We start from the raw sequence: 144179 nt of genomic DNA, 5'->3' as shown, positions 1-144179 counted from the left end.
CCTCAAAGCTATTGACCATTTTGGATCGAGTTGGTCACGTACATAAAAGACTTGCTTAGCCTGAGAGGCCATCACAAAAGGGTCTTCCTTATGTCCAATTCTACCAAGGTCAACAGAAGTGAAACCCAAATCATCTACTTTGATGCCATTTCTGTTGTAAACCCAGTCACACTTAAATACTGGGACTTTGAGTACCAGATAGCGAGCAGCCATATCTCGTTATAACACCGTAGTAACCCATTTCTGAAACAACGGGGTTCTTATCCTTGGCACTAGAAATTTGCACTATTGTCGCCATTAAACCCACACCACTGTTTTGGTTTACTAGTGAAGCTTCATGATCCTTCGTATGAAAATTGTATCCACCAATAACATAGCCTGAACACTTTAGAACGTCTCGACGAGGTCCTTAAGCTATAACTTTCAGGGTGTTTGAAAGTTTGTTACTGGTACCTACTGCCTCCTCCTTAACCTGATTATCCAAGTTATCCAAGAATCTTAGTTGAATTTAGCAAAGTTGTATTAGATGTAAAATAATTTTAGATAATCTTACCCTTTGATGAATCCAATAAATGAATGTGTGAGTGTGCTCATCTTGATACCATTTGGCTGACTTATGAGGATAAGTAAGCTTTAGGTGTTCCATATGCTTCCTATCAAGTTAGGAAAAAAGCTTGGTCACTATTATCTGTCTAGGTGAAATAAGGAAAAACAAAATTCTATACTAACGTACTCGATATAAGGTTGAACGTCATTAGTGTTTGCCAAAACACATTGATGAGCTTGCTCCTAAGTCTTCTCGTCGACTTCAACAACATTCATACCACCAAGAGGCTTTCCTTTAGAAATTGTATTTTCTTTCTCTATATCATTAGTATCCATGCTTCTAACTGATGGGACTCCCACTGCATTCACTCCAGATAAGTACTCGCTAAGAAACTCAACAGCTTCTTCAAGGATATAATTTTCAACAATGCATCCTTCTGGACGATTTCGATTCCGCATACAGCCCTTTAGTATTTTCATGAACCTAATATTCAAAAAGTGACAAAAGAAGAGAAAATACAAACAAACAAACAAACAAACAAACAAACAATCAAATTGATGAAGCTTTACTGAATTATTAAAAGTAGTTAATTCAATTTTCTGTGTACTTGCCTCTCAAATGGATACATCCAACGAAAGAAATCTTGGCCATAAAGCTCAACCTCCCCTTATAAGATGAGCAGGATAGATGCACCATGATGTCAAAAAATGATGGTGGAAAGTACATTTCCAGTAGACATAAAGTAAGGACCAAATTGTCTTGAATTTCCTTTAATTTGGACACATCCACTACTTTGGTGCAAAGAGAGTTGAAAAAGAAACACAACCGAGTGATGTTATACCTCACGTGCTTTGGCAACATTGATTGTATTTCCACAGGAAGAAGTTGCTGCATCAATATGTGACAGTCATAAGACTTGAGACCATACACTTTTAGATCTTGCATCGACACGCGGTGTCTAAAATGTGAAGAATATCCATCTGGCACTTTGAGTTCACGCAACGTGTTGCAAACTGTTACTTTCTCAGCTCTAGATAATGTATGACATGCTGGTGGAAGATAAGTCCTATTTCCCCTTTTCTCTGGTGATAGTTCCTTCCTCATGTCCATTTCTAAGAGGTCTAGGCGACTTTTGAGGTCATCTTTTGTCTTGTACTTAATGTTAAGTAGTGTGTCGATGATGTTATCACAAATATTTTTCTCAATATGCATGACATCCAAGTTGTGTCGCACAAGCAAGAATTCCAAATATTCAAGCTCAAAAAATATGGATCTCTTCTTCCAATAATTACCACTTTCATTCTCATCAGAAGTGCTAGACTGCTTCTCTTGTGTTTGTGACTCTTCATTGGATGTCTTTGACTTCTTTCTTGATGTTTTTGCCTTTGGAATCACCAGCTTTGGTTTCCCCTATCTAACTTTCATCCCTTTGAGCTTCTCTGAAATCACCTCTCCAGTTAATGGGTCTAGATGTGATCTTAACTCTTGCTGACCATTAAATGCCTTCCTTTACCTTCGATAATGATGCTTTTTTGGAAGGAACTTTCTATGGGACTGATATATGTTTTTATTTGAGTGTTTCAATCTTGTAGAATCAGTTTTCTCACCGCATATTGGACAAGCAAGATATCCCTTGACGCTACACCCAACTAAATTTCCAAGAGTAGGAAAATCATTGATCGTCCACAGTAGAACAACCCTTAATGTAAAAGATTCTTGCTTGTAGGCATCATAAACCTCCACACCATGATTCCAAAAATCCTGTAAATCTTCAATTAAAGGTCTAAGGTAAACATCAATATCATTACCATGTTGTTGGGGACTTGCTATCAACATTGTCAGCATAAAAAAATTTCTCTTCATACATAACCATGGCGGAAGATTGTAAGTGATCAACATAACCGGCCAGCAACTATCCCTAGAGCTGAGATTACTATGTGGATTGATCCCATCTGTCGAAAGAGCAAATCGCTGATTTCTTGGATCTTCAGCGAACTCTGCCCACCTTTTATCAACCTCTTTCCATATTGAAGAATCTGCTAGATGACGCATTTGACCATCAACTTTTACTCTTCTATCTACATGTCATACCAAATCCTTTGATGTCTGAGCGGATTGAAACATCTTTGCAAACCTTGGGAGAGGCGGAAAGCACCACAAAACTTTTGCAGGTGCTTTACCCTTCTTTTCCTGATACCTCAATGTTCCACAAGTTAGACAGCTAGTTAAATCCTTGTACTCATCTCCTCTGTAAAGTATGCAATCATTGGGACATACATGTATTTTTTAAACTTCCATTCCAAACGTAGACAAAATATTTCTAGCTTTGGTCATGGATTATGGCACTTTGTTATTATCTGGCAACATTTTTCCCAACACCTTCAATAGCTTGGTAAAACTCGTGTCTGACCACCCACTACTGGCTTTCAAGTTGAACAATTCCACAAGGGATGATAACTTTGTATAGCTTTTGCAACCTTTGTACAAAGGTGCTCAGCATCTTCAAGCAATTTACAAAGCTTTTCAGGATTCCCCGTGAAACTTTCATATGCATCATTAACCATTCTAACCGTGTCCCCAAAATCACATGGGGTTTCCATATCAAAGTCTTGACATGGAGGTTCATGCGTGTTGACACTTCGAGACTTTCCATTGTGAGGCTTTTCCCTATGCCATATCCACGTTTTGTAACTTTTTTCAAAACCAACGTGAAACAGATGATCCCTGATATCGTCCAAACTCTTATGCAATTGGCTCCCACAATTAAGGCATGGGCATCTTATGAAATTAAGATTGTCTGGGCCTGCATGCTTTCCAGCACATTTTATAAAATACTTGACCCCTTCCTCGTACTCATCAAACAGTCTATCCATAGACATCCAAGGCTTATCCATACTCAATGTCAGAAATTCAATACACAAGTACTACATACACATGAAAAAAAAGGTGATTAAACAAGATAAAATCACGCAATTCATAGATTTTGGCTCAATCTAGTGGTTGAAGCAAATACAAACATACAATATAACCTTGTACTAATCAACCTAAGGTGCCAAAAGTATAGCGTGGGAATGGATTTAGGCGTATGAATGGGGAAATTCCTACTTTCCTTACATGTGCCTGGCCAACCACCTAGATACTTGGTAGAATAAAATGAAATAGCTAAGTGTCGCATTAAGATTAGGGTCTTCATATCAGAAATTCCTAGCAATCATAATATTTAGTACCCTAACTTTGCAAAAGAGACACACACACACAATCAACAAATTGAAATCTAGTCATCTTTTTACCGTTGAGTGTTTATCTATTTGTCAGCTCAAATCACGATCAGCCAGGCGTTCCTGCCCAATATATCAATCAACAAAAAGCAAACTTGCAAACTAATAGTAAAACAACAGGCATTAGAGCTTCTAAAATCAGTTTATGTACGAGAACAGTCTCCATCTCTTACTCATTCAGTCAAACACCTTAAGCCACTAACAAAAACCGTAAACATGAACTACCAGGCCACTATACAAGCAACTATATGCCATCACTAGGCAACTACAAGTTTTACCAGGATACTAAAAGGCAAGTATTCGGTGAGAGCTAAAACCTTTCAACAAATTCACAAAAAGAAAATTAAAAATATAAAATAAACATCAACCAAACTGGTGAAGAACAATAGCGAGGGAAATCTATTTTTTTTTAAACATCTGATAAGAGCCCAAAACTGTAGTTTTAACCCTTTAACAATAATACTTTTAGACCAATAATGCGAGTAATAAATAAGAGTTAATGCTGATTACGTGATTTTATGTATTTCAGGCATTGAAGTCAATTATGTGCAGAATTGTGCCACTTTGGCAAGACAAAGGAGTAAGGGTTGGTTACTAAGAAGTTCTGGATTAAAGGCCAATATTTAAGGAGCAAAAAGCCTTTGTAAAGACTGGTCAAAAGCTGAAAAGTCAAAGTCAACACGGGCAGAAACAGCACACAAAAGTCAGCAGAACTTCCAAAGTATCTTTGGACTCATGCCTCAAAATTGGGCGTACCTTATATTAAAATGACCGGCTCGGAAAGAGATTTCCAATGGTCCAAACCTTGACCCAATTAGAGGACCAGAAGTAGACAAAAAGTCTGTTGAAGTCAAAGCCAGTTGAAAAGGGCTCTGTGGACTGAAAAAATTGGGCTTTGGGCTCGATTTTCCGGCCCAAAACATGGCTCCTCAGCCTATGCACAAAAATGTGGATATGGTCTCCTCCATTTCCACACACAAGACTTAGCTCTTAAGTATCAATTAGCTTAGGATAGAAAGTAACCATTAGAGAATAATTTAGATCTAGTTTTGAGTTTTTGAATTAGTTAATTAATTAGTTTTCATTCTATTAATTAGTTTTATTCCTTGTTTTAGATTAGTTATTGGAATCATTGTTTATCATTCATTAGATAAATAAAATAGTTAGTTCTTGATAATTTCGATTTTGTTATTTAAAATTGCTTAGATCTAATTTCAATTCTTGTTATTTAATGATTTCTTAGTTGTTAATTTAGATTTCAATTATTGTTTAGTTGAATTTAATAAAGTTAGAATCTTTATATTATGTGTAATTCAATTTCATATGGAAATGATAGCATAATGATTCTAAGCTAAACCTCCATTAGAGGGGGTTGAAGAAGCCTTGATGAAGCTTGATCTTTGTTAACGTAGAAATCGTCGTGATAATCTATTTAATTCTAGAAAGTAATTAGTTCACCATGAGAATGGGTTTGGTTGCTTCACATGCTAGTTATTAATTGGTAGAGATGCCATGTATAATTAGGGATTAGAATTACCATTTTGAAATGTGAAGCATTGAAATTTGGATCACGACGAATCTTTGTTAATTGATTCAGTCGAGTTAAGGTGGATTCAATCCCCCCTAATTCTTTATCTAGATTCAAACCTTAGTATTCTGTAACATTTCGTAGTTGAATCATTATAGTTAGTATCTTGTTATTTGAATTTACATCATAATATAATCCCACCATTACTCTCATTAGACTTTGGATAGATTTGCAATATTAGAAAACATTGAATGCTAAAGAACTAGGAGTGGAACGAATCTTCTATTCCAACTCTATTTCAATAGTATTGAGAGTAGAAATCTTTGATAAGAACTGTTTCGTATAAAGTTTTAGTTTTGAAATTCATCATTATTTATTCGGAGTAGAATTATATTCAATTTTATCATTTTATCAAATGGCGCCGGTGCCATCTTAGTTCCCTTTAGTATTTAGAATTGTTAGTTTTCTAAAGTGCCATAACCTACCCACCCTTGTTTGATTCTCACTGTGGTTGTCTGTTTCAGCACTGAAAATTTTCCTCGCAAAATTACATGGAGCGCGACCCACACCCTGGGCAAGCTAAATTGGAGTGCCACCCATCCCAAATGCCTGGAACTCCACTTTTTAGCTGAGCGTGACCCGCGCCTTGCCAAGGCAAAACACGAAGCCTCCCGCGTTGAAGCACTGGACTTGAGTTTTTTCCTCGAAGGTAGCGACCAGCTACTCGGCAAGCTAAATTGGAGCGCCACCCGCACCCAAACGCCTGGAACTCCAGCTTGACCTGAGCACTACCCGCGTCCTACTTAGTCCTATCCTGAGCGCGAGCGCCCTCTGCTGAAACTACTCGATTTCCACAGGTTTGTTTCAAACTTCCATTCCTTCAAAATTTTCAGTGTTCTAACTTGTTATATACACTGAGCATGCGTAAACAAGACGCTATTCATAAGCGAAGCAAGGAGGCATTCAGGTACTTCTTTCTTCAAACACCTCGCATCTCCTGTTAGAGGTTCATACTAGCATATCAGGACTGTTTGGGATGAGATTAAGGTCAGGCCGAAGAAAAACGCCCAACGTAATCAACCAGCAACGTCAACAAATACGCCTTTCTCACTACACCTCTTGCTAATATACCACACACACTACCTGAAATAATGGCTGAAGAAAGAGAATCTCCTCTCTATGACTTTTACAAAGCCTTGAACGATAGCCCTAAATCTTGCATCGTTCTATCAGACCTAGACCTAGTGGGGGATTTCCGAATCCCCCCAAATATATTTAATTTCTTACCCGTTTTTCATGGGTTAGACCATAAGCCTTATCATCACATGCGTAGGATTGACCAAGTTCTTACTACATTCCACCATCCTACGGTTGGTGCTGAACAAATTAAACTAAGGGTATTTCCTTTCACTTTAGCCGATAAGGCGGCATCTTGGTTAACTGCCCAAGCGCCTAATTTTGTGGACTCGTGGGCTAAACTTGTTCAACTATTTATGGAACACTTTTACCCACCACTGAAAACCGATGAAATGCTTTCCAAGATTTATTTCTTTCGATAGAATCCTCATGAATCATTTTCAGAAGCTTGGAATTGTTTCACCGATCTTCTTATAGAGTGTCCACACCATAACCTAGCGAAAGACACGTTAGTTTGTGCCTCTTTCAAAGGACTTCTACACCACCATAAAGAAGTCCTTGACATAATGAATGGGGGTAATTTCCTAAGTAAGGGAGCCTCAGAGGCTTATAAATTTTTAGAAGATCAAACTAAGCATAATAATAATTGGGGAGGTAGTGATGATATCTCCCACAACGCTATCTAGTTCTTCTACAACAGTAAAGGCCGCCGGTATGTTTAAGATGAAACACGATCCTGAACTTAAAAATTTAATCGAATCTCTCACTAAAAAGGTAGAGGCTATTTCTGTTCAACAAACGCCTATCCCCGTCATGAATGTCAACTCCAATCCATGTAATTTTTGTTTGAGTCTTGAGCATCTAGACTCCTATTGTCCTCTCGCCTATGAACAAAAACAATCACAACAAGATAATGTTTGTTCCATTAATAGCGAACCTAATGCAGCTTGGAGACAAAACCCCAACTTCGGTTGGTGAAATAATCAACAACCTCCAAGGTTGTTTAACCCAAATGTTAGGCCAACAAACAATTACAACCAAGGTCCACCAAGGCAAGGACAAGGTCAAGGTAATTATAATTATAACAACCAAGCTCAACCATGACAAGGACAAGGTTAGGGTAATTATAATAATTATAACAATAATAATTATAATACTAATAGAGGTATCGTTCTGGTAAATAATAACTATAAAAATCCACCCATTAATAATCAACGTGACATAGTTCCTATCACACAACCAGTAGCAAATACTACTCCACAACCGGATCGTTTCGATACCTTTATACACTCTCAACAACAGATTTTACAAGCTATCCAACTTTCCTTACAGCAGTTAGGTCAAGAGAAAGTACAACCCAAAGGTGTGTTTCCAGGACAAGCGGTACCTAATCCTAAAACACCAAACACAGCCTTTGAGGTAAACGGTAATACTAGTAACGAAAATGCAAACATAGGTGAGATAAATTCCATCACCACTCTCCGTTCTGGCAGAGTGGTTGATAACAAAGTAACTATGTTTATATCGAACTAGATATCGAACTAGATACCGAAATGACAACTGAAAATCCTACCCCTGTAGAGGTACCAGCTAAACCACAGTCTAAGAAACAAAAAAGCAAGGTTAACCATCCTGTTGATCCATATGATAAATATAGAGGGAAACCACCGTTTCCTCATAAATTAGCTATGTTAAATAAGGATACAAATTTTGACGAGATTAGGAAAGTTTTTTAAAATCTAACGATAAACTTACCTTTTTTTTAAGCGATTAAAAAGTTACATCACCATGCTAAGTTTCTTAAAGAGTTGTGTACTACTAGGCGTAAGACAAAGATTCATAATGATGCCTTTTTAACTAAACAGTTTCCAACTTTAACGGAACATAATGGAATCGTTAAGTACAAGGACCATGGTCGTCCTACTATACAATGCACCGTAGGGGATACTCACACAACCACTGCTTTATTAGACCTCAGGAAGAGTGTTAACTTACTTCCTTATTATTTAATAAACAAATAGGTCTACAGGAAATGCAACCTACAACAATGACATTGCAATTAGCTGATAGGTCTATCAAGTATCCTAAAGGTGTAGTGGAAAACGTGATGGTTAAGGTTTAGGATTTCTACTATCCTACGGATTTTGTTATCCTCGATACAGAAGTCGCTAACGATTCTGTTCCGATCATTTTAGGGCGCCCTTTCTTGGCAACTGCCAACACGCTTATAAACTGCCACGATGGTTCGATGTCCTTGTCCTTTGGCCATCTTTCCGTTGAGGTCAATGTTTTTAAAACAATCAAACAGTTTCCGGATACGAATATCGATGGAGAGGTTAGCATGATCGAGAGCTTAGCTCATGATTATTTTAAAACCACGTTTTTGGATGACCAGAGGCACAAATTCTTTTCCTTTGGAAGTTCCAACTTTAACAAGGACTCCTTGGACGTAGGGGAAATTGAGAAAGATTTCCTTCAACTCTTTTGCAACTCTTCCCTGCCACCTCGTGAGTCCCACCCTGCCAACTTCCATTTATCCCTTGACGCTATGACGGAAGATAAATTTTTCACCCTGTATCCCAGTGATTCTTTTGCCCCACCTATTGAGGAATGTCTGGCATATCTCAAGGATTCTAATGATCTAGACCTGAGAGCTCCAGCTGACACTCATTCATCTTCCATCACTAATATTCCCCACCTTCCACCTTTTCAAAGGAACTTGGAGTTTGAGCTTGACCCTTTTGTTTCTTCTGTATTTAATGATTTTCTAAATTCTCTTAATACAGAAATAATTCCCAAGGGAAAGGCACTTGACACCTTCATTTTTAGAATGGAGACAGTTCCCACCTACACCATGAATGAGTTTTGTGCCAAACCCACATTCTCATTTCTTCCATTCCTTACGTCTAAAATTCATCCATATCCACCATATCTTCCACAAATATCCATTTTCTCACGATCATTCACTTGGACACCCTCTCGTTCAAAGATGAAAAGAAGGTGCATGCGCGGTTACGTTCTAGATCTATCAGACTTTGTTTCCATTTCACTAAGTTGCGTCGTAGAAAATCTTGGTGTTTGATTCTGTTTGGGGGTGCATTCTATATTATTTATTTATGGGAAGACCCACAACTCTTTAGGTTGTTGATATATGGAAAACTACAGGGTATATATATATATCCAGTTATTTGTTAAAGTCTCGAGTATCTGACTATAAACGGCTCATTTTGTTATTGGTGTACTTCCTTACAATTCAATATATTGGTAAGTGCACTATTCAGGTAACCGAACCCTCCCTATGGAGTGTGTGGCTGTAAGTACCGGATCCTAAGTCCACGTTAAACATAATTCACATTTTCCACTCTTGCATGTTTTCTCAGATTTTGAGTCATATTCCTCTATGGTGTGAATTATGATTTTATTGCTTTCTTGTTTTTTTTTTCTTATATTAAATCTTATTCATAAAAAATAAAATTTGTTAAAATCATAAAATTAGTAATTTAGGAAGTCTCGGGAATCTGACTTTAAAAGACCCGCTTTCAAAACAAATTTTCTAAACTTCGTTGCCAAAAATTTGTTTAGGGGTGGGGTGTTCGTTTTCCATACTAGACCATTCAACTTGACATTTGTGTTGCTTAGACCATTTAATCATATTCCGACTCGGGTTGACATGATCTATTAATGTAGAGTTCATTTGTTCGCATAACTTACGTCATACACGCAATTTGAGGCATTTTCCATCTTCTTATATGTCATCCACGATCGGAATAGAGTTTTTTATGGATCATTGGATTGGAAATTCTCTCCTGATCATTTCTATAACTCATTAGCAAAAATCGGACCGGTAACGAAGCGGCAATTTTAGTTTGAAGTTGCGCAAAAAATGAAAAATCAAATTGGGCTTAGGCCCAATCTCATGCACACGTGCCACGCACGTGCGTCCCTTTCCTTCAAACCAACAGTCGCGATTTCCATTCTCCCCCACCGCCATTAACAAGCTTGAAACCCTAACAAAATAAAAATTAAAAATAAATAAATAAATAAAAAATAAAAAAAATAAAAAAAACACCCATGCCCAAAGTTCAAATCAATATCAAATCTTCTCCAAACCTCTCGCACACCAATTTCAAACAATTTAAACCACCGAAAACCACCAAAAATCCTAAAAACTCGAACTGCCGCGCCACCACATTCCATTTAAACCCCCAAATCGTTTCAAAACCTCAATGGCTCAAAGACGAAGGATTTTGCCGGAACAAGCGTTTACGGCCGACCACTTCGCGCCATTTTACGGTGATGAGATGATTAGAAGGAATTGGAATAGGTTGTGGTACTCGACAGATGATTTCTACCACTTCGATTTAGTAGAACAATTTTATAAGAAGAAAGAGTTGGATGGACCGAAAATTTTCATGAAGGTGGCCGGGATGCGGAGAGAATTATCAAGAGAGAAGTTGGCTGAGATTGTAGGCATTACACCTGCATGCCACCTTGAAGCCACCGTGCAGGAATCCCAATATACTGGAGTTCTTGCTTTAATGAAAGACACTCTCATGGAGGGTCAATACAATACGAATTCTCATTGTGCTCGATAGTCATCTCTGTTAACCAACCAACTAGTTGTAGCTCAGTGGATTGGTAAGAACGTCATTGGGAAGGAGAAAGTGAGCGACATCGATTTGACATGTCTGCACGTTATCTGGATATTGCAAGAGAAAAGGTATGAATTTTGTATCCTCGAGTTTTTGATAAATATGATTAGAGGAGTTGGAAAGAGTATTGCACCATTTCCTGCTTTAATTATGAAGATAATGTTGTCTTAGGGGGGGGAACCAAGAACTGAGCGGACTATGTTGAAATTGCATTCAAATGAAACTATTTATACGGAATGCATCCAAAAGACTTGGACGTTGCTGAAGGATAGGGTGGTTGATTCGGATGAGGAAATGGAGGACATGACATGTTTGGATGAAGATGCCTTAGAGAAGTGTACGTCTGATTCAGAACGCATGACAGTGTTGCATACTGGCATGCGTTGCATTTATGCTATTTGTAAAGATGTACGGGATAGGCAACTTATAATTCGAAATAAACAAAAGAACCTTCAGACGAGTTTTGAAAACCTCGAAAAGGGTCAAGATGATCTCTTGTATAACATGGGAACACTCCTTCAAGCCAATCCGCGATCACGAATTATAAAGAGTTGAAGTCGAGGAGATAAAGGCAAAGAATGGAAGCACAACACTGTTCCAAGTAGAGATTCTACGACGCATGCCACCCCTGGAGGTTTCTATTTCAGATGAGTCTGAGAGGCATGAGCGTCGTCATCAAAGGACGAATGGCTCGGGCCCTTCTTCATCTCAGGCCCCATCTTCATCCCAGGCCTAATCTCTATTTCAGGGTCCATCTTCATCACGTGGCTAGGTTTTCTAAAAATATGTTGTTTCGATGTTATTTAGTTATTTTTATTGTTTTTATTAGTTCGGATATTAAGTTTTTTTAAAGGGTTAGTTAGACTTACCCCAATTGCAATTGCAAGATCCAACGGCTACAAGATGAATTTTTTTTTTTCAAATGAAGAAATCTGACCGTTGGATCTTACAAATGGGGGGGTATCACTAATATTTTTGAAAATGGTGGGGGGTAAGTCTATGTAACCCTTTTTTAAATTCAGTAGTTAATTGTATTTGAATTTTAATTTTAATATAATTTGGTTTTTCAAATTGTGCGTGCTTTGATTTTATTGTTAATCCCACCTTCCCGAATTGTTTGGGGGTGGTATTATTTACTCTAGCATGATTTGTTATGTGATCCTCCAGTTTAGAATTTGTTTTGGAGTGAGGGATGAGAATATTGCCGATATGGGCATACCTATGATTAGATGTTGTGATAGGATGAAATCTAAAAGAATTTAGAAGTTACTATTCTAAATTCAATCTAAAAGATATTAGGGTTGTTTTAGAATCAAGAATATGGGTTGTTTCCGTTTTCGGTTTTGGAAATTTTTTGTTTTCGGCAATTGCCTTAAAGCTTTTTGACAACTTTCCGATTCGTTTTAGCAACTTAAAACCTATATAAACTTCCTTCATTCTACACTCACAACCCACACTACACCTAACATTCATCTCTCACCTTTCACTCCCAACTTTTCCTTCTTTTTCCTTCTCACTTCCGCATGATTTCACATTTCAGGAGCTACCAAGGCTGAGTGGAAGCGCCACCTGCGCCCTAGTCACTGTCAGCCGGAATTTCATTAGAGCGCGACCTGTGCCCTACCAAGCCCAGAGATGAGCGCTACCTACGCCTAAAACACTAGAATTCTAGTTTTCATCCTGAGCGCGACCCGCGCCCATCCCAGGCAAAAAGTGAGCACGCCATGCCCCCAAGAGCCTGGAACTCAAAATTCACCAGAGCGCACCCCGCGCCCATCCCAGGCATAGGTTGAGCGCACCCCGTGCCCTGACCCCGTGGGCACGAAAAAAATCTGATTTTTTGTGGGTTGTTTCAGGATCCTTTGCAGCTATTCCAGCGAGTTATTGGGGATGACATTCCCTCATATCATACCAGAACAGTCTTTTGAAGACTTGTTCCAAAGTGACACCTATAGTGCGTGGTTTTGCGAAGTGATCATTCTAGCAGGCTAGGAGCCACTATTGGTAAGTCCTGATGAACTTTATTCTCCCGCACTTACATCGTATTTTTATGATAATTGTAAGTTCTTTGATAGACCGGATGGAGAACAAGTGTTCTCCATCACCATCGGGGATAAACCGATGGAAATTTCCAGGTTCTTGCTAGCCTTTGTGCTTGGACTTGCTATGACCGCCGAAATACAAGACTCATGGGCATATTTGGTAGATAATATGTACATGTATAACTATGAGGATTTGCATGAGCATTACGGGGAAGGAATCTTTAGGATAGAAGACCAAGGGGATTATAACATCACCCTTGGTAGCCTGTCTATGAATGTGGGCACTGTTATATTTTAGATCATGCTAAACATTAGAGGGGAATGGCGTTATTCTTCTGTGAATGACGAAACTTGTGATATTTTCCTTGCTTTAGCTGGGGGACGTACACTCTATGATATTCCCCATACCCTAATGTGTAGTTTAGCCCGAGCTCATAGGAAGAGGCATAAGTACCTTCTTATGCCTGTTTTAATTTGTCGTATAATGCTATGTTTCTTCCCTGTTTTTTGTGCCCGTTTCACGGATTGGGTTGGGGTCGACATTGTGAGACCCACTTATTGTATTATTAGATCGTTCTGTGTAATGACTTGGCAAGGGTGGAGGATACAACCTCATCAGGTTGTGCCTTACACCCCATCCGACCAAGTGGCGCTTGACAGGTTAGCTATAGTAGACGATAAGTGGCGTGAAGCCTGGCAAATTACCATGGCGTGGCAAGATGCGAAGGAACCTCATTTTTTTATTGAGGATGAGGAGGAAAATGCTTAAACGGGAGTTAAGATTAGTTTTTATTTCAGTTAGTGTCTGCTTATATCCCAAGCAATTTATTTCTCATTAACCCCATAACGGGTGGAACTCTTATAGAGTTGCGTCAGTTTTTATTTTCTATATTAGTATGTTTAACCTTGTTTTGCAGATGTTCTAGAATTTCACGTGTTTCCATGGTATTTCTCTACCCTATTTATTTAAATACTTTGAGGACAAATCATGCTTCTTGTTTGGTGGGGTGGGGGGCATAGAAACACGTGTAATTAAGGCATCTGTTAGGATATAGATATGTATAATATGCACTTATTTTCTAGTTAAAAAAATTCAAAAATTTTAAAAATATAAATGAAAAGTATGCTATACACTTAGGAATATTCGTATTGTTTTCTTTCTCTATGCTCTCAATAATCTAGAAGTCTCACGTAGCTTTTGCATTAGAATAGTTTTTAGAAACTCAGGTTAATATGTAGGTAATAATCTTTGCATCTATCTATAAATAAGTTACATGAATATCTATGATTGTTGCCAATAAGTTTTTGAAATCTAGGCTAGAGTACTTATTCTACAAATCCTGTGAGAATATAGCCTAAAGCCTTATATGAGTGAAACATTTGAGAAATGACACAATGGAGAAGTAAAATCTGGATAGAGAAATCACACGTCCACTTGCTTGATCACTATACCATATCCTAAGCGAGAATTTACACCCTCTTTTGGATTTAAACCTATGAATTATATATAGCCTTTAAATCTTTTTAAACAAACTAATAAAATATATATTATATATATATATATCAATCCCTACCCTCAACCTACCCATTCTTTTAGCCGAGAATAGAGATGAAGAATCATAACCTTTGAAATCAAGAATTTTTAGTCGCCCCAAATAAGAAAAAAAAGTTTCCATCCAAATAAAAAAAATATATATATATATAATAAAATAAAGAGTTAGAACAAACAAAAGTCAAAAGCCAAAAAAAAAAAATATAAAAAAATATATATATATATATATATATATATATATATATATATATATATATATATATAAGGATGGAAACAAAATGTAGAAGAAAAAGTAAAGAACAAGGTTTTCTCTAGTTACTTAATATGAAGACTCTATTATCTCAGACTTGTCCATTTGGAATATCCATTTCCTTCCTTCTCAAACCATCTCCTAATCCCCGCAACACCTAATAAAGACCTCTAGCTCAATTAAGAATAGGTTAGTGTGATAGTAAGTGGCAGATGTGTTTGATCGACTCCGGCTTTCTTGTGTGTCATTGAGATTGTAAGGTAAAGTGTGCCCACTGCACACTGGAGTAGCGAAACTTGAGCGGAAAAATCATAGTGGTTTTTGTCTTGACATTTATGTGAGGACCTACTTAAGAACGATATTCCGAGTTTTCAAAAACGGACCTGCTAGTGCATTTCATAGTATTACTCATTGTATATATGTTTATTCGTAGATGATTGATTATTATGCATATATTAGCTTAGGTTTCGACTTGATTATTCTTTATTCATTGCTAGTGAGATATATAGATAATTGGGAGCATAAATAAGGAAACAATAGTTTTATTTCTTAGTCGTTGCAGTATAAATGAAGTTTGTGAGTAACTTCACTGGAAAACTCTCACGAGGCTATAACTCGTCCACTAGGGAATTCCTAGTGGTTTAAAGGTACTATTGCATATGGTCAATGCAATCACACTCGGCGAAACGAGATTAGTTAGAACTCCATTTTTTGCCACTTATGCTAATTTCTCATATTTGCTTGAGGACAAGCAAAATGCTGTTTGGGGGTGGTTTGATAAGAGCCCAAAACTTTAGTTTTAACCCTTTAATAATAATACTTTTAAACCAATTATACGAGTAATAAATAAGAGTTAATGCTAATTACGTGCTTTTATGTATTTCACGCATTGAAGTCAATTATGTGCAGAATTGTGCCACTTTGGCGAGATAAAAGAGCAAGGGTTGGTTGCTAAGAAGTTTTGTGATTAAAGGCCAAGATTCAAAGAGAAAAAACCTTTGTAAAACCCGGTCAAAAGCTGAAAAGTCAAAGTCAACACGGGTAGAAACAGCACACAAAAGGTAGCAAAACTTCCGAAGACCGTATCTTTGGACTCAGGCCTTGGAATTGGGTGTACCTTATGTCAAAACGACCGGCTCAGAAAGAGCTTTCCAATGGTCTAAACCTTGACCCAATCAGAGGAGCAAAAGTGGATGAAAAGTCAGTTGAAGTTAAAGCCAGCTGAAAAGGGCTCTGTGGACTGAAGAAATTGGGCTTTGGACTCGATTTTCCGGCCCAAAACATGGGTCCTCAGCCCATGCACGAAAATGTGGATCTGGTGTCCTCCATTTCCACACATAAGACTTAGCTCTTAAGTATCAATTAGCTTAGAATAGAAAGTAGCCATTAAAGAATAATTTAGATCTAGTTTTGAGTTTTTAAATTAGTTAATTAATTAGTTTTCATTCCATTAATTAGTTTCATTCCTTGTTTTAGATTAGTTATTGGAATCATTGTTTATCATTCATTAGATAAATAAAATAGTTAGTTCTTGATAATTTCGATTTTGTTATTTAAAATTGCTTAAATCTAATTTCAATTCTTGTTATTTAATGATTTCTTAGTTGTTAATTTATATTTCAATTATTGTTTAGTTGAATTTAATAAAATTAGAATCTTTATATTATGTGTAATTCAATTTCATATGGAAATGATAGCATAATGATTTTAGGCTAAACCTCCCTTAGAGGGGGTTGAAGAAGTCTTGATGAAGCTTGATCTTTGTTAACGTAGAAATTGTCGTGATAATCTATTCAATTCTAGAAAGTAATTAGTTCACCATGAGAATGGGTTTGGTTGCTTCACATGCTAGTTATTAATTGGTAGAGATGTCATGTATAATTAGATATTAGAATTACCATTTTGACATGCGAAGCATTGAAATTTGAATCATGACGAATCTTTGTTAGTTGATTAAGTCGAGTTAAGGTGGATTCAATCCCTCCTAATTCTTTATCTATATTCAAACCTTAGTATTCCATAGCATTTTGTAGTTGAATCATTATAGTTAGTATCTTGTTATTTGAATTTGCATCGTAGTATAATCCCACTATTACTCTCATTAAACTTTGGATAGATTCACAATATTAGAAAACATTGAATGCTAAAGAACTAGGAGTTGAACGAATCTTCTATTCCAACTTTATTTCAATAGTATCGAGAGTAGAAATCTTTGATAAGAACTGTTTCGTATAAAGTTTTAGTTTTACTTGTGTTTTTGAAATTCATCATTTTATTCATAGGTAGAATTATATTCAATTTTATCGGTTTTATCAACATCTAAAGAAAAGATTGAGCAAAGTTAAACCTAAACCACAACATAACATAACCTATCTATTCTCCAAAAAAATTTAGTTGAGAGCCGATATAGAGTAAAAATAATTAGTTTACAGCCAAAATTGAATTTAAATAAAGCAAAAAACAATTACCTGATAGCCAAAATTGGGGAGAGTGGTCAAGAACTCTAGTGGACGATGAGAGACTGATAGAAGTTGAAGGAAAAAAAGACCGATAGAAGTTGAAGGAAAGAAAGAGTTTCAGAAGTTGAAAAGAGTAAGTTTTAGCGCGTTTTTTACCCCCTTTTTCTTTTCTTTTTTTTTAGGGCGTAGGGTTTTAGGTTTTGGTAGGCTACCTTTGTCCACGGTATCCAGCTATTTTGCGAAACATTAGCCACCGTTTTTGTTGAAACTGCTGGGTATATGAATGCCAAACCACAAATTAGGTGATATTTGGTCTTTCTGTGGTATATGACACTTTATATGCCACTGTTTTATGAGACTAGTACTAGTGGTATTTGCTTGTACCGAAATTAGAAAGCTATTCTTACCGTGACAAATGCATATTAGCCACTGTTATTTGTGAAACTGTGGGATATACTCTTTCACCTACCATGGCTAATGAGCAAATATGTAGTAGTGCTAAGAAATCAGGTGTTACAGTCATATGTAATGCCGATAGAGAGTTAGTTTCCACCCGAATTCCTATAACGTGGCGGATTTGTATTAATTATAGGAAGCGTAATGCTATGACACGTAAATATCACTTTCCTTTACCCTTTGTCGACCAAATGCTTGAACGCACAACTGGCCATATACTTTTAGGCCACATAATTTCTAAAAATAGAATAAAAGTAGATAAAGCTAAAATAGATAAAATATCATCTTTGCCTATACCATGGACTGTCCGTGACATTAGAGCCTTTCTAGGCTATGCAGGTTTCTATAGACGTTTCATAAAAGATTTTTCAAAAATAGCTAAGCCATTAACACAATTGCTTTTAAAAGATGCCATTTTTTATTTTAATTATGACTGTAAACAGGCTTTTGAAACTTTAAAAGCCGCTTTAACCTCTACACCTATCATACAACCACCAGACTGGTCTAAACCTTTTGAACTTGTGTGTGATGCTAGTGATTATGTTGTTGGTGTTGTGCTAGGACATAAATTAGATAATAAGTCTACCGTAATTTTTTACGCTAGTAAAACCTTAATGATGTTGATGTCCTTCATGAGGCTCAAATAATATGGAATAGGACATATCAGGTTTCTCAACTACTGAAATGATGAACTCTTGTGTTTAAGTCTCTTTACTGAGAAGGTTTAGAAAATTATGAATGATCTCAAAGGCAATTGCCTTAAGTGCAAATTTGAGGTTTATTTAAAATGGTTTTGTGGTGCAGTCCTCAGAAATTGGTGGTTTTATGAATGGAGGATGGATTTCAAGAGGTATTGAATTGGGGTGGTGGTAGTTGGGTGGTGGTTCTTCACATGATCTCAAGGACTTTCTTCATTTAGTTTTGGCATTTCCACAAGATTGTAGTTCATATATGTAATAGTAAGGATGTCACAAATTTGTTCCATCGATAAGTCTTTAACAGCCAAACTAAATTGAAATCCACTTTCCACCATAGATTGTATTCCCTTTTTTCCAAACACTTCATTTTCTTTGTCCTCTATACCTAGATCTTCATAAATTTTCTCAATGCCATTTTCCAAGTGTGTCGAGTCCAATACATGCTCTTGAGTTTCTTCTGCCAGAGTTTCCTCATTTATGGGTAATGATGCATTAAGGCATGTGAGAGCAACTGTGACTTCGGGCATATAGTCATCATCATAAGATTTAGAATTCTCACGATAGTCAAGCGGAGGTTGATGGGGATTTAATTGGTCAGAAGTATCATGATGGGCTTTAGCAATGGGCTTTGTTATAGTAACACCTTGTTTCTCGTGTTGGATGGGTTCTGGACTGGTGGGAAGAATATTAGTCTCAGATGTGGAATCTTTTGAATCGGATTGGAGAAAACATAAGGTAGTTGCTATTTGTTGAGTTAGTATTGTTTGCTTGGCCATTTCTTGGTAGATTTGGTATGTGATGGATGGTGGAGTGGGATATGAATTTGATATGGATGGTAATGGGCTTTGGGTGAAACCGTACTCTGACTGACCAGGTAGATATATTAATGGTGGTTGACTATTTGTGGTGGAACTCCATGAATTGTCGACATGACTGGAAAACTCTTGAGTGTATTGGGTACTCAGGAAATTTGAAAATTGAGGTTCGTAATCGTAAGGAATTCCCATAGTAGACTCGAATTCGGTATATGATGGACAATGGGATAACCAGTGATAAGGACTACCGCAAAAAGAATAAGGTTATGGGTTTGCATTTTAATTCCATGATGGTTGCGATGCATATTGATAAGACATGAATGCTCAATCAATGATGATGCACAAATAGTTGAAATTCATTTTTTTGGATTTTTAAAAATATTTGCTTGGTCTATAGATTAATATGCCTTATTCAAGGGAACAATTGGGCGCGATACTAGGATGGCTCTACTACATGTCTCAGAAGAGTAGGCAGTCACTTCACTAAGTGGTATGCTACCAAGAATCTCACTTACGATGAATCTAGAGGAGGGGAGTGAAGAAGGTAGTTGGTCCACTGAAATTTGATAACTGATTACTCTAAATCTTTGTGGCCATATTTTTGTCTTTTTCTGGAGGAGCATGACTACTTTGGGCTCTAGTTGATTGATTTTAATTCATTTTGTTATTCTAAGGCTTCAATAATCAAGCAACATCCAATTTACCTATATTGGGGAATGACTTCCCAATGGTTGTTATGTGGCTCAGGTTCAACCTTATGCGCGAATGTAAATTGCAGTGCGGAAATTAAATTTCAAACAATCACGTAAGCATACTTGAACACATAAGGTATCCTCTTACTTGGGCTTCGAGGAAGTTTAGAATTTACCTCTCAAGCCGTGCTTACATGCTGCTTGAGTAGAAGGCGACGCCGGTTGGCGTGTGATCTGATAATCAAGCCTAACCTTTCAATCTTTACCCTGTTTTAAGTTACAATAAAGGCCCACTTAAAAATCCCACAAGTTAGGTTTTTGATAATTTATACAACTTTGCCTTCAAGGTCCCAAAACTTAAAACTAAACTAATACTATACTAATCTATTAGATTAACTAGTTTTAGATTGATAATCTAGATTAACTAGAGTCAAATGGAATTAGAGTGTTGATTACCAAGTTAATTCAAAGTGTATGAACTATGAATCATAATTTGCCTCACACACTTGAACTTCCCAAGGCAATGAAAACTCTAATCCTTTGGTAAGTATTCAACTTAAAGCAAGTTCAACTCATGTTCATCCACAAAAATCAATCAAAACCCAATTTTTTCTATTTTTTTCGTTTTTCTTTTTATCTCTAACTATTACAAACAAGTTCCACTGATTTATCCTACTCTATTACAAAATCCGAGTTTAGTGTTCAGGTAAGCACTTCAAAATAACTGATACTGGAAAAAATCAAGTGGTGGTATGATGATGTGGACCCCTGGTCACCCACGCGGTCGCCCGTCCGATTTCGGTGAACTTTTATCGACTTTTGTCCACTGCTTCAGTTCCTCTCCACCTTGTTGATCCCGAACCCTGATTTGCAAGAAAGTAAATTAGTACTGAAAAACAACAAAATTAACAACGAAAAATTAACAAAAAATAGAAATTAAAATATGAGAGTGGTGCTTCCTCCTTAAATTCTCAACCAAGCACTCTTGCTCCTTTAATCCATGACGGCGGCACCATTTGAAGGTTGTTGATAGTGTTTAACTTCTAAAGAGTATTGTAAGAAGTGAGGTTCATCCTAAATTATTTAGAGTTTAAGTGTTGGAGTTAAGAAGAAGAAAGGTAGACTCTTGGTAAAGACTTGTTTAGTTTAAGCTAATGAAAACATGAAAACTCAAGTTGTTTGGTACATAAATGACATGAAAACATTGAAATAAGTATGGATTGAAGATTGAAACAAGAACAACAAGATAAGATTGATTGATTGAAACAAACAAAACAAAGTAACAAGATTTAAATAAAATAAAATGAAGAACAATAAAGTAAAAGACTTGAATTAAAAAACAAGACTAATTCCTACAAACCAAATAGTTTGGACCCTAAAACAATGGATACCTTCTCTCTCCCTAACTTTTAGATTATATACCCCCACTTTTGCTTTTTACTAATTTGCCCTCCTCCATCACTTTTGAGACACCTCACACTTCACTTTTGCTTTTATGTTTTCTTTTGCTTTTTGATTTCTTCTTGACCAAAGTAGGTTTTTGATAATGCCATATTTTTAGACAAGGGCCTCCATCTCTGGTCTTCTGAGTTGAGGGCTTTGACCTTTGACTGTTGACTTTGACTTTTTATACACTTTTTCATAGCAGCTTCTGGTCTTTATAATAAGTATGATTAAGGCTCATTTAGGTGCTAAGATGCAGGTTTTATTATAAGTAGCCTGAAATTCTCCGTAACCTGAAAATGGTTGTACTCACAAAAAAGTGTACCTAGGTCTATGTAATTGATTTTAGAGTCGTCAGTAACTTTATTAAGGAAAAGTTGAGTAAAACTTATGTGAAGGACTAGTCCCTCGAACAAGATGATTATTAGGATCGGGAGTCAAGGTACGATGTGGGAAGGTGTAAGGCACCCACACTCGCCTGGTAAAAATGGCATTACTTCTATTGTGGTGTAATGTTTTGAGATAGGTGAATGAAGAAAGCTTGAAATTTTATTACCATGTTGGATGATCTTTGCTAAATTATTTAAAAGCTAATAACTATATGTTAGTTTAAAACTAAAAAAATAATCCTAATATGCAATACTAATTAAAATAAAAGAGAATGTCGCCTCATACTTGATTGTAGATTGATTGATTGATTATTGATGAATGATGATGATGAACTTGATCTTGAATTGACAACTTTGATGATTGAAATAGGTGATTAGGGAGAATAAACAAATTTTGATGAAATAGAGCTTCTACTCAGGATTGAACTAGGAAAAAAGATGGCTAAAAATGAAAAACTAGAAAGAAAGATGAAGAACACTAAAGAAAAGATGACTACTATGTTATTAGCTCTGAATAAATAGCTGAAGATCTTTAGTTCTAAATAACTAGTACCAGATTATTAGCTCCGAATAACTAGCTCCAGATCTTTAGCTTTGAATAACTAGTTCCAAATTATTAGCTCTGAATAACTAGCTCCAGATGTTTTTTATGGGTGAATGAGACCCCTATTTATAGCGTTTGGGAGTGGAATCCAATATGGTAATGAGTTTGATCCAATGGCTGAGTATTGATCAAGAAAAATCCAATGGCTTGATATCTTTCTGGATGCACCTCCTAAATCTGGCCCTTGATTCAAGAGGTGGAAAAAGAGGTGTGATCTTGGCCCTTGATTTCAAGGTTTTGTAGATGGATTAGAAAAAAAAACAAACCCTAGACTTCCTCAATATTCTCACAATCTTGAGTTTCCAAACATGGCTCCAAAATGGCATATTCTCTAGAATATGCTTGATTTTAAGGATCAAATCAAATCAAACAAAAAAAAAAGGAAAGTTATCTAGGGTTTTAGAGGATTGAGAATAGTCTAGAAACACTAATGAACAGTTCCAACACGAGCTGGATCCATAGCCCATGAGCACACATCCAAATCCAACAAAAAAGGCCCATTTTGACCATTTTCTTAACACTGCAAATTCTCTTTGACCGGGTCAAAATTAGGCAAACTCTTCTTCACAAAAATTGATCACTAATCCATTAGGAAGGCCCATGAACTCTTGAAAATACCCTTGGGTCAAATTTTACTCCAAAAATGTATTGCACTGAATAGCGCGCACAATGGGCTGAAACCGGATAGGGCAAGATTAAGGTTTTTGAAATCCAAAAGGAACCTAGGCAAGCTTGTACTCATTCCGAAGGATTTTTCAAGGGTAATTCAAATATGAAATAATCTTATCCAAAAAAAGAGTGAAAAATTCGAAATTTGGGCTCCAAAGGGTTACAAGGGCTTTTGGTCATTTTCAGCTCAAAACTCAGAAAGCAACGAAACTTCAGCCATAGCTAGAACATGATGAGGAGAATCTAAAAAGAAAGAATTTTGATATATAAATGAAGACTCTAGAATGCAAATCACCTTATATGATCAAATTTAATTCAGGGAAAAATCGTTAATGAATTATGCCTGGGGTGCAAAAATGGGGTGTCTACAATTGCCCCTATTTGGTGGAGGTTGCTTGCAACGAAACAGCAAATCCATGGAGACACACCATTTTTACCAAGCTCCAGCCATTTCAAGGTGGTGTGCAATACCAACTTCTATTGATTATCCTGTAGTTTTCTTGCAAACTTGACATAAAAAAAATATATTATACATGATTCACTAAGTGTGATCATCAAAGATTATCCAATTTCTGATTTTCTGTTAATTATTCTTTTAGGTTAGTACAATATATTTGCATCCAGTTTTCGATCTCCCGTTAATTATTCTTTGTTGTTAGTTCCATGCAGTTGCGTCCAGTTTCCAATATCCCATTAATTATTTTTTGAGGTTACAATGCAGTTGTATTTAGTTTCCAATTTCACGTTAATTATCCTTTATCCTTTGAGATTAGTTCAATGCATTTGCATCTTGTTGCCGATTTTTCGTTAATTATTCTTTGAAGTTAGTTTGATGCATTTGCTACCAGTTTCTGATTTCTCATTAATTATTTTTTTAGGTTAGATCGATGCATTCACATCCAGTTTCCAATTTCCTATTAGTTTTTTTTCTTTGAAGTTAGTTCAATGCATTTCCATCCAGTTTTTGATTTCCTATTAATTACTTTATAAGGATATTTCAATACAATTGCATCCAGTTTCTGATTTCCTAGTAATTATTTTGTAGGGTTAGTTCAATACATTTGCATCCAATTTCTAATTTTCTATTAATTATTTTTTGAAGTTAATTCCAAACAGTTGGGTCTAATTTTTGATTTGGTGCCGGCGTTAATTATGCTTTTAGTTTTCGATTTCCTGTTAATTATTCTTAGAGGTTAGATCGATGCATTCACATCCAGTTTCTGATTTTCCATTAATTATTTTTTAAAGTTAGTTCAATGCAGTTGTATCACCTACTTAGTTTGCTCATGTCACTAATAGAGTCATCTTCCAAGACACCCTTCCCTTTCTCACTGATCCAAAAGAAAACCCCACCTTACATGCAAATCTAAACATTCTTGGAGCATTATGTGATGGTTCTCTTTTTGGTCTAATATTTTAATAGGTTATGGACTATCACTACACTGCATAGTAACATGTGATTAATATCGATAGTCTATACACTACAAAGCAATTTGGGCCTTCTATAAATTTGAGAATAACGATGTTTCGTATTTTACCTAATATGTTTTGCAAGGTCTACATGTCTTAGAAGTTATCATTTTCTCCTAACAATCATTAGTTATTTTCATTATTATTGTGTATGGTTGTCATCATATAAAAACACATGATTGACATTTTTCCTTTACATGATATTACTGCTGAAAATATAAGTATTAGGACAGTGAAATCACAATGTCACAAACATGATCATCTATCTTGTTGAACTCGGCCTTAATATTTAAATAGTGAACATTGTCCGTGCTAAATGTCTCTCTAGCATATTGCTTAACTTCTGTAACCGTATTATTTATTACTGTTAGAACTTAAAAGTTGGGTACTCGAAACTTGTTTATAATTGATCTAACTTTGTTAACAATAATTTTTAGTGCAAAAAAAAATGAAATCTTGTAACTCTCTGATATAGGGGTTTTGTTTTAGAGTTTACAAAAAAAAAAAAAAAAAAAAGTATTAGAGCTTACAAAAAATTGGAGACTCTGTGAAACCTTGAAAAATATAGCCAAGAGGGTATAACTATAATATATATTTAAGGATAAAGACTAGCAATTAGTTAGCGACTAGATTTTGGACCCGGGCATACGCTCGGGATCTATTAAATATTTTGTGTGCTGAAAAGGCTTTACAAAATGTCTCACACAAATTTTCGAATCAGAATATATTTTTATTGAAAATAAACCGAAATACATTAATGAGCAGCGATTATGGTGCATAAGTACTTGGAAACTAAGGGATCAAATTAAGATAGCCTCTTCACTTTATGGTTTAGGATATTAATCCGTAATATTCAAATAGAATTATCTTAAACTCGATCTAGCTTGTATAATAGTTTTCTTAGATTTATGGTGATTTAGCGGCAAATTATCGAATCATAATATATTTTTATTGAAAATAAACCGAAATACGTTAATGAGCAACGATTATGGTGCATACGTACTTGGAAACTAAGGGATCAAATTGAGATAGCCTCTTCACTTTATGGTTTAGGATATTAATCCGTAATTTTCAAATAGAATTGTCTTAAACTCGATCTAGCTTGTATAACAATTTTCTTAGATTTATGGTGATTTAGTGGTAAATCATCACCGCTCGGCTTAATTACGAACTAATGTGTACAAATCACTAAAATATCTATTAAATCACTAAAACAGATTGATTGTTTCCATATCCTCAAAGAATACACTACTCCCACTTGAAAATATATCAAATTGTGATAGCCTCTTCACTTTGTGGTTTATGATATTAATCCGTAATTTTCAAATTGAATTATCTTAAACTCGATCTAGCTTGTATAATAGTTTTCTTAGATTTATGGTGATTTAGTGGTAAATCATCACCGCTCGACTTACGTACTAATGTGTACAAATCACTAAAATATCTATCAAATCACTAAAACAGATTGATTGTTTCCATATCCTCAAAGAATACACTACTCCCACTTGAAAAGATTTATTACATGAACGTGTTCTACGATGAATTGATGAATACAAAAAAAAATCTCTTTCAAGAAAATGCGTTCACCTACTTAGAATACTCTCCAAAGTATTTTCTCTTTTTCTAGGTGATTGTTTATATACATGCAAAATATATTTATTCAATTCCAACATGAATAACAGAGAAGATCATGTCGTTCTATGTCTTTCGTCAATGTGAACATGTCAAAGTGTTAACGTAAGATTGGGTGGGTAAAATGAGTAATATCCATTAATTTTCATATTTGAACAATATAATAATCAAATGGATAGAAGAAGAGTGTGTCTTTCAAATAACATTTCCTTTCCAAACTTGAAGCTTCTAACACACACCTTGAACATACAATAAAATGCTCAAATATTCCATATTATTCCACTTTTTTCCTTATTTCTTATAGTAGATTTATCTATTCTCAATATTTCTGCAAGCACATTGCAAAACAAAGTTCGGATGAAGAAATAGTACCACAAAGTTCTTCTAATATTGCATTAATGTTGAAAGAGTTAATTTTGATGGTATTAATAAAGTGCTACAAAAATAAGTATAACAATAATTCACACAAACACTCTTCACTCTTTTGGACCAAAGAATTATCATCCATCAATTATCAGTAGAACACTCGTAAGAATTTTTAAACTTCGATATATTTTACTCCAAAATTATTAAAATTCCTACAACCAAAAATTATTTAGGTGGCTCTCTTTGCAATCAAAGTTTGTTGCGTATCGAATGGAGGTTGTTGAGTTATTACAAGTTCAACTATAGTTCCATCGCTTTGAAATACTCATCACAATGCAAATTCAATAATAACTTTCTTATTCAATACCAAGAGTAGCTCATATATGACATTATATTATTATACAACTTGGCAAGATCCTACTCCATGATGATATAGACATTTTATCAGCATCCACACCCATTTATGAAATTAGAGAGGTGAAACATACTTGGCAGGATCATACTTCATGATATGGACATTCTATAAGCATCCCATATCTTTTAGCACTATCACATCTTTCTGCACTCGCTCAAAATGAGCACAAATTTTGAAAATTTATTTTTAGCACTATCCCATCTTCCTATACTCGGAAAAAAAAACAAAACTTAGGAAACCAAAGACAGCCGCCTCGATCAGTTAATTTAATCCTCGCTCTTGAATGAAGTGATTTCACTCACTGTATCTTGTATTTGTTATAAAAGTCAGTTCCAATTTTTGTTCCAGAAACTTAAATGAAATGTAAGAAGGTTGTATATATTCAGTTCAAAGAATTGAAAGCCAATGTATTGTTTATAAATGAAATTAGTTAAGTACATATACTTAAGGCTTGAGTTCATTTGTATTTCTCGATGATATCCGAATACAAAATCTAGATTGTTATAGTCAGCTCTTATTGTGATGGAAAAAACTCTATGGATTCACATGTACATTGAATAGAAAAATAACATCACATGCATAACCATGCATTATATCCAATGTTCACGATTCCGAACGAAACGTCGGAATTCCGGTGGATATTTCGGTTTTAAAAAAAACGGAAACGGCATCGAAACGAATTACTCCGAAATGTTTCGCTGGTGGCATTTTCGATAAATAAGTTATTATTCGACGGCAAATAACGAAAACTATCCGAATACTTCTCAAATTCGACAATATCGAACAGTTCACTCAAAAAAAATTCTCTCTCCCAAAAAACTATTCACCGGAGTAATCGGAGCATGGATCGGAGCATGGATGATGTGGAGTTTTTCTAGTTTCCAAATTCTAAATCTAAGAGGTAAGAATTTATTTTTTTCCATTTAAATTTTAAAAAATTTAAATGCTTTGAAAAATATACGAGTTCCTGAACATCATATCGATCTTAATTCTTAAGGCACCAACAATGCGTTACTGAGTAGTAACAGCTTGAGGAGATAACTGAAGGAAAATTGATCTCATGACATTAAGAGATCTTGTTAATTGGTTAAATAACTAGCGATAGTAACCTCCTTACCAAATTTCAGTTCGTAATAGTCTAGTCGTGTATGTGGATCACACACACACTATCATCATAGTATGAAGATCAATTTGCCGTTGTCATTACGTATTACACTCCTTTGGTTCAGTCCCAAGCAGTAACTGTGATGTTAATATGGTTTCTACTCCTACAGACGACTGCAGTCCTACATTTAACCCAAGAGTTCCTCCATCCTATCTAGAAAGTTTACTTGCTCAACTTAGAGGACAGACTTCCTTCTTACAATTCCACTGTATCAAACCATTGCATTAAAAAATTTCAACATCAGCCTATCTGCAACAAGTTCGTAAAATGTACAAAGAAATGCATACTACTGCTTAATAACAACTTCGATACTATAAGTCTATAATCTTTTTAATCCACTGAATTATGTAATTTTAAGGATGGCATTAGATCGTTTTCTAAGTTGTGTGAAGACCACAAGACCACACAATGTAGAACAATTGCACGCTTGATTTTGAAAGATATGTATGAATCTGTGCAATGATTTAAACTGCCTTTTATGATGTTCAACATCCACAGATATTGTGTCTGTGGTGTGTGAATGCACATATAAATTTCAATGTGCTTGGGCATAACATGTGTGGATATTGTGGCTTAAAAGTGACTGGTTAAGCTTTACTACTAGCAGAACATTAATAATATTTCTATTAGCACTGTTGAATTAATCCTCCTTAGCCTTTCACTGTGTCGACCATTTCGAAATTCATATATTAAACGGCTACAAGTTAACATTCCTTGAAATTCATATATTGAACGACTTGTGACTTGATTCGATTTGTTTTTGTTTCATTAGTTTATGTTTCTAGATCTAAAACTTGTAAGTTGTGACTTGTGAGTCAAACATACTGAGTATGAGAAAAGAAGATAGTGTGAGAAGTTAATACCATTTAAGAAGATAGTGTGAGAAAAGAATAGTGTAATGGAGACAGAGGAACGGAAATGTTTTTTATATGCAAAAACTGGTGCAAGCTAGTCTTCTTACATTGGTTGATTACTTTATTTAATCTGTGTTTCTATCATATTTAAATGAGATTTCTGTATATTTTTCAATGGTTAAGAATATGTTTTCTCTTAACCAATGTGCCAACATGGTTTCTATCACATTTAAATGATGATTCTTGATATGTGGAAGGTTTTATCAATGTATATTTTTTTTCAAATATAATTTCTAGGTTTCTAGTAAGTAGGTTTGCATATTGTTCATAAATGCTTAGTTTTGTGTAACCATTCATGTTTTATGCGTATGCATATATTATTTTATTTTGGATTTTATAAAAATATTGTGGAATGTGTTGTCTGCAGTGGGAACGTTATAGAATATTTGTCGAAAATGGTAATATCTAAGGATATAGGATGGGATCATTGTACAAGGGTAGCAGGTTCGAAAAATCACTTTGAGTGCAATTACTGCAAAAAATCATTAAAGGAGGTGGCATCACTCGTCTTAAGCAACATTTGGCGGGTGGATATGAAGATGTGGAAAAATGTGTTAAAGTACCTGGTGAAGCGAGGGTCATAATGAGAGATTTTTTTTTAGGGAAGAAACAAGAGAAATATGATAAAAGAAGGGCTGACAGAGATATAATGGAAACTATGTGCAATCCTACTACTGTTGATTCAGAAAGTGGGGATAATGTACAAGTCCGTTATACAAGAACTCAATCAAGAAGAGAACAATCTTCTTATCGTGGTTCTGGGCAAGACATCGCGGGCACATGGAAGAAAGTCTACATCCTCGTTGATGGCACATCAGTGACTTCTATCCTTCTCATAAGAGAACTTATCCTAGGGAGGTTGACTTTGATGCCCTTAGACATCAAGATGCAAGGCAACCGTCTGTGAAACATATTATTAACAGGGGATTTGGTGATCAGTTTAAAGACTTGGTATCAAAGTTTGCTCTATGGGCAGGGATTGCCTCACATGATGTGTGTAAAAATCCTTTCTACCAGCCTATGATAGATGAGGCAGCAAAGGGAGGAATTGGAGTGCAGGGTCCTTCTCTCCATGAGTTAATGCATAAATACTTGAAAGAAAATGTTGATGAATTGAAAGCTTACATTGATGGAATGAAAAGGAAGTGGAAGCAATATGGAGTCACAGTTATGTGTGATGGTTGGACAGGGCCCACTAAGAAGAATATCATGAACTTTATGGTATATTGTGATGGGCGACCGCCTTCCATACCCTCAAAGGAGGTGTCGGGGGCATTGTAAAGACCATATTTTCATACTTGCACATATGAAGGAGGTGATTAATATGATAGGGAAAGAGTACGTTGTTCAAGTTGTTACGCACAATGGGAGCAACTACAAGAAGTTTGGAGAAGTGCTTATGGATACTCCCGGTAAATATGTTTAAATTATAATTGATATAAATTTTTGTTAATCTATTGCAATTGCTTATAAACACTTCTTTTGTGTTTTCAATTTCAGGTTACAATTTGTTTTGGACACCTTCAGGCCGCGCATTGTATTGACTTAATCTTGAAGGAGTTGGGTAGAAAAAACTGTGAAGAAAAAAAATGTTGAGCGAGCTATGGAGGTCACAACCTACATTTACAATCATCCTCAAGTTCTTGATTTGATGCGGGCTAAGTGTGGTGGAGAACTTGTGAGACCAGGGCCTACTAGATTTGCAAGCAATTACATTGCTTTGAAGTGCATGGTGGAAAAAATGGATAAGATGAGAGAGATGTTTACATCACCTAATTGGTTGGCGCTTAAAGGAAGAAAACCATTAGTGATGGCACTTAAGGTTGAGGATACCATAGCTGATAAGTCATTTTGGAGAAAGATAAAGACGTTTGTTAGAGTTTTTAAACCTTTGGTAAAGGTTTTGAGATTAGTGGATGGTGATGAAAAGCCTACCATGGGATATTTGCTTGCTGCAATGGAGCAGATGAGATGTGAAGTGCAGAGGGCAACCAAATATCATGCTTGGATCTTGTGTATTATTGACCGGAGATGGGACAAACAATTGTCACATGTTTTGCACAAGGCTGGTAAGCAATTATAGGTTTTGAGTTCTTTATTTATAATGAATGAAAAATATATTTTGGAGTTTTCTATCTCATATTGAATGCGTATGTGTTTCTCAGCTTATTATCTAAATCCGAGCAAGCAATATAGTAATGATTTGGCAAACCGGGGGGATTTGATAGATGCTTTGCAAGTAGTGATTGCAAAGTTGGTTGCCGAACCTGCAAAACAAGCAAAGTGCATGATTGAGGTAAAAAAGAAATTAAACATGTTACTTTATTACTTGCCTTTACTTTTAAATATTTAATATTTACAAGTGATATACAGTTAAAGGCCTTTTTGGATGCAAATGTTTCCTTCGGTACACTAGCCGCTATGCATGGCAAGAGTTCAACTCAACAGGGTAAGCGTGTAGGTTTTAAATAAAAATTGTGGTGTTTAGCTTTGTATTAAAGCTTTACTAAAGTCATGTAAATGAATATATGCAGCTGATTGGTGGTTTTCATATGGGAAGGATGAACCTAATCTCAGGGAAGTAGCCATTCGAGTTTTATCTCAAACGGTTCGGCTATCCGGGTGTGAGTTTAAACCGAGCACATTTGGGATGATCCATTCGAAGAAAAGAAACACCATGAATGATGAAACTCTGCATGACTTTGTTTATGTACATTACAGCTTGAGGTTGAAGATGAAACACTTGAAAAGAGTAAAGGAGCAAGATGACCGGATTGATCTACATCATTACTTTGCTGAGTCTAAAGCCGAGGACCCTTTGTTCGAGTGGATTAGAAATCCCCCTCCACTACCCGACTTAGATAGTAAGGACGGGTTCCCTGACCCCCTCATTGCACAGATGTTAGGAGAGGATATAAGGAACCACGCGCCCCTACCAAATCGACATCGCTTTGATTGGGAAGAAGAAGAACAGCCACCTAATGACACCATTGGAGATTATCATGATTACACTGATAATGAAGTATTTAATTCCGATGGGGAACCAGATAATAATATCATTGGTGATTCAAGTGATGATAATGGTGGTGGTGGTGGTGGTGGTGGTGGTGGTGGTGGTGGGCAGGGCGGTGATATGGATGTTGGTGGGGAGGGCGATGATGATGATGATGGATGTGATGATGGTGGTGATGATGGTGGTGGTGGCGGTGGTGGTGGTCTTGCTGAGGATGCATATCAATTGTATTGCCGATATGACAGGGATGTAGATTTTGACCCTTTCGATGGTGATGGTGAGAGGCGCATGGAAGGAACTAAACGAGTTTCTAGGAATCGCTAGAGAACTAGGAGAGCACAACCCGGTGGAGCAAGTGATACTTCTTCTTATTATGGGAACTACTCGGGTGAGAGTAGTGCTGCCTCATCCTATTATCGCTATCCTTCGGGCAAGAGAGCGAGCCATATCATTCCCGCGGTAAAGAGATCGAAGTCAGATCATTTCCAACCATATCGAGATGGGCCACCAAAGATGCAGTGTTTGAGGTATTTATAAAGTTTATTTCCAAGTTTGTTTACATTTCAAATCATTTATTTTTCTAATAAACCTATACTTGATTTTGATTTTTTCTTAGGAGCCTTCGCCTACTAGTGAGTCGGGTTTTGTGAAGGTAGGAGAAATTTGGGTCTGATCGCTATTGTTCAATCACGATGGGTATCCCATCATTGGGTACCTACTCAGATGGGCACCTACCTTACTCAAAGTTCTTATGATCAATATGTGTATAATTATAACTGGCTGCTCATGAATACTATGAGTTGGGAGCAATATTGCACTCAATTCATTTATTCTCAGATGAAAGCGCATAACTATGTATTATGAGATTTGTGTTAGTTTAAACTATGCTTCTAATTAGGCTTTTGAACTTAGACTTAGGTTTTGGAATTATGTTTCTAATTGATGTTGGGAGACATTTGGACTTGGACTTTTGAAGACATTTGGGTTGTAATAATTTTTCATATCTTAGACTTCTTTGTTATTTTGTAACTTTGTATTTTAGGTTACGTATGTTTGGATATATATGTTTGTTAGTATAGTAAATAGTTTAGTATTTAGTATTTTATATGAATTTATGACAGGTTTATAGCGTGTAACGGAAATTTATAGGGTAGACTATGTTAGAAGTTTTGTGGCTATGCATATATGTATGATTGTATGTTTGTTAGTTAATGACGCTGTATGAATTTATGACAGGTTTATAAAGTATAATGTGAAATTTACAAGGAGACTATGTCAAATTTTTTGAGCCGTTTTTTATTAACTTTGTGGTTATTTTGAGCCTTCAAATGTTGTAAACTAATTTTCAAACAATTTGGAGGTCGTTTGGGGAAAAAAATGGACCTAAGAGGCTAAGAGTCTAAGACATGAAAAAAAATTGACTTGGTAATTTGTAATTTGTATTTTTAATTTTTATTTGTTGGTTAAAATTTAACCAACAAATTGATTTGCAATTTAATTAAAATTCCATTGAATATTTATTTCTTTAAAATTAATTGCTCATGTATTTTTATTTCATTTTCATTTTTATTTAATATTTAAATGAACATAAAATGATAAAAGATGAATAAAAAATATTTTAATTCCGGCCATGTATAATTTTCCGGTGAAAATGAAGACCTTGCATATTTCGATACATCACTCGGAATTCCGGTTTTTCGATTTGTCGGAATTCCGACGATTTCGGAATCGTGAACTATGATTATATCTACTTGTCTTCTAAATATGACTATTGGTGATCGTTCGATCTTTTCATAGTGTTCTTAAACCGATAGAAGCAGAGTTCTCTATATTAATGAGAAAGAACTTGGGAGAGTTTGCACCTTGGCATTTGATCTCGTGTTAACTTTGGCATTTTCTAAATCGAGTGTTTGAGTGTATGTATGTGAGAGGTTGTGTTTGGATGATTATTAGATATATCATTAAATTGTCTAAAAAAACAATGACATACAAAGAAGCATAAATCAAATGTGCAAATAAAAGCATCCCTTCATAATAAGTTGATGTTCTTTTTATAGGTATAGACTTTCAATATGTATTATCATATTGTAGCCTGCATATGTTTGAAAATCAGAATGAGATCTAAGAAAGAAAAATGAAAATGAAGAAAAGTGCATATGTTAAAAATGTGAGAGTGCGTGATGGGTATTTGGGCACTTGGGAAGTATATTGGTCTACTTCTTAAGAAGTTAATAACCAACAACAAATGCAAATTCCAAGTATATGAAAGGGTTATGCAAATAACATTTTGAGTGTTCTAATTCGGTATATCTCACATAATCTTTATAGAATGTGGAGAACCATTGGAAGCTGATTTTACACCCTATAATAAGTTATTAACTGAAGAATATGTAGTGTTTTTTAGGCCACGCTAAGGATATATTCGAAATAAGTCGGTGTTTTATCATACACTAAAAGTTTTTTATAATAGGAAATTAGCTTATACAAATCACCTATTTTTTAGCAATTTTTTTATTTGATCAAGTATATAAGAATTGTAACACTAAAAGTGTTTGATTCGTAATAGGAAATTACCTTCTACAAATCACCTATTTTTTAGCAATTTTTTTTTATTTGATCAAATATATAAGAATTGGAAATACACTCAAACTCTCCAAATATAAGAATTAGAAATAGACTCAAACATTCCAAAGAGATTCCATGTACTTGGGATGGTAGGCTATTAGAAAAGACTATCTTTTATATTAGAGTGCGACATAGAAGAGAGAAAATGTTAACTCTCATATTATAGTGCAGGCTAACTCTCTCCTATGTGGCACTCTAATATGAGAGATAATATTTTCTCTCTCCTATGTGGCACTATAATATGAAAGATAGTATTTTCTAATAGCCTACAATCTCACATACATAGAACCTATTTAGAGAGTTTGAGTGGATTTCTAATTCTTATATTTGGAGAGTTTGAGTGTATTTCCAATTCTTATATATTTGATCAAATAAAAAAATTTGCTAAAAAATAGGTGATTTATAGATCGTAATTTCCTATTATGAATCAAACACTTTTAGTGTTCCAATTCTTATATATTTGATCAAATAAAAAATATTGCTAAAAAATAGGTGATTTGTAGAATCTAATTTCATATTACAAATCATACATTTTTAAACACCGACTTGTTTCGAATATATATTTTTCAGTTAATAACTTATTATAGGGTGTAAAATTAGCTTCTGACGGTTCCCCACATTCTCTAAGGATTATGTGAGATATACTGAATTAGAACACTCAAAATGTTATTTGCATAACCCTTTCATATGCTTGGAATTTGCATTTGTTGTTGGTTATTAACTTCTTAAAAAGTAGACCAATATACTTCCCGAGTAAGTTCCCGAATACCCATCACGCACTCACATTTTCAACATATGTACTTTTCTTCCTTTTCGTTTTTCTTTCTTGGATCTCATTCTGATTTTCAAACACATGCAGGCTACAATATGATAATACATATTGAAATTCTAAACCTGCAAAAATAATATCGGCTTATTATGAAGGAGTGCTTTTATTTGCACATTTAATTTATGTTTCTTTGTATAACATTGTTTCTTTAGACAATCTAATGATATATGATATATAATGATAAAGCAAAGACCTCTAAAAGAGATTTTTCTCTCTCCTATTATATGACACTCTAATATGAGAGATAGTATTTTCTCTCTCCTATGTGGCACTCTAATATGAAAGATAGTCTTTTCTAATAGTTTACAATCTCACGTACATAGAACCTCTGTAGAGAGTTTGAGTGTATTTCTAATTCTTATATTTGGATAGTTTGAGTGTATTTTCAATTTTTATATATTTGATCAAATAAAAAAAATTGCTGAAAAATAGGTGATTTATAAAAGATAATTTCCTATTACGAATCAAACACTTTTAGTGTTCCAATTATTATATAATATTTGATCAAATAAAAAAAATTGATAAAAAATAGGTGATTTGTAAAAAAAATAGGTGATTTGTATAAACTAATTCCCTATTACAAATCATACAATTTTAGTGTATATGATAAAGGATCGACTTATTTCGAATATATCCTTAACACGACCTCAAAACATAGTTAAAAATAATTATACAAAAAATAACATCACAAAATATATAATAGAAAATGGAAAAAAAAAAAACAAACAAAAAAACAAAAACAAAGCAATAATGACAAATATTTTTTTTAAATATATAATACTGAATGAAACTAAAGTCAAAAAACAATTAATGGAGAACAGAAAATTGGATGCTCGAACTAACCTCAAATAATATTTAACGGAAAATCGAAAATTGGATGCAAATGCAAGCATTAAACTAATCTTAAAAAGTAATTAATAGAAAATTAGAATATGAATACATCTGCATTAAACTAACCTCAAAGAAGCTTCTAGTTGTCTAGTCACACTATTCACTAAAACAGATGGAAACTCAATGATCTCCTGGAGATGGGGATTCCTATCCTTGTCACATGTTGTCTCAAAGTCCATAACCACAAAATACTGAAACTCTTAAAATTGGAACTCTTGCGGATAACATTGAGAGAACATCTGGAAGGGCAGATACTAAACTCTGCCTCCAACAGGAAAATTTTACTCCCGATTCATCGAACTAAAGTTCTCAAAGTCATTCCACTGGTTCTGCTGCACTTTGTGAAAATCAGGATGGAAGTTCGACCACATGCAAATATCTTGCTGGTAGACAGGTCTATAATAACCTGTATGACCTTCTACTAATAAAGATTGTAAATAGAAATCATTAAGGTAAGGTGTCATCTTAAGTGTACTAATCCAACCCTTATAGTTACTGTTAAAAGCATTTGATCTTGATAAGTCTTTTGGGAGCTGAGGCACTTGTAGAGTAGGTAATGAACACTTGGTAAACCCTTACCAAAAGTCTCGATATCCGAATCAATCTGACATGAAGACCATGTAGCTTCAAGGAATTGCATCACATATATCATGTACCTCAATGAAGTGCGATAGAACCATAGAGAAGGATGATTCCTTAGCTCATCAATGTGTCTACAGAAAAAACATTCAAGAAATTGTTAGTGATTATAAAAATAAAGTGCAAAATTATATCACTACATCATAAGTTATCACATCATACATGTTTCCGCCCAGAATGAGTATGAATTCTGTAACTTCATAAGAGAACTGTTCTTTTGGAATGGAACTTTCTATAGTAATCTCTTGAAAAATGGTTCCTAAATTTGTGAAGGAACTAGGGCAAAAAGTCTGCTTTCCTTTATTTCTTTCTATATTCTCAAGAGATGGAACTTTTCTTAATACAATTTTCGGATATTCAAAATTGCGGCCTGAAGCAAAAAATACTATTGTTGTTGCCGAGATATTGCAAAATTGCAGTCTTAATACTATATTTTTTGCTGTTGCCAAGATATTGTAGAAAAAATCATCTTGTAAAAGAAAATAAAACGTGATGAGAAGTTTTTGGATAATCACCTTCAAAAGAGAAGAAAAAACATAAACATATTTTGTCTCACCATTCAACCGGACTTCAACTCTCTAAAAAAACTCACTTCTCAAATTTTTTTCTGCCACTAATTTTGCCAAATTCACGGTTACTGGTTCTGTTTCGAATTGGCGTACAAAAGACTTATCACCGTTGGAACCTTTCGGGATCTAAAATATGCACCGCAAAAATCTTGAATGTAATCCTATGGTATTGGGATATTAATGACGTCTTCAACATGAGGATCATTCTCGTCATTAGTTAAAGAAATCTTCGCCGCACTTTCGTCATACCTTACCAATAAGTTTTGGATGGGTTTGCGTTTTGTCTCGAACTGGTCAAACCAACTGGATGACATTTTTTTGTGAAAGAAGAAAAGAAGAAGACGAAGTAAGAGAGAGAGAGATAGAGAGAGAGTAGAACGAGGAGTGAAAAGTTAATTGGTTTTCCTTGTTACTCTTATGTTGTATCCACATACTTTTAGCCATAACCATGTTATGCGTCCTCTCTCCTAATTACTCTTACCTAACTATGGCAGTATAGCAAGTACTAGGGGAAATACTAAGCATAGAATAGGCAAACAAAAACTACACAAGGGCCGGATGTCTCAGGCCTCTTTAAGAAGGGCGCCACTACAACACGTGGCCAGTACATAAATTTTTAATGAAGTCGCACCTGATTGGCTTGGGATCATGAATGTGGCACTAAAGAGAAACTAATATCTCACGAGTGAATAATGAGCCGAATATTAAGGGAAAAAATATTAAAGTGAAGTAAGAGTCTCTCTTTCCTCCATTTCTATCTCTTGTTCTTCTCTCTTTTCACCATTTTATTTTTTACAAAAAATAAAGAGTAAAATCCTATTTCAGCATTTTTGTTGTGTGAACTCGAGCTATTTTGTCAATTATTTATGGAAGACTATGATTGTCTTAATCAATATATTCATACAGATCAACAATCATATATGCATAAGTAGTAATTATAAGGGAGTAATATTCACATCCAATGAATATCACACACGTGTCCAGCATATACAAAACTACCAACCGACTTCATATCCTCATCCTTAGAGCTCGCTTCATAGTAACTCAACTCAGGCAAACAACATATTCAACTTATGCCCAGAGTGATGTCACCACTAACCGATCTCACGTACTCGACCTGCGAGCTCGTTTCAAAGTGACTCGAGTCGAATATATGATCTCACCCAAAAGCGACCTCCATAGCACTCACTCCTCTCACTCCACAACGGCTCGTAACGTATGTCTTTATTACATCCATCAAGACCGAAGCTTCAGGCGCGCATCTCATTGATTCTTCATAACTCGCCATCATGGCTCGTAAGTGACCTGAAGACCTAGATCTGACCTGAAGCGGGAGAGCAAGAGGCGCGGGCATTTTGCCTATATAAAGAGGATGAGAAACTACGTCTGACCTTATTCAAGTTCTCTCCTGAGAGAGAACTTGATACGTTGTCAGTTCGTCCATACGAACTTGGTCAATTCAATCCAAACATCCCAATCCCTTGATCAAGCCTACATTTGTAAGGAGAACTAAAAACATCCTTTACAGTAATCATTAAAAAAAGTGAAGTATTATTGATATTTATTAAAACCATATATATTGTCGAACACTAAATCTTGATTGACAATATGTTTCAATACCAACACAACATAATGTCATTAAAATAAATCCATTGTAACCACTTCGTTCGCATCATCCTCTTCGAACTCATATCCTTCCACATCACAAACTTCTAATTCTTTTACATTATCTTCTTCATGGGCAGCAGGTATATTAACTTGTGTGACCATAGGGTCTTCAAAATTAGCAAGCGAGCCTAACTCTTTTGAAATTTGAGATTGGTTGAACGAAAAACTATCGAAATCTTCTTATGTGAAATTTGAGAAAGCTGAAAATTTGTCAAACGAGTATACTATATAAGCATCCGCCATGACTTTCTTCTAAAACCCCCAAATTATTAATGAAAATAAATAAAGAGATGAAAGTTGGGAATACTTTAACAAGTATTTTAGGAAAGAGAATAGAGAGACTCTTATTTCACTTTACTATTTTTTTTCCCCTTAATATTCGGCTCATTCACTCGTGAGATATTAGTTTCTCTTTAGTGCCACGTCATGATCTCAAGCCAATCAGGTGCAACTTCATTAAAAATTTCTATATTGGGCCATGTGTTGTAGGCGCGCCCCTTTAAGAAGTGGAATAGATTTGGCCATTGGTGTAGGTACTAGAAAATGTAATTACATATTTACATGTTGATGTTTTACCATGGCTTTATGCAATTGTAAGTACATTTTTTTTTTTTGATAGAGCAATTGTATGTACACAATTCGTGGTGTGCCTGTTTATGCATTATGAATGATCCTTTAAAACCTACTCATGTTTGTAAACTGCTTAAGTCCATCTTTGGTCTAAAACAAACTCCTCGAGCTTGGTATGAAGAGTTATTTCAAGCCTTAATGTCTATTGGATTCAATACTTCACACGCTTATCATTCTCTATTCATTAAAAAGGATTCCATTTCCATTACATATGTATTAGTATATGTGGATGATATTTTGATCACTAGAAGTTCACCTGTTGTCTACATGAATATTATCAAGCAGTTAAGCTCTATATTTTCCATGAAAGATTTGGGTACTTTGCATTATTTTTTGGGATTGGAAGTTCAAAGAAAATCATCAAATGGACTGTTCCTATCTCAAACAAAATATGCCTATGATCTGTTGACTAAAGCCAAGATGCAGGATGCTAAACCTTCTTCTACTCCTATGTCTTCAAGTTTTAAGCTCGATAATCATACTGGTAAAGTTTTAATTGATCCTACTGAATTTAGATCACTTGTGGGTGGTCTGCAATATTTAGTATGGACTAGACCTGATATTGCATTTGCAGTGAATGTGGTCTGCCAATTCATGCATAATCCCAGAAATCCACATATGATGGCAGTGAAGAGGATTTTGAGATATATTAAAGGTACAATAGATCATGGCATTTGAATCAGCAAGAGTCCTTTGACAATTCAAGCATATACTGATGCTGATTGGGCAAGTTGCCCAATGGATAGAAGAACCATCACAGGATTTTGCATTTATCTTGGTTCTGATCTTTTGTCATGCATGGTCTGATAAGAAGCAACACACTGTTGCTCTATCATCAACGGAGGCAGAATATCGAGCTTTGGCACATACAGCTGCTGAACTTTCTGGATATGCCTTCTTCTTCAGGATCTCAGAATTCCTCTATCTGTTCCTCCTTTAATATTTTGTGACAACCTAACATTAGTGCAATCTCCTTAGCCAACAATCCTATTTTCCATGCTCGTACCAAACATGTGGAGATTGACTATAATACATTCGTGAACTTGTCACTAGAAAACTCATTGACGTTCAATATCTCAGCACCAAAGATCAAATAGCAGATATTTTTACAAAAGCTTTATCTACTGCAAAGTTCAAGTTACTCTCTCACAAGCTTTCCGTTCAATATTCTCCCTTCAGCTTGAAGGGGGGTATAAGGGAGAAGTGATTCTCGGTCAAATAAGTCAATAGAAGGTTCTGAAGATCCAGCTCAGCACAGTACACATGCACCAACACAATTAGTTACAACTAGACCTGTTTTATTTTCCGTGTATTTTAATTTTCTCAATAAATACTCAATGATTGTAAGAACATAAAACAAGTCATTATAAAAAAAAATGTTTTTCCTTCTTCTGAAAATTAAAAAAACTATCTTTCATATATTATAGTGCCACATAGGAGAGAGAAAATGTTCTCTCTCATATTATAGTGCCACATAAGAGAGAAAAAAATCTATTTTAGAAATTTCTGCTTTAGTATATAGATAATAGATGTAATTCTCAATAGTTAAAAGTCACCAAAATAAATTTTTATAAGACTACCGGGTTTTGAAGAAGAAATCAAAACAACCAAATGATTCCTCGTGTAGTCAGCTGAGAGATTAAAAAAAAACTTTATCTAAACTTAATAGATAATAAGTTAATTACTAAGGGGATGTTATTATGCTGGCATTTGTTATACTTCAATAATGTTTAACTATTAGGCTTTGAATCCAGCACAGAGAGGACAGCCCCCATAGTTTATTGGCATGGACATGGTCTAATCGTTCTCTTCTGTTTGCCGTTATACAGACCTAGTTAGTCTTACCATTCTATTCTTTAAAAACTTTGTTCATCAGCCATGACTTTGAACTCAATGTTGTGGATTAGTTCACGACTTCATGTATGGTTGCATACAAGTTAAAACGATTGTAAAGATTTGCATTACTTGATGCCGTCTCTAATTGTCATTACTTGAAGTCAAGTCAAGGCTCAAATCTGTTGAATTGATTCACACTTTCACAGCAATAGTTTCCAACTAATTTCCATGGAATAGTTTGTAGGTTCCTAGTTTGTAAAGAAAGGAACTGATGGGTTTATTCATACTAGTGTAAGTCTGTAAGATAATTTAAAAGAGGAAAATTGAAGAACCACTTTCTGTCATCTGAAAACTCTTTGTACCATATGGTACTTCCACAGTTTCACTACTTTGGTAATTGGTAGTGGTGCAAATGGTATGGGCTTAACTGTGGGCCTGATTGAGTCTGCATGCCCATTCGAAATATTCAACTCTGTGGTCCATTCGATTTGTTCTTCGTTGTCGTCACCTCGTGGGTAATGGAATAATAGTACTGGAATACTGGATACATGGTCAAAGATATTCGATACAACTCTGAAGAACTTAAGACTCTGAAATTGTGAATATCGCACCGAATGTATCTGAAGTTTTGGTAACCAATATCAACATTTCCCATATATTCAGCTGATTGTGTCATGCTTCTGGTTTTCCCAACTTTTACCCTGCTGGATTAGAACATGTCAGCAATGTTCACTGAAAAATGAAAGATGATTCGTGTCTATATACATGCCCGCATATAGCTGGCTTGTCACCTGATAATTTGTTTAAAAAGTTCAACACATTTTCCTAAGCATTCAAAATTCAATAAAAAACCAGTTATCTTCTTATAATATATGCATGGCTGTATAGTGTATATGTATTACGGAACCCCATATATTAATATTTATCATCTTCTGGGGAATCAAAGTTTTAATTGATTTGTATGTCTCCATATATGCAATATGCGTGCCACACGTTCTTTTTTTGACGTTTGCAACTTTTCTTTTCGTAACTTGTTTTAATTATACATGAATTTCTAGTACTACTGTCATCATGTGGAGCTGAGGGAGGAATGAGGTGTTGGGAGATTTCACTAGAAAGTCACACCTCAATCTAGTTATTTTCTATCCCAAATGATTTCAACTTAGAGCTCACACCAAGGAAATCACCCACCCAAGACTTTGGTAGTTATCACAACAAACTCAAACAAGCAAAGCCACTAATTTATCATCACCCATAGCAAGCAAACAATAAATAAGGAAGTAAATATGCAAAGAGACACAAAGATTTAGGTGGTTCGGTAAATGTTACCTACATCCACACAAGAGCCAAGTTTCCTTTATAGCAAAGATTGGAGAGTTTACAAGAGGTATCAAGAATCAAGAACAAGAGGCCTCACTCAAATCCTAGCTCAATAGAGCTCCCACAATACCCAAGAAATGAATCTCTCAAAGTTGTCTCAAAACCCTAATCTATTTCCTTTATATAGGTGTACAAAAAAAAAAAAAAGGGAGAAAAGGTTTGGGGCCGAAATATCGACAAATCGTCGAAATTCCGAAAAGTTTCAGAACTCTAAAGCTTGCTGGTGAGATACCGGAGCTTCATACGCTCGACGGTTCCACAGCTCAACAATCTCCCACTTGGAACCTTCGAGATTCTACATGCACATCACATCTCAATTGTAACAACTCCATCCAATTCCAATTTACTAAAGAAACACTCGGCTCATCTATCATGGTCTTCAAGCAAGAAGACCCACCGAAGTTGAACACAACTTCAACTTCTCAGTAGGCACGGTCTTGGTCAACATATCCGCCGGATTCTCACTCCCTTGAATCTTCTCAAGTACCAAAACCTCATCCTCTAACAGATCGGATAAAATGATAGGAGACCAATGTGCTTGGTCCTAGAATGAAAGGCGGAATTCTTAGCAAGATGTATAGCACTGGACCGCCACCGTGTAACACACTTCTCTCTTGCTTCATCCCAAGCTCTTTCATCGATCCAGAACGGATCATCTCTTTGCTTGCCTCAGAACGCCACGCACTCGCCTTCGTGGTAGACAAAGCAACAATCTTCATGGCGAAATCTAACTCATTTCTAAAGTAGCACCTACTATAAAGACATAACCGGTAGTGCTTGCTTTTCCTCGATCTACTTCTCCTCAAAATCGGCATCCACATACCCTTGCGGGTTCACAACACCCCTTCCATAACATAGGCATTTTCTCAGTAGTACCTCTCCGGATATCTCAATATCCACTTCACGGCTTCCCAATGTTGCTTGCCGAGATTAGACATAAATCTATCGACGGCGACTCCCGCTTGGGCTATATTCGACGTGCAAACCATGGCATACATAAGACTTCCAATGGCAGAGTATGGTACCTTAGCCATGAAGTTTCTTTCCTCAACGATCTTGGGAGAGTGTTCCTTGGACAACTTGAAGTGGATCGCCAAAGGTGTGCAAACCGGTTTCGCGACTACCCATGTTGAACCTCTTCAATACCTTCTCAATATACTCACCGGAGACAACTCCGAATACCTTTATGCCTATCTCTTCCGATCCTCATCCCTAGAATGTTTTCACGCACCCAAGTCCTTCATAGAGAACTCACTTGCTAACTTCTTTCAATCTCCCAATTTCGACATATCGGAACTTGCTACTAACATATCATCAACATATAGCAACGGGATGACGTAGCCGAGTCGAACCTCTTGAAAGCAACAACAATGGGCCGTTGCACTTATAGTAGCCATTTCCTTGCATGAAGTTATCAAACTTCGCACCAACGCCTAGGGGCTTGCTTCAAACCATACAAGCTCTTTCGAGCCTCAGATACCATTTTCTCTTTACCCTTCTTGATGAAACCCTCCGGTTCTTTGCATGTAAATTTCCTCAACTAGGTCACCATGGAGGAAGGCGGTTTTAACATCCAACCGCTTTCAAGATACAAATCTTCTGCTGCAACAATACTCAACACCGACCGAATAGTATTGGCCACCATTTGGGGAGAATATCTCTGCGGAAGTCAACTTCATTTTTTTTGAAAACCCTGACTACTAGCCTCGCTTTGTATCTCCGGGAACCATCATGTTCCTCTTTGACTCTAAACACCCATTTGTTCTCAGAAAGCCTTCTTGCCCACGTGGGTAGTTTGGCTAACTCCACGATGCCACTAGAGATGAGGGACTTCATCTCATCTCATCTTGCATAGCAAGCTCCCCACTTGCTTGCATCACTCACCTCTAATACTTCATCATAGCATTGAGGCTCGCCACCATCGCGAAGAAGTAGCAAGTAATTCACATAGGTGGAGGGTGGATATCTCGTTACTTTCGGTACATGTGGCCCGGATGTCTTCCTGGGGGCACGAGGTGGAGATGGACTTCGGTGGTGTAGTATCCTCATTATTCTCGAGTCACTACTCGTCATCCTCCTCGATCGTGAGGCTCCCACTATACCACGACTTACATCGAAGTCTTCCAACTCAACATACTTTGTGCCATTTCTCGTACCCGATTCCTTGGTTTGTGCTTCATCTCGTCCTTTGTACATCACCTTCTCATTAAACACAACATCTCTACTACGAATGATTTTCCGATTTTGATCATCCCAAAAGCGATACCCAAAATCATCACCGCCATAGCCGATGAAGGTGCACTTTAATGACTTAGCATCAAGCTTGCTTCTAGCTTGGTCACTAATGTGGACATAGGACACACAACAACCAAACACCTTCAAATGGGAAAGGTTCACATCCTTCCCGCTCCACACTTTCCTCGGAATCTTAAAATCCAAAGGTAATGATGGTCCTCTGATGATCGGGTAAGCCGTGCTTTAACACTTTACGCCCAAAACTGCTTGGGCAAGCCTCGCTAGTGTAATGCGATACACCTAGCTCTCTGTCGGTTGTTCTATTCATCCGCTCTGCAACCCCATTCTGCTGAGGTGTCCCTGGCAAAGTCTTTTCCATCTTGATGCCATTGTCAGCACAGTACTTCTTAAAACCTGAATCCTCATACTCTCCACCGTTGTCGGATCTCAGCTTCTTTACTTTCAAGCTTGTCTCATTCTCAACCATGGCCTTCCAAGTCTTGAATACTTCAAATACTTCTGACTTGTGTCTCAAGAAATAGACCCACACCTTCCTAGTATGGTCATCAATGAAAGTCACAAAATATGACTTTCCGCCAAGTGAAGAGACATTAGCTGGCCCCCAGACATCTGTATGAATCAACTCAAGCCTTCTTGCTTTCGGAGTCTGACCCATTCTCAAAAACTCACCCGCTTCGCTTTCCAAATACACAGTTCTCACGTAAATCAATTTCAAATTCGATCAGAACTTTGGGAGTTTACTAGAAGAGTGAAGGATTTTCATTCCTTTCTCACTCATGTGACCAAGTCTGTGGTGCCAAACATTCGGATCCTCTTTGCCATGTGCCACGACAATCGACTCACAACCATGTGCGGTCATGTAGAGAAGTACCATCTTTCTTACCATTTGCAACAATCAATGAACCCCGAGACCTTCCAAGTATCACCGGTGAAGATCAGTAACAAATCCTTCACTTGCCAATTGCCCTACGAAATCAAATTCTTCCTCAAACCGAACGTGTCCGACGTCCCTCAATAACCATGATTTGAGCCATTCATCTTGACATGCACGCCACCCTTGCCGACAATGTCACAAGGTTGGTCATCACCGAAAAGACCGTTCCAAGGTCACCGGTGTAGTTCTCAAGGAACTCGATGTGAGGTAGCATGGAAAGATCGTAGGAATCAAGTACCCAAGACTCTTCTTGTGCTCCATCGAACATATCAAAGCGTCATCTACCATCTCAACAACATTAGCTTCTTGATTCTTTTCTTGTTCTTATTAATGTTGTTGTTGTTTCTTGGTGCCGGACAATTGGGGCTATAGTGGCCGGCCTACCACAATTTATAGCACACCACTTCACTTATGTCTCGAGGGTTTGTGTTCAACGCTTTGCAATTGGGGGGCTTGAGATTTCGATCTCCCCCTCCACTTCTTCTTACCACGATTCCTGTTTGAATTTCTCCCCCTACTTTCAGTGCTCAATGCCGACCCCGAAGATGAAGGACAATCATGTCTCCGAATTTCCTCGGTTAGTACCATACTAACAACGTGCTCAAACTTCAACTTGGTCATTCCCGCATAGCCACTAATAGCCGCAACTGTAGCCTTCCAACTTGGAGGCATTTGTCCAAGTATCGCCAAAGCTAGCACCTCATCACTAAATGTAATCTCAACCGACTCCAATTGGTCCTTAGTTTGGTTGAATTCATTTAAGTGATCCTTGAAGGATGTCCCTCCGACATTCTCATACTAAATAGCTTGGTGATCAAATAGACTTTGTTTCGGCCGGGGTTGTTCATACATCGTAGTAAGTGCCTCCATGAGAGACTTCGCGTCTTCTCGGTCTTAATATGAAGGCTACCGACTTGAAAAGACTCAATCGGATTGTGGCCAAGGCCTTTCTATCCCGCGAAATCCCATTTGTCTTGCGGAATCTCCTCGGGCTTTCACTTATCAACGTTTCCATCAAATCCTTTTGATAGAGAACGCCCTCAATTTGCATCTTCCAATAGCCAAAGTTTGTTCCATCAAACTTCTATCCTCTGTAGCTTTCTTTGTCGGTCGTCATGATTTTACTGAATCAAAACCAACGGTGGAGAACCTCTCAGAGGAATTTCCTCAAACACCTAGCCTCCAATGCTAAAGGTGGAGTCTTTTCCTCACACACTCTGTAGCTGCATACTGATCCAGAAGCTCGATACCACTTGTTGGGAGATTTCACTAGAAAGTCACACCTCAATCTAGTTACTTTCTATCTCAAATGATTTCAACTTGGAGCTCACACCAAGGAAATCACCCACCCAAGACTTTGGTAGTTATCACAACAAACTCAAACAAGCAAAGCCACTAATTTATCATCACCCATAGCAAGCAAACAATAAATAAGGAAGTAAATATGCAAAGAGACACAAAGATTTAGGTGGTTCGGTAAATGTTACCTACATCCACACAAGAGCCAAGTTTCCTTTATAAAGAAAAGATTGGAGAGTTCTGAGAGGTATCAAGAATCAAGAACAAGAGGCCTCACTCAAACCCTAGCTCAATAGAGCTCCCACAATACCCAAGAAATGAATCTCTCAAAGTTGTCTCAAAACCCTAATCTATTTCCTTTATATAGGTGTACATAGAAAAAAAAGGGAGAAAAGGTTTGGGGCCGAAATATCGACAAATCGTCGAAATTCCGAAAAGTTTCAGAACTCTAAAGCTTACTGGTGAGATACCGGAGCTTCATACGCTAGACGGTTCCACAGCTCAACATGAGGATGATTACGATTTTCAAATTATCAACTTCAAACCTGTCTGTCTAATTGCCAAAAAAACATGTTTTCCATTGCTCGCGTAAAACATGTTTTCCATTGCTCGCGTAAAACATGTTAAATACTTCCATTGCATGATAGCGAATCAGCGATATTACGTATGGTCAGTAGTATGGATTGTAAGCTCGGACTCTTCAAAGACCATGTAATGAAAAGCTAAAACCTTGGAAATGTGAAATGTGAAATGGTAGATTAGATGATGGTGATGTATGTTAAGTTTCACGCCTTATGTATTCCACGAGTCAAAGATGACTTGTGGGGTTTCCTAATGGTAGCGACTTGGGATCTGGGATATGATGCAGACTTCCTCAAAGTTTAATTCCAACATCAGCATGATGAAAGTGTAGTACGTAACTATTTTTCTTGGTTGGAACTTGGAACTTGGAAGTGGGAAGGAAGATATGGCTTGATTGTCCACTTGTGTCCTATGCATCTCCTGGTACGGACTTGTATGATCTTAACTAATTTTTTCAAAAAGCTGAGTCGCTACCTGATCACCATTTTTTTGTATCGAGATTCAAGATGCAAAGTTGTGTGTATTTCAATGCAAGCCAACGTCATTAAACTAGCTAGTGACTAGCCAATCGACTTTATCTGCACTCTCCACCCATCCAGGATCCAACCACGTCCTAGAAAAAATTGTCGACGAGGAGGTCCCTAAAAACTGCATTATGCTAAAATACTAAGCACACATTTGCCTATTTCCATATTTCGACGTAGTCCCATACAACCCAAATCCACTTCAGAAAAGATATTCCTTCCAATATTCCAGCATGACACCTATTCCCAAAAAGGAAATCGGAAAAAAAGTGATGAATCACTGTCGACCACCGCACGTGAGAAAGGCGCGTTACATACGTGGTTACCATGCGTAAATGGCTCTAACAAGAGCACAAACTTGTATATAAACCCAACTTAACTCCCCCGCTCTTCTCGCTCCAAACTAAAAAAAAAAACCCATCCTCTTTTCCCCTCTCTCTCTCTCTCTGTGTTCTGTGTCGGACCAAAACCAATGGACGTCCGCCGCAGAGCTCCCTCATCAAATAATAATAATAATGGGCAGTATCCACCAATCAAACATTCAAAAGCATCTGATGCACTCCCTCTTCCTCTTTACCTAACCAATGGAATCTTCTTCACACTCTTTTTTTCCGTTGCCTATTTTCTCCTCCAACGTTGGCGTGAAAAAATCCGTTCATCAACTCCTCTTCATGTCGTCACTATGTCAGAAATGGCAGCAATTTTATCTCTTATAGCTTCGTTTATTTACCTACTCGGTTTCTTTGGAATCGATTTCGTTCAATCTTTTATTACTAGATCATCTGAAGACGTTTTCGATGAACAGTTCATGGATAATCACCGACCCCCTTGTGGTGATTGTGCCCCAAAGACATCAATACTTAACATACTGCCTCAAGAAGATGAGGAGATTATTAAATCGGTCCTCAACGGAACAATTCCATCGTATTCACTTGAATCCAGACTTGGGGATTGTAAAAGGGCAGCGTTTATACGCCGCGAAGCTTTGCAACGATTGGTTGGGAAGTCTGTTGATGGATTACCATTAGATGGGTTTGATTACGAGTCCATTTTAGGGCAATGTTGTGAAATGCCAATTGGTTATGTACAAATACCTGTGGGAATTGCTGGACCATTGTTACTTGATGGAATTGAGTATTCAGTTCCAATGGCAACAACTGAAGGGTGTTTGGTTGCTAGTACTAATAGGGGGTGTAAAGCGATTTACGCATCCGGTGGGGCTAGTAGTGTTTTGTTGAAAGATGGAATGACTAGAGCACCTATTGTTAGATTTGGAACTGCTAAAAGAGCTGCCGAGCTTAAATTCTTTGTGGAGAATCCGGCTAATTTCGATACGTTATCGGTTATTTTTAACAGGTTTGATTCTTATCCATCTCCAAAATGTTAGGAACTTTTCTGTATTTTGTTTAGTGTTTGAGAATTGGTTCCAATGGGCGGAATTGTTGAAGTTTAATTTGTCTGTATTGATGACGAATTATGTTTTTTGAAGTTGATTGGCCAATTTATGTTGAAATTGGGTATATTTTGACATTTGGACTGTTGATATGGTAACTATATATACTTTTGTATTTAGTTTGATAAATTTGCTTTTTTTTGCTTTGATTACAGATCTAGTAGATTTGCAAGGCTTCAATCTATACAATGTGCCATGGCAGGGAAGAATCTGTATATGAGGTTTACTTGTAGCACAGGTGACGCAATGGGGATGAATATGGTGTCGAAAGGTGTTCAGAATGTACTTGATTTCCTTCAGAATGATTTCCCTGACATGGATGTCATTAGCATTTCTGGTTAGACCCTCACCTTATGTATAATGCGTACTGATTCGATCAGAGTTTCACTTGTTTATTAATACGATATGTGTTTCAATATGCGCAGGGAACTTTTGTTCAGACAAGAAACCATCTGCTGTGAATTGGATTGAAGGAAGAGGAAAATCTGTTGTTTGTGAAGCTATCATTAAGGAAGAAGTGGTGAGAAAGGTCCTCAAAACCACAGTTCCTGCATTGGTTGAGCTTAACATGCTCAAGAATCTCACTGGCTCAGCTGTTGCTGGTGCTCTTGGTGGCTTTAATGCTCATGCTAGCAATATTGTTTCTGCTGTATTTATAGCTACTGGTCAAGACCCAGCACAGAATATAGAAAGTTCTCACTGTATCACCATGATGGAAGCTGTAAATGAAGGAAAAGACCTTCATATATCTGTAACTATGCCTTCCATTGAGGTAACTAATTCGCCCCATTACTTCATTTGGTTGATAACTTGATATTGATTATTTTGGATGTTTACTTGAATTGAAAGTGAAATGTTTTCTAATTATATTGCTGGGTCACTTTTTTCAGGTGGGTACAGTTGGTGGTGGGACTCAGCTTGCATCACAATCTGCATGTCTTAACCTTCTTGGTGTTAAGGGTGCAAACAAAGAGGCACCAGGATCCAATGCAAGGCTTCTGGCTAGTATAGTAGCTGGTTCTGCTCTTGCTGGTGAGCTATCTCTAATGTCTGCTTTAGCAGCAGGACAGCTTGTTAAGAGTCACATGAAGTACAACAGATCAAGCAAAGACGTCACCAAAACTGCTGCTTAGAGAAGAGCACAAGAACCCCACATCATGTGAGTGCACAAAACTCGTAAAAGGAAAAAAGAAAAAGGAATAACATAATAGTTAATGTCACAGACAGATAAACGGGACTACAAGTGGGGTTCTGGTGTTGTTGGTCAGAGAGGGACAGATGGAAGGAGAGAGGGGAAATTGAGCCATGCGAATTACTCATGCGAGCAAACAAACACTGAATCCAAGTATCCAACAAAGCATATAGCCTGTTTGTATATTTTTTTTAAGCCATTAACCATGTGAGTTTGCTGTCTACTTAGTTGTAAAGCTTGGAATTATATGGAAGTGGGTGATGGGAGGAGAGCCAGCAAAGCCACTACTAAGTGTTGTTTCTACTAACATCTTATGCCTCTTGGTATTATGCTTATGTGGACCTCTTAATGTATGGTTTGTGTTGTTTCTCAAATATAATAACATAATTTCATTATTACTATTATTTAATAGGCTCATCGATGTAATTAGCTTAGTTCTAAGACTGAGTAATTTTGAAGTTTGTTTTGAATTTGTTTCTGGCCTTGTTGTCCATTCTGTAGTTGTGTTTTCTGTTTCTATATTTGAACAAAAACGATTTAAGAACCATTTAAGGACATCTTTGTCCTGCTGTATTCGAGTTGGACAGTTCGGTGGTCAAGACTTTTAACGGCAAAGAAGAATGACATGGTTTGATTATATTTATTTTTGTGCGATTGACAAATTTGGTTGCCTAGTTCTTAGCCTGTTTTCCTGAAATGTGATCCTAGTATTTGGCTGACAACCTGTGATACACTGAATCATTAATATGGTGTTCTCCAAGCATTTGAGACAGGATTCCGCTTAAATGTGGTCAATGCATAGAATTAGGTGGTCAATGGGTATTGACCAAACTTTTTTCACACGTCTGATCGTCAATGGGTATTGACTATTGACCAAACTTTTTTCACATGTCTGACTAATGTGTAATAGTCATTGTTAATGGGGATCCACTCAAAGAAAGAATGTTGTATAGAATGAGAATTTTCAACCTTAGTCACTTCCTCTACTCATTTGATAGGAACTCCCCCAACCAGTCCAACATATTCAATGTAGGTCCATGCCACGGAAAGAACTAGTGAACTACACCATTCTGGACCTTCCACCCCTTCCTAGAAATCTACCTGATATTTTGTTACTGGGTGCTCAATCATTTAGGTGGAAGTCGCACTGGAATTGCTTCAATAACTAAGGTTACACGCATGTTCCAGGAAATGGTCAAATGAAAATGACAATAACTTGGATGAGTTAAAACTTAATCTCTGCCGTACGGTGTTTAAACTACTCTAATTTCCAATGTGCCCTATCAAAATGTCTAGTTTCCACGAAATCATAGTTTGAAAATAGCTTTATTCGGTAATATGTTTATTTGGTAGGTTACAAGTTGAATACACATCTCTTTCATACCGTTGTTTGGACACAAGCATCAGGAAAGGCTTCTCTAATGACTCTAAATCGAGGGCAAATGAAGTATATCAGAAGAGGCAAACCAAGTTTATTTGAATTGCTGGCTAAGCTTTGTCCAATGCAATGAAGGCAATGCAAGCTCGATGACTAAATTCTACTTGAGCCCTGTGTGCATATCTTTTCTTATGAAAACTAGGGTGTGCCGTCAGTTCTCACTATATATATTCAACATATATCTCAGCTTCATATTATAAAGGTTTATTATCCTCATCAGGAGTCAAGTCAGTCCATGATTTCGTTACTTCTCAGGTAACAATAACGTAATAACATGAACTGCGCGCATTTGTAATTGATGCCTATTATATTCTAGTTAGGAATATTGTATGCTCAACCTGTATCAAACTGCCATCGATACTTTAGATAGTTAGTATACCAGCTATGTCGTATGGAATTGATTGTTCCTTGCAAAAGAACCAACAACAGCGAGCTCTTGTAAGAATGTAAGTTGTAACTGAAATGAGAATTAAAATGGATCGACTGAGTAATAGTGATATGGGAATAAACTTATCAAATATCAATGAAGTTATGAAAGTAATTAACTTGGATTTACATATTGATCTGAGACTCTGAATAAACTTAATTAGATGGTGTATTGGGCTTTTGGCCCTATACAACGTAAAATGCCTGAAATTTTATATTGGGCCTCCAGTTAGCTTTCTGCAATGTTCGATAATTTATGAGATCTTCCACGTGAGATTTGTCAGAAATTTGGGCCTCCAATCAGATTTTTGCCATGTTCACTATATGATACTTGGACATTAGTTGAATCAAGAATATCAAATTATCTATGCAAAATGATCAACAAGTCCAAAAAGCATATCCCCATCCATGGATCTGCTTCATATTTTGAATTTTTTGCTTGCGTTAAGTGATTGGACGGAGTCATGTGTTATTACTTGGTCCGTTAGCTCTGTGCATGGCTTTCACTTGAGCACCCTCTCAATCTCTCATAGTAAGCATGTGTCTCAAGGAGTCAAGGATGGGTGTACGTATGGCATATGTATCAAGTATGTATAGTTTAGTGTGAATGCTTCTTGTTACAATCTAAAAATGGTATTATTCCCTTTGCCCAAAATGATTACTATGATAGCCACATACAGCTGAATGAATCATGAATGCCAAACAAGACAAGCCTTCTTACCAAATGAGAATTTATGTCCTTGATAGTTAATATGACTTTGAGTCTTTGGTTGTTTTTTTGCAGTTGCTACCAAACAAGACGAGTACCTGCCAAGTGCCAGAATTTATGTCCTTGATAGTTAATATCACTTCACTATTTTGCATGTTGAGACAAATGTATCATTTCCTGAAATTTCCCAGTTATCTTCTTCTTCCTGTTCTCTGTTTTTCATGGTTGTCCTGTTTTTCTTGTGAGAGTGACACAAATGGACCCTTCCTCATTACTGCTTCAAGTCCTTATTATCCTGATATCAGGCTGTCACCTTACCAACGGCAATATATCAGAGGTATGTCTGTTCAGCTCTTCTGTATAGTAAGCCATTATGGTTTCTTTCATCGTTTCTTTCTCGATCATTATGGTTGTTTGATTTCTAAAGTTGATAGTGATGCTGGTTTGGCTATGGTTGCAATAATGCATGGAGTTTCCTACAAGTGTTCAGTGTTCTTCAAAGTTTGTGGCTTTTGTTTGTGGCTTTCCTTATTATTTCAATTGATGATTTAGTGAATGATGTTACTGATCTTAGTCTTCCCCGTTTCCTTATTTTCTTTAATGGAAACATTTTTTTTTAAGTGATTTCCTTTTTTCCCTGAAGACTAGGGTGATGGTTTAAGGGTGTTCAACCAAAGTGAAATTTAATTGTGGGCGTGTTATAGACCTTGACCTGGGTTTTCAATCGAAATTCTTCAATTTGTTGAATTTAGAAGAAATTTGTTTTTAATGTGTATCCCTATTTACCAATATTAGAAATATGCAGTATGCGTTTGAGATTTTTTTTATGCATGGTTTAAGGGGTTGTTGGTTCAAGTCAAATGTGAACCAAAACTTTTATCATCTGGAGTTCTCCTGCAATTGAATTAGATTTGAGTGTTAGAACAGTTAAAGGATTATTGTACTGATTTTAGTTTCTATGCATTACTTCAGTTGACCTGCCGCCAGGATTCGCTTCATTGTCCATTAATGTAGAGTCGAATGTGGACGTTGTAAGTATATTTCATCGTACTCTTCAGATTATAACGATTATTAGTGACGCTGCAATATTTTTCGATTTCTATTTTATTTTTCTGAACTAAATTTATCTTCACTGTTGGTTCGTTGCACTTCAACACATTAAGAGAAACTGCCTTGAGCACCCCCATCCTTCATTCATGCTTTGCATTTTGTGAATGAATGGACTGTGTTTCGGCGATAACCTGCTTCAACACAACGAGCAATGGGATTAAGAAACGAGGAAATTGATGTTGGGGAGATGAAACTGAACCAAATAAACTGCCTACGTACCCAAGATCTATTCTACAGGGATCAAGTTTCAACGTAGTTCCTTATGAAAAATAATGTGGTATTTATATAGGTAGAGTAGAGAGTCTTTTGTAGCTCAAGTAATCTTGTTGCTTGAGTAATTGTGATAGAATATAACCTGCTAACCGATAATTATCTTTTTGATAAGAAATGAATCCGGACATAAATCAATGTACATTAGTGGGAAGTCATGTGGCTAAGGTTCAAAATTCTTTAGACATATGAGTTAATGGGCTTTATATATTGATCCATGATATTGCGAATTGGGCTTTAGCCTTGTTGATTAAATGAATAAAATAGAGACCCCTACTAATGGACGTTTTGCATGTAGGTGGTGGTCGAACACCCCCTTCTTTGTCATGCTTAACAAAGTTCACATGGCAAAAAGAAGAGAAGAAAACCAAGGAAAACTGAAATAATAAAAGAGTAAGCGGAGTGTATAACAAAGTGTCGTGGTGAACGTAAAACGATAAGAAAATGGACAATCGGAAAAAAATTCGTGAATTAAGCGGAAACGAAATAATGTCAAATAAATGTAGCGGGGACGAATGACGTGGTTAAAAGAAAAGATGGCGAAAATGTACGAAAAAAAATAAAAGATGCACATAAATAAAATTGCAAAAGAAATTGATGAACGCGTCCACGTTGATAACGCTTTAAATTTGAATTCGATGAAGCGTGCCAACGGAATAGCGATACTTGGATTATACCGTTGAAAATTAAACGTAGGGGCAGTTTAGTAATAATAGTAATAAAAGGAAGTTAAATACTAATTGGACTCAAAGTGTTCGGATGAGATAAGAATGTGGAGGAGATAAGAGTTGAGATTATAGATGAAGTTAGATTTAGAAAAGAATCCCACCTTAAGTTGGTTTGGATAATAGAATTCTGAGGGACTTAAATACTGGGACCGGTAATATCGTTAAAAAATGAAAGAATATATAAACAGATAACAGAGAGAAATCCATGCTTAGCACAAATCTTAGAGAGAAGTCACGATCTAGCACTGATAGACGATAAAAAACAAAAGAAAACACCACCGTGTTCACAAAAGTACTAAACCATCAGGACCGTTGAGTTTCCATCATCGTCTTGTTGCCGTTAGTTTGAAGAAAAGTTGCGGGTAGACAAAGAAAAGGTTAGTATTGTTTTCTCTGTTTATTTATACATACGGTCTTAGTCATATACAGATCACAGGAGAAGTGAACATGGAAGCCGCTATAACATCTGAAGATGTTGTATGAACTGGTGGCTTTGGAGCTATAGATGATATAGGCGTAATCGATTCAACCGACTTTGAGGCTTCTCTTCATTGATGCTAGAGATTATGAGGAACCACAAGGAGAAACAAACAGAGTTGGAAAAACGTTGACCTTGTTACTTCATCCTGAGTTCTTGCGGTTTGGAAGCTCAGCAACTAACACTACTCCAACTTTGTTCTTAGCACGTCCCCTCAACGAAACCGGTTCACGCGATGTCCTTGTTTTTCGCCCGCTCACTATAGCGTGCTTCCCATTAAACAACTTTGTAAACCGATCCAAAAGCTTCCTCTCCAACTTTAAGTAAGATAGAGAAAGGAGTTGGGGTGTAAAAACGAAAGTGAAGCGTAAACCGCGAAAGATCGCCAACACTGCTTTTGTATAGCGCTGTGAGCCTTCTTCGTGTCGACTAACAGGTACGTCTCTTGCCATTAACCTTTGTTTAGATATAGACTTTGGTTGGTTTGGATAAAGTTAGTAAATTGTGGTTGGTTTGTAAACGAAACACAGTGAAAAAACGATGTAATGGCGAGACCAGATGGCGCCCAGATTCAAAAACTTGTTATAACAAAAACATTATACGGTATAGCGCCATCTAATGAAGGGCACCGTACCTATGTCCTCTTATATGAAACTTGTTTCGATAAAACATGATACCGTGCCCTACCAGTAAAAGAGGGGCACCATACCTGTGCTCCTTGAATATGGCCCAGTGGACCCGGTTTTGGTGCTATCTGACCCGGTTTTTTTTTTTTTTTTTTTTACAGGCAGAAACGACCGTACTATACGGGCGAAAAAACACTCGAGAGGAAAACTTGATGACGATCGCAGGCTTGGTGAGGTGGAAAGAAGGTGACAGGTATAGCGACTACTTGGAACCGCGTCGATGGTCGCGTAAGGAAATACAGAAAATACTAGGACTCGAAAAATGAAATGGATGAAGTGTACGAATTTGAAATGAAAATCGAAAAAGATGAAGTAGTAATGGCTTACTCACAATTAAGTTGCGAGAGTGCAATTTAAGCAAAGAAATTGAGCAATTATTGAGTTATTTTGAACTGCCGCAGAAAACGGAGAAAAGTTCGGAGAATATGACAAAGCGGTGGCAAAAAAACTCGACAGCATGAAACAGGTGTCAGTATTTTATTTTTTTCCAGTTAGCTTCAAATTTTGGTTAAGTCTGAAAGACTAACGAAAAAATTTTATTTTCGCGTCGCCGAGTTGAAACGGCGGAATTACGAAAGCAAAAGATATTGGCGAAAAGTTTCGAACGGAAAGATCACAATGCCGTAGAAAAAAAATAATAATAAAAAAAATTGAATAAAGTTTTCGCTTAGAAAGTTAACGTAATGCGAATTTTGCCGCACGGAGAAACAATAGTTATCACGAGCCTCGGAAAGTTTTTTCGAAAGTTCGGTTTAATGCCTTAGAAAAAATAATGAAGCTGTCAAAAAAATTCACTTGGTAAATTTCGTAGAAAGATCGTGAGAATGCCTTAAAAAAAAAATAATGATAATGACGAAAATTTTCGTTATTATCATTATTTTGGCATTTCGAGGAGAAAGATCTAAGGCACAATGCCATAGAAAAAAATAAGGGTGAACTAGTATTACCCCCTCCACTAGATGAGCCAATTTCTAGATGGGAAATTAGGGTCGCCCTTAAACACCGGTCAACTTGGTTTGACCAAGTCAAACAATTGAAAATGACATAAATACCCCCACCTAATTAAAATTGAACATTTTCTTTTTTGAAAATAATGAGGGCATTTGTATAATTTTCAATTGTTTGGTTTGAAGTTAACGGTCAAAACCAAAAAATTTCCCATTAAGGGGTAATACTAGTAATAAGCAAAAAATAAAAAAATATCGAAATTTTAAAATTTTCGCCGAAAATTTTTTCAGAGAAAAATCAACACAAATGCCTTAGAAAAATAATAATGTGAAAATTTTAAAATTTTCGCCGGAAAATTTTTAAGAAAAGATGCACAATGCCATAAAAAAAAATAATGACGCCCGACGAAAATTTTCGGCTCGGAAAATTTTAATTAGAAAGATCATGAGAATGCTAAAAAAAAATAATGGATCTGTCAAAAATTTTCGAAAGTTTCTCAGAGAAAGATCGCAGAAAAGAAAAATAATGATAATGACGAAAATTTTTTCGGAAAATATTCCGGAGAAAGATCGGCACAATGTCATAGAAAAAATAATGACATTGACGAAAAATTTTCGCTCGAAAATTTTTCATAGAAAAGATCGGCGCGATTGCCTTAGAAAAATAATGAGCTGTGACCGAAAATTTTTCGCCGGAAATTTTTGGGGAGAAAGATCGGCACAATGCCATAAAAAAAAATAATGACATTGACTAAAATTTTCGCTCGAAAATTTTTAAGTAGAAAAGATCGGCACGATGCCTTAGAAAAAAATAATGAAGGCGGCGTGAAAATTTTTTCGCCGGAAAATTTTTCGGAGAAAAAGATCGACACAATGCCATAGAAAAAAAAAAATTTTCGGCGAAAATTTTCGTTCGGAAAATTTTAATTAGAAAGATCGGCACAGTGCCTTAGAAAAATTAATGAAGCTGATGAAAATTTTTGCTCGGAAAATTTTTCGTAGAAAGATCGGCACAATGCCTTAGAAAAAATAATGAATGCGGAAGATAGTTAACCGAAAGTGCTAAGCGAAGCGAATGCAGATTTCGAAGAAGAAAACGGAGATTTACTCGAGCGACCGTAAGATAATTGACAGAGACAATTGATTAGATAATTGTGTGAATGTAATGTCATAGAGCTAAAACTTCTTTTGATGAAAAATAAATAAAAATAAAGTATGTGTTTGCTATTGAATGTTGTTGTTGTGACAGATAACATACCTGTGGAAAACTGACAATGTTGTTGATTTATGTAGTTGAAATGAAATAGAACGAGACGCCCCATGTAGAGAAAAAGCCCCAATCGTACTTAACTTTGCAAAATTAGGCTAAGCGAGCATAAAAGCGTTCAAACTTAGGCTGAAGAAGCTAAACATGGTAACCTCATCAAATTTTGTCGGAACGATAGTAATAGACTAAGTGAGCGTAAAAGCGTTCAAACTTAGACTGACAAAGTTAAATGCAATAACTTCGTCAGATTTTGTCGTAGCGATATTAACGAACTAAGCGAGCGTAAAAACGTTCAAACTTAGACTAGCAAAGTTAAACGTAGTAACTTCGTCAGATTTTGTCGTAGCGATAGTAATGAGTAAGCGAGCGTAAAAAGTGTTCAAACTTAGACTGACAAAGCTAAATGTGGTAACTTCGTCAGATTTTGTCGTAGCGATAGTAATGGCTAAACGAGCGTAAAAAGCATTCAAACTTAGACTGACAAAACTAAATGTGGTAACTTCGTCAGATTTTTTCGTAATGATATATAGTAATAAACTAAGCGAGCATAAAAATGTTCAAACTTAAACTAACGAAGTTAAACGTGGTAACTTCGTCAGATTTTTTTCGTAATGATAGTAACGAACTAAGCGAGCGTAAAAACGTTCAAACTTAGACTGACGAAAAGATGACTGCAAAAGTGATGTGTCTTGACCCTTCGCTTCTAATGGCGGCAGAGATATAAGCTAATAAATCTGCATGACGTAAGTCATTTCGGAGTCTTTGAGTGATAGAGATGCTATCAAATTGTCGAGCAAGACTATGTATCAAACTAAGATAAGCTGCCATACGCACATCTCTTGCTTCAAAAGACCCACCAAATTGATTGGCAACAAGGCGAGAATCCGTGTATAACTGGAGCTTTCGCGCCCCCAATGTCAAAGCTGTTCTCAAGGCACAAATGGCGGCCTCATACTGCAACCGGCCGTTATTTGAAGCGCGAAGCCAAGTCGTCACGTGATTTCCCAATCTTTTCTCCGCCGGGTTTAACAAAAAATGCATCCAATTCCAGACCCAGATTTACTATGGGAGCCATCTGAGTAAACAATCCATAGGTCAATGGGATTAGGAATTGCGTTTTCACCTTGGTCTTCGTCGCCCCCAGTTATTGGCGGCAGAATGTCTTCCATAGATTCTTCCTGGCGCAAGACATCGTTAATAGGAGAATCATCAATCGGAAAACCAGCTATCAAAAGACGCTAGAGCATGTCCTTTTTCAGTAGTACGACTTTCAAAGACAATGCTATATGCACTAAGATAACTTTCCCATTCAAAAAGATGATCACCAGTATGCTTCGATTTAACGACTATATCATCGATATAAGCTTCCATTATTTTTCCCAGCAGATTGGAAAAATTGTATTGACAAGCTTTTGGTAGGTTGCACCGGCATTTTTCAGACCAAAAGGCATAACAGTGTAGCAGAAAATGCCTTGGTCGGTCATGAAGGCGGTGAACTCTTGGTCATCCACATTCAAAGATAACTGGTAGCACCATGAAGAAGCATCCATGAAAGAGAGGCGTTGGAAGCCCGAAGTGGCGTTCACCAGTTCGAAAATTCGTGGCAACAGATACGGATGAATCGGACAAGCTTCGTTAAAGTTCAGATGAACTTTTCGATGAGTGGGAAATTACATCAAAGGGACTTCGTGGTAAGTGGGGTGAAATCCATTTTATCCAGAAGATTTAAACAGACAGACGCCCCCGGTCGAGCCTATGTGGAAGATGACACCTGCCATTACCTCTTACAAGAGTGAGAGATTTTAGGCAATACACACGTTCGGGTCCGACTGGAGATTGTCTTTTTCTTTGCGTGTAACCAGCCTATCTAGGTCGGTAGTTTGTCTGGGATTGTAGTCTTCCCTCTAGTTGATTCTGTGACACCTTCCTTCCTTATTGGATCATACATATCTAAGACGACGATTTTCCTCAGGTCAACGAGGTCGGCCTTCCCTGTCAAGTCAGTCTCATTTGGGATATTGGTATTCCTTATATTTTCTTCTGTGATGTCTTCTTTCCCTGCCTGGTCGGACCTATCTGGGATGGCAGTTTTTCTCAAATCTGCGAGGTTGGCCTTCCCTGTCAGGTCGGTCCAGTCTAGGATGAAGGTTTTCTTTAAACTTTCTTCTGTGACGCCTTCTTTCCCTGTCTGGTCGAACCTGTCTAGGATGGCGATTTTCCTCAAATCTGGGAGGTCGGCCTTCCCTGTCAGGTCGGTCCAGTCTGGGATGAAGGTTTTCCTTATACTTTCTTCCGTGATGCCTTCTTTCCCCCGTGCGGTCGAACCGCGTCAGGATGGCGATTTTCCTCAAATCTGGGAGGTTAGCCTTCCCTGTCAGGTCGGTCCAGTCTGGGATGAAGGTTTTCCTTATACTTTGTTTCGTGATGCCTTCTTTCGGAGGTGTTGTATCACCGTTTGCGGTAGCGGTGGCGGTGGTGGTGGCGGTTGCGCTGCTACATTTGGATGTTGCGAATTGATCCTACCACTAGGAGCAACTTAATTGTTCAACGGTTCTTGCATTGGCCGATTTGAATTTCGAGGGTTGCGAGTATTATTAGCAGGAGGAATATGTCGACTATTTGGTATGCTTCTTGTGCTTACCATCTTGATTGTTTCATGTGATAATGAATTCTAAAATCCCCACAGACGGCGCCAATTATGTTTCGGCGATAACCTGCTTCAACACAATGAGAGCAATGGTAAAGAACGCACTAAGAAACAGAGAAAATTGATGTTGGGGGGAGATGAAACTGAACCAAATAATGGCTGCCTACGTACCCAAGATCTATTCTCTAGGGATCAACTTTCAACGTAATTCCTTATGAAACATAATGTGGTATTTATATAGGTAGAGTAGAGAGTCCTTGTAGCTCAAGTAATCTTGTTGCTTGAGTAATTGTGATAGAATATAACTGTCAACTGATAATTATCTTTTTGATAAGAAATGAATCTGGACATAAATCAATGTACATTAGTGGCAAGTCATGTGGCTAAGGTTCAGCCTTAGACATATGAGTTAATGGGACTGTACATTGATCCATGATATTGCGAATTGGGCTTTAGCCTTGTTGATTAAATGAATAAAATAGAGACCCCTACTAATAGACGTTTGCCACGTAGGTGGGGGTCGAAATAGACTGTAAACTATCTTCCTCAAAATGAGCTGCCTGTTATGTGTTGGAAATGGCAGTCCTCCTCTACCAGATGTTTCGAACACTTCTTTAACAGGTTTGAATAACCCGTCTTATTTCCTACTTTGTAGAAATCATGCATCATCGTGATGTAGACTTTGAGGCATGGATAGCAATTTCCAAGCTAAGTTACATTGACAGGATAGGTGTGTCCGTATCGGACACGGATACGAAGTGTCTGACACGGCGAAATATCAAAAGTGGAGGTATATCACATACAATATGTGTCCGCTATGTCTGACACGGTCACACGGACATGTGGTTACGTATCCGACATAGGTTATTTTCAAAATACGGCGTGTCCATGTAACATAGTTTCCAAGTATTGGATCATGTAATGGTCTAGTGTTTCTGCTTCAGCGATGTGAAGCCTAGCCAACTGAAATAGCACCATATTTGTTCACCCTTTTAATTGTTCAAAGTTCAAATGCTTAATCTTTTTTGTTTTTTGATGATTGCTTTCATGCATCTTTACTTGTAAATTCATGCAAGGAATAGACACTTTGTCATTTATAGTTCTTTGTGGACATGATATCTTGATACCTAGATCACAATATCACAATAACACAATCATCTCCTGTTGTGGGATACCACATTGTCCTCGTATTTAAGCAGTAAACTTTGAGGAGAAGTTCCAGTGGTTGTTTGATGTTTGTGGTATCAAATATAACTTGAGTATATTATGCTATTATCAATTGCAAACACTGGAGGTGACGAGGATGTCTTGGAAGTAGATGCCAAACCACTAGGTGCATTACCTGTCATCTAAATATTTTGCCGAGTAACTAAAGGTGGAAGATTTTCTTAATTCCAAGTTAATAGGTATCCTAAATTGGATTCCTTTGCTGGTGGGAGGTAGTGTGGAAGTTGATATTACTTGGAGTCAAATAAGCTTGCCGCCGATGTTCCATGGCTATCACTGGAGGGTATTGCATATTTGTCTTATGTATGTTTAAACCCTTATCATGTGTAGAGTTGTTTTTGGGGCGATGCATCAAACATGTAGGTTTGTTACTTAACTGTTAAGCCTTCGAGAAAAATGGATTTGGTATGGCTTCTTGGCCGGTTTCAACTTATAAAACCAAGTGTGGTGGTTGGATTTCTTTGAGTTCTTGTTTGTTTTCTCTTTGGTCTTAATCACATCTCTTGGACCTGGCTGAGATCCCCCACTTGAGACTAATATTATTCTGGGGATGATTACCTGCTCCAAGTCGGGCCTAGTACTCTATTGTTTTCGGAAAGGGGGAAATATATCTTTGAAAACATACAAAAATGATCCTTTTTTTTTAAATCTGCCAGAATGTCACCATTTTCAAACGGTTTTACTCACCGTACTGGTTATCTTTCTCTTAATGCAATCCAATTCTGGTGTTTTCCAACGGTTATATCTTTTTTTCTTTTTTGCAGTATTAAGTCCTCTCACTAGTGATTCTTTTGCGGATATCCTAGCTCGCCGACTTCTGCAGCAGTGCTATCCATTACAAGAAAACATTATGCTGATGCTAACAAATGAGCAGCGCAGGTTCTTTTTGAAAATTTTAAAAGATGTAGATTTGAGGAATCAAGACTGCTTGACCACGTAATGTCATAATTACACATTTTATTAAATTCTAATAGAAACTCAATTGATGTAGGTGCCGTGATTTATAGTTACAATTAGAAGAAAGGTTGAAACAATAAGCTTAGGACTACTACTTTTAGTGTAATTACCACCATCCCTTGTAACTTAGACACATTTCGGATTTCTAGGCCATTCTGATAGTTTGACCCTGGAATCCCTTTGTTTCTGCATTACTGGAATATGAGTGTCAAACACGGTCCACCCTTAGCGTTGTGATCTTGCTGACATGGTGACAAACTTCAACAGGTTCTGTGTCTCAAATTTATTGATCAAAACGCGTATGATTTTTCATACCCACGTCGGTGGTGACATCTTTAGTTTTTAATTTGTATCTCTGTTATACAGGCATTATACTATAGCATTGCTACTATAATCACCAGTCCAAGTATATCTAAACTACTGCATATCATATTCATGTAACTCCTCTTATATAAATACATCTTATTTTTCCCAATCATATTGTCCTAAGTGGATATGTGAATGCATGATGAGTAGCTCAAACCAAAAGACTTAGCTAATGGTTCCTTAAAGTAGTACAATATTGAGAAGGTATATTTTGCAGATATCTTCAGGAGTTTGGTTTATTGGATTATTCAATGGCATTGGGTATACAGAAACACAGTCAAAGATGGTAAGTACCTGCATGAATCAAATGATTTCTTTCCAAAGGTTTTTTTGTTTGCAAATCAAATCCCCTACGTTGAAAGTTTGATTTGTTGAATTTTTCTGGAGTCTGGTTTATGGGATTATTCAATGGCATTGGGTTTTAGGACTGAAATTATAATATTAATCCCCATGCCTGGGTAAAGCACAATCGCATTCTATGAAAAATTTGGATACACAAAAAAATCAGATGTAGAACGATAAAGTGTAGTATTTAACGTATATATAGTTCTGATCTAGAGTTTGGACATATTTGATTAGTAAATTACAACATAAGGGTGCCATAGTGATCAGTGGTCATCCTGATCAACTTTTTCATATTCCAGTAGTAAATCAGTAATGAGATAGTTCATCTTCAGCATTAATGGGCTAATTTGGTTGAGAAAATCACGCATTCTGAAATTCATTTCTCAAAACATGGTCTAGTGTTTAGTTGGATCCTGTTGTATCACACTTTGATGGTTTTCATTCTTAGTGTCTTCATTTTCTGAATTATCACATTCCTAAACACAAATGGTTTCAATCTCTTAAGTTATAAGATTTGACCTAGAAAAGTACAAAGGTTACAAATTCATTGTATTTATGATTTTATGCTACATACTAGACGATAGACGTTCTAGTCAGTTTATTGATGGTCGTGGTCATAGTGTTTGATATCTGTTCTCCACATCCATTTGTTACTAACTGTGGTGGCTTTTACTCTCTCCCTGGCAATGATGCAGATCATTGGAGGCTCAGATTTATCAGTAAGGGTTGACATAAATGTGGAGGGATGCCCAGGGAGCCCAAACTCTAGGATGTGGGGTCAGTACTGCAAGCAGACAGTTCTTCCCATTTCTTGTGCTAAGCCTGCTGTCTATATGAACAATCAAACAGCAGAAAAAGTCACAACATGTAGAAACTCTTTGGAGCCTTCCAGCATGGGATGCAGGGCACCAGGAGGCTACTCATTGGATGTAACTGCGATTGTAGAAAAGCTGAAAATTATAGCAGTGGATGTCAGACTTAAAAAGAGATTTTCTGTGTATCTTGCAGAGAATTTTAGTGGAATTCTTTATGCTCGGTATGGTGCAATGCCTTCAAGCTCTCTTTATGATTATTCTGTTCATATAAGAAAAATCCCTTTGGTTATTCAGTCACCAAAGATTGGTACCTGGTATTTTTCTCTCCTACCTGGAAACCAGACAAAAGGACAAGGAGTATTGGGAGACAAGGACATATTTGCTGATCTTTGTTATTCCCTGGTTTGGCAAAAAATTGAATGTCCCGTTGGAAAGACTGGACCACACTGTGCTTGGGAAAGTTACATGCTTAAGGTGGGATTAGTGTGTGCGTATCCCTTCTCTTTTCCTAAGCTTGGTTTTCCTTTTCTTTTATTTTCTTCATTTCAAGATCTTTGAAAATACTTGAATATTTTTTGCAAGAAAGACAGTTTGACATTTGTCTCATCCCACTTTATTTTATAGGGGACTAGGGGAGGGATAGAGCCACATTCTCTTACATCCATATATGCTAATAAGTTCTCCTGGGGGGTTTCCATTCATTAATAGTACTTCCTGTGGTTTCCAAATTAAATAAATAATGTAGAAAGAAAATAAAACGTGTGATCTTAACCTCATCTATTTTCCAAAGCTAATCAGTTTGTCGGGTTAAACCTTTTTCTCTTTCAAGCATATTTATTCCCTTTGTTTTTCCTCTTTTCTTCTTTCCATTTGTAATGCTAATGGTTCCAACTCAAGCTCTCAAAATGTGGTTCCATGCTAGTATTCGTGTACTTATTCTAACCTACTGAAAGTGGATATTTTTACTTCCTTTCTTATAGTCTTGATTAAATTGTTTTCCAGATAAAATTTCTTCTGTTGATGCATGAAGAAAGATAAATGTGTTTGCAAGCTTTACTCACCAGTTAAGAATGGTTTTCTGCAGCCAGCTGTTGGGGAAAGTTCTTCCGAATCTTACGATCCATCAATTGGTCAAAAGTTACTTCTCGAGCCGTTCTTAAGCAATTCATCTCTTGGGGACAAGTTAGGATTTGCTTGGACTTACTTTCTTATAGATCTTCCTCATGGTAGGGCTGGTGGAAATATACATCTCCAGCTATACTCGAGCTATCTTGGATTATGAAATATATTCCAGATTCGGTGCACTACCTTCTCTTGAGACCTGGGATTGTTATTATGGCAACAAAACGATTAGTAGCAATGGATCTGTCCTTTATAAACTGTACAATTCAAGTGAAAAAACAGTCAGTTTCTATATCTTGAAGGAATTTGGAGCTTTGGATTGAGGCACCCAGTTCGCGTTGATGGTTCATATAAAGTCCAGACTGTTATGTTTATTTCTACTGAGAGATGCCCCCAAGGATGTTCCTCTCATGGAACATGTGAGAATAACTTGGATGGGCACGCATCAACGTTGTACAGGTTAAACCTTCTTCTCATCTGTGCATTATAACATCATGCGTTATTTCATCTCCTTTTTTTGCCCAAGGAATTTCAGGATCAGTATTATGTCAATGTCCCGTTTGCAGAAGTTGCATCTGTCAGAGCTAATTGCACCTTAACCAACCATTCTGTTTATTTTGCAGTTATTGCTCCTGTGGCCCAGATCATGGAGGCTTTGATTGCAGCATTGAAATTCTATCACAAGTACAGAATGGTGAATTTTACTAAACTGATGTGCTTAAGAGTACCCGCAAGTTCTTCAGAAGGCTTGCTACTGCAGGAGAACAGCTTATTTGGATATCCGGCAGATTTCTTGTATTTGCATTGGGACCTTACCATATAAAAACTTTTTTAAACACCTCCGCATTAATTTGAAGTAGAATAGGAGATTTCATTCTGGTGCACAATATTATTATAGAACTATCTAAAAATTGGGAAAAAAATTTGGAATCATTATTGGTATGGTACAATGAGATGTAGACATATAGTTAAGAGTTCTTTATATGTTTTTGGGTTATAAAATTCTTTTAAATCCCTAAGCGGAACATTGTAAATCATCTGCATTCTGAATAATAATGATATATATATATTATAAAAAGAAATGCTTCTTCTAATAGACGTATATTCATTACATTCAGCTACTTGAAATCCATTTCTTCAAAATGTAACGTAGATTTGTGTCTAATACATTTTGAAAACTGATGCAGGAACCATATTGAAGTCAATTGCTCTAATAGCATCAAATGGAGCAGCTATACTTCCTGCATTTTGGACCTTTAAGCAGAAGGTAAACATCAATTTCCACGTCACAAGGAAACCACAGTCTAGCTTATATTACGAATTCTGTTATTGAAAGAATCTGTTTTGTCCAAGAGTTGTTGTTCAGCATTTGAATCTAATTGGGGAACTTGGGATCTAGAATTAGTTCTATTCTACAAAGTATATTTATTCCATCTAATATGTTAATGAGTTCCGAAATGCCGGAGCCCAGTTTTTGGAACAACGTGGTGGTGTTTTTGTTTTGGTTTTGGTTTCCATATTCAAGTGTAGTATATACTTGATAATTGATATGCAGGCATTTACACAGAGTGTTCTATTCACATTCAGTGGAATTTCAAGTGGATTATATCATTCATGTGATAGCGGAACCGGGTGTGCTGTCTCTCTTTCTGCATTACAGGTATGCGGAATAGTTGTGCAAGATTTCTTTCTGTTGGCATACAATACTTGTAGTTTCAGAAGAGAGGAATACTTTTGTCCAAGTATAATACTTCTTTTTTGTTATGACTGTTTGGATACTAACTGTGTTTATATATTGTCCAATGTGAAATAGCGTTTAAGATGATAAACTGTCTGCTTTTACTAGGGAAAAATGACTCTAAACTAGTTACATTTGGGAGAGGTTTAGTATTTTAATGTAATGTTACAAAACCCAGAAAATAAGATACATGCAAATAAGAGAACCACATTGAAATAAGAATCCAATAGCTTTTAAAAATTAACCTTGTGCAGTATTGCTCCACAGTGAACTCAATGTTCATAGCTGATTTCTCTTACCACTTAACTTTATGTTTCTCAATCTTTGATCTATATAGTATCTTGACTACTTCATCTTTTGTTAATTACCATTGTGATAAAGACAGCCAGAGTTTGCTTTCTTCATCTAATTATTATTTCTGTACGCTTGCATTCTCTATCGAATTAATTTCAGTTTTTGGACTTTTGGCTTTCCTTCATGGCTGTGGTGAGCACTTTTGTGTACCTCACTCCTATTGTTGAAGTTTGGAAAGAAGCAATCCTTATTACTGCAGCAATTATTACAGCCTTCTTGGCTAAAATTGGACCAACCAGGTAAAGAAACCAAGAAAAATTTGTTTAGTATGAGACAAATTCTTGATTCCCTTTACTCTTTAGCAATTAGGACTTATTAACTATATTGAACTTTGCAGGCCTTCCAACATTGTATTTGTCATAGCTTTTGGGACTTTAGTTTTTGTTATTGGCTTGCTGAAGTCCTCTTCGACAACTACATCCGACTCATTTTCGACAAGGTTATGCTTAAAAATACTTTACATTAGCCAATTTATGCTGTCAATTTCGATCGTCCATTTAGGATTCTAAGTCTTGGCCAAAAAAAGTCCCATATGTTTTGTCATGCTGGAAAACAGTTTGTGTCCAATGACTCGGTGGATGTTTCCCACCCCCACCCTTTGGGAGACCTACAGTGGTACATGAGTTGATGTCTTGTACTTGTGTTTGGAGTTTTCATACTTGGCTCGACGAAAGCCTTGGTGTATAGCAGGCTGGATCCAGACATATTATATGATGAGAAGAATACTAAATGAAACAATTGAGATCACCAATCATGCTCTTATGGGATGGAGTAGCAACCCCCCCCAACAGACACATACATGGTAAAGGTGCTTCCTAGAAGATGCAGGCCTTGTGTTTGACACCTCATCTGTTCTCTGTTAAACTTTTTTCTACCCATACTCCCATAGTAGCTTTTCTTTTCCAGTTAACTTTTGAATAAAGTGTTCCAATTGATCATGTGGAGTTCAATTGCTTACGAAGAGAGATATAGTTTCAATCTTGAGTTCAATTGATCACTTGGCGTTCCTGATAGTTTTTTTTCCATGAAACTTGTAATGTCGTTTCTTCGACTAGGTATTGAAATCCAGCAGTAGGCTCTGAAGTTTTACCCTTTTCGCTACCACAATATCTTTAGTGATACTTGTATATGAAGAACAAATTGAAGAAAAAAGATTATATTATAATTGTGTTTTACCCTAGAATGTGACCAGTTCAGCATGAAGAACACTAGCTTCAGAGCTTGTAGAACCGAGAGATACGATGTTAGTTCAGACACTGCTAAACACAAATTTTCTATAATCTTGCATTCCTAGAAAGATTTATGTTTATCTATACATTATTTTGTCGAGTGGATATGAAGGGCATCTTTAGGCATATCTGTTTTCATTTTAATGTACTGAGAAGGGTGTCAAAAATAGGCTTAAAAACGTTTTGAAGACACTTCGCAATGGCTTCTGTTGGGGCTATATACTCCTGGGTTTTGCTGTGCTATTCTTGGCTGGATTGAGCTGGGAACTGGAAGCCGCTGAAACCTATTGGATTTGGCACAGGTACACTGATCATTTAAACTCTTGGTTCTGATATACCGATCTTTCTTTAACTCTCTCTCACATTGCTCATAAAAATGGCTTGCAGTGTCTGGCATGTCACCATATACACGTCTTCCTTCTTCTTCCAGTACTCAAAAATTACCCCTGTAAATGTAAGTAGTCAAGGAGGCCAGCATGTAGTCCTTCAAGATTCATCTCCTACATAACACAGTCTATCTAGCTGAATAGAAGTCTGTTGTGGTAGATTTAAGAATCTCTCTTGTACAAGTTTTATGTATAATAGACTCCATGTCTCCCTGAATAAGCAATCAATTAGAGGAAGCACGGACTACTCTGTTGAATACAAAATAGATACCCTGACTAGTGCAGTGCATATGGAAAAAGTCGAGAAACAGTATTAAAAATGGAATGTGAAACGCATACCAAATAAATAAGGTAGGTATTGAGAAAACAGTCAACCTAGTTTTGTTTTCATTCCTGCATTCATTTATTCATGAATACTATTCAATTCTGCAGAGGTCGGATTTCAGTGATATGAGGTTTCTAATGTAAGGATAAACTTGATAAGATATTGGATACCAACTGTTGTAACCATCTTCCAGTTCAAGTGGAGTATTGGTCGCTCTGAATGTTGTAGGAGACCAATATCCTTGAATCATAGAGTTGTAAAAGTTCACCATATTTCCAAAAGGAAATAGGAAGGACCTTATCAACAGCATATCTTCTCATGATAATAAGCTTGGTCCACGATTCCTGTACATTGTAATCCTTCATAACCCATATAGTTCAAAGCAGAATCAGCTATTGAAAGGCAAGCATGAAAAACTAATTCTTGGATATGCAACAGTCCCAAAATTTTCAGACAATAAAATGCATCTTTTTCTGGTAAGCCAATGCCAATGACTCATTGATTGATGAGCTTCTCCAGCCGACACAATTGGGCTCGCAATGATTTCGAACCATACTTGCTATCCAAGTTAAGGCTTTAGAAACAACACATTAGACTTGTATCCAGCCCAGCCCATAATCAAAATTGTGTTTTATCCAGTACTCCTGGTGTCCACCTATTATGCTATCTCACACTCCAAAAACAGACCACGTGTACAACCTCCCTTCATTACCGACTAAATTCAAACATTTTTGTAAGAAAAAAAAAAATTGGGGGAAATTTATTTTCATCTAAATTGTGAAATTGAGGATCAATGTCGAGTAATTGGAGAAGAACAATTGGAAATATAAGGTCATTCATTGGTAATTCAACAGGTGGATTAAGAGGTGGAAGTAATTTAGCTTCTTGGGCCGTTGCTGGTACTTTAGCTTATTTCCTTTGGGTTAAACCTTCTCAAAATCTCAAAAGAGAACAACAGGTTTTAACTTTTCTCAATTTCTCAACTTGGCTCACCTCTTTTTTTTATATAATTGATAGCAATTTTAATGATTTTGTGGATTTTTTTGCAGGAAAAAGCACTAGCGGCATCGTTAGATCCTAATCGATACATTGAAAAGAGAAAACCCATTCCTGATCCTCAAGTAATGTATTGTTCTTTTACTTGAACTATTTATGTGTGTTCAGTTTATGGATTTGTTGACATTTGAAGTGGTTGTTTTTGGTTGTTAAGGAAACAGGTTTGATATATGGGAAGAAGAACAAAGGAAAGAAACCCGATGAGTGATTAAAGTATATTTTAGCTAATTGTGAGTTAATTCTATCATTTTAGTATTGTAGATGCTCCTATGTTTAATTCCATAAGCTTTAGGCGTTGTCGATTCTCAAGTTGAGAATCCTTAAACTGAGATTCTAGACAAAATATTTAGTTGAAATAGCTCCACAAGCAGTCCCGTAAAAAAGCAGCCCTCCAACTTTTGTCGATTTATATTTGCCATGCTCTCTAGCTATGAGCTATGAGGAGTTCATGCACAATTCACCTCCCAGCTCTTCAAAAGACTTCAGATGTTTTCATCCTTTTCACTTATCCTGTTCCGTTAAGAGTCCAGAACCCTCATGACTTTTTGTATGCGAATCAGGGAGTGGTAATTGTTGAATATTGTTCTTAGTTCAACCTTTCTCTCCTCTAGTTCCATTTATCATGGAGAGTGACCTTTTAAAAATAGAATATCATAGAGAATAGGTATTATAATTTATAATAGCAATATTTCACCATTTTCTTGTGCTTATATATATTCCGGTTTATCTTCGAGGAATACTTGAGGAAATTTGATTAGATATGCCATTGCTGCTGCAGCGTGACTTGGACCTTTTTTCATGCACTTGTGTTTCTTGTAATTAAATCTCCAGTGGAAACAAGGATATGGATTATCTTGACAAAAAAGATCTCTATGTTTCTTAGTGTTTTATCTTTAATTGCAATAGCTTTGTTCCTTCTTTTTTCAATGTTTTATGCTAAAATAAGAAAACCTGCTTATTCCAACTTATGGTTCTTAGTTGGAAACCCTGATGATATCATAGGATCCTTAAGCATGCGTCAGACAGTATTTCTGCTGTTTTTATCAAAACATAAAGTATTGAACTTTGATATTAATTTAATTGCAACAAGGTTGTTACTTCTTTCTGTTTTCATTATTTTTTATACTGAAAACGAAAATGTTCATTCCATCTTATGGCTTTTCAGTTTTCACTGGTTGTCATTATGCATCATAGCAACCTTCAACGTGTGTCACTGTGGCAGACAGTATTTCTTGATTTACCTTGATTGGTATATTACAATTTCCAAAGTATTGAACTTTTTAAGAGCGGTCCTAAGATCAACTTAACCTTATTCAAGTTTGTCCTTGGGTTCAGTTGATCATGGTGAACTTTGTTCTTGTGTGGCTTTGGTCGGTCCTAGATTTTATAAATCATTCTTTCATTGTCCCACATTGAAAGACTTGCTTATTTTCTATTTGCATTAGGATATGTCATCGTATATATTTTAGGGGTTTGGAAGTTGTTCTCTAACAAATGTTGTGTTGCGTCTCAATTCTTATGTTATCACCTGTAAACACTTTTTCAGTCTGTATCTCTCTAATGTGTTCTGTGGTTATTTTTTTATTTCTGTGTTTCTTTTGTTGGATAATTTTCTCATTCAAGCTTACTTGGCGAACAGAACAGCACATTTTTGGTAGGTCGTCATATCATCAATCTTTCTGGGACAAATTGAAGCTCGCCAAAGGATGGTGTTGATACTAAATTTGGGTCTTGCCCATCTATATAAAAATGTAAACAGTAGGTCCCCAATTTTTTAGCCATCTTAGTAAACCTTTTTTGCTTTTATGAACATATCGATGTAATATGTTGATATATTTGTTTGTTTTTTCGACCCATTATAACAATTATCCATTCTGCTCTTTGTGCATTCCGGTGGAAACTGTAACTCAAGTTGGTATATAATAATGGATTTTTGATAAACAGAGTAAACGGTCTCGAGGTCTTGTTGTGTTATATCTCGTTTAAACCCGCTTTTAAAACGGTTTAAAATTTTGGTCTTGCTAAAGGCTTTTTTTTAAAGAAAAAAAAGCGGTTTTAAAACCCGTTTTCCCCATTTTCGAAGACTATTAAAAACCGGTTTTTCAACAAAATGCGTTTTAAACGCTTTTTAAACCCGTTTTTGAGGGTTTTTTTCGATGAACTGCCATTATGGGGTAGTATCTTATTTTGAATAGTGGTCGCTATTTGTATTTATGAGTAATGATAATTTGATACTTTTCTTGTATTTGAATTTTCTTTCAAATTATTATTTTTCCAGTGAATTTTTTTCCCACTTTTATAGAAAATCAAACTCCTTATCTATTATATTATTTATCAGGGTTTTTACCGTTTTTTTTTACGTATTATCGTTTTAAAATTCACATGACGTTAACCAGTTTTTTTCAAGTATACCGTTTTAAACCCGTACCGTCTTGGTGACAATGGTTATATCTTAATTTTGGTCTTCTTCTTGTTGATTTTTCGATGAACTGGGGTCTTGTTGTAGTGGTCGCTATTTGTATGAGAGTTCTCAAACTTTTCCAGTGGGCCATGACGATGTTCTTGGTTGGGCGAAGGACAATATCGAAGGACAATATCCAATATTAAGAATCGCACCTTTGTCAATATACAAGAAGAAATAAGGCTCTTTTCGACCAAAATTCGTAAAATTTTGTATGGTTTTAAAATCCTTCTGCTAAATTTGCTTAAAATTTTTATTGATGCCATGAAAAATCATACTATGACCTGCAAATATAGGTATAAAATAATTTTCATAGTCAAACGGTTTTCTATTCCTCCAAATAAGCTGCTAACTTCATTCCGAACGGAAAGTTGGGAAATGATAAAAACCCAGGGGAGAAAATCCGACTGATTTCGATGGAATCTCCTTCTCTCCAACACCCACTATAAGCTTACGTCTGTTAGAAACAGCCATTACTGATGGTTTTGAAGATTTACAACACATAAATTTATGGGTTTTCTAGGGTGAATTTGAGTTATCCCCCCAAACTTATGTAGTATTTTGTATTTAACCCCCAAATTTTAAATTATCACAATTAGACCCCCAATCAGTTTTAGACCTCTAACAGAACTGTTCATTTTTTCCATAATATCTAAACTACCCTTTCAAAAAAATTGCGAAGTGGGAATCAATAGAGTTATTCGGATCAGGCTTATCAATAGAGTTCCAACCCTCACTGTGAGCCAAGGTAGCTTCCTCTCGCTTCGGAAAGCAAGCAGTAGTGGGGTCAAGGGCGATCCCTTCCGCCTTCTCACCCTAGTTCTTTAGGCTTGATCCTCTTTGTGAACACCAACTCAAGCGAAGCTTTCAACTTGTCACTCGAGTTTTGTCCGCCGTTAGCAAATCTGTTGGGCCATCCGGCACAACAACAAAGCCGAGGTAGTCCGAGTCGAGCACATTGCAAAACAAACCGGACACCGGGCTCTCATCTTGGCCGTTGTTTTCACTTTCGCATTACTTTGTGGTGTGATATTGTGCAGACAAGGTGCACCCGGGAAAGAAGTTTATCTATCTGCAAAGGACGCTGGAAACAGGTCGAAAGGAGACGGGCTCTGGTAAATCAAAGAGTGGCTCCCTCTCAAAAGAAGAAAAAAGAAAGTGGGATGGCGGTAAGGTGGGAGCGAGTGAAGCATATTATTTCAAAGGGGTAGTTTGGGTATTATGGAAAAAATGAATGTTCTGTTAGAGGTGTGAGACAGATTGGGGGTCTAATTGTGATGATTCAAAATTTGGGGGTTAAACACAAAACGCTATATAAGTTTGGGGGGATAACTCAAAAAATCCTTAAATTTGTTGTCAGATTATTTAGTTAAAGAATATATGGACCATAAGATTAATCTGACTGTCACAATTAAATCTAAATAACTATTATTTATTTTGTAAGAGCATCTGTAGGTGGTAGTAACAAATCCCCAAAATTTGTAAACAAGAATGTGAATGTTTGTTCACAAACCTTTCCAACTCTAGGTGGAAGGCAAACAAAAATCTCAAATCTAATTTAAATGGGACCCAATTTAGTTTTAGGTAAATTTGTCCAAACCTCCTATTTTTGTCACCACTTTTGAATAAACCCTCCACATTTGTAAACATCACAATTCTCCCTTCCCGCTCCGTCTGACTTCCATCCAAGTTCCGTTGGTAATTGTGTGTGTGTGTGATACATTAAAATAACTTTTTATCGCCCATCAATCTTTCAAAGCATACACTTGTGGGTTGTGGCTCATATATACATAACTTGTGCGGTTGTGCCTATGGAGAGAAACCATCAAGAATCACATTCCACGAAATTATTGAATAAGTTCAAATTTTCTACAGTTCAACATGATGGTAAGCTCCTGGATCTGATTCTTAATCTATTAAAAATGATGAAGAAAACATGTTTCGACAAAGGACCCCAACTACATAGAGATTCAAGAGATTATCTTTAACATGAACACCAATAGCTCTCCTGACCCTGATGGGTTTAAGGGAATTTTTACCCTAACCGATGGAGCATTATCAAAGCTGATTTTTGCATTGCCATAATCATTTGTTCTTCATAGCATTGTTCCAGACAGGGACTCTGGAACAGAGCTACAGCAGGCCAGGACAAAGGGCCACATCCCCTAACATTCAAAACCAATAAAATTGCTACATACTACTATTTAACATAAATATTACCAACTATATATTATTAAGTTTGATTTAAAACAATTTTCTTAATTAGACCTTCCCAAAATCCTGGTTCCGCCCGCGGTTCCAAGGGATTGAATGCTAACTTCATTGATTCCCAAGGAGCAACAAAAAACTGGGCCAGTATAAACAAAGTCGATTTGCCAAAAGTATAGAAAGCTGCCAAAAGATGTCTTGAAGCCTCCACAATAAACTTTGAACATGCTGTCAACCAAAAGGATGTGTTAGCCGTAGGGCTTCAATCTGTCAAATCCACAAAGAAAATCTTAGAGCAATTTACATAATAGTAACTTGTGTGAATACTAGTATGAAAAACTAGAGCATATATTAAAAATCAGGGGCGGCTCAAGGCAATCGGGGCCTAAGCAAAGTTCCAATAAAATTGTTATATCTTATAGATCGATATGATTTGTTTACATTATTTCATATGAATGCAAACGCTTAGTTTATTTAACAAAAAATTTAAAAGATAACAATTGTTGTAAAAATTGATCCTAACATTTTCTTTTTTCTTTCTTGAATAGTCTCTCCCTCTCCCCCAAAAACTTTTTTTTTTTTTATAACAAAAAATTGAGAAGATAACAATTATTGTAAAAAATGATCCTAACATTTTTTCTTTCTTTCTTGAATAGTCTACCCCACAAATATATTTTTTTTATAACAAAAAATTTAGAAGATAACAATTATTGTAAAAATTGATCCTAACATTTTTTTTTTTCTTTCTTGAATAGTCTCTCCACAAACTTTTTTTTTAATTGAATTTTATTGATAAAAAGAACATAAATACAAATAAGAGTGTTGTGAGGGAGATCCTCACATACAGAGATATCAAAGACAAAACATCATAAATACATGAGGAAAAGTGGAAGAATAAAAAAATGTCCTACACCTATAACATCGTAGCAGATCATGGCCAAACAACAATGTCACAAACTTGAAATTTCAATATATTTATTTAACAAAGAATTACACAAGAGAAAGAGAGAATTCTACACCAAATTAAACAATATAGAAAAACCAAATAAGACAAAATAATGATAGAGATATGATAATATTGAAGTGTTGGCTTCAATTTGATAAATTGTTTTAGGGTGATGAAGAAGTTTAATTAGTTATGGAGGCGTGCCTGTTTATTTATTGAAGAAGGCGAAAATGCGAGAGAAACGAAGGGGTTTAATGCGATTTTATAATTTCCAATTTTACAATGTAAAACCGTTTATCTAACGGATTAAAATAAATGAAAAACAAATAGTGAGCTTTTTTTCACAATAAAATAATAATAGACTTAGGATTGTATGTGGGCTAGGATATATTGGACCCCTTGGACTGCGGGCCCTAAACGGCTGCTTATTTTGCTATAGGGTAGAATCGGGCCTATTAAAAATGTATGTATCAAATAAAGACTCATACCCCCTCTTTGTCTAACTTCACATCTGGTAGTCGCAGATGCTTGAGCCACATAGGCTTGGGCAAATCATATTGCACGGTACACGACTCCATAGTCCATACCACCTCGTCAGCCTTTTCCTGGACAAGTTTGCATACCTTTCCCGCCTTTCCCAATCCATGTGCCACCAACCATTGCTTGGCTGTTAAATGCTGCTTCTCAGCATTCCATATTCCTCCATTAAAAAGGTTTAACCCTCTAACATATAATTCATTCAATTTATACATCACCTCATCGCCATCTTTGGCATGTGTGGCTCTTGTTGGGATAGCCTCGATTAGTACAACCAGTGGACCTCCCACTTTCTCGTATTGTTTCATTGGATCCCTAAATTGAACAATTGCTGATACCATAAGAGTTGCATCGTTTATGTTTGTTGTACACAACTCTAACCACTTTTCAAGTGGAAAGCTAGCTGCCAAGGGTCGATTTGGTTCAATTGCCCCTTTTGTATTAGCCAAATTGTTCCAAACACGTGGACACAAAGGATAAGGAGCTTCTTTTTCTGCCAAGCCGGCTTGAATTTGAAGTGCGTCAACTGTCATGCCCTCTATTGCTTGCATGGAGAATGCAAGCATCTCATCCATCGTATATGGTTCCTCATGTACATACCTAATATCATATGACATCCACTTTTTCCTTAATGCATTCATCACAGTAGCCATGGTTTTTACTGTTTCAACAGTACGAGCCGGACTTGAATGAGAATCTTCTTTGTTCCTTCCTCGAATCACTGCCGAAGCAATACCTTCATAAGCAATCTGTTGTGCCGTTCTGCCATTCAATTCAGTATTGGGTATTAAAGAAAGTATATCATAGCTCAATTGTTCAGTCCCAACATATGCCATCATCCGAAAGACCCTAAAACCACTCACGTCATCCAGATATGGAAGAACAAATGGTTTTGAGAGCTGCATCACAAGCTTTGGAGTTTTTTTTTCTTGATACCTCTGCAGTGAAAAGATTCATTATGGCTAAAGAAAATGTATTTATGTTCTTTTTATCAATAAAATTCAATTAAAAAAAATTTTGTGGAGAGACTATTCAAGAAAGAAAAAAGAAAATATTAGGATCAATTTTTACAATAATTGTTATCTTCTAAATTTTTTGTTATAAAAAAAAATGTTTGTGGGGTAGACTATTCAAGAAAGAAAAAAGAAAATGTTAGGATCAATTTTTACAATAATTGTTATCTTCTAAATTTTTTGTTATATAAAAAAAACAAATGTTTGTGGGGGTGAGAGGGAGACTATTCAAGAAAGAAAAAATAAAATGTTATGATCAACTTTTACAATAATTGTTATCTTTTAAATTTTTTGTTATAAAAAAAAATGTTTGTGGGGTAGACTATTCAAGAAAGAAAAAAGAAAATGTTAGGATCAATTTTTACAATAATTGTTATCTTCTAAATTTTTTGTTATATAAAAAAAAAACAAATGTTTGTGGGGGAGAGAGGGAGACTATTCAAGAAAGAAAAAAGAAAATGTTATGATCAACTTTTACAATAATTGTTATCTTTTAAATTTTTTGTTATAAAAAAAAATGTTTGTTGGGTAGACTATTCAAGAAAGAAAAAAGAAAATGTTATGATCAATTTTTACAATAATTGTTATCTTCTAAATTTTTGTTATAAAAAAAAAATGTTTGTGGGGGTGAGAGAGAGACTATTCAAGAAATGTTAGAATCAATTTTTATTATCTTCTAAATTTTTTGTTAAATAAACTAAACGTTTGCATTCATATGAAATAATGTAAACAAATCATATCGATCTATAAAATGTAACAATTTTATTGAAACTTTGCTTAGGCCCGATTGCCTTGAGCTGCCCCTATGAATATGAAATATATTTTTTGAGGATAGTAAGAGCGGACAAATGAAGACAAAGAATTCCTACCTTTTAGTACCTCGGGTTCATTACTTATCAAGTGACATTCTAATCTCAAAACTACTAATCCTCCTTTAGCATTTCCAGAGAGAAAAAAACTTGTGTCCACTACTCTTGGGTATAAGTATACATACACAAATTTCGTCAGTTTAGAAGAAATAGCAAACCTTTTTTTTGTTTTTCCTCCATAAAAACTGAAATTTGACATCTGTCTCAAATTTCATACTGACTTTTACAATTTTGACCTCTTTTATTAGTTCCAACTAAATAAGCCAACTACTAACAAAAAAAATAGCTACGAACTAAATCAGTTACCAAAAGAGTAGTGGGTTAATCAAAATAACTAAAATTCATTCGAAATCTACAAAATTCCAATTAAAAGTGAGATGAATTTCTAGAGAGACCAAAACAATGTAGAAAACATCAACTTCAAAAACGGAAAAAATGTATGTTGATTACAACTAATTTCAATACAACTTTAACAATTTAAAATGCATCTCTGATAATTTTGAATAACATGTTTAAGCTTTGTTTGATGTAATTCAAATTGTGAAAGAACAAATGGTTTTTTTTTATAAGACAATTGTATTATTTGATTGCAGTACATCTTGGAGCAATACACACGCACTTTTGCCTGATGAGTGGCCTCGATCGACACACACACCTACAGCCTGGGCACATTAGATTTTAGTATTATTTATTTGTGGAAGAAATTGGCAGTTACAAATAAAAGGGTAAAAAAGGGAAATAAGAAATTTTAAAAACAGTTAATACCCACAAAAAGTAACGTGTTGTTAAAATGGGAGTAGAATCAAAAGATAATATTGATCTTTCTCTAGACAAAAAGCACACTAAAAAAGTGTCTGGAGCCCAATTTCTAGGAATATGAAATATATTTTTTGAGGATAGTAAGAGCGGACAAATGAAGACAAAGAATTCCCACCTTTTAGTACGTCGGGTTCATTACTTATCAAGTGACATTCTAATCTCAAAACTACTAATCCTCCTTTAGCATTTCCAGAGAGGAAAAAACTTGTGTCCTATTGCAGCGTCCCTCCCAAGCTTTTTGCTATACAATCCTGAACCAGATGAGCCAATTCCACATTATGTTTTCCAATTTGAAGCTTATGAGGATAAGCATGCACAACAACTTGTAATGGGTGTGCTACGAATTGTGTCTGCATACCAGCCCCAGTATGGAAATACACACGACATTTTCTAGACAAAGTATGATTGAAATCCGCGCACGCAAACCTGTTTCGTCTGCACTGCTCCAGGCTTCATTCCTTCCTTCCTAACACAAACAGAAAGATAACGCCTATCCATTGATGAAGGAAGACCTTGGATGGTAACAACTTTAATATGAAAGACACATGTCAACTTACGAATTCTCCGTGAAAATGACTTCGATCTCAGAATACCTTGGATGTAACTAGAACCAGAACTAGGCGCTTTGACTCGGTCTTTCTCCTCCAAAAACATTAGATCAGCCTCCTCAACCATTGGATCAGTCCAAGACACTCCAGACATAGTTAAACGAGTGAATGTTGTTTTGGTTATCGATAAAGAAAAGAGGTTGGTGTTATGAAGAGCCCTAAAAAGCTTTAAGAGGGCGGTGTTATAATTAGAAACTCCCCAATTCAGCCGTTTTAACCCAAAACTTTCTTTAAAAACTAGCCAATTAGCCCACTTGCGGCCAGGCCTGATAGTTTACGACGAACTGATTTTACTTTTATCAAACTATTAACAACTATAATACATCAGTAGCATAAAAAATTAATAGTTTCCTTTGTACTAATTCTTTTGAGGAGTAACTATAATGATTCTTTCAAATAGTAAGTATGAACAAATTGATCAATGGCTTGTATGTAACAGATCTATAGTCATTTGAATCTAAAATTGTGGAGTTTCATGAAATTCTAAATCTAGCTTACAAACCATCCAATTGTGAATTACCATAATTAACCAATAATAATTAATACCCTACGAACCATGATATTCTCAATCTCGCAAAGAGTACGTATCATTCTTTATCTAGTGTTCGCTCAGTTATAGACTTTGGTTATGGTCGTTGGTTTTTCTATAACGAATTAAAATATCTTCACCAAGGCTTTTCTGATGATTTTCAAAAAATAATTCTGGAGATGTAACCTCACACAGCAAAATTAAAGTGACAAAAAGTTCTCTTAAAGAAGCTGGATTTGCCTACTCGTTGGCTTGCTTCATAGCATCGTTGTGAGTACAACTCACCTTTTCAATGAGAGAGAAATAGCATGATTTCACATCTTCCAGATCAATTTACCTTGCTCATTCTAAAAAAGTTATATTTGTTGTTAAATAAATAATGTATTAGTAACAATTTATCGAACAACACATTTCCTGTTATATTAATTTATCAAGTTATCACACAACACATTTATTGGACAACATATAACCTATAAAAGTTATATTTGTTGTTAATAATATTTGGCAAGTTTAGAAATTTTTGATTATTTATGACCAATGTTTAGAATAGTTAAGAAATTATATCTAAAAAAAATAAGCCTAATCTAAAGGGTGATCTTAGACACACCCATAAAAACACTCCCGTACCCTATAACTAACTTAAGTTTTTGTCATACCCCAATAACCGTCTCAATCCAATAATATCTCCCAAATTAATTTGGAGTATTTACAATAGGAGCAAAGATATTAATTTAGGGTATTTCCAAAAGCCAGGAGGACTGCTTGGCACGGTACATGATTTAGTAATATCAGAGGTGTATGGAAGAAAATATCTTTTTGTGTTCACGTGGACGGGGTGCTTACGTGTATGGGATATTAATACTCATGCAAGGGTTCTCAGTCATACCATTAGCTCTGAAGCAACGGCAGGCTGCAAGGTTTCAAGGCTTTCGGTGGGTGATATTAATCAGGATTCATGTTTGATCGATTTCTCTGGCGATTCTATATACCAGTATGGCAAATTTTAAAAAGGACTAAGTAACCTATATGCTACAAAAATATTTTAAATGCCTAATAAGCATCCAAAATTATTTATTGTGTTGCCTGAGATTATAATTTCTCTATTTGTGAGTATTTTTGTATCCATATCATTTGATATATAGTCCCATTGAATGGGGGATGGAGGGGCAATTTCCAGAGCCGGCCCTGCGGCAGTATGGATTGCATATGGAGACGATTGATAGCCTCCGTTTCAATCTGGGGGACAAAGTCATTCTGTTGCCTGAGACGATGAAAAACATCCATTTGATGGAGGGGCAATTTATTGACTTGATAATAACTTCTAACAAGCTTTGGATACTTAAAGAAGACGGACTACTGTTCTACAACTTATTTCATGATAAATTAAGCGTAGAGGAAGCACACAGTTATAGTTTGCAGGAAGCCTTTGTTGCTGACCAGTTATTTCAAGGTTCTGAACATTCTTTAGTTGAGATGAGCTGGACTAGCCTTTTGCTATCTCCAGTGAAGGATCAGTTTGTCCCTTTTGTATCTTCTATTTTTTTGCGTAGGCTGCTTCATCCGGGGATCTATCAGAATGCTGCTTTGCGTGCCACTGCACTTGATTATAACAAACACTGGACTGATTCTGAGTTTCAATCCTTAACAATTGATGGTTTGAAAAAGGAAATATATTTTCTCTTATTGAGGGTGAGGTTAATGCGCCAATATCAGTAATCTATTGCTGGAAAAATTTATGCAGACGCTATTTTCATTATTGGTGCAAGAACAATGCACCATATGGTTTGTTGGTTGGCGCTTCAACAGGTGCCATTGGTTTAATTAGAAGGAACACAATATCTTTATTCCGGTGCTTGGAGGATATTGAGCTGCTTATCTATGGTTCTGTTGATGAATTTGGTGATTTTGTAAATTCTGATTCGGATTTGCCGGATGATAATCATCTTGATCGTGAAATTCTTTTTGAGGTATTAAGATGCATCAGTAGTATCAACCAACAATTAGGCAAAGCTGCTGGAGCTATTTTATATGAATCTCTTGTCAGTGACCAAATCATCTCATCTGAAGAACTCATCCCAGGTTTTCTGAAGGTTTTAGAAGTTGGATATAGTTCATTGGTAGGAAAACTCCATGTAGCACAAATTGGAGCTGATACTGCTTGGAAGAAGGAATTAGAAGATCACAGATGTCAGAGAAAATTCTCGATCCATATGCTCTTGTCACTTCATTCTTTGCTCGGTGAAGCTGCCTCGTGGAGCATAGTTTTGAATGTCATAGAGAACTATCTAAAGTTTCTCGCCCCTCGCAAAAGTATTCAAATATTGGATTCGGAAGCAGTTTTCAGTATCAATTCTTCCGTAATGATTCTGTCAAAGATATTAAAAATAAAAAATAAAAAAATAACAACACGTCTTTGGAAGAAGAAATCAATATCATTTTTTTCTTTTTAAAGAAGAAAAGGAACACTTCGGTTACAAATGAAGAACTTAGAGTATCTAGTGTTTAGTATGATGTCCCACAATGAATGTATATTAAATAAATGACTTGTTTTGTCTTGGGTACATCTAATAAAAAAATGGTAATTTAGGAACCTAAATGTGTCTAAAATAATTTTATTTATTTATTTTAAAGTTTGAGTACTCTGTCTTTTTCTTTTATTTTTCCTAGTATAATAATAATAATAGATAATAGATAAAATAAAATAGGATAAGTGTTAGTGGAAATAGGAGACATGGGTTTATGGGATAAACCCTCTTCCCGATTTCAGGGGTTTTAAAAAAAAAGAGAAGAAAAAGATAGGGTTTGTAAAACACAGAGTTTTACAGAGAGGAAAGAGAGAAGTTTCTTGCTGGAGCTCTTGCTGACAACATGAGCAACAAATAAGTTATGTATCGGTGAGTAAATATTTTACCTTTTACTAAACTATTGGATTTTCTGATGGCGTACAACCTATTCTGCAATATACTAGATTTCTGTCGAGAATACAAGTTTTATACTCTGTCTTGTTTTGTTATTCTCGAACTATGTTGCATATTGTTATACTGTCGAAACCATACGCAAAAACTTTAGTGATAAAAGATTTCGAATCTGATTAATTAAACTAACCATTGTAGTATTAGTATATATTGTCAAGGTCCTCAGTATCAGTAGAATTGTTGATTCTCTGTTAGAGTGTTGGCGTGTTAGCAAATTTTGTCTTGATCGGACTGTCGTTGTTTTGTTTTTGGGTTCTGGTTGAACTGTGCGTGGTGAACGTCGAGGTGATTGTTTGAGAGTGGTAATGCTATAAAGCTTTGAACAACCATTAATGGCGTTCAAACAAAAATCAAACCGTCCTGATTTTGGTGTACGTGGATTGAACCTTTGTTTGGTTGGATTTTGTTGTATCATTGGGTTTGGGTTTTGCTAGGGAGCGAAACCAAACTGTTGGGAGGTCAGTGGTGGTCCGGCGAGCTCTACAGTGGAGGAAGATCGGTGGAAGAGATGACCTAGCAAGTTTTGGGAAATCGCGATTTGTTGGTATGGTTATTTAGGGGTTTTCACGAGTAACCAAACCCGCTGGAGTGAGGGTAGCGGACTAGTGGTTGATTGGTGGTGGAGGTGTTGGAGAGTGGGAGAGAGGAAGATGAACAATGAGGGTTTTGGTTGTTGGGCTTGGGCCGAACTTAGTGGGTGGGCTTGAGTGTTTTAATTTTTTACTTAAGTTTTAGACTTTGGACCTTAGTCTTTGGGCTTTTGGGTTAGAGGAGTTTAGGTCTGGTTGACTGTTGTTGACCCTTGGCAGGTTGACTTTGACCAATTGACCCACTTTGACTTTTAACTCGGATTATGATTTGGTCTATTAGGATAGGTCTAGGGCTATTAGAATGCTTGGCTTTAGGCTAAGACCTTTCTATATATACGTGTGTACGTGTATTAATTATTATGTGATATTTCAGCTTTTATGATATACAACGTTATGACACTTAGACATCAATCTAATTAATAACGCGTAAACAATAATACGTGAAACAAGATACTCCTCCGTTCTCTGAAATAAGATATGCAATAAAATTTAATAATGCGTAAACAAATTTACCGCACCCTTTTAGAACTCTCCACGCCTCAAGTTTTAGAAATGATTTTAATGACTGATGAGGTCATATGTTAGGTGGACATTTATTGAATGTGCCATAAATGGCCCGTTAGCATTATATATGGGTATTCATTGAATGTACCATGAATGACCCGGGTATTCATTAAATGTGCCATGAATTACCAGATTGTTTGGACTGCCCTAGAGAAGAACTAAGGTATTCGCCTTACGGGTTAGTTGTATTCCTTGATTGTACGGGTGTACTTGGACTTGCATTTGAATATTGATATGATATTTACATATGTTTATTTAAAATTTCTAACTTCCGTTCACAGGAAGGTAGGACTTAATAATATTTTGTGCAGGGACGATGTCCTACCCTTATACAGAAGTGGATATCGCTAAGATTTAATTCAATTACTTAGTTATTAAAACAAGTTATTATAATGAGTTAATAAAATAGAAGTCTTGCTTGAGAAGAAACTATGCCGGTTGAAATAACGAAACTACCTGTCTTCCAAGCTGAGAATGATTAAGAGATGGGTACATATAAAGTGTTTGTTGAATGTTTAAAGTCTGGAAAATGATTTATGTTGTTAGTCTACTCATTCCAACAAATTACATTTTGCTGACCCATGTTTGCTTTGTTTTAGCAACGTAGGTGTGTTCTTGGGAACATAGATGGAAGGCAGTGGAACCACGACGTTTGATTTGGATTTGTTTCTGAAGCAGTCCGGGAGTTTATTTTATTAGGTCTGATCTTTTTGGAGATATGTAATAACGTAGTTTCATATTCCTATGACATGAGAATACGATGTTGAAGAACTATTATTCTTAGAGTTTTATATTGATGATTTTTGGATGGAAGATAGTCTTTTAATAAAGTGATGGTGGAAAATTTTGGAGATTATTGTTATTAAGTTGATTCATTATGATGTGGGTTTTCGGTTTTGGCATATGTTGTATCCACCCCATCATAGCCTGGGCTTTTAGACAATTGAACATAATTATGTTTGAGATATTTATATTTCAAATATTCACTTTGTAATTGTTTAGAAATTCGGACTGTGACAGTGTTTCTATAGGTGTGTTGAGTTTGTTTACGTGTTTTTATAAAATGTCTCTATAACCCCTCCCTCTTATCAGACGATATTTGCCTCATTCCTTAAGGTGGCCTATACCACTTCTGTTTTTGAAAATAACTCGTAAGTCTTCAGTTTACAGTATTTTCTTTTGATTAGAATTAATTTAGAACTAAATTAAACGATATAAGAGATGGTATGGAAGAGAAAATTCCCAAAGGGTGCTCTTTGTAAATAAAGTTCTACTTGCCTTCTATTTTGTTTGTAGTATACATGGAAATGCGCCTACATTTGCCTATACTGCATAATTCCTTCTTGTTTCTTTGCAAATAATCTTTGTCAGAACTAAAGACTGAAGATTGTTTTTCTCCATATATTTTTCAATGACAGCTTGTGGGGCATTTCCTGGAAGAAATTTGTGTCAATCCAACTTTTATCATCAACCATCCAGAGATAATGATCCCTTTTGGCAAAATGGCACAGATCGAAACCTGGCCTAACTGAGCGTTTTGAATTGTTCATCAACAAGCATGAGGTATGGTGATGGCAGTATTTGTGGATTATCATTTTTCTACAATGTCTTAATGGTCTAATTTATTGCCTTGCTTATTTGAAAATATAACAGGTTTGCAATGCATACACGGAATTGAATGATCCTGTGGAACAGCGCGACAGATTTGCCGAACAACTCAAGGTATTGTTTATATCCCTCTGCATGCGCCCTTCCGTTGTGCACCTCTCATCCTCTTTTTCTCTGACAGTAATACGGTTATAATGTTCTAGGATCGTCAGTTGGGAGATGATGAAGCTATGGCTTTGGATGAAACATTTTGCACATCTTTAGAGTATGGTTTGCCACCAACTGCTGCTGGTTGGGGTTTAGGAATTGATCGTTTAACAATGCTTTTGACAGAATCACCGAATATTAAGGTTGGGATGGAACTTACATCGATTTTGTTGTATTCTTTCTGTTGGGTTTTAACATTCAGATTACATAACGGACACCATACTGCAAGTCTGCAACTAATGAGTCAATGCTTGCTTTTCGTGGTGCAGGAGGTTCTTCTCTTCCCAGCAATGAAGCCTCGAGGGGAGCCTCAAGAATCCCTTTCAATAAAGTTAGTGAAACCCTAGAGCAATTCAAAAGCTTGAACACTGGAGGAAACACGCACACTAAGAGAAGCAAATTTTGGTGCAGATGCTGCATCAAAGAAGGGATCTCATTTGAGTCATAGAGAAACACTATGGAGCTTAAACAGGCCTTCTTTTATCACATCTGTTGAATGCCCGTTTAGGACATACTATCGATTTGACTAGGAACCTCCAGTAGCTAGATGAATAGTTGTAATTCACACCATGGACGCTCGCCTTTAAGAACGTTCATGCAAGTTCGATCATATGGGAAGAGTGTAGTTGTGATTGAGTTTCAGTGAATTGGAAGTAGATTCCTACAAAGTTTGTTTTTGCATTGCAAGGGTAATTCTTTCAAGCAAAAAAAAGAAAAAAAAAACTATTTGACTAAAACTAGTTTAATTGGATGTTATTTACAGTGTTCATGTCTCATTGACTAAATTTCTTCAATTTGTATTTTGGTCTGTTGCCAAACAAATCTTGAATCCCCTCCCTAGCTTTGGAGATATGAAGTGTAGGATGTAGGAACTAGGAACTAAAGTAGAACCACGTGATAATTTATTGAGAGTGATGGGATCCGAAACATGCCACTAGGTGACAAAGTAGATTGCTTGGTTAATCTTTAGTCAGGTTCGCTGGTAAAAAAAAAATGGAAAAGAAATTACGAAAATGAAAACAACTTTCCGAAATAAATCGACTGGAACAGTTTTTATCAATGTTAGTTTATCAGATTCCAGCCAGTATCACAGATTCAAAATATTTCAATTGACAAGGTAGGTTGAAGCTAGAAGAAATCCCATCTATTCAGCAAATCAAAATATTGGAAAGGCCAACAGTTTACAGCAAGAGGAACCCATTTACTGACTTGGAAATTTGAAAAAAAAAAATCGCAATTGAGTTCTATAGGTTCCACTTGTCGCCTAAATTAATAAGAAGTCCATACATATATCAGACCAATTATAGTGTGGGCTGTAGTCTGTATAACAGATCGTGTTTGGTTAGCAGAGGTTAAGGTTGTGGTCGATTACCTTACAAAATTTTCCTCCATTTTGTGGACGTGAAAGGAGAGAATTCAGCACCTTTCTCTAAGCAACTACTTCTCCTTAAAATGCGGCAAAAACATCCCAATAACAGCCCAACATGACTTAGTCTCTCACCATCAACTCTTTCTTTCCATTCTCTCACAATTTTGTTCTTCAATCATTCAACACCCTTACGTGCTCTCTCTTTTGCTTTTTGTTCCCATGGAAGGAGGTGGTAGATGGCTTCACAAATAACTAATATATCTCAATTCATTAAAACCACCAAAACCATAAAATAATATTCCTAGGAACCATTTCACTTCTATTGTTTTAAACACTTGATCTCAAACTTCTCCATTTCACCACCTATCACTTGCTTCCTCATTGTGTTCTTAGGACCCCAGTGATCATTGGGGCATTGTAGTACGTTCAATAAAGACGAGTTATCAGGTTGCCATTTTATTTATCATGTATACCACGTTGAAATAAGTTACCCTGGAGGGAGGAAATAACGATGGTTTGCACCTTGGGTTGGAGCTATAAAAGATTATGGACCATTGTTTGTTCTGTGACGCTTGCTAGAACAATATAAGGTACGAAGTTGCTGCATGTAATATGTAAATACGATTTGAATTTCATAGATGCATTTGGTAGATAAAATTTGTTTCACTTTTTTGTTTTATTTCAATGAAGTTGATCAAAACTGTTATACGCAAACTACATTTTGTATATTTACAACATTACAGGACTTTTTTTTCGAAGAAATTGCTTGTATTGGAAAAAAAAAAGTTGGAGTAGAAAATGGCTTCTCTATCCCACAATCCATCAAAGAAGGCCTTACGTAGTCCTCGCAGTCCACGTGAACGTGATCGTAATAATGGGCGTGATCGTGATGGTGATAGTGGACCTCAAAACACACGAAATATAAAATTTGCTAGACGGACTTCAAGCGGACGATATGTGAGCCTTTCAAGAGACGACCTTGACATGTCAGGTGAATTATCAGGAGATTATATGAATTACACTGTCCACATCCCTCCGACGCCAGACAATCAACCCATGGAATCATCTGTTGCAACTAAGGCCGAAGAGCAATATGTATCAAATTCATTATTTACTGGAGGTTTCAATAGTGTGACGCGTGCCCATCTCATGGACAAGGTGATTGAATCAGAGGTAAACCATCCCCAAATGGCTGGATCAAAGGGGTCAGCATGTGCTATGTCTGCCTGTGATGGCAAGGCAATGAGGGATGAACGAGGACAAGATGTTGCTCCTTGTGAATGCAGGTACATTTTGGATATCTTACTTGCATAGTTGGATTATACAAATATATGAGGAACATTCTATTTCACCCTTTATGTTCCGGGTGTCATTAAGCTAAGAGGACTTCAGAGATTCATTTAAACCTTTATCGTAATGTAACATCTAAGATCTTAAACTCCTTCAAGTAGATTTCATATAAATAAAAGATGATTGTAGTAACAATGGTAACAGAAATCGTAGTAATCAAAATCCACCTCTGTATTTGACTATTTAGATTTGTATCTGTTTTTAACTGTCAGTTGTTTTTTTCTGGTAGAGGGTTTGGTGAAATGTGGTACATAAATGAACAATGAACCACAATGGTGTTATATAACATATTAACATTGCCTTAAAACGGTTTTTGAAATGTTATTATTGGTAACACCAGCTAACCACTATAAGAGATTCCCTTAATCCTTGCTAAGAAGTTATTCATGGTCACATCCATTAACTGCTATGAAATTCCAATTGCTTTAACTTGCACTCATAATGCTAATGTTTCTCGTTTATTGCCAATGTGATATAAATATATTTATGTAGGTTCAAGATTTGTAGAGACTGTTTCATGGATGCCCAGAAAGGTACAGGTCTGTGTCCTGGCTGTAAGGAGCCTTACAAGTTGGGAGACTATGATGATGAAGTCCCTGAATTTTCTAATGGAGCATTACCTCTGCCTGCTCCGGGAATGTCCGTAATGAATAATAACAATAAGTCCTTGGCCATGAGAAATCAGAACGGCGAGTTTGATCACAATAGGTGGTTGTTTGAGACTCAAGGGACATATGGATATGGAAATGCTTACTGGCCTAAAGACGACATGTATGGCGATGATCCTGATGATGGACTCCGAGGAGGAATGGCGGAAACATTGGACAAACCATGGAAGCCCCTCAGTCGAAGAATACCAATTCCAGCTGCTGTCATCAGTCCTTATAGGTATAACTTTCCTTCCATAGTTTCTTTGTTGTTCATTTTTTTCAAAGTAGAGGCGTACGTCTGAAGGAGAAGTAGGTGGTCACATACATAGATCTAATATGCTTGCATGCACTTTATTCCTCGGTTTCTGGCTCTTTAGGTTACATTAATATTATTGCTTACCTGAATTCTAAGGCATTTTCCACAAGACGGGGCAGCACGAAGTTAAATATAAGACATTAAAAACAAGACCCTAAAAACAATTCTCAACAATGATTTTTCATTGCTTTAAAAGTTAATCAAGTGTTTGTACTCTGGCTACAATGTAGGTTGTTGGTCCTCATCCGTTTTATAGGATTGGGATTCTTCTTAACCTGGCGTGTCAGGCATCAAAACAGCGATGCAATTTGGCTGTGGGGAATGTCCATTGTGTGTGAGTTATGGTTTGCGTTTTCATGGATCCTGGATCAATTACCCAAACTCTGCCCCATCAACCGGTCCACTGACCTCAGCGTCCTAAGAGATAAATTTGATATGCCATCCCCATCAAATCCCACTGGAAGATCTGATCTCCCAGGCGTTGATCTGTTTGTATCCACAGCTGATCCTGAAAAAGAACCCCCACTGGTCACAGCCAACACAATACTTTCAATCTTAGCTGTTGATTTTCCAGTTGAAAAGGTTGCATGTTATGTATCAGATGATGGGGGTGCACTTTTAACTTTTGAAGCAATGGCTGAGGCAGCAAGTTTTGCTGATTTATGGGTCCCATTTTGTAGGAAACATGATATAGAACCCAGGAATCCAGAAAGTTACTTTAGCATTAAAGGTGACCCTACTAAGAATAAGAGTAGATCTGATTTTGTTAAAGATAGAAGAAGGATTAAAAGAGAGTACGATGAGTTCAAGGTGAGGATTAATGGGCTACCAGATTCAATTAGGAGAAGATCAGATGCTTTTAATGCAAGGGAAGAAATGAAAATGCTGAAACATATGAGAGAAACTGCCGCTGACCCTATGGAGCCTATTAAAGTTCCTAAAGCAACCTGGATGGCTGATGGCACTCATTGGCCTGGGACTTGGACTGTTGGAACTACTGATCATTCTAAAGGTGACCATGCAGGAATTCTTCAGGTACATGTTCCGCATTATATCTACTACTACTATGATACTATCCGAATATAATGTATGAAAATAATTCCTTGTTACAGCCAGTTAGAATCATGTAATTTGCAGTTTTAATGACCAAAAATACCCTTCTTACCATGTTAGAGTATAATATTTTGGAAAGGATAATTTGGTCATCCATATCCATGGGATTACATTTCGGCAAAGGACTAAATTGCAACTTTAATCTTCTCCTACACCATAGGTGATGCTTAAGCCCCCAAGCAGTGACCCTCTGTTAGGGTGTGCTGAGGACAAGATCATAGACTTCACCGACATCGATATACGCCTTCCCATGTTTGTGTACGTCTCACGAGAGAAGCGACCTGGTTACGATCACAACAAGAAGGCTGGCGCCATGAATGCTTTGGTTCGGGCCTCGGCTGTTCTTTCAAATGGGCCCTTCATTCTCAACCTTGACTGTGATCACTACATCTACAATTGCAAAGCCGTAAGGGAGGGAATGTGCTTTATGATGGACCTAGGTGGTGAAGACATATGTTACATTCAATTTCCTCAAAGGTTTGAGGGCATAGACCCTTCTGATCGATATGCCAACAACAATACTGTCTTCTTTGATGGCAACATGCGTGCTCTAGATGGTGTCCAGGTACCTTAGTGCAATTTTCTTAGCATTCATTTCTGTAGTCAAATATAGCATGAGCTATAATCTGAAAGTTTATACATATCGCAAGAGCACCTTATCCTAAATGTGTTTAACACAAGATTGTAATATTGCATCTCAAATGTAAATTATAAAAAAATATTTGAATCATTCCTGGGTGTGATAAACAGGGTCCAGTCTATGTGGGAACAGGATGCATGTTTAGGCGATTCGCATTGTATGGATTTGATCCACCTCAACCTGACAAGATTGCTCAGACTGTGCCTGACCCAGAGACGCACGCTCTAAGGCCAAATGATTTTGATCCAGATCTTGATGTTAATCTACTTCCCAAGCGTTTCGGCAATTCAACTATATTGTCAGACTCAATACCAATCGCTGAGTTCCAAGGGCGTCCACTTGCTGATCACCCTATGGTTAAGTATGGTAGGCCTCCTGGTGCACTCAGGGTACCTAGAGAACCACTTGATGCCACCACAGTTGCTGAAGCTGTCTCAGTTATCTCTTGTTGGTATGTCTGTCACTAATTCGTACTTTAAGTGTCAATTATAATATCAATCTGTTTGACATTATTTACCATTGGTAGCTTTTATCAAATTGCTTTGGTATGTTGCCTTTGATACAACAGCAACGACAATCAGGATTACTCATAAGCTTAAATCTCTTATCTTACGTAGATTTTTTTCTCATGAACCAAGCATGATGCGAATTCTGAGATCATGAAAGTCGGAAATGTATCACTTCACTGACGTACCATACGGCCATACCATGCATGTACTCAATGATATTGTTTAAATTGTTACAGGTACGAGGACAAGACTGAGTGGGGAGACCGAGTAGGTTGGATTTACGGCTCTGTCACGGAAGACGTTGTCACAGGCTACCGCATGCACAATCGTGGCTGGCGTTCTGTTTATTGTATTACCAAACGTGACGCTTTCAGAGGATCTGCTCCTATAAACCTTACAGATCGTCTTCACCAGGTGCTTCGGTGGGCAACAGGCTCTGTTGAAATTTTCTTCTCCCGCAACAATGCATTTCTCGGATCCAAACGACTAAGGCTCCTGCAGCGTCTTGCCTACCTCAATGTGGGCATCTACCCATTCACTTCCATATTCCTCATCGTATATTGCTTCCTCCCTGCTCTGTCCCTTTTATCCGGACAGTTCATTGTGCAGACCTTAGACGTTCTTTTCCTCATCTATCTCCTCCTTATTACACTGTGCCTCATTGGCTTAGCCATCCTGGAGGTGAAGTGGTCTGGTATAGGACTAGAAGAGTGGTGGAGAAATGAACAGTTTTGGCTCATATCTGGAACCAGTGCACATTTAGCGGCTGTCTTACAAGGCCTATTAAAAGTGATTGCTGGGATTGAAATTTCTTTTACCTTGACATCCAAAGCGGCAGCAGAAGATGAAGATGACATTTTCGCAGATTTATACCTGGTGAAGTGGACATCTCTGATGATACCCCCAATTGTGATTGCATTAGTAAATATAATTGCCATAGCTGTTGCTTTTTCAAGGACTGTCTACAGCTCAGTGCCTCAATGGAGTAAGTTTATAGGTGGAGCATTCTTTAGCATGTGGGTGTTAGTTCACCTATATCCTTTTGCCAAGGGGTTGATGGGAAGGAGAGGTAAGACCCCAACCATCGTGTTTGTCTGGTCAGGTTTAATCGCAATCACCTTGTCACTGCTTTGGATTTCTATCAGTCCGCCAAGTGGAGGTCAACCTGCTGCTGGTGCTGCTCAAGCCGGAGGATCTTCTTTTCAGTTTCCATGAGAAAAGAGTTTACTATATCGACACAAAATGAAGATAGTACTAAGTTGTGATTTTTGAGGAAGGGTTGGATGCATGGAAGACTACTAGTTTTGATATTTAACACAATGAGGAAGTTGAACTTATTGGGCCTTATTATGTTGTTGTTAAAACTGTTGTATTTTAAGTTTTGATTGATTTTGTGAAGCTCATATATGTACTAAATCGTTTGGAGATGGATTACGCTTGTTCATAGCTTAGAGAGGATGCAACTGATTCTTTTGTAATGTTATCTTCAAAGTTTTCAATTCAACTGAACGAGCAGCTCATATAAACTTGTGCTGATTCTAGGACATATCAACATTTGCACGCAATATTTCAGATTTTGACAAGCACTCTTTAAACTCCTTACAGATGAACCAGAACTTCCGTGTCAGTATTATCTAGCATCAACAAAGCTGTGATCATGGTCTGAAAAGAAGATAGAAGTCGCCCATTTCTCTCTGAAGGCCAAATTTTTTGCATATCCTTGTTTTTTTTACAAGTAAAAAAAAAATTGAGAGAAGTAGTCTATATTTAATAATTGAGAAAAGAAAGGTGGTGATAATGTGCCATGGCCAAACGCTTGCTCTCCCGTTCTCCAGAGTTCATAGTTCAATACTAGGAAGTAGAAAAAAGTACTGAGAGCCTTGAAGTTGGTATACAACGTCACCATGCTACAACTAGTCGGTTGTAGAACTCATTCACAGAGCAACAAAGAAGGCTGACTTAGATGAGACTAAACGAAATCCATTACACCTAGGCTACCTAGCTAGCTTTCTAAATGATAATAGTGGAAGTGTTAAACAACCATGAATAGTGTGAAAGTGATGAGTTTGTATAGTGAATTATCACTTTGAAACAGACGTTTTTTTAGCAACAGAACCATGAATAGTATGACGAAAAAATAATGTGAAGAAAAAACCCCGCCCCGGAAAAAGAAAGACAGAAGTTTTACTAAATCCAATGTGAGGCCAATAACGCGGGCTCTATTTCCAATGTCTCTAGAGTCTAAACTCCCCGACGCCCACCATTCTTTTCTTCGAATTCAGAAGCAAAATAACTTGAGTTTTTGTAAAGTAGCCAAAAACTGGCAAAGCAACCACAACTCTTGACTGAGAACAACCAAAATTGTAATATCCTGCACTGATCTTTCCGGTAGAACCACCCCTGACCCCTCCCCCCCTTCAAATGACAAGCACAGTTATAGTTTCGCTGAGAGTGAACAACCACTACTTTCAAACGCGTTCTCTCAAGCCCTAACAACAGTCTTGTATATACGTCTCTAAAAAGCATGGAAACTCCAGGGAAAGATTAGGGACGGACAATGGTGTAACATGAATGATAATTTAAAATTGTCACATTTAACAGATTTATCATTTTATTTTATTTTTCAACATTTCAATTTTAAAAAACTGTTTGTCTTTTCTTCTTTGCATAAAGTTTTGAAAGTCATATTCCATAATTATGAGTATAATCTTAGATTTTGGTGATACATTGTACTGCACAAGTTGTACACTCAATGTTGCTTCACCTCAGACTCGCAGCATCAGGCCTTACCCATAGTGGTTTCAGAATATATACAGTAAAAGTCAAGTTTGGGCTTAGTACAGCATCCACCTTTGCATTTGGAAAATATCATACAACATCTTACCCTTCTCATGCTAACACCTTAATCGGCTCTAATTCTAGAAGACAAGTGATGCCTTCAACTGTTCAACTAAAGTAACACCCTAAATGTGATTAAAATGTAAATTAAGCACAATGGTTCAAATGCTCAAACATGTAATGAACCTGTAGATTTACAATAATTAACCTAGACAGGAAACCCTAAACTAAGGCTTGGGAAATTAAAGTAACATTGTTCAGAGATGGATCATAGGTACTCCCTCCTTTTGCTGTTCGTAATTAAATAAATTAAGCAAGCTCTACCAGAAGGCAAAAGACAGGCAGACAAGGGTCATTGTAAAGCTTGGGTATACAGCAACCAGAGGCAAGACTTGTTAGAGAATAGAAAAGTTGTTCAAGCAAAAGCCAGTTGTCATACACCTGAAATAACGAAAAATGGAAAAAACTAACTCATTAAAATCAGAAAGGTAAGAAATTAATGAACCAAAAATAAAAACAGTACATACCAAGACAAGCAAATATTTATGGCAAATAATGAACCATCCATATTTAACAATAGCAATGCAAAAGTATTGCTGTTATGGCCGTGCTTATTTTGCTTGTGAAGTTTTCAATAGCAACAGATTATTATTTTTTTGGCAAGCCTGTTTTTAATGAGATCAGTAACTCAGTAATGCTGGCAGGGTTCGAACCCCAGACCTCTGGTATCAGCACCCAAAAGTTTAGCTATCTAAGAAGCTAGCTGACACCTGTTTTTCCATAAAAACTTGAGCCATAACAGAATGTCTACGATCTAAAATAGGTCGTCCCACCACTAAAAGCCTAAAAACAAGTAAGCAAATTAAATGGAACTGGAAAACTTTTACAGGTACTTGCATCACTTGGGAAGGAGTTTGAAGTGGAAAGAAACACCTATTATCTTTTTTTTTTTTTTTTTTTTTTTTTTTTTTTATCAATAGAAAGAAACGCCAATCAATACCAATCCCTATTCTACTGCAAAACCATCTCTAATCTAGCTCAATTTACAGGGGAATTATACAGGCAAACAATCAAACAAACACAGCCTACGTTTGAAGCATTTGAGTAATTGCTTTATACCACATGTCAGACTGCTCACCTGCATACTACAAATCAGACTGCTCAAAAGGCACACGAACAAACAATTGGCCATGCAAGGTGACCACGGCTGATGTCTGATGTGGATCTATTCTTGACGGTAGGCTGACAACCTGGAAAAAGAAGTTCAATAAATCAACAATCATGCATGGATGAATAAAAGCTAAAATCTTAAGAAACATTTTCATATTACATAATAGACAAATCTTGACCGTGTTGGTGGGACAGTACTTGCAAGCATATGTGTATTGCATTTTTAAGGGAAAGACCATAGACACAATATTAGTTTTCTAGTATTTGGCAGAAAAGGTATTGTAATCGAACAGTCTCACCGGAAGAAACTATGGTTTTTTACTCGCCGGAATCTCAAAAACTTTAAATATCTTGACAATGGGCAAGGCACAAAAAAGGAAATAATATATTCGCAACACTATTCTTATAACAAATAAAAGAAGAATAGCCTAGCCAATGCAAATTGTAGAGGCGAGTGGGAGGAATGGCCAAAATATTGGAAGCCAATGTAGCCAAAATCACTTGTGATTAGTTATCTGTCCAATCAATTTTAAAAAATATATAAACCAACAAACTTTTTGATGTGGGAGTTGGGGACTCCAACTGTTTCATAAATGAGGCTTCCTTGACCAAATAAACATCAAAAACCTGTAAGGGAAATGTGTAAAACCTTCGCTGCTACTCCAAGATCCCAAATCCCATGAAGGATTTGTCTAGCAAATATATCAAATAAAGGTGAGAGCAGTTAACAGGGTTTAACTTAAACCTAGGTATGATGCACAGCTATGAGAGTTGTAGAGAAAAACGACCTCATGAAAAAAATCTTCCTGGAGAAGGAAACCTAAACAAAATTACAATGCCCAAGGATATGAAAAGGGTGCTGAAACGAAAGATTGAGACCCGTCTTCACTAGATTTATTTAAAAAACATAATAATAAAAATAAATATGTAAATAAAGGAGGAACAAGCTAATGAAATCAACTAGGTAACTGTTCCATTAGTTATATTTGAACCATATGTCCATGTCATTATATTCCTACTTGCTAGTCAATGTTTTACCAATCAAAAAGGTACATTGAGGAAAACGAACAAAAAGAAACAAAACAAACGGACATACCTTTTTAAAGGGTGTAACACCCCAAGGATTGTCAGGTTGCTCTGGGTCACCAGAAATAACTAGGCGGCCAGCTGGATCTGACTGAACACGTACCTAATATCTCAAAGATCACACAGTTTATTAGCAGAAAGAAAACAGACTTAGATGACACTTTAGCGACAAGTTTTACCAAAGCCCAAACTACAATCCCAACAACATAGAAAGAACAGCTCAAGATACAAATACATTTCAAGATATTATGCTTTATCGTTTGCAACAGTTCTCACATATTCACTACTTTTACATTGAAATTATGCCACAGATTTAACTAACACGAAACAGTACACGAGCTCACAGAGTCTCATGATACTAGTAAGAAGAAACCATGTTCGCATTTTGGTACTTAACTCCAATGTTGTCAACTCTTGAATCGAAACGGGAATCGTTTTCCATTTTTACCGAATCGTAAATCGTATCGAATCGTAAATCGTAAGATTCAAGCCATATTATATATAGGGGTTGTAAATTTTTTATATATATAAATATACCATAAGAAAATTACTAATCACCCTAAGAGAAATCCCCAAATCTCCATTCCACACTAATAATACTCTAATTTTCGAAATTTCTGAAAACATGGAGACATAATGGTTGAAATTTCTGAAAAAAAGCTGAAATTTTGTTGAAATTGGTCTAATTTTCGGAATAAAATATGGGCTAAAATTATAAAATTATATGGACCTGACCGACCCAGGTCTTATAAAATTAGACCTGACCCATGACCCAGGTCTTATAAAATTAGACCTGACCCTTCGGTGGCTTTGTTAAAACAAAAAAAAAAGATTGAGAAGGAGGAGAGTTGCCGAAAAAAAAGAAAAACTTGCTGTAGAAGTAGAATTAGAAGAAGAAGAAGAAGTAGCAGTAGAAGAAGAAGAAGTAGAAGACTTACCTGTAAGTTCTTTGATTTCTTTATCTTTTTTCTCTTCTTTTTTCTTCTGTTCTTGATTTGTGCTGTTGCTGTCTTTTTGAATCGTTGGAATCGTTATTATTTCCGATTCCTACGATTTTGCGATGTGAATCCCGATTTTGTAACGATTTCTGTTATTAACGATTTGTTCGTACGATTTTGATCTTTTTGATTACGACTCGACTTGAGTCGTACGATTCAAGTCGAGAATCGTACGACTTTGATAACACTGCTTAACTCCCACTTAATGAAAGCGATTCGCAAATAAAGCTAGATAGTAGATACATATATTTGACACTGCTTAACAGCATATGTTTCTCCACACAAACAATTAAATAGTACCATCCAACCAGGAAACTTTCAAGACAATACTTGCTTAATAAGGATTCCAACTTGGTGACCTCAAGTCTGCCACACCTTATCAGGTAATTATATCTAATATATTTCTTGAGTAGAAATACATTCACCTTTCTACTACACTTTTATACAGTATGAATACATCGAGTAAGAGTCCGTTTCTCAAATGCAAGTTTGAGCTTAACAAGGATAGGAAGTAATTTAATTTTTTTTTTAAAAAAGCACCAAGGCTTATGCCTCGAGGCACGCCTGAAGGCTCATGGATAAAAAATGCACCAAGGCTCCACGCTAGGTTCAAAAAGCTTAAGCCTGACAATCAGACATTAATGAGGTGTACAACCTCAATACCTACGCCTCGAGCCTTAAAAGCCTCAATGAAGGCCTTTTCTCAAATTGTCTATTTTTTTTATTTTAATTTTAATTTTTTTTTGTTACCAAGACTTCCTTTTTAATTTAGAAATCGCATAAAACCCCCAATCCAAGAATAAGCCGTGTTTTATCCTTGTCATGGAATTAACTTTTGGTTAGAGGTTAAAATGGGAAACTTTTGTAGCTTGCTACTGCTATTATTGTTTTTTTATGATTTTTGCCTATTTATATATAGCAATGCTATTATTTCCTAGTAATTTTGTTTTTTAAATCTGTGATATTACTTATTTCGTATCTATTTTACTTACTGAGTAGCTAAGACCAGCGTAAACGTTCCTTATAATGCAGCTCGACAACAACACCCACAAAGTAAAGGCTTTTATGGTCAATATTATGTGTATAGGGGCAGGCTACCTTGACATCTTATTTTGACATCCACAACCTACACAATGAACTAAGGGCTGATTTTTTGGGAATATGTTCTCCATACAATGGAGATCATCTCCACAAAATATGAGCACATTTGAACATGCCTAACCTTGTCAAAAGTTGTGTTCATCTTCGATATTTATCCAACGGTTCACAGTTTTTGCACTCTTTTTGATAAGGCTAGACATATCAAATTGAGATGAGTTTTGGTGGAGATGCTATCCATGGTAGGGAGATCTTCTCTACCAAAAATCAGCCCTTAGTTCAATGTGTTAGGCCACTTTTAGGTTTTGGATGTCAAGATATGGAATCAAAATAAGATGTCAAGGTGGCCATATATGTGAGGTTTTTCAAATTTTCTTGATTTTTCTATATTTTTTCCAAAATTTTGGCTTTACATTTGAGGCTTACGCCTCTGAGGCCTTCCGCCTCAAGGCTTTAAGGCGTTTTTTTCTAAATATTGATAGAAAGAGCTGATTAATAAGTAAGAAGAGATCAGAAAGCATAGAAAATTACCTCCTCACGTAACAACCCAGGAACTAAGGCATAGACCTCAAAGCAATCTTTCTGTAGAAAGAGACAGATTGTGACTTATTTTTAAAGCGAAGATGAGATATGATAATCATAAATCAAGTTCAAAACTTACAGTTCTCCTAACGTTGATTTTCACCCAATCAGCAGCAGGCCCAAGATCAACAACCTCTGTCTCAATTCTGCAGAAGAAATCACTTAATAACTAGCAGTCTAGCACCATCTCCAACAATAGCAACAAGTGATCATTTACAAACACATTAATCGAAAGATATACTTCCTAAATTGTTTCTGGTCTCCCTTAGGTATTCAGGGTGATGCCTTCCAAAGAAGGCAATTCCAGAGGAAAAAGAATTGCTCGTGACAGACAAAGATCATTTTCACAAACAAAGGCCTTGTATGAAAAATTCATCTTTGTCGAGACGAATTAGACAAAAAAAAATGCAAGAGTTATAGCATACTAGAGAAAATTCAATAAATAAAAGAAACAGATGCCAATATGCCATGTAAACTAAGGTCCCATTGCATACCAAAACCTTATTATGCCATGCAAACAAACTAATGATAGAGACCAAAACATAGAAGAGGGATCTTAACTGGGGCTTTGATACTTTAGTAATAGTACGTGCAGCTTTGACAGAGCGATCCATTATAGATGACTTTTTACGTTTCAGTAAACCTGTTTTGAATCAAAACAATATTTCAGGCAAGTGACAGTCTGAAGGAAAAATAGATGAACACACAAAATTTGGTTGTAACACCATACCAACACTTTTAAGCTGTTTTTCACGCTTTGGTATAGACATTGAGTGCTTATCCTGCAGAACATTAATCAGTTTACTTAGGGGTCAGGGAAATAGCAGGAAAAGTTGATAGAGACAAATGATAAAACATGCATGCTACAGAGCTAGACACAAGTTTCACACACCTTGATAATAGGGTCACCAACCTCACCATTCCCAAGAAGTCGTTGAGAGTGCCACCCCTGCATAGCACGAGCAGCAGCATCTCTTCGTGCCCTACCTGATCCTGACCCTTGATGACCAATCATCTATCAAGTGTGACATACATAGAGATAGGATGAGTGCATATCTTTCAAAAAAAGGGGGAAGAAAAGTTCACAGCCCTCCACCCAAACTAAATAATTCATGCTAGAGCTACACTCTAAATAAAATAGGAGTAATAATAATAAATAATGTAAAGGTGTATACGTATGGGGTGAAAGTGTGAAACTCCACGAGTAACTGAAATGGAAAGAAACCCATAATTCTGTTTCCACAGCTTCTTTATATTTTATTTTCTTCCCAGCATTGTACAGTGCCCTATAATCTATTATGATGTTATAATTAATCTTAGTCTTTGTCAACCCATAAATATGAGGGAAATTGTAAAAAGAACACAAAAAATGGGAGAAGAAAGGAGAGGGGGACAGAGAGCCACTTAAATACTCATACCAAATGGTTTGGTTTTTCCCTTTCCTGGTCAGGATAAGCAGCAAACATTATATATTCAAAGAGATATGTACCATGTCAAGATGATACAGCCAAGTAAACTTTCAGGGATGGTTTCCAGGGCAAAAGGAACAAATTACGTGATTTTTGGTTACAAGATTCAATCAAACTGAATAAGTGCAATGTTTCAACTCAAACCCAGAACACGTATTAAGTTCAACCAAGTAAGAATAAGTATTAAGTTCCCAGATTCGCAAGAACAGTAATGTGATAGCAATGAAGCAACATAAAGCGACTTACATGATTGTCAACACTCATAGGTTCTGAAAGGGGAGAAGCAGGAATATGGAGCTCACCACCACGCATTTTATGCCTCTCATAATCAAGAAGTGACTGCAAGAACTCGAGTGTTAAGTTACAAGGATTTAAGCAGGAATGAAAACAGCGTATAAAACTAACAACATAAATTTTATATACAAATAAATAAATAGAGATAAATAACTAAACAAACAAAATAAATAAATAAAAGGCGCAGAATCAGGACCACCTAGCACTACTTTAGGAACAAATCAAGCTCAAATATTCCCATGAGTTCCTTTGATGTTCACTGTCTTAGGGGGTTTGCGCATTATCTATTTTTATGTGTGGCTGTTAATATTTAGGACGACAGATTTACCTCTTGGTGAGGGTTAACTTTCGGGGTCATTTTGTTATACCTAAAGGTGGTAAACAAAAATATTCACTAAAAAGGATAAAGATATTGAATGAGCCATTCTAGTTCAATATATGAAAACCATGTTTTAAACTTTCAATGACACCAGTTCTGTTAGACCTTCTCTACCTATTTTAGAATCAACCTAATAATAAAGATTAAATAACAATTACACATAAGGAAATGAAATCAACATGTAAATTCCTTCCAATTGTATATGGTCCACACAGAACATGGCTGAACCATGAAACCATCTCAATGAACTTCCCCTCAGTAAACTAAATATGAAACTGATCAAAATGTCACACTATCTCAAGTGCAAAAACCTACAATTTCATTCTTCTTGGTCTTACAACAAGTCTGAAATTTCATTCTTACTACACTAGGTCTATGAGCATATTTGCACAATACATTACTCAGAAAACATCATTCGCAGCTCCTGTCTTGTAAAACTTGCAGTTTCATATAATGGTAACGTGCTGGTCATATAGCAATATAACACTCCTAAAACAGCCCATATATTTCAATGATCCAACCATGATTGTGATTTATAAGCTCACATCTTTCTCAACCTACCCATCCTTAAATGTAGCGTATACAAAGAATTGTGTTGCTACTACCATGAGACATAAAAGGTTTGCACAACCTAAAAAGTTTGATCTAATCAGTTATCCAGTTTCAGACTAACCAACTGTCATGAGTACACTTTCACGAAGTTGTGACATTTGCTATCAGATTTTACCCATACCAATGCACCAATATAAAATTCAAAAGTGTTTATGCTTCAGATATTCTTCGCCAATTTCAGCAAAAGGAAAAACTCATTTTTCTCATCAAAAGAATCAAGTTTCATAATCGACGAAAGCAACTTCGTGAGTGCATCATAGTGCGAGGGGTGAAGAGCTCAAACAGTTTAAACATTCTAACTATTTTGCAACAGAAACTTTATTTCTTACCTAAAATCTAAGTTACATTGATATGGATACATATCCGACACGGATACGAAGTGTCTGACACAGCAAAATACAAAGATTGAGGTATATCACATACAATGTGTGCGGCTATAGATACGAGGGCATGTATCTGACACTGATTGTTTTCAAAATATGAGGTATCCATGTAACATAGCCTAAAATGCATTCTTATTACCACCTAAAGTCACACATGCATGGAAAACACACAAAAACATGCAACACCAACAACAGCAACAAGCCAAAAGGCTGAAAATTCTACAAATGCTAAAGATGTGAGGAAGCTTTGTAATGAATCATTCACCTTTTCATAGAATATTCGAAATGACCAAGAGACAGTAGTGCAGGTCCTACAAGAGGGGGGGAAACATGAAAAAAGTTAGTCACTAACTTAACAAATACAATAAACAATTAAAATGCTAAAAGACTTCTGAAGAGTAGCAGATGAAACTGACTAATTCTCATATTGTATGCTAAAATTACCACTAAATTCTAAATAATACAAATAAATAAATGCTGAAAACATACAAAATTACAGCAGAAATATAGAAGAAATCTACGTATATGAAACATAATGTGAACAGTTGAGACTAAAGGGAAAATTCTGTTTTTAAGTCTTTGCATTTTCCTGGGAGAGCATTACATTTGTCTTTGTTTGGTTGCTCTATATGTGTGTTTGTGTTTAACTGTTTATTCAGTAACCCACCCTGGCCTACACACTTATGGTGTACCCTTCCCTTTTGATTACTAAAACTATTTGTTCAGCAATAAGTATATAAAAACAATTAATCTAATCTTGTGCCAGCTAGGACATAAAAGGTTTTGCACAAAAAGGACTACATTTGAAACAGGATCAGTATGTTCCCATAAAAAACAAGTAAGTCGGTCAACACTAAAAAGGACTAAATTATATCTAAAACAGGTGCAAACTAAAGTAACTCCAAGTATTTTCTGTCAAATTACATCTATTCACCATTCCAAGCAGACAAGCAAGTCAGTGCTCAAGGTTGACTGTATCAGGAGGCAGTTTATTCGAAAAATTGCAGCCTTAATGTCAAAGATTTAGAGTAAACCCATTCATCAGAAGTAAAAACCAGGAATTCACAAATAGGTCAGCTGTCAGGAGCCCTTAAACCTCTAACATTTGTCATCCCACCTCACTAAAGAGGATCCCTAAATCATCTCACCTCACGCTTCAAAAGAACATCTATAGGTTTTAATTACAAACAAATCAACATCTCCCATTACCAATCGCAACTACTAAATACAAACATATATACATTCACAACCAAAAAATCAAGTAAAAGATATTAATAACCAACATGACCATTGACATTCTAAAGACAAAAAATCTGATGCTGATTCTTACTTTGGAGGCTTGAAAGATTCTCCAACTTGTCGCCACAGCTTGCAAGCAGTCACCTGCAAAATACATCAATAGTAAGCCACAGATAGTCCTCCATCCAAGATGTAGGAGTGCATGGCCTAAATGTAAACAAACTAATCACTCTCACAAATTGTTTGTCTCTTTCAGGTTTTTCTTTCTTTTTCAATATTTGGTTTTAGTTTCCGACTCTTCAACCTCAGGTATCAGACTTGGCTTTTTCTTTTTATCCTGAAATGGGTGTAGTTCCTTTTAAGTGTTTCCTTTTCCTTTATATCCACTGAGGCATAACAGTATCCGTACTGCAGATGATTCAAGGAATGATAATCACATGTAGTGATCATGTGCATTATGTGAAAGATCTTGTTAAGAGGTAGTTACTATTTTTTTAATCAAATGCAACTTTAACATCACACTCTGGAACTATATTATCAATTCCATCAGAGTTTCAAGATTTACTACAGTATAGGCACTTTCCTTGATGATTAGGCGATCTTTTTAAGAGGAAAAGGACTTGCATACGAAATACCAAGTTCCAAAGAGCTCAGTGACTGACCATTTAAAACTGAGGCTATTAACATAATAGAATTACATCACAAAGATGCATCCTTCTTGACCTAACATAATTTTTGGGCGTTTTGTTGTTGATAATGAAATATATAAACAAGAAAATATTATTTATGGTAACCACAAAACAAAATAAAGAAGGCATACCCGGTCATAGCCACCCAATCCTGTAACAGCCCTCCATAACCTGAATAAATAGCAAATGCCTGAGAATCGGACCTGATAAAAAAGCAATTACAAAATGGCATAATAAACAATGGTCTGGAACTCACTTAAGACAATTTAATCCCTCTCCATAGAACTTTGGGTGTTTGAATTCCAATCCTCTCTCCCTGAAGAAATTATCCAATTCTACAATAAATGCAGCTTGCTCCTCTTCAGTTCCGGTATCATCGCCGTCAAACGTATATGGTCCTGCTAGAACTAACTGGTTATTAGAGGTTCCTATATTACGTGGGTACTGTTCCAATACAGCCTCCCGTTTCATCGTCAGTCTTTCCTCCTTAACACCATTTCCTACGCGTACAGGACTCCCCACTGCAGCAACCACCACCTGCTTCTTTGGTTCTTCCACATTCTTCAATTCCTTGACATTCTTCACTTCCTCTGGTTCCTCCACCTCTTTCGATTCTTCCCTATTCTCTGATACCTCCATGTCTTTCAGCTCTTCAATATCCTTTGATTCCTCTACCTTTTTCGGTTCTTCAATATCCTTCGATACCTCTACCTCCTTGGATTCTTCAACATTCTTCGAATCCTCTGCGTCTTTCGTTTCTTCAACATCCTTAGTCTCCTCCGCGTCTTTCAATTCCTCAACATTCTTCGACTCCTCCATAATCTCGTCTTCCTTAACATCTGACACCCCCTTGTCGTCCTCCTTAACGTCTAATACCTCCTCATTAACAGGGACAACAGTTTCAGTCTGATTAATCATAACATAACCTTCCTCTGTAACTTCCTCACCATTCGAGCTTCCATCAACAGTAGTTTTAACAGCATCATTCTCATTTACTTTAGCTTCTTCAGGTAACTCAACATTAGCCTCAGTAGAATGAATGGGGACATCTTCTTGATTTCCTTCTTCTTGTTCATCTAATTCATCGTGTAACTCAACTTGGGCATCAACCAAATGTTCACTTTCATCACTATCAGATGATGAATCAGAAGCAGAACCAGAACCACCTTGTTCTTCCACCATTTCTTCGTCTTCTTTCCTTTCACTCATTTCTATAATAAAAGAAAAAACTTTTCTTAACAAACAAGAAGCTAAACCTATTTAAAATTCAGAAAATCCCTAATTATACAACTATATAACAAAAAAGAATGAATTTTTAACAATGAGAATGAAAATAAGAAACTTACCAAGTTGGAGAGGTTTAAAATGAGAAATTTAGGGTTTGGTTGTTGTTGCTGCTGTTGAAAAACCCTAGAATAAAAAAAAATAAATAAATTATATGAATGATGATGTGATGATATAATGCGCCGTGTGCGTATCGGGACACGAGTTCAGAAGTGTTGAATATGACTTATCATCGTCTGCAAAAAGTTTCTTGTTTTTTTTTGTTTCAAGTTTGGAAGACCGCTGGTTTCTTCATGGTTAACTCTTCTGTGTTGGACTGTTTGGGTCGGGTTTTAACTTTCCACTTGGGCTGGGCTAATTGCAATTGGTTTTTATAGATTCACTATTTTTAACCAAAACACAAAACATGGACACCTCTAAAATTCAATCTTCACTTATTTTGATATGACTTAAAATCTAATGTTACGTCACTATGAAATAAATTTTAAAAGAGTGTTTCTACAGCAACTCACACTTTTGAACCGAATTTGTGAACACACTGACGTGGCAAGCAAAAAGACCTTGATTTTCAGTATTTCTTTGACCAATACACACGCACCCCCCTGCCTGATGAGTGTCACGTCAGTGTGTTCACAAATTCAGTTCAAAAGATTCGATTGCTATAGAATTTTGGATTTTAAAATATTATTTAATCTTCATGTCCTACAGTTTTTTAAGATATGATCGCATCGCTCTGTGTCTGTGTCAGTGCAGCGATTTATAGACAGTAACTAACTCAGTTTTAGTTGGGCCCAAATATTTAGATATATATATTATAGTCTTCCCTATTTCAATTCTTTCAATTCAGTGTCTTTTGGAGGCTTATAGAGTCTCAACACTATAACCAATTACAATACAAAAAAACAAAACTGTTGCAATTACGAGAAAAAAAAATTGGGACAAATAAGAAAAAACTATACTCCATACCTGTGCAGTTTAAGCGCCGCTTAATCACCGATTAATCAATGTATAAGCGTTATGCGCTACTACACCGATCCGATTAGGTAAAAAATTTGAGGTTTGAGCGGGATTGAAAAATCGAACGATTTATGCCGCTTAATCGGACGATTTCCGATTAACCGATTTCCAAAAATCGCCGCTTAATAGTTTTTGGTGAAAAGTGAGAAGAAGATTGGGTCTGATATGTTTGTGGGTTCGGCTTTTAATGAGTTTTATTCCAAGTGTAAAGAGATGGGAGATGATTTACGAGTTTCTAAACCGGATGTGGTTTTGTAGACATCAATGGTTACTGAGTATTTCCGCTTGAGGACGATGGGTCAAGTCAAGTCAGATACCTTTTGATGGGTCAAAGTCAGACATTTTATGACTTTTCTAGCAAAAGGAAATAATTAATACGGGGACTTACCAATAATATTCAATATTGTTCAGTCATTTCCGCTTGATACTTGTCCATGCCTAGTAATCTTTTAAGACGATTATTTAATTTATTTTTATTTTCCATTATTTGTGTGTAGAAATTTATAATATATATCAAAAAATTATTTGTTGTATTTTCTATTCAATCAAGTGGTCAATCAAATTGAAATGGAACACTATGCAAATTTTGTCACACCAAATGTGTGATTCAAACCCATCTCTTTGGGTTTTATATATTTTATAAAAAAAAAAAGAGAAATTAAGTCATAAACAAATACTATGGTAAATAAATTAAATTTAAATTTAAATTAATTACCGATTAATTTCGATTAATCCCCAATTAATTCCGATTAATCGCTATAAACTATTGGAGCGATTTGCTACCGATTAATGCTTAAATTGCACAGCTCCATACTTTGTCTACTCTTTCCCACGTTTTTTTCCCTCACATTTCTCTTTTTAGTTGAAAATAAAAACCCCCGAAAATTAAACCTCCCCTCAAAAAAGAAACATTTCTTTGTAAACTTCTCCTCGGATAATCACCTTAACAAACCCTTTGTTCATGCTAAATAGAAGACCATGTCAAAGTTAAAGACATGTTTAAAATTGGTCATACATGTTGAAAGCATATTTTTTAAACAAAAAACAAAAACAACAACAACATGAAAGATATTAATTAATGGCAAAAGTAAAACGAAATAGTAAGTATAGTTACATCAAGTTAATAAATTACCGATTGCAATCTGCACCAAACCAATAACCTCTTCAACACATACTCACTTATCTTGTCGTAGATGCAATACACAACCACTAACCCCAAGAAAAGATGTTATGCAGTATCCTTATATTCACCTAAAACGCTAATGTAACCAAACAACACTCCATCAATAAAAGTTGTTTTGTCAGAATTAGCAACTGTGAGTATGCTCGAAACCATTGAACAATTCACAACTGAAAGTATCATAAGCAATTGTTTTTGTTGTTTTTGTTTTTGTTTTTAATAAGAATGGTCGTGAAAAGTTATGGAATTGAATTTTACGAATGAACTAATCATTTCTCTTTTTTAATGGTGGGTTTTACAGATTTCAGCAATGAAATTTTCACAGCCATTTTTATTTAATTGTTGATATGAATAAGAATTCATTTATTCAATCTGTTTCAACTTTTATGCATGATCTAGCTATGCGTTACTTCTTTTATTTTTTTCCTTTTCAAGTAATTGTGCAAGCGTGTGATTATCATTTTTGTTACTAATGGATTTCTCTCATGTACTGTGGGCTCAATTGCTATTTCATTGTATTTAATATTTAACTTGAGACTTAGATTAAATTAGAACTCGACAGCTTAAAATTTGTTGCATAACTTGCAGATATAGACTTACATATTTGGTTCATTACACTTATTTGATGAAATAATTCGCCTAACATAGGTTTATGGTTTAACAACAAATTGTAGAAGGCTTTCATAAGGATTGAATGCTACTCAATACCTCAAGAAACTAACCACGAGATTGGCATACAAGTCGCTGAAAGGTGAGTGATTTGAGTACTTCAATATTTTGTTACTCATGTACTAGCAATGTGAGTGATTTTAGTACTTCATCTTTTTGTTGCTCATGTACTAGCAATGATGTTCTATTCCTAATTTTTCAACTCGGTGCATATCATTCTTTTGTGTTGTGGCTAGGGATTAGTATTTTATAATGTGGGCTATGAAACGTGTCAACTTATAATCTTAAAGAAATAATTTATCGAAGTTTATATGGACTGGAGAATAATCATATACAATAATAAAAGTAGATAAGCTTATACAAATATTGATTTGGAACACAATATGATGATTGTTCTTCTGTTGAGTAAAACTTAGTTTAACTACGGTTTCAAGTGACACAAAGATTAAGGCGGATTTTAGGAGCGTTGCTATTTTTTTGATAATATTGAACATGTATATATGGTGATTATAATACCTTTGAAGATACCAATTCAAGCAACTTAGTTTTGAAGATACTAACAACTTGATAGCTTTAGAAAGATATCTAAGTGTGTAGATGGACCTCATTGATGTTAATATATAATACACGTGTGAAAATTCATTGTTTTAATAATTCTCCCACCATTCCTTAGTTTCTAGCCATTTAGTAGACAATCTAAGATTCTGCCTACTTTTCTACTGAGGCATATATAAAGTTGGCCTTTATAAATATACTTTACTATGCAGCATGTCATTTTCTTCATCTTCAATGTCCCTTATTATTGTCTTATGATTTTTCCGATTGCTGGTTTCTTCATGGTTAACTTTTATGTGTTGGACTATTTGGGTCGGATTTTAAACTTTCGACTTGGGCTGGGCTAATTGCAATTGGTTTTATAGATTCACCATTTTAACCAAAACACAAAGCATGGACACCTCTAAAATTCATTGTGTTTGGAGACAAAACATGGTTTGTGAATCTTGAATTATTTTGATATGACTGAAAATTAAGGCTGAAAATGGGCGAGTTAGGGTTAGATTCTCACTCAAAACTCTCTATATTTGGATCCATCCGATTAGGATATCCATATCTATTAAAAACACAAAAAAAATACACAATTTTTATGATTTATATATATAAATGTAAGATATAAGTTAATTTTTAGGCATCAAAATATAAATCTTGTTCAAATTATTCAGATTTTCGGATATTCGGGTCAAATTCTAATCACAAAAATAGAAACCGTATCCGTTAAAATGGATTCGTATATGGTCGGATTCGGGTCGCATCCTATACCATTTCCAGTCCTACTTAAAATCTAATGTTACATCCTTTTAAAATATTATTTAATATTCACATCCTACTTTTTTTTAAGATATGATCGCGTCGCATGTGTGTATAGGCAGCAACTAACTCAGTTTAGTTGGCCCCAAATAGTGTGATATGGCAACAGCCCATATTCCAACGCCCTAATTGGGCCGCAAACACGGCTTTGTCGAAAGTTTAGTCCACATTTTTAGTTCTGGCCACATGTGTTCCCTAATTCTATGGACTAGTGTGTACCTTTTATATCCAACTTACTTGTCAACTATTTTGACTTTTGCATGAGACGAGGAGATTGGGTATTTTGGGTCCCACCAAGAACCTCATTGTTCAAGTTATTTCACTAACAAAAAAACAGCAAAAGCGAACCGCCACTACTCCATTTCAACCTCAGACTTGCTACATTCTTCCATTATCTTCAACTTCTAACACGCACCCATTGTAAATTTTCACTTATTAAGTTTCTCTAACCTGAATGTTCGATATAGGCCAGAGGCCTATAACTTGGTAAGTTCGTTCATTTTGTATTTGGTTTAACTTTTAAATGGTGAGTCTATTTTTTCTATTTAAGTGAGCTTTGCATGAAGTTATTAAAGTTATGCATTTAACATGTAACATGAACAGATTTTTGTTTTACCCGAAGGAAGCAATATGGATACAATTTCCTAGTAGTAGTGTGATTTATTTGAGTTATTTTTACTTTTATTAGTTTGCTACTTCTAGTGGTATATATGATGGTTTCTTTGTTATAGTTTGTTTCAAGGCGGTGTTGCCTTCTCCTAGTAAACCAAAGAGTTTGTGCTTGATGTAAAAGTTCATTTTGTGTTTAACCCGATCAACTTATGAGAATAGGGGATAGATGAGATTGGTGATGTTATGACCCAAGGCGAGCGTGAAATTTCTCTAGGGAGGGCCTAGTGTACCAGCATGTTTCTTATTTTGCCTCTCTTCAATTCAATTTTGAGTTATGCTTACTCCAAAAATTATTTTAATTTATTTTCATTTTCGAGCACGAAGGCCTTTGTTTTACTTTGTAAAAGTACTTGGAAAAGCAAGCCTTAGTCCACTATTTATTAGCGTCGACAATAAATAACAGCATCGAATGTATAAATAAAGTCACCCGGGCAAACCAAACCTCCTCCTAATGCCTAGTGGGCCTGATTAGTAGTTTTTTCATTTTAAAATATTAGGTGGGCCTGATTAGTAGTTTTTTCATTTTAAAATGCTAGGTAGGCATAAACAAATACTACTAATTTAGTTTTTGTCCCAAGTTGAGGGCTCACGCCTACTAGGCCTTTACATGGCTCGCCATCGGGTATGACCGAAGTTTAAATAATCGAACTCCCGACGTATCCAGTTATCCGGTGAACTGGAGGAATCAAGTCAGACGTAGTTCATATTGAAATCGAGTGATTGAATTGGAGTTGAGAGAATGTGAGCATGAAGGTCTTTCCACTTCCTTTGGTCCTTCCCTTGTGATTTATAGCACATGATCTTTGGTCAATCATATCCCTTTTAATGTGGGACTTGAACGATCTTAAATGGAGGATAAATGAGTGCATGACTGCTGTTATAGAATTGTTGTAACAACTGTCTTTTCTTCTCTGAGCGTTACAAGACCTGTCTGACTTTGAAATAAGCGACCTTACATGAGCGACCTGGCTGAGGTCTTGATATGAGTGATGACCTGGCTGAGGTCTTGATAGGAGTGACCTAGTTGAGGTCTTGATATGAGTGACTTGGTTGAGGCTGAGGTCTTGATAGGAGCGACCTGGCTGAGGTCTTGATATGAGCGACATGGTTGAGCCGCTGAGGTCTAAATATAATTATGTGATAAGCTGTGATGGACACGTGTATAATATACAGTGGTTGTATATATTAGTCCCTCACACTTGAGTTATTAATTGTAGTTTGTCGCAAGATTTGCTTTGGTAGAAGACCGGTGTTGGTTCAAAAATAATTTTAAATTGTTTGTTGTAGAATGAGAGGTGAGGGGGGGTAGTGATAATGCGCAAGGAGATGTACGATTTGGGCCACTTTAATTTCTGCTTCGATGACGATTTATATGTACTCCATTTGAATAGAGGTTAGGAAGCATAAATGGTGTTGAGCAGTTCTTTAAGCCTTTTAGGCCAAACTGTTAGGAGTATTGCCTCACTTACAATTTCGATGCATTGTTATAATTATTTGCAAAGTATGCAGCTTCTCATTCTTTTATTGTTTTAGTCTGAACAGGTAATCTGGGTGGTATGCTTCTTGTCATCCTTCCAGAAACTTGTAAAGAGAAAGAAAGTCCCTTTGGAGATTCAAAAGTCTGCTATAAACATGGGATGGCTTATGCTTCACTCTCTATGGCGGTATGCTTGGTAAGTTTCTTCACATCACTACGAATCTTAACAAATAACCGCAATTGATACTCATGTGTACCGTTATCTTATTATATTGAAGATGATAATGCTAAAAAGAGGTTTCAAAGATTGTTGAAAACCGAAGAGAATGTTGTTTCTGCCAGAAAATTATCTTATAATCTAATCATCCTTGCAAATTGTTAGAATATATCAGTATTATAATATGTCCAATATGGAAAGTCCCATGTTTCTATAAGTGTGGACATCCATATCTAGTAGTTTCTATTATCATGTTTTAGGTTAGTATAAGTATGTAACTCTGGGTAGAGAACAATCTCTCTCAGACTCTCTCAACCTAAGAACTCTTTAACCCTAATAAATCTCTAGTCTTCTTTGGTCTTCTTCTTTGTGTCTTTAATATATCAATATCACAACTCTCCTAGCATCACCACTAACACAGAATTTAACATGGTATCGGAGCGAGGTTCAGTGGTATGCTAAGAGAGGAAACCCTCACCAAGAAAAAAAAAATCAAAATCAGTTTGTTTTAATTTTCAGTATAGTATTCAAGTCAAGTTTCAAGAAGAAGAAGGATTTCTCACAAGAAGAAGTTCTTATATCTCAATTCAAGTTTCAAATTTTTTTTCTCTGGCGGTTTACTGTTCACCGGCATTGTTCATGGTTACTATTTACCGATTACACTGTTTATGGTTACTGTTCACTGACACTGTTCACAGAACTGTTCATCGTCATCTTAAAGTAAGTTTTCAAGATTCTGCTAGTGTTTAAAGTTTGTTTGAAGAAGATAGGAGAGAGATATGAAGACATTCAGTATTGGTTTCTTAGTATTGTTTCGGCTTCGCAATCTACTTCACGCCTTCAAGACACTCTGTCTTAGTATTAATAAGAAGGGCACAACCTCTCTGTATCCCGGAGTCTTTGAAGTTAGTATTGGAGTGCGTGCGTGCTCAATATGCCTTGCCGGCGCCCCGCTAGCTCAAGCTTCCACTCATCAGTTTTTGAGATTTTTGAAGTATCAAGCCTTTGGAAGGTAGTTTGCACTCTCATCCAAGATTGGAGGGGTAGTATTGTTTGTATGCTGTTATGGATGTTTGGGTTTCTAGCTTCAAGAATTGGTATTGATGTCGCTTCTCTCTCGGTTTCTAGAACATGATCAAGTTGCTTGTTTGAAGTATTATAGGGGCACATGACCTCTATCTCACGAGGAATTATTCTTTCCATCTTCCACTGTTTCAGAAGTTCGCAGTCATAAAAAGGCGCGACCCACCCTCCACCCTCTATAGTGAGTATTGTTTGATGCATGTTCTATTATAATTGTTTTTGTGTATTGGAGTATGAAGTATTATGTTTTGAAGTGAGCATTGGTTGGTTGTATAAGTTAGTATTTAGTTTTCTTAGTTTCAAGTTTAAGTCGGAATAGACAAGCCTTTGTATTTTTCAACAGCCTTGTATATTCCCACTTGAGAGGGGGAATAGGGAGATATGAAGACATTCAGTAGTATATGAGGGAAAGAGAATATGGAGACGTATGAGGAAGAGTACTCATGTCTCCATATTCCAACAAGCCTTTACGAACTCTTCATGACAAGGAAATCCACTATTCGATCTTGAAGATGACATCCCCACTCTAGTCTTCAAGATTCGTAGCATGATCAAGCCTAAACCGCAAACAAGTTTCGTGTAGCGATCAAGCCTCAACTACAAGTATGTTTGAGGTGCTTGATCAAGCCTCAACCGCACGTATGTTTCAGTAGCGATCAAGCCTCAAATGTAATGTATGTTTTGAGTACCCATAATAGTATTTTGTTGACATTAATGGTGATATTGATAGTAGCGGTCAAGAAGCACATCAAGTCAACATTATTGTTTTCAATTTATATTATGACAGCCATAACAACGAATGAAGTGAGAGTAGTAGCCAAAGACGCCATTACACAACGGTGTTATGATTTCAGTTTGTGAGTGAGGTACATCTTCAAAGTATTCAGGTTAGGTCATTGCCTACACCGGCAAGCAAAACTCTCGAACCTCTCAACAGGTTGTTCGAAGTTCTTCAATGAAGGCGGTTTCTATCGCGAAAGGGGAGCAGTATTCTTATCTTTTGTTTTTTGTAATCCAAGTTGTAATTTGCATAGTTTGCATAATTACAGCTTGAGGGGGAGTGTTAGAATATATCAGTATTAGAATATGTCAGTATTATAATATGTCCAATATGGAAAGTCCCATGTTTCTATAAGTGTGGACATCCATATCTAGTAGTTTCTATTATCATGTTTTAGGTTAGTATAAGTATGTAACTCTGGGTAGAGAACAATCTCTCTCAGACTCTCTCAACCTAAGAACTTTTTAACCCTAATAAATCTCTAGTCTTCTTTGGTCTTCTTCTTGGTGTATTTAATATATCAATATCACAACTCTCCTAGCATCACCACTAACACAGAATTTAACACAAATGTTGTTGGCTTGCTGATTTAGCCCTCATTGAGAGTCGTAGGTTAGCCCACACCTACAGTAAAACCCTTGGTTCAGATCTACTTAGTTCGTGTTGCCTTTTGAGTGTTACTAATTTTTTCTTTCAAAGTTTTTCAGCAAGTCACTGCTTAGCTCAAAACTACGGCTTACTTGGGTTCCTAATTTCAACAATACACATGTGACTAGTATGAGTAACATTTAAGATGCTTGAGTGTTTACAAAGCACTCAATGGTAAAACAAAAGAAGTCCAGAGACTGTCAAAATTAAAGAAACCATTCTATTGACTAGCTTGGTTGCTTGTGTAAGAAGGGCATACACATGTCCGGGTCAAAAAAGAAGATAATTTTGAAGGTCATAAGAGTCCGAGGTGATTCTTGAACAAATAGCAATTTGGTGCTGAAGTGAAATACGCTTAATACTCTCTTATGCAAGAAGAGTTTGGAACCTTGAGAGAGAGTCACAATAAAAGCACTAGACCACACCCAACATGCCATTTTCCTTAAAGAAAATGGTTGAAAATCTGGTCAGATGTATGTGTTTCGACCCCCACCTACGTGGCAAACGTCTATTACTAGGGGTCTCTATTTTATTCATTTAATCGACAGGGCTAAATCCCAATTTGCAATACCATGGATCAATGTACAGGCCCATTAACTCATGTGTCTAAGGCTGAACCTTAGCCACATGGCTTACCACTAATGTACATTGATTTATGTCCAGATTCATTTCTTATCAAAGAGATAATTATCAGTTGAGAGTTATAGTCTATCACAGTTACTCAAGCTACAAGATTACTTGATCTACAATGACTCTCTACTCTACCTCTATAAATACCAAACTATTTTTCATAAGGAACTACGTGGAAACTTGATCCCCAGATAATAGATCTTGGGTACGTAGGCAGCCATTATCTTGGTTCAGTTTCATCTCCCCAAACATCAAATTTCTCTGTTTCTTAGTGTGTTCTTTACCATTGCTCTTGTTGTGTTGAAGCAGTTTATTGCCGAAACATAATTGGCGCCGTCTATGAGTTTTTTGAATCCATTATCACGTAAAACAATCAAGATGGTAAGCACAAGAAGCGTACCGAGCAGAATAACATATTCCTCCCTGCCAATAGGAATCGCAACCCTCGAAATTCAAGTCGGGCAATGCAAGAACCGTTGAACAATCGAGTTGCTCCTAGTGGTAGGATCAATTCTCAACATCCAACTGCAGCAGCACCGCTGCCGCCGCTACCGCAAACGGCGATACAAACGCCTCCGAAAGAAGGCATCACGGAAGAAAGTATAAGGAAAACCTTCATCCCAGACTGGACCGACCTGACAGGGAAGGCCGACCTCGCAGATTTGAGGAAAATCGCCATCCTAGACAGGTTCAACTGGACAGGAAAAGAAGGCGTCACGGAAGAAAGTATAAGGAAAACCTTCATCCTAGACTGGACCGACCTGACAGGGAAGGTCGACCTCGCATATTTGAGAAAAACTGTCATCCCGCATGTGTCCGACCGTGCAGGGAAAGAAGCGCCCACGAAGAAAATATAAGGAATACCAATATCCCAAATGAGACTGACCTGATAGGGAAGGCCGACCTCGTTGACCTGAGGAAAATCGTCGTCCTAGATAAGTCTGATCCAATAAGGAAGGAAGGTGTCACAGAATCAACTAGAGGGAAGACCACAATCCCAGACAAACTACCGACCTAGATAGGCTGGTTACACGCAAAGAAAAAGACAATCTCCAGTCGGACCCGAACGTGTGTATTGCCTAAAATCTCTAACTCTTGTAAGAGGTAATGGCAGGTGTCATCTTCCACATAGGCTCGACCGGGGGCGTCTATCTGTTTAAATCTTCTAGATAAAATGGATTTCACCCCACTTAACACGAAGTCCCTTTGATGTAACTTCCCACTCATCGTAAAGTTCATCTGAACCTTAACGAAGCTTGTCCGATTCATCCGTATCCGTTGGCACGAATTTCAGAACTGGTGGATGCCACTTCGGGCTTCCAACGCCTATCTTTCATGGATGTTTCTTTAGGGTACTACCAGATCTCTTTGAATGTGGATGACCAAGAGTTCACCGCCTTCATTACCGACCAAGGCATTTTCTGCTACACTGTTATGCCTTTTGGTCTGAAAAATGTCGGTGCAACCTACCAAAAGCTTGTCAATACAATTTTTCCGATCTCTTTGGGGATAATAATGGAGGCTTATATCGATGATATAGTTGTTAAAATCGCTTATTGGTGATCATCTTTCCGATCTTCAACTTGTTTTTGATAAGCTTAACAAGTATAACATGAGACTCAATCCCACCAAATGTTCTTTTGGCCTCTCTTCTGGAAAATTTATGGGATATCTCATGACTCGTAGAGGCATTGAGGCTAATCCTGATCAGATACGCGCCGTTATTGATATGCCATCACCAAAAAATAATAAGGAAATTCAACGACTTACTGGTCGGCTTGCCGCTCTTCATAGATTTATTTCTAAATATTCTGATCGTTGTCATCCTTTCTTCCAAACTTTAAAGGGGGCGGCAACTTGGAACGTTGATTGTGAGATGACATTGCAACAACTGGAGAAATACTTGGTCAATCCTCCTATATTGACAAGTCCTTTAACGGGTCAACCTAGTGGCATATACCTGGTAGCTACAACTCAAGCTGTTAGTGATGTTCTTTTCATTGATGATGGTAGACCCGTCTTTTTTATCAGTAAGACTTTAACCGAAGCTGAGTCTCGTTATTCAAAGATGGAAAAAATTGCACTTGCATTGGTTCATGTCGCTCGCCGATTGAAACCATACTTCCAGGGGAGGTTGGTCAGAATTATATTGAAAGTTCCTTACGCAAGATCTTTCGTAATGCACAGGAATCAAGTAGATTAGCCAAATGGGAAAGTTATCTTAGTGCATATAACATTGTTTTTGAAAGTCGTACTACTGAAAAAGGACATACTCTGGCTTCTTTGATAGCTGATTTTCCGATTGATGATTCTCCTATTGACAATTCCTTGCGCCAGGAAGAATCTATGGAAGACATTTTGGCGCCAATAACTGGGGGCGACGAAGACCAACATGAAAACACAATTCCTAATCCCATTGACCTATGAATTGTTTACTCAGATGGCTCCCATAGTAAATCTGGGTCTGGAATTGGATGCATTTTTTGTTAAACCCGGTGGAGAAAAGATTGGAAAATGCAATGCGACTTGGCTTCGCCTTCAAATAACAAAGCGAAGTATGAGGCTGCCATTTGTGCCTTGAGAACGGCTTTGACACAAAAGCGAAAGCTCCAGTTATACACGGATTCTTGCCTTGTTGCCAATCAGTTTGGTGGGTCTTTTGAAGCAAGAGATGAGCGTATGGCGGCTTATCTTAGTTTGATACGTAGTCTTGCTCGACAATTTGATAGCATCTCTATCACTCAAAGACCCCGAAATGACATACATCATGCAGATTCATTGGCTTATCTCTCCGCCGCCGTTGAAGCGAAGGGTCAAGACACATCACTTTTGCAATCATCTTTTCGTCAATCTAAGTTTGAACGTTTTACGCTCGCTAAGTTCGCTACTCTCATTACGAAAAAATCTGACGAAGTTACCACATTTAGCTTCGTCAGTTTAAGTTTGAACGCTTTTACGCTCGCTTAGTTCATTACTATCATTACGAAAAAAAATTTGACGAAGTTACCACATTTAGCTTTGTTAGTCTAAGTTTGAACGTTTTTTACGCTCGCTTAGTCATTATTATCGCTATGACAAAATCTGACGAAGTTACTACGTTTAACTTCGTCAATCTAAGTTTGAACGCTTTTACGCTCGCTTAGTTCGTTACTATCACTATAACAAAATCAATGACGGTTACCACATTTAGCTATGTCGGTCTAAGTTTGAACATTTTTACGCATTTTAGTCATTACTATCGCTACGACAAAATCGTGACGGGTTACTACGTTTTAACTTCGTCGGCCTAAGTTTGAACGCTTTTACGCCGCTTAGTTACATTATCACTATAACAAAAAATCGGCAAAGTTACCACGTTTAGCCCGTCGGTTTAAGTTTGAATGCTTTTACATTTAGTTAGTCCATTACTATCGTTCGACAAAATCGACGAGGTTACCATGTTTAGCCGTCACAATTTTAAGTTTGAACGCTTTTATGCTTGCTTAGCCTAATTTTGCAAAGTTAAGTACGATTGGGCGTTTTTTCACGGGGGGCTGCCTCGTTCTATTTCATTTCAACTGCATAAATCTACAACATTGTCAGTTTTCCGCAGGTATGTTATCTGACACAACAACAATATTCAATAACAAACCCATTTTTATTTTTATTTTTCATCAAAAGAAGTTTTAGCTTTATAGTATTACATTTACACAATTATCTAATAAATTGTCCCTGTCAATTGTCTTACGGTTGTTCGATTAAATCTTTATTTTCTTCTTCGAAATCTGTATTCGCTTCGCTTTGGCTTCGGTTAACTATTTTCCTTGGTCATTCTTTTTCTAAGGCATTGTGCCGATCTTTCTCTGAAAAAAAAATTCCCGTTTAAAAATTTTCACAAAACTTCATTATTTTTTCTAAGGCATTGTGCCGATCTTTCTTGAAAAATTTTCTCGGCGAAAGTTTTCAAAATGAAACTTCATTATTTTTCTAAGGCATTGTGCCGATCTTTTCTTAAAAATTTTCCGGCGAAAATTTTTCGTCGGTTTTCATTATTTTTTCTAAGGCATTGTGCCGATCTTTTTACGAAAAAAATTTCCGAGCGAAAATTTTCGTCAGTTTCATTATTTTTTCTAAGGCATTGTGCCGATCTTTCTACAAAAAATTCTCCGAGCGAAAATTTTCGTCAGCGTCGTTATTTTTTCTAAGGCATTGTACTGATCTTTCTACGATAAATTTTCCTAGCGACAATTTTTGTCAACTTCATTATTTTTTCCAAGGCATTGTACCGATTTTTTTACGATAAATTTTCCTAGTGACAATTTTCGTCAGCCGATCTTTCTACGAGAAACTTGCTGAGCGAAAATTTTCAACAGCTTCGTTATTTTTTCTAAGGCATTCTGCCGATCTTTCTACGATAAATTTTCAAAGAGAAATTTTTTGACAGCTTCATTATTTTTTATAAGACATTGAGCCATTTTTTCTGAGCAAATTTTTCTGAGCGAATTGAACATTTCCAACAGTTTCATTATTTTTTTCTAAGGCATTGAGCTGCTTTTTCCGAGCGAATCTTTCCGAGCGAATTGAAATTTTCTAATAACTTCGTTATTTTTTCTAAAGCTTTAAAGCATTGAGCCAATCTTTCTCAACGAAATTTCTGTCAGCTTCTTTAATTCGTCTATGACATTCATTGACTTTTGTGCGAATCCTTTCTCTGTCAACTCTTCGTGAATTTTTTTCGTCCGTCATACTGCCGTTTCTACCTACGACGATAAAAATAAACTTTTCGTCAGTCTTTCAAACTTAACCAAAATTTTCACAATAACTAATAAAAAATACTGACTATCGAAAATCCATCCTTCAAACAACTTGAAATAATAAATTAAACCAATCTAATAACTATTCTCACTCGAGAGTTTTTCGTTCATCGTTTTCGTTGCTTGGTGTCCTGATTTCCATACTTTGCTTTAGTTCGCTTGTGCACAATCGTTTCCCTTTGCCACAAACTTCTGCCACTGTCTTTACATAGTGTGTCGCATGAGTTTGCTCTGTCTTCTAGTCGCAAGGCGATGCAAGTAGTGTTTGAAATTTGGTAGTATTGCTTCGCGGGCCTCGCAGCCAAGATCTTGTTGTTCCTGTTCATTGCTTCTTTGTTTTTGTTGTTATATGCTGCAATGAGCCCCACGTACCTTGCTTCTTTTCCTGTAAGTAGTGGATCTGTCCCTGGAGTCTGTTGAATCATACCTCGAGGATAACAAAGTGTGGAAGAAGATGTAAAAGCTTATAAAAGATCAATTCTATCATTGACTCAGGGAGGTATCGCAACATTCTGGACGCTTTTACGCTCAAACATATTAAGATTGATCAGGCATCCACATATCATACGACTCTACGAGATTACAGAGAGCCAAACAGATATATACGCAGAGTCTGGAGAGCTTTTTTATTACATTGTAGAAAAGACTATGTTACAGGAGGACGAAGCTCACAGCCTTTTTCAATAGATAATTTCTGGCGTGTAACTTCTTATTTAGAAACTAGAAACGAGTCCTTATGAGTTATGAGACAAAAAAGCTTTTTAGACTCATAAAAGAACCAGACTCATAAAAGAAACCAACTCCTTTCGCTTTTGGTTTTGACCGGACTCATAAAAGAGACCAACTCCTTTTCGCTTTTTGTTTTGACATGATGGTCAAACTTCTGTTTTTCGGTTTTAGTTTTCCTTTTGAGTTAAGTAAGAAATCGTAATCCGATGTTTTCACATGGATGTCATTATATACACCATTTTGTGGTTTCGCCCACACACAATTAAATAGGCCCAACGTATATTTTCGATGGATCAAACAGAAAAACACTTATCTAATCTAAACTCTTATCTAATCCAAATTTTTATCTACTCCACATTTTTATCTACTCCACATTTTTATCTAATCCGAAATTGGCATCCAGTTTTAGTCGCTAAAGTCTTCACCTTCGAATCAAATTTGTATTTAACTTCATTTTATTTCTATTATTATGAAACTGCCCCTACATTTAATTTCAACGGTCTAATCCTAAAATCGCTATTCCGCTGACATGCGTTGTCGAAATCAATCTTCGTATTATTACGTAATGCGTTCGGTACATTTTCGGCAATCAATTTCTTTTGAAATTTTTTCTGTGCATCTTTTATTTTTTCGGTGCATTTTTCAGCCATTTTTTAACTACATTGCGTCCTGTATGCGTTAGTTTGATATTCTTTCGTTTTCGATAGTTCACGATTTTTTCCGATTGTCTATTTTCCTATCGTTTACGTTCACACGACACTTTGTTATACATTCCGCTTACTCTTTTCTTATTCTAAGTTTTCCTTGATTTTTCTTCTCTTCTTTGCCATGTGAACTTTGTTCGCATGACAAAGAGGGGGCGGTGTTTCGACCCCCACCTACCTGGCAAACGTCCATTACTAGGGGTCTCTATTTTATTCATTTAATCGACAGGGTTAAAGCCCAATTTGCAATACCATGGATCAATGTACATGCCCATTAACTCATGTGTCTAAGGCTGAACCTTAGCCGCATGGCTTGCCACTAATGTACATTGATTTATGTCCAGATTCATTTCTTATCAAAGAGATAATTATCAATTGAGAGTTATAGTCTATCACAGTTACTCAAGCTACAAGATTACTTGATCTACAAGGACTCTCTACTCTACCTCTATAAATACCAAACTATTTTTCATAAGGAACTACGTGAAAACTTGATCCCCAGAGAATAGATCTTGGGTACGTAGGCAACCACTATCTTGGTTCAGTTTCATCTCCCCCAACATCAAATTCCTCTATTTTTTAGTGTGTTCTTTACCATTGCTCTCGTTGTGTTGAAACAGTTTATTGCCGAAACAGTATGAAAACCTTTAGGGCAACTTGATCGACTTCCCATGATTTTCTGCCCACTCTGTTCATATGTTAGGATCCTATGAGGACTGCATAAATTGTTTTCTTACTTTTGGAAATTTATTAGATACTTATGGAAGTTGGATGAACCTAACTATGTAGGGTTGAATTTGCTCTGTGTTTTTACGTACTTCTTCAGATTGGTGCTACATATTTGTGGACTTACATATACAACATTGTGTGCATATCTGCAATTACTAGCAGGAGACAGGATGAAGTAATTGTCAGCTTGGATGATGAGAACTTTCCTGGGCAAACCTCAAAGTTATGCTTGGAGAGCTGCGCAGAAGCATTTCTTCCACCAGACACTTGCTCAATCCCCGAGTATCGTACAGATCAGTTGTCCATACCGTCCAGTACAGATTCCCATAAAGTGTAGTGGGAAGGTTTTTCTAATCTCCATTTATTTCTGTTGCTTGTGTGTTGGTTATATAAAATGTTGTTCACCATCAATTTTATTTTCATGTCACCTAGTAGATAAACTCATATTTTAGGGTAGAAGGATAAAAAGAAAATGTTTCCAATGTACATATTGCACAAGTACTGAAACTTAAAATTCTGATTGGAGTTAGCATCCTATTGTTGATATTAATACTTGGGTCGACTCTGGTGTGTTTTAGTTACGAATTTCCTAATATGTAAGGATTTACAACCCCCAAGTTTTTAACAGATTTGGCTACTGCACCGAATTGAGTTTTGTGGTTCATTTTGTCCTTGAATGTGCCTATTTACACTAGGTTTTGTAAGTGGAGGATTATGCTAAACTATTGAGATTCTCCTTATTTTGTAATTAACTAATATTCTTCCTTTCAGCATTTTATTTTCTTTTTTAAATTTGTTTTCGAGCTGTAGAGAAAAAAGTCGTTTTTCTCTATTTGGTGTAAGGCGTGCCCGCGCCCTATGTATGCCTTAACAAGGGCGCGCACGCGCTCATGTCTTTGGCGACTTCCAATGTTTTTGGCACGCCCACGCTCGACTTTTGCCTGGTCGAGGGCTCGCCCGCGCTCCACTGTTTTTCAGACGAATTTGACTAGTTTCGAAAGTTTTCAGAAACTGTATAAATATAGGTTTTTTCTATAAAAACATAATCTAATCAAAACCAAGAAAGAGAGAGATTAGAAGAGCATCTTAGTGAGTTGAGTACTCATTATTTGTGAGTGAATTGAGAGATCTTGTAATCTATTACTCTGGACATCAAGGAAAGCTTGGAACTCGTAGTGTGGACGTAGGCAAATTGCCGAACCACGATATATCTTTGTCTTGTGGTTTGTTCTCATTTACATTAATTGTTTTACTTTATATATGCTTGTTATTTGATATTGAGAAGTGTTGGGATATTGCTTGGAGGGTGTTGAAGTCTTGTCTAGTGAGAATGATCGATCTTTGTATAGGATTGATCTATTTGTTGTGGATAACGTTGTTTCCATATTATCCTATTCTCAACAATTGGTATCAGAGTGTAGGTATACGACCTAGGATTTTGAGTTTTGGTAAAGAACCATAGTGCTCGAAATTTGTGTAGACAATGTGTTCGATAAAATTTCGAAGTGAAATTATTTTTTGAGTTATTGTGTGTAACTTGAAAAATGGCTCCCAAGATGTCAAATGCTAAGTTTGAAGTAAAGAAGTTTAATGGGAAGAATAACTTTGGGATTTAGAGAATCCAAGTAAAAGACATCCTCATCCAACAAGGTTTGCATAAGGTCTTAAAGGGGAGACAAGCAAAGATGGCGAGTATGAGTGATGATGATTGGGAAGAGTTCGATTTACAGGCTTGTTCATCAATCCGATTGTGTCTTGCTAATGAGGTCATGTATAGTGTGATGGGAGAAAATACTGTTGCCGGTATTTGGCTCAAGCTAGAGTCTATGTATATGACCAAGAGCATGACGAACAAGATGTACCTTAAGAAGCATCTTTATTGGTACATGATGGTGGATAGTTTAACGATACAAGAGCACGTTAGTGAGTTTCATCGATGCCTAGCAGATTATTTGAATGTTGGCATGAAGATGGATGTTGAGGATTAAGCGGCATGTTTAATATCCGCTTTGCCCGAAAGCTATGAGCATTTAATGACTACATTTATGAACAGAGAAGATGTTGATCTTGATGAAGTTCATAGTGCACTTATTTCTTATGAGTTGATGAAGAAAACACGTGTAGAGAATAACAATGATGTAGGTCAGGGGCTAGTGGCAAGAGGAAGGTCGCATGGAAAGGCTTCTACAAGGAATGAGAAGTCTAGGTCCAAGTCAAAGAAGCCTTTGACACATGTGAAGTGCTACAATTGCGATGAAAATGGACATTACACAAGTAATTGTCCTCACCCGAAGAAAGAGAACAAGAGAGATGTTAAGAAGAAAGGTGAGGCAAAAATTGAGGCAAGTTATGCTTCAAGCTCTGAAGGGGACGAGTTGAGTCTCTGTGTGTCCACACAAAACTATATATATGGCCGAAAGGTGAATTCTTGATTCCGGATGTTCCTACCATATGTGCCCGAATAGAAAGTGGTTTACTTCTTATGAGAGCATTGATGGTGGTTTCGTTTTGATCGGTAATAACGTTGCTTGTAAGACGGTAGGAATTGGAACTATACGGGTCAAGATGCATGATGGTGTAGTGAAGACTTTAACTGATGTGAGACATGTTCATGAGCTAAAGAAAAACCTTATTTCTCTTGATACCTTGGATTCCAAAGGCCACAAGTTTGTGGGCGAAGGTAGAGTCCTAAAGATTGTCAATGACTCTTTAACTGTTATGAAGGGACAAAGACATGGAACCTTGTATACTTTGATGGGTAATAGGCGATGTAGCAGTGGGTGCATGTAGTGATGATTTTGAGTGCACTAAGATGTGGCATATGCGACTAGTGCATATGAGTGAAAAGGGTTTGTCTGAGTTGTGCAAGCGAGGGTTCTTGAAGGACTTGAAGAAGCCAAGTATGGGATTCTGTGAGCATTACGTCTATGGGAAGCAGTGCAGAGTCAAGTTCAAGTCAAGCAAGCACACAATAACAGGCATTCTTGACTATGTGCATACGGATGTTTGGGGACCCTCCAGAGTGGCTTCTAAAGGAGGTAACCGATATTATATCTCATTCATTTATGATCATACTCGCTATGTGTGGGTGTATATGATGAAAATGAAAGATGAAGTGTTTGAGACATTTAAGAAGTGGAAGACAAGGGTTGAGAATTGCACAGATAGGAAGGTCTAGACACTAAGGTCTGACAATGGTACTGAGTATACATATGGGCCTTTCCAAGAGTTTTGTGTGCAACAGAGAATTGCCGACACTAGACAGTCAAGGGCACGCCTCAGTAGAATGGAATGGCAGAGATGATGAATAGAAACTTGCTTGAAAGAGCGAGATGTTTGTTATCTAATGCCAGTCTATGCAAAGAGTATTGGGAAGATGCAGTGTCCATGGCGTGTTACCTGTATAATAGGTCACCAGTTCCAGCTATAGATTGCAAGACACCTTATGAGGTGTGGTCAGGTAACCCAGCTGATTATAGTATTTTGTGAGTATTTGGATCGACTGCTTACTATCATGTGAGGGAGAACAAGCTAGATCCTAGAGCTAAGAAAGTCATATTCTTAGGCTTCGCAAATGGGGTAAAGGGATACAGATTGTGGTGTCAAGAAAACCACAAGTTCCTGGTCAGCAGAGATGTTACTTTTGATGAGACTTCCGTGTTATCTTTCAATAAGCCAGAAGGAGCTGAGCAAAATGGTGAATCTATAGAAGTTAAAGCCACTGAGCTTGAGTTGTCTGATGCAGCAGATGACTGGTTGGTTCATGATGAGGTACCAAATCATGGAACCACACAACAATAGGAAGAAGAGACAAGTTAAAGAAGTGCATAAGTATGGGCACGAGAAGCTGGTGAAACACTATGGTCAGGTAGATTTAGTGGCATATGCACTGAATATCGAAGATGATGAGCCAGATAGCTTCAAGGAACTGTTAGAGATGCTCATTACAGATATTGGTTGGTTGCTTTGCAAAAAGAGATGGAGTCTCTTGATAAAAATCACACATGGGACCTAGTTTTATTGCCAGAGGGCAAAAAGACTATTGGCAGTAAATGAGTGTTTAGAAAGAAAGAGGTCCTTCATGAGTCTGACAGTACTAGGTACAAGGCAAGAATGGTAGCAAAGGGTTTCTCACAGAAGGAAGGAGTCGACTACAATGAGGTATTTTCTTCGGTGGTCAAACATACTTCCATTCGTGTGTTATTGAGTTTAGTTGCTCACTTCGACTTGGAGTTAGAGATCTATATGTGAAAACTGCTTTCTTGCATGGGGACTTGGAGGAAGAGATCTATATGAGACAACCTGAAGGGTTTGTTGTTACTGAGAAAGAAGATCATGTATGCAAATTGAATCGATCACTGTATGGGTTAAAGTAATCGCCAAGGCAATGGTACAAGCGCTTTGACACATTCATGATGTAACATGAGTACACCCGAAGTAAGTATGACTGTTGTGTTTACTTTCGTAGGCTTCGTGGTAATGACTTCATCTATCTCCTGCTTTATGTGGATGACATGCTTATTGCTTCCAAAAGCATGGTGGAGATAGACAAGTTGACATCTCAACTTAGCACTGAGTTTGAGATGAAAGACTTAGGTGGAGCCAAGAAGATATTGACCATAGAGATTGACAGAGATAGGAAGAAGCGACGGATAGTTGTATATCAGAAGAAATACCTTCAGAAAGTAATTTCTCATTTTAGTATAAAGAATGCAAAGTCGGTTTCTACACCTTTAGCTGAGCATTTTAGATTTTCAGCTAAGTTCTCTCCTAGTTCGGTGGAGGAACAAAAACATATGACAAATGTTCCTTATACAAGTACCGTGGGCAGTTTGATGTATGTTATGGTGTGCACACGCCCAGACATTTCACAGGCAGTTAGTGTTGTAAGCAGGTATATGACAAATCCTGGGAAGCAGCATTGGGAAGCAGTGAAATGAGTACTGAGGTACTTGAAGAGTACCTTGGATGTGGGATTAGTTTATGGTGGAGACACTTGTTATGTCAGTGGGTATGTGGATTCAGATTATGTAGGTGATCTAGATAGACGACGATCGACTACTGGTTATGTGTTTATGATGCATGGTGCATCGGTTAGTTAGAGGTCTATGCTATATGCTACAGTTGCTATATCTACTACTGATGCAGAGTATATGGCAGGGGCAGAAGCAGTGAAAGAGGCACTATGGCTTCGAGGCCTTCTAGATGATATGGGTATTGAGCAGAACAGTGTTGCTTTGTATTGTGATAGTCAGAGTGATATTCATTTGGCGAAGAACCAGGTTCATCATGCTCGGACCAAGCATATTGATGTCCGTTATCACTTTATACGGGATGTCATTGAGGATGGCGATGTAGCACTTGAGAAAGTGGACACCCATGACAATCCTGCTTATATGCTGACAAAAGTTGTCACCGGAGTTAAGTTCCAACACTGTTTGGACTTGCTCCAAATCCTACATGCTTGAAAGAGCCATTTGTGGGCATGGCCCTTCGGAGCGGTTGACTGCGAGTTCTAGATGGATGTGTTCGGCTCGGTTTTATGTGTTAAAGCCTCACCGAGGTGGAGAATGTAGAGAAAAAAGATGTTTTTCTCTATTTGGTGTAAGGCGCACCCGCGCCCTATGTATGCCTTAATAAGGCCGTGCACGCGCTCATGTTTTTGGCGACTTCCAATGTTTTTGGCGCGCTTGCGCTCGACTTTTGCCTGGTCGAAGGCGCGCCCGCGCTCCACCGTTTTTCAACACGAATTTGACTAGTTTCGGAAGTTTTCAGAAACTGTATAAATGTATGTTTTTTCTGTACAAACCTAACCTAACCAAAACCAAGAAAGAGAGATATTAGAATAGAGCAATTCTTAGTAAGTTAAGTGTTCATTCTTTGTGAGTGAATTGAGTGATCTTGTAATCTGTTACTCTGGACATCAAGGAAAGTTTGGAACTCGCAGTGTGGACGTAGAAAAATTGCCGAATCACAATATATCTTTGTCTTGTGGTTTGTTCTCATTTACATTAATTGTTTTACTTTATATATGCTTGTTAATTTGATATTAAGAAGTATTGGGATATTGCTTAGAGGGTGTTGAAGTCTTGTCTAGTGAGAATGATTGATCTTTGTGTAGGATTGATCTATTGTTGGAATGGTCCCTCAGATACGAAGGTTAATGATTGGTTCAAGCGCCCCTCTTCGTGCAGTCAAAGATTCTGCTTCTTTGCTTGGGTAAACACATGGTTTAATGTTCATTTTGCACATGGCTATACCGCTATACTATGACTCAGGTTTTTTTATTATTATTATTTTTTTTTTCACTTGTTTGCAGTGATGGATCTGTTCCCGCTCTCATCTTGATAGTGGGAGGAAACCTAAAAAAGAGTAACTATCTACTATTTGTAATTCATGATTTCCTTAATCGATCAATCAAGAACTGCTATTCTCATTTGTGACAAAACCAAGTTGGTTTGTTGATGCTTGTGCTGTCAACTTGTCATTCAGCTTTGGAGCAGTCAAGAAGACAAGAACTCATCAGGTCTCTCACTATTGGAACCATAATAGTACAAAACATTCTCCTGCCTCGATCAGGTGTTCTTATTGTGAAACGGGCAGTTCATTTCGGCTTTGTCTCCTCAGATCCATTGTATCAATTTGTTCTCGTGCTTTAGTACGCAGTTCGCACTTGACATTGGTATATAGCACTACACCATTATTCTTTTTCAGATTCAAATATATTGTTTGTCATCTAACTTTCCTTCCATCAATTTGGCAGGTACAAATATATTGTACCGTACAATTACACAAATGTTCGGAGCAGGTCACAGTGAATATTCAGTCTCCATGAAACGTGTATAACAAATTTGCACATGGAATTGCTTGTCTTTTACCAGAATGTTTCACCAAATATCAGCACACTAATTATACCGACATTCTAAACTATCACGAGATATTACAAAATGCCGAAAATATCGCAGCATTTTTCAATCTATATGAACCCATGCAAACTGTTAACGGTATTAACCGCCAAAATGATGACACTTACTACAAACTCGTTACTACTAACTGAAATCAAAACCTGCAAAAACATGCAACACTTAATTCAAGTCCATGCAAAAACTATCAAAACGGGTCGTTTTCACGACCCATTTATCTCCGCAGAGATATTAAGATTATGTGCATTGTCTGACCATAGAAATCTAGACTACGCTCGTTTAGTTTTCAATAAAATGGACAACCCAAATTGTTTTTCATGGAACACTATAATAAGAGCTTATTCAGAAAGTGAAAACCAGTGTTTAGAAGCTGTGGTTTTGTTTAGTGAAATGGTTTGTAGTGAGTTTGTTGAACCGAATAGTTTTACGTACCCGTCTGTTTTAAAAGCGTGTGTTGAGATAAGAGGGATAGAAGAAGGGAAACAAGTTCATGGACAGATTATAAAATGTGGGGGTGAGTTGAATTGTGATGAGTTTGTTGTTAGTAATTTGGTTAGAGTTTATAGTGTGTGTGGGGTTATGGATGACGCGAGGCGGTTGTTTGGAAAATGTGTTGTTAGAGATGGGAATGTGGTTATTTGGAATGTTTTGATTGATGGGTATTTGAGAAATGGGGAGTTCGAGTCGGCGAGAAAACTGTTTGATTTGATGCCTGAAAGAAGTGTGGTGTCTTGGAATGCTATGATAGCTGGGTACGCGCAAAATGGGTTTTTTAAAGAGGCTGTGGAGATTTTTCGCGAGATGCAGTTGGGGAATGAGTGTCCGAATTATGTGACTTTAGTTAGTGTTTTGCCTGCGATATCACGTTTGGGCGCGCTTGAGTTGGGTAAATGGGTGCATGTGTATGCAGAGAGAAATGATATTAAGTTGGATGATGTGCTTGGGTCTGCTTTAGTTGATATGTACTCGAAATGTGGGAGCATCGAGAAGGCGGTTCAGGTATTCCAGAGGCTTCCACAGACTAATGTAATCACTTGGAATGCTATTATCGGAGGGCTTGCTATGCATGGTCGTGCTAAGGATGCACTTGATTACTTTTCCAAGATGGAAAAATCAGGAGTAAAGCCTAGTGATGTTTCTTACATCAGTGTGCTGGCCGCATGTAGTCATGCAGGGTTGGTGGATTTGGGCAAGTTTTACTTCGACCAAATGGTTAGAGTGGTTGGGTTAAAACCTAGAATTGAGCACTATGGGTGCCTGGTTGATCTGTTTGGTCGCTGGGCTACTTGAAGAGGCTGAGAAGCTTATATTGAGCATGACCATTAAGCCTGATGACGTGATATGGAAAGCCTTGCTTGGTGCTTGTAAATTGCATGGCCATATTGAAATGGGAAAACGCATCGCTGAGAACCTTATGGAGTTAGCTCCTCGTGATAGTGGAGGCTATGTAGCTCTATCAAATATGTACGCCTCTTTAGGCGACTGGGGTTCTGTTGCTGAAACTAGGATGCGAATGAAGGAGCTCAACATCAGGAAAGACCCTGGATGTAGTTGGATTGAACTTGATGGAATGATTAATGAATTTCTTGTAGAAGACGATTCAAATCCAAGAGCTGAAGAGATCCATCTAATGTTGGAGGAGATAGTTGACAAGTTGAGGTTGGCTGGCCACAGACCGGATACGACAAATGTTTTGCTAAACATGGATGACAGAGAGAAAGAAAGTACTCTGTATCATCATAGTGAGAAGATAGCAATTGCTTTTGGCCTAATCAGTACTAGTCATAAAACACCATTGCGAATAGTGAAGAACCTCCCAAGATTTGTCGGGATTGTCATGCCGCAGTAAAGATTATTTCAAAAGCTTATGACCGTAGAATTGTTGTCAGGGACAGGAGCCGCTTCCACCATTTTGAGAATGGTTTATGTTCGTGCATGGATTATTGGTGAAACTGCACACCTGCTGATGGTGTATTTTGTAAGTCCAGTCCCTCAAATAGGCAATCTAGAAATACAGGGTGTGTGGTTTGGCCCTTGTACACTTCATTCGATGACAAAATACATTAGTAGATATAATGATTGGTAAAATGATGTCACCCATTTAATTAGAGCTGTAGAGTTCTGTCAAAATAGTGGCACACACAATCTGTTAGGCTCTTTAAACTGAAAGGGAGAACATAAGTATTTTTGCAATACTTCCGCTAGATTAAATGAGAGGTGATAATTGTATTAAGATTAGACCACACACATCGCACTTCAAAGTGGGACATGCTATGTCTGGCTGCATATTTATTTGGACTGTGCTCTCATCAAACAAGAGCCGTCATCAGGGAGACAGGGAGTGACTAAAAGTTCGACAATCAATGTTTAACAAGATTTGGACTTCGTAAAGTTGAAGAACGTGGAGCAAGAGCTGATCTTACAGATTCAAATGGCACATGGGTGCTGGAGAGAAGAGCTCATCTCTTGAGATCTGATTAAGGTATTTCACTGGAAACTCTCTTTTCTTTTTCTTTTTAAGTTCACTCCGTTCCGCATTACTTCATCTGAGCGATTTTTTTTTTTTTTTTGAAAAACTAATTTAACCTAGATGGGAACATTAAGTGTTACATATTGCAATTTGTCTAGACGCATATACTCAGTACTGGACAGAAGCATAGAAACTGTAGTCATCTTTTCCAGAAAAGTGAGAAAGCACACATTTATATATAGCTGAATTATCATATTACCAGGGTGCACTGGAACAACTGTTGGGTGTACTAGAACAACTGTTGCTTTCTGAAACAACCGTGTTTAAACTGAATGCTTGTTACTCTGTTTCTCTCTTGGGTGTGAACCTATTTGACATGAAAAAGTAGAAACCCAAGTTGACAAGGCTCAAACATGCTAATGTCCATAAAAATAATCGAGGCAACTTTGGTTCAGGTTAGCTGCAAACCAACCATGTCTTCTTCCAATCTTGCTAGCTTTATTTGAAATGGTCACAACAAGTATACTTAGAATGGTCCCTACTCCAATCGTTGTGTTGGCGAATGGTTCTGCGTATGTCTTCATTGAGTTGGGACAATTGTCTGACTCCATCCTTCACAAGTCCATCCGTTGCTCCCAGTAAGAGAAACTGTGGTGTTAACCAGAACATACTCATGAGGACTGTAGCTCCTGGTTCGTGTAGTAGTCCATTGCTACTGATAACATTTAATCTTTTAGTCTCGACCAGTGCAGCCACAACACAACAGTTAACAGAGAGAAGCATCCCCACCCCTAGTCTCAGCTTAGACAAACATGTTTCATCAAGTCGAGTGCAACTACTCAGTGTTAGGCTATATATTTTTGTGGTTACAACTCTTGAAACTTCAAAGAGGAGAAGAAAGCTCAGGATAGGAATCTGTATCTTTCCTAGCTTACTTTCCATGCTGTTGCCTTGCTCAAGAAAGTAAGTGTTTCCAACTGAGAGTACTACTCCAGACATGAGGAATGTTGTGCACATGGGAAACATGCCTAAGAGAAGCTTAGTTTCCTCTACTTCTGTGACAGTGCAAAGTCTCCACTTGCTTTCTTTGTCATTTACACCCTGTAAGACGATAATGGAAGCTTTTTCCAAGAACCTTAGTTGGTTAGTGTTAGGCAGCGGGAGCTCCACAGCTTCCGGGTTATGCAGTTGACTAGTATTAGAAGGGCACTGGTGATGTCTCTTTAATGTTGCAGCCACAAAAACATGAACCACGCATGTACTCCCACATGGTTTTAAATGTATGTAGGAAAGGGTTCCACATAAGATGATGATAGTTGCAATTGCCATTACTACAATAAGAATTTCAAAAGTAGTGGTCCATGACTTGATGGAAGAAAGTATGTAAGTGCCTAACACGTATAGCCATAAGCTGATATTTATACATTCTACACTTGTGCAGTGCTTTTCATAGCTAATCTGCTGATTGATAGGGTCATTTAACTGTTGATTCCAAAAGGTTGGTAGCGAATTTTCACAGCCAGCTCTTCCCACTGCTATCGCAAGTACTGCCACATAAAATAGAGTGATGTACCTCGCCAATGCATGCAGTGTCCTTCTCATGACATGTTCCTAGTACCTTTGAAAAGCTCGGAGGAACTGACATTGTTATGAGTTCCAATCCCTGCAGTGAAACAAGACAATTATGAATGAAGTGGGTATTAGGTGAGGCGCACTTATAAGTGATTTTTCATCTATTGTTTCTGCACTGGTTTGGAAGTTCATAAATAGATCTGAAAAAAACATAAGCAGCTGCAGAATCAGAAATCGATTATTCTCCCCTTTTCATTCTTGCAGTTCAAAAGTTTTCTGAAATTCTCAGAAGTTAAGAACTTACTGCAATGTAAAGCAATGCTGAGATGAGAATGATCAGGTAACCACCAATATATGCATCGTTGAGGAAAGTAGTGCCTATGGACATTATGGCTGTCAAACCATCTAGCGCATTCACGATTGGTCTCTCCTTCAACACGTTTATCAGGAATGTCACCAGTTCCCAAAGCACGTATGATGTTATGTTTGTGGCCCAATTGAGAACTGCGATCAGAAGCAGTGAGTCAATCTGTATCAGTTATTTAATTTCAAATTAAACAACAAAGGTTGCACATCATGGGTACAAAATTTTGCATACGCATCCATCGAAATGATCTCTGTTCAAATGATTTGTCGTACAATACTCAATACTGGTTTGGTTCCGGACATAGATTCATTAGAGTAAGTTGAGTTGTGGATGAACTCATGAAGAGTCTCTGGAAGTGAACTAGAGTGATAAGAAACTATATAGCTTACAAAAGATTCAGGTATTGAAAACACATCAAGTTACCCGTTAAACTATAATATGTTGGCAACCAAGTTACCAACTTAAGCAAGATCGAACTCTTTCTTTTATCATTACTTCTGACCTTACAATTCTTGTTTATTCACAATGATGACCAGCTGGTAGGATAAGAAGCAGCCAGTTGCCTACAGCCCACTGTAGATGAGAACTGAAAGAACTCGGATGGGATTGTTTCTATGGCATGGTGATTGTGTTTGGTATGTATAAAAAGCTTTCTAACGATCACATAAAATGATGATTACTGTGAGTTCTGAGCCACCTTCGTCCAAAGAGGATGCGGACAATTTCATTGACTTAAACCGGCTCTCGTTCGCTTATTTTTATTTTAGGGTTAATTAGTATTACCACCCCCCCCTAGATGAGCCAATTAGGATTTCCCCCCACTATATGGGAAATTAGGGTCTTCCCTCTAAATACACACAAAAAAAAAGTCAAAATGGGTTGACCGAAATTTTTTTGTGTGTATTTAGGGGGGAGACCCTAATTTCCCATCTAGTGGGGGTAAATCGTAATTGGCTCATCTAGTGGGGGGTAATACTAGTTCACCCTTTATTTTATTTTTTGTTCACTTGGCCTTCCAGCCGGCTCTGGTTCCTTTGTATATGCTTTGGATTGTCTTTTGTTTTAAGTTTTAACTAAATACTTCACTTTTCTAAAAAAAAAAAAAAAAAAATATATATATATATATATATATATATATATATATATTGTCATACTCTAAAAAGTAGCTACTTAAATTAATTTAAAATAAGTACGTAGGTAAAACTTCACCTAGAAAATGAATTCAACATCAATGTTTTGTGGATATGATATACCCCCACTATAAAAATCATCTCTATAAAATTTCAGTTCATTTGGAAACCTCAAACATTGGCAAAATATTATTGCAAAAACTCGACATTTCTAGATCGTTAGATTTATTTTTAAAGATGCCAACAATTTTTATCTATGTTAGAGGTTTCCAAATAAGCTGAAATGTTGTAGAAATGATCTTTATGGTAAGTGCTTCATAACAAAAAAAAAAAAATGAATTCATTTTGCAGGTGAAATTTTACTTATGTACTTATTTTAAAGTTAACTTAAGTAGCTACTTTTTAGAGAATAAAAAGTAGCTACTTAAGTTAACTTTAAAATAAGTACGTAAGTAAAACTTCATATATAGTCATTCTCTAAAAAGTAGCTACTTAAGTTAACTTTAAAATAAGTACGTAAGTAAAATTTCACCTACAAAATGAATTTAAATTTATTTTTTATGGATATGATATACTCAATATTAAGATCATCTCTACAAAATTTCAGCTCATTTGGAAACCTCTAACATTGGCAAAAAATGATTACAAAAATTCAACATTTATGGACCGTTAGATTTCTTTTTAAAGATGACAACAATTTTTATCTATGTTAGAGATTTCCAAATGGGCTGAAATTTTGGGAAGATAATCATTATGGTGAGTACTTCATAACCACAAAAAATTTGGTTTGAATTCATTTTGTAGGTGAAGTTTTAAATGACGCATCTTTATTTTCAAATTAACTTAAGTAGCTACTTTTTAGAGAAGGACTATATATATATATATATATATATATATATATATATATATATATATATATATATATATATATATATATATTAAAAGATATATATATATATATATTAAAGCTCCCACAAAGGGTATTTTTAGAAAGCTCTATTAAAATTTTACGTCATCTCCTATTAAAACGGGAATTTCTCTCCTATTTGAAAAATATAAATTCCTCTTCTATTATAACGAGAATTTTTATCCTATTAAAACAAATTTTAAAACTTCTAATTAAAGTGGGAATCCTTCTCCTATTAAAACAAAATCTCTTTTCCATTTGAAAAAATGAGTTTTTAAAACTTAATTTAAAACAATTTGTTAAAAAATTAAAATGGGTTATCGACTAAAACGGTAGTCAATGGGTTAGAAAAAAAATCTAAATGTTTTCAAAAGAGCCGGTGCGTATGCACGAGCCTACAAGCTAGTCTTAATATTAAAGCTCCCACAAAGGGTATTTTTCGAGCTCTCTTAAAATTTCACATCATAAACTCCTATTAAAACAGGAATTCTTCTCCTATTGAAAAAAAAAAATTTAACACTTTTAATTAAAACGGGAATCTTTATCCTATTATAGTGGAAATTTCTCCCCTATTGAAAAAGAAAAATCTAACACTTCTAATTAAAACGAGAATCCTTCTCCTATTAAAAATGGGAATCACACTTCTAAATTAAAACAGGATCCCTCCCTCAATTAAAAAATGGGTTTTTATTCAAACTTGATTAAAATAATTTGTTGAGAAATTTAAACGGGTTTTTAAGACTTGATTAAAATAATTTGTTAGGAAATTAAAATGGGTTAGCGATGAAAACATGAATCACGGTTTGTTAGAAAATTTATATATGTATAGTTATGATTGTTGAACAAGTTTTTAAAAGAGCCGGTGCGTATGCACGGGTCTAATTTATAGTCTTAATATTAAAACTCCCACAAGGGGTATTTTTTTAGCTCTCTTAAAATTCAACATCATCAACTCTTATTAAAACGAGAATTCTTTTCATATTGAAAAAAAAAAATCTAACACTTTTAATTAAAACGGGAATCCTTCTCCTATTATAATGAAAATTCCTCATTTATTGAAAAAGAAAAATCTAACACTTCTAATTAAAACGAGAATCCTTCTCCTATTAAAAATGGGAATCACACTTCTAAATTAAAATGGGATCCCTCTCTCAATTAAAAAATGGGTTTTTAAAACTTAATTAAAATAATTTGTTGAGAAATTAAAACGGGCTTTTAAGGCTTGATTAAAATAATTTTTTAATAAATTAAAACGGGTTAACGATGAAAACATGAATCATGATATGTTAGAAAATTTATATATGTATAGTTATGATCTCTAAAGCACGGACGCACATAGTAAAGGGCTGTGTCCGCGTCGGACACGTGTTGAACGCGGGGATAGACGCGGTTTGGACGCGTGTCCGACACGGTCAACACGGTCAAGACGCAGTCAATGACATTGGACGCAAGTCAAGACGCGTTTGGGATGCGGTCAAACCAAGGTCAAGACGCGGGTCAACCTCTAAACATTTTGAAAACAAATAAGAAAAAAAAGAAAAGAAAAAAAGCCCAATAGCCCACGAGTCCACGACCTCATTCTCTGATTCTCACCTCGCCTCTACTGGAAATGGCGTGATTTTGAGATTTGGAAATGGTGTAATTTGAATCATCGAACTTATTACGCTCAAACTAAAAACAGAAAAGAATAAAATCCATTATGCGCCATCCACTTGAACTGCTAAATGAAAATAAACCCAATTACACCTTTCAACCACCTTTCAAACAGAAGTTGCAGAAGAAGAAGAGGGTTTAATTCTTCTCTAAAGCCTTTCAACCACCTTGTTCATTCAGGTACGTTTTTTCTTTTTTCTTTTAATTTTGGGTTTTAACTTGCAACACAACTACACAAGTAAAGAAACATTTTTGTTAGTGAAGATTAATAAGAGGTTAATTTGCTCTAAAGTGTTCAGATTTATCTATAACTGTTTCTCAGTTCGTGTTTCTGACAACACCCATTGCAAGTTCATAGACTTTGTGTTTTTTGACGTAATTATCTATACTATTGATGGTTGGGAATTTAGAACTGTTAGATTATTGAAGAAACTATCACCGAAATTAGAATAGATGTATAGTTATTAGAATACACAATAGTGGTTGTTGTGATTAATGTTTTTGACTTGGGGTTTAATCCTAGTTTGTCTCTCTATCTGTCCGCAGAACACAACACCCAAATCTCGCAAGTCTAGCATTGAAGATGAGCTCAATCGAATTGGAGAAGAAGCGGAAGAGGGAGAAGAAAATTGATCATGTTGTCTTGTGGAATTCTAGGGCTCTTTCTTTACTAATTACTATGTTTCTTGTGGCCTTTTGGGTTTTATTTTGGTTCTTGTTTTGTTAAGACTTAAGAGTTAAGACTTACGAGAAGTTTGATTAAATACTATATTAATATGTTTGTTTAACTTTGTGGATGTTTATTTTGAGTAATCATGAATTTTATGATACATATGAATCAGTTTATAAATTGTAATGTTCAATTATTAAAATAAAATAAAATTACATATATTATTTAATTCCCGCGTCCAGTTTGTGTCCGCATCCTATTTTTTTGAGTTACAGCCGAGTCACCGTGTCTGCGTCCGCGTCAGTGTCCATGCAACATAGGTTATGATTGTTGAACAAGTATTTAAAAGAGTCAGTGCGTATGCATGGGTTTACTTTCTAGTCTATATCTTAATATTAAAGCTCCCACAAGGGGTATTTTTTTAGCTCTATTAAAATTCCACATCATCTCTTATTAAAATAGGAATTTCTTTCCTATTTGAAAAACAAAAATTCTTTTTTACAACGGAAATTCCTCTCCTATTATAACGGGAATTCTTCTCCTATTAAAACAAATTATAACACTTCTAATTAAAGCGAGAATCTTTCTCCTATTAAAATGGGAATTCCTCTCCTATTGAAAATTAAGAGAAAATTAAGAGAAAACAAGAATCATTCTCCTACTAAAACAGAATCTCTCTTCCAATTGAAAAAACGGGTTTTTAAAACTTAATTAAAACTTTATTTAAAACAATTTGTTAGAAAATTAAAACAGGTTAGCGACTAAAACGGTAGTCCCACTTTTCTAAAAAAAATCTAAATGTTTTCAAAAGAATCGGTGCGTATGCACGGGCTTGTAAACTAGTATATACATATATACAACCCGGCTCCTAAAATGACCTTAAATAAGTATCAAATCTAAAACACCCACAACTTCACCTACAAAATGATTTAAAACCTAATCTTTTGTGCATATGATCTACTAACCATATAGAACATCTCTACAAAAATTCAACTTGTTTGATATCCTCTAACTTAGATAAAAATTGTTGTCCATTTTTGAAAAAATATTTAATAATCCAGAAATATCTAGTTTTTGCAATCATATTTTGCCAATGTTAAAAATTGTCAAACGAGTTGAATTTTTGTAGAAATGTTCTTTATGGTTAGTAGATCATATGCACAAAAGATTATGTTTTAAATCATTTTGTATGTGAAGTTATGGGTGTTTTAGATTTGGTACTTATTTAAAGTCCTTATTTAAGGTCCTTTTAGGAGCATATATATATATTGTTTACGAAATTGAACTTTTGACCCATTTTTTTACCGGTTGGATTTGCAAATTTGATTTTTATAGACGGGAGAGAGTGCTTGAGAACAAAAACATATCTAACAATTCACAATAATTCATTTGATTATAAAAGCTATAAAGAATATAACTTTATATATCTAATAAAAAGAATATTGTAGGCCCCCCAAAAGCAATCCTAACTTTTGGATCTAATTTATGACATGACAGATCTAAAGACTTATAGAGTGCGGGCAGGATATAAGGGACAACAAGAGCAGTAGAACATTATTGAAGTCTACAAAGGCTGTTGGACTTTTCGGCATTTGGTTGGGTGTTTTTAACCGGGCTTCGGTTGGGCTTGGGCTATGTATTAGTAGCTATGTATTAGTAATTCAACAAATAAAAAAGTTGAATGTTTAATTAGGAGGTACCTCTCTCGCTGCCTAGCCTAGACTTTCAGACATCACTGTGATGCCCCTTTTCGGGTGGGCCCGCAAATCTGGTCAAAGCACTACGCCGCTTGATAGGCCCATGCCCTAACAATTCATCAAATTTTATGCCCCACTAAGGTTACAAGCAGACGTTACCCAGCTTCGCGAAGGGACGCGATATTGGCACACCATAAAATGGGACTAGCACCCCTTTTGGATGTTATATGTCATATATCATCCCATATATAGAGAGAAAAATGGATATTATATGACATGTATCATCCAAAAAGGGTGCTAGTCCCATTTTATGGGGAGTCAATACCGCCGCCCCGCCCCTTGGCGAAACATATTGTGACAAATTGAGTTATATAGTGTTAGAAACACAGTCAAGCACCCGATGTGGGACTAATGTTTGAACTTGCGGAAATCAGGATTTGGAATATTTCCGGACATATTCCACAAAATAGATTGAAGATTAAAGATTGCTCTTTGCTTTGCTGCTCATGACTCGAAATTTGAGCGTGGGATTCTCCTCCTCGAGCATCTTCACCACAGTGCTCATTAAAGGACACATCTCAATGCAACCGAAGACAATGTCTCTACTTTTACTCTGTCCTTCTCCTCAATGCCAAGGCCCTCCCTAAGTTTGTCAAATCGTCCATTCTTAAACATCTCCCAAATTTTCATATGAAGGAGTGATCCCTGACATTAGTATTCTTACAACAATTGCAAAGAACTTCAAATAACATTAACCCAAAGCAGTAAACATCAAAGGCGCTTTTGTTATTGGTTCCACTGGCTTACGGAACTCTAGAGCAAACATATGCATAAATCACATTAAAGTTTGAGAATGAGACAGATTCCAATATTTGTTATAAAGTTTAGTGGAGTCCATAATTCTTAATCTTAGGACAAATACTTGAATCAATGAGCACATTATGCAAATAGGAGAGCCCCTTTGTTGTGCCTGTTGCAATCCCATACAACTTTTCCCACTCTTGATTCTCCTAAGATAAAATCTTATCTAAAGTTCTTAGCCCCGTGTGTATTCATAGACGAGGGCTTTTGAACCTCCACCAAGATAGGAAAATCCATAGAGTCTACACTAGGTGAAAATAAGACTTTTTTGACTGGCAGAACCCGTCAAAAAACACTATTTTTGACTGACATTGCCCGTCGTAAGGCCCGTAAAAAAATTGCAGTCGTTTTTTTTCTTGACGGTTAGTTACCGTCAATAATTTTAAATTTATTTGACGGGTGGTGAACGTCATTAATAAATAGAATTTTTGACGGACTAAAACCGTCAAACTTTGTTATTTCACTAGTCAAATTTGTCCAATTTTAATGGAATTTGGGATGCAAATTTGAAAATTATTGACGGTCTGCTACGTCAATTTTCTGTATACATAAATTTTCTTGACGGTCTATATCCGTCATTTTTCTAAGCATTAATGTTTTTTTTAAAAGAAATTCTTATAATCTAAATTTCATATCCATTTTTCCTGCAAAAATAAAACTATCCAACTCAAATAAATATTCTGCCAAAATACAATAGATTCTTTCATCAAAACACCAAAATATTATAGCAAAGTACATTACATAAGTTTTAGTATACTCCATATACAACCACACATCTTCATGTATATACAAAACCAACTAGGTTGCAAAAAAAAAGCGAAACTACTAAAATGCACAAAAAAAAGTTCACCAAGGCATAGGCCATGTGATTGTATCTCCAATTGAAATGTCGCCAAATGTTCCTTCCCCAACATATAACTCAGTTGTGTAATCAAAGATATCGTCAATTGTTATGTTATATGAGTCTGCTGGCATGCGTCGTCGAAATCAATTTTCGTATTATTACGTAATGCGTTCGGTACAGTTTCGCCCATTAATTTCTTTTACAATTTTTTCTGTGCATTTTCAGCCATATTTTATTTAAATTACATTGCGCCCCGTATACGTTAGTTTG

At 36.5% G+C, this 144179-nt stretch overlaps 7 protein-coding genes, 3 long non-coding RNA genes and 1 pseudogene across 22 annotated transcripts; 8 read left to right on the top strand and 3 right to left on the bottom strand.

Annotated features, from left to right (window-relative positions):
• Nucleotides 1-29568: 29568 nt before the first annotated feature.
• LOC147491534 (uncharacterized) lies at nt 29569-30717 on the top strand. The gene is made up of 5 exons (XM_086567269.1): nt 29569-29617; nt 29665-29935; nt 30028-30394; nt 30486-30585; nt 30674-30717. Exons 1-5 carry the CDS (start codon nt 29569-29571, stop codon nt 30715-30717), a joined length of 831 nt encoding a protein of 276 aa, XP_086423395.1.
• Nucleotides 30718-49234: 18517 nt separating this feature from the next.
• Nucleotides 49235-51897, top strand: LOC147491533 (3-hydroxy-3-methylglutaryl coenzyme A reductase 1-like). Its single transcript, XM_086565183.1, has 4 exons — nt 49235-50204; nt 50457-50638; nt 50727-51073; nt 51192-51897. Exons 1-4 carry the CDS (start codon nt 49321-49323, stop codon nt 51432-51434), a joined length of 1656 nt encoding a protein of 551 aa, XP_086421309.1. The 5' UTR covers nt 49235-49320; the 3' UTR covers nt 51435-51897.
• Nucleotides 51898-65748: 13851 nt separating this feature from the next.
• On the top strand, nt 65749-70975 carry LOC147491532 (uncharacterized; annotated as a pseudogene). The gene is made up of 9 exons (XR_015199088.1): nt 65749-66383; nt 66994-67490; nt 67655-67725; nt 68219-68298; nt 68587-68691; nt 69223-69362; nt 69461-69562; nt 70523-70654; nt 70740-70975. The product of XR_015199088.1 is annotated as an uncharacterized LOC147491532 (transcript).
• A 761-nt stretch (nt 70976-71736) lies between these two features.
• LOC147491531 (subtilisin-like protease) lies at nt 71737-74069 on the top strand. 12 transcript variants are annotated; one of them, XM_086566568.1, is made up of 4 exons: nt 71737-72021; nt 72113-72189; nt 72281-72349; nt 73764-74069. In XM_086566568.1, the coding sequence occupies exons 1-3, from the start codon at nt 71857-71859 to the stop codon at nt 72321-72323; spliced, it is 285 nt and encodes a 94-aa protein (XP_086422694.1). In that variant the 5' UTR covers nt 71737-71856; the 3' UTR covers nt 72324-72349; nt 73764-74069. The 12 variants fall into 12 exon arrangements, 6 of the variants coding, with proteins under 6 accessions (XP_086422694.1, XP_086422695.1, XP_086422693.1 ...); XM_086566569.1 differs by having other exon boundaries at nt 73743-74069; XM_086566567.1 differs by having other exon boundaries at nt 71740-72021; nt 73759-74069.
• Nucleotides 74070-89555: 15486 nt separating this feature from the next.
• LOC147491530 (cellulose synthase-like protein D4) lies at nt 89556-95504 on the top strand. Its single transcript, XM_086565087.1, has 7 exons — nt 89556-90012; nt 90166-90708; nt 91265-91660; nt 91969-92773; nt 93012-93416; nt 93602-93942; nt 94237-95504. The coding sequence occupies exons 2-7, from the start codon at nt 90221-90223 to the stop codon at nt 95213-95215; spliced, it is 3414 nt and encodes a 1137-aa protein (XP_086421213.1). The 5' UTR covers nt 89556-90012; nt 90166-90220; the 3' UTR covers nt 95216-95504.
• Nucleotides 95505-96951: 1447 nt separating this feature from the next.
• LOC147491528 (AT-rich interactive domain-containing protein 6-like) lies at nt 96952-108448 on the bottom strand. The gene is made up of 14 exons (XM_086564580.1): nt 108184-108448; nt 107094-108048; nt 106969-107008; nt 106240-106292; nt 105175-105220; nt 103488-103580; nt 102665-102787; nt 102503-102554; nt 102334-102415; nt 101852-101918; nt 101722-101772; nt 99105-99197; nt 97977-98088; nt 96952-97279 (listed from the first exon to the last, which is right to left on the bottom strand). Exons 2-13 carry the CDS (start codon nt 108044-108046, stop codon nt 97984-97986), a joined length of 1758 nt encoding a protein of 585 aa, XP_086420706.1. The 5' UTR covers nt 108047-108048; nt 108184-108448; the 3' UTR covers nt 96952-97279; nt 97977-97983.
• LOC147491529 (uncharacterized) lies at nt 99752-99996 on the bottom strand. Its single transcript, XR_015197797.1, has 2 exons — nt 99888-99996; nt 99752-99854 (listed from the first exon to the last, which is right to left on the bottom strand). It is a non-coding gene; the product is annotated as an uncharacterized LOC147491529 (long non-coding RNA).
• Nucleotides 108449-114338: 5890 nt separating the features above from the next.
• Nucleotides 114339-125152, top strand: LOC147491527 (protein PIN-LIKES 5-like). Its single transcript, XM_086567268.1, has 3 exons — nt 114339-114417; nt 114567-114697; nt 124913-125152. Exons 1-3 carry the CDS (start codon nt 114339-114341, stop codon nt 125150-125152), a joined length of 450 nt encoding a protein of 149 aa, XP_086423394.1.
• Nucleotides 125153-131820: 6668 nt separating this feature from the next.
• On the top strand, nt 131821-136638 carry LOC147491525 (pentatricopeptide repeat-containing protein At5g48910-like). Its single transcript, XM_086568746.1, is given in 6 exon segments — nt 131821-133015; nt 133017-133554; nt 133557-133716; nt 134069-134220; nt 135650-135912; nt 136045-136638. Coding segments are annotated over 3 exon segments (1851 nt in total). The 5' UTR covers nt 131821-131834; the 3' UTR covers nt 133689-133716; nt 134069-134220; nt 135650-135912; nt 136045-136638.
• LOC147491526 (uncharacterized) lies at nt 134413-136224 on the bottom strand. Its single transcript, XR_015199744.1, has 2 exons — nt 136085-136224; nt 134413-135871 (listed from the first exon to the last, which is right to left on the bottom strand). It is a non-coding gene; the product is annotated as an uncharacterized LOC147491526 (long non-coding RNA).
• Nucleotides 136639-139626: 2988 nt separating the features above from the next.
• Nucleotides 139627-140625, top strand: LOC147491524 (uncharacterized). Its single transcript, XR_015199288.1, has 2 exons — nt 139627-140017; nt 140384-140625. It is a non-coding gene; the product is annotated as an uncharacterized LOC147491524 (long non-coding RNA).
• Nucleotides 140626-144179: the final 3554 nt, after the last annotated feature.

Source organism: Coptis chinensis, chromosome 6 (assembly GCF_015680905.1).
Source record: "Coptis chinensis isolate HL-2020 chromosome 6, ASM1568090v1, whole genome shotgun sequence".
Lineage (NCBI taxonomy): Eukaryota > Viridiplantae > Streptophyta > Magnoliopsida > Ranunculales > Ranunculaceae > Coptis > Coptis chinensis.
This window is presented reverse-complemented; position numbering and strand designations above follow the sequence as displayed.

What these genes read in the sequence shown, in the direction of transcription:
- LOC147491534 (XM_086567269.1), top strand. Translation starts at nt 29,569, where the DNA reads ATGGTAATATCTAAGGATATAGGATGGGATCATTGTACAAGGGTAGCA. An exon ending in TCTTCTTATCGTGGTTCTGG is followed by an intron (nt 29,936 to 30,027) that starts GCAAGACATCGC and finishes AACTTATCCTAG; the next exon opens with GGAGGTTGACTTTGATGCCC. An exon ending in AGAATATCATGAACTTTATG is followed by an intron (nt 30,395 to 30,485) that starts GTATATTGTGAT and finishes GCACATATGAAG; the next exon opens with GAGGTGATTAATATGATAGG.
- LOC147491527 (XM_086567268.1), top strand. Translation starts at nt 114,339, where the DNA reads ATGCGCAAGGAGATGTACGATTTGGGCCACTTTAATTTCTGCTTCGAT. An exon ending in TGTACTCCATTTGAATAGAG is followed by an intron (nt 114,418 to 114,566) that starts GTTAGGAAGCAT and finishes TAGTCTGAACAG; the next exon opens with GTAATCTGGGTGGTATGCTT. An exon ending in TCTCTATGGCGGTATGCTTG is followed by an intron (nt 114,698 to 124,912) that starts GTAAGTTTCTTC and finishes GTACTTCTTCAG; the next exon opens with ATTGGTGCTACATATTTGTG.
- LOC147491533 (XM_086565183.1), top strand. Translation starts at nt 49,321, where the DNA reads ATGGACGTCCGCCGCAGAGCTCCCTCATCAAATAATAATAATAATGGG. An exon ending in GGATGTCATTAGCATTTCTG is followed by an intron (nt 50,639 to 50,726) that starts GTTAGACCCTCA and finishes CAATATGCGCAG; the next exon opens with GGAACTTTTGTTCAGACAAG. An exon ending in TAACTATGCCTTCCATTGAG is followed by an intron (nt 51,074 to 51,191) that starts GTAACTAATTCG and finishes CACTTTTTTCAG; the next exon opens with GTGGGTACAGTTGGTGGTGG.
- LOC147491528 (XM_086564580.1), bottom strand. Translation starts at nt 108,046, where the DNA reads ATGAGTGAAAGGAAAGAAGACGAAGAAATGGTGGAAGAACAAGGTGGT. An exon ending in GAGGGATTAAATTGTCTTAA is followed by an intron (nt 107,009 to 107,093) that starts GTGAGTTCCAGA and finishes CTATTTATTCAG; the next exon opens with GTTATGGAGGGCTGTTACAG. An exon ending in CTATGAGTGTTGACAATCAT is followed by an intron (nt 102,788 to 103,487) that starts GTAAGTCGCTTT and finishes CACACTTGATAG; the next exon opens with ATGATTGGTCATCAAGGGTC.
- LOC147491530 (XM_086565087.1), top strand. Translation starts at nt 90,221, where the DNA reads ATGGCTTCTCTATCCCACAATCCATCAAAGAAGGCCTTACGTAGTCCT. An exon ending in GTTGCTCCTTGTGAATGCAG is followed by an intron (nt 90,709 to 91,264) that starts GTACATTTTGGA and finishes ATATTTATGTAG; the next exon opens with GTTCAAGATTTGTAGAGACT. An exon ending in GTGCTCTAGATGGTGTCCAG is followed by an intron (nt 93,417 to 93,601) that starts GTACCTTAGTGC and finishes TGTGATAAACAG; the next exon opens with GGTCCAGTCTATGTGGGAAC.
- LOC147491531 (XM_086566566.1), top strand. Translation starts at nt 71,857, where the DNA reads ATGTCGAGTAATTGGAGAAGAACAATTGGAAATATAAGGTCATTCATT. An exon ending in ATCTCAAAAGAGAACAACAG is followed by an intron (nt 72,022 to 72,112) that starts GTTTTAACTTTT and finishes ATTTTTTTGCAG; the next exon opens with GAAAAAGCACTAGCGGCATC. An exon ending in AACCCATTCCTGATCCTCAA is followed by an intron (nt 72,185 to 72,273) that starts GTAATGTATTGT and finishes TTGGTTGTTAAG; the next exon opens with GAAACAGGTTTGATATATGG.